Source organism: Dermacentor albipictus, chromosome 2 (genome assembly GCF_038994185.2).
Source record: "Dermacentor albipictus isolate Rhodes 1998 colony chromosome 2, USDA_Dalb.pri_finalv2, whole genome shotgun sequence".
Lineage (NCBI taxonomy): Eukaryota > Metazoa > Arthropoda > Arachnida > Ixodida > Ixodidae > Dermacentor > Dermacentor albipictus.
The window spans coordinates 38293076-38437254 of record NC_091822.1 but is presented as its reverse complement, the minus strand read 5'-3'; the positions used below and the strand labels follow the sequence as shown (position 1 = coordinate 38437254).

Sequence of the window (144179 nt, the reverse complement as noted above, 5' to 3'; positions counted from 1 at the left end):
AAACAATGTGGAGTAGTTTCACGTTAAAGCGACCCTGCTCCCTCATGGTACAAGCACACGGCTCTTCGTAGTTTGAAAGATTTGCACTTTTGATTCCTTTCCTTGCTGTAAATATATTTTCATAAATGGCACCTCGATTGCGCATTTGCGGTGTTCTATTGCTTCATATGTGAGTGCACGTCTTCGTTATGCTTTCGCGACTCTGTTCACTCAGCTAACTTACAAGTTACGGTTAGCGTCTTTGATTTTTTTCAACTGTTGATCAACATTTCTATTTCTGTGGGTTGACGTGAGGCGGCGCCCTTTTGTTTTGGATTTCTCGCTTGCTCAAACCGGTGTTGCGTGGCACAGCACGTCCTCCGGGATCGCAGGTGCGGCTCACGAATCTTGCTTTGTACTTACGCGAGAGCCGCGCATTTGCACAAAATTTCATTTTCGAGCTCAGAGGACGGTCCGTCTTAAGTTTGGGTTTATTGATTGTTAATCTCATCTACCACCCAGATAAAAAAAAACTTATTTTTTTTAGTACTGAGAGGTACAGCGCTGCAGTTGTAGTCAGTAATCGCCCACCAAGTGGACTGCCCAATTCAGTGTGCACTGACTGCATATAGCTCGAAACCGGTAGGGCAGGCACCAATCATGACTACTTTCTCTCAAGCTCCATGTATTCCGAGGGCGCTGAAATAGTCAGTCCACTTAATGGGCACTTAGAAATTACTCCCTTCCTCTTGGACAGCCGATATTGACTTTTCTAGACCATTTAACACAATTTTTTTGATGTGGCAGTTCCTGCATGGTATCCTCTCCTAAATAAATGAACAGAACTTTCATCCAACTACCACAGGTGAAGGAAAACTACCGAAGTCAAAACAAACGATAGCTACGAAGAGCAGAGGTAAGCATAACCCTCGAGTACACTTTGTACTCACTTGAGAGGGGTGAGTGTGATTGAGTGACGAATGGTGAGAGTGGAACCCATCAAGTATGTGAGTAAGGGCCGTTGGCTCCGAGTGGACGTGAATATTTACGTGAGTGAATATTGACAGGACGGAGTGGGCTTCAGAGCCTTGTCAAGTTCGTTAAACAGTGGAAACAACAGTTCTTTTTGGAAACAATTAATTCACAAAAAACTACTTTCGAGACACTGTTAAATAGTGGAAAGGTGTCACTACACCTTGCGTGACGTTAATCTTGCAAGCACACTTTGCATGCCTTCGCATGAAGTTGACGTGATGGTACTTACACGACACCTGGCTGTATTCGACAGCTAAATGGAGAAAGAGAACGAATGATTTGTAGCAAACATGGTGTTCACGCAACGTGCAATGCATTTTTCACAACCATCGAAAACTTCGCCAACCAAATGTTATTCTCCCATTTATATTATGCACTGTTAATTACTCCACAGATATGTAGCAACCAAACCATCAGTGAATACCTGACATGGGTTTGACCCAAATTCGTCGGTTGGGCATTGCAACATCAGCACTCATGGACATAAATTTATATACTACATAAATAGAGAAATATCTACTTTCCGTTTTACCTACAACACATTTTTCCCAGGGAAATATTTATTGATGTATAAATATCCTCAGTTTAAATGCCCCCTTCATTATCCCGCCACGCTCAAGCCAGCAACAACAAATAAAGAAAACGTCAGCGACAGTGGAGTGCAAGAAGAAGCCCTCTCCAACCAATCTCCTGTTAGCTTTGTTAACTGTTAGTCCTGTTTTGCGTTTGCCGACAATGTCCTATGCTCTGATATTTGATAAGCTCATAAGTTGGACAATACTGCGGTGACATCTAGCCAACGTCGTTTGCGCCGTCTTCTATACACCACAATTCCCGAAGTGGCCGCGTGATTTGATCATGGTGATCATGAGTTAAACATGTAAAGCACGTGTTGCACAATACCATCTCCTCCCTCAACTCTCAATAAACGCAATTCAGTGAGCCCCCCAAAATACCTGAGAATAACTAGACCAGAAAGGAAAAACTATACATTGAAAGACGCGCACAAATACCGTCGGAACGAGAGTGAGTATCAAGAGACGATGTGCGCGATTTCGTGAACAAGATTACGCTAGTGCGCCGGGAAGAATTTGCTAGAAGGAATTTGTTGCTGACATCGTTTAAGGCATTGCTGGAATAAGTACTTGCCTTAGTAGGTGCTTTCGTAGGTGATTTCGGTATGACCTAGAGCACGTATGGTGGCTCAAAGTACATATGTGATCCCAAGGGCTGTACATGAGCGGACCGTGGCGAAGGTTGTAACTGGGCTAACGATGTGGAACACGCGCGGCGATGTCTTCTGACGCATACTGCAATTTTTTCATGCTGCATCCGACCATTCTGTTACTGCATAGGACCACGCGTAAGTCGCTACACCTATAGGACCTCTTCTCCGCGCATAATATGAACTGCCAAACTGTAAGTGCAGTTTGAACTATACAGGCGTCTATCAACTGCATGCGGTTACGAATGTACACTGTTGTGCTCCTAGGTCTAAATTGTTGTGCGGGTTATTTTCCTACAGAAAACTCGGTTCATAGTGCTGATGTTACTTGAAGATTTTTCCGTTACGCTCCAAATTTCAGGCTCACGCCCATTAAGAGAAAATAACGCACTAGTGCATCGTTTGCCACCCAAGATTATCCACAGATTGCTGTTCACGATAGTCGACCTCCTGGCATAAATGCCACATGCCGTGTTTGCATAGTCGGGAGGTTGCTTGCACCGAGCCACATCAAAGCACGACAACAACCAAGCTTTACCTCAGGTGTTAACAGCTCCTCCGTTTTATGGTAGTTTGCCTCTACGAAACAAGCATATGTATCAATGACTATGGCAGAGTTAGACCTATAATGACGTTTCTCGCCATATTAAATACTATAATCAGGTAGTCATGTCAAATGACATTACTTGAGCATTCGCCGAAGTATTTAGACGAGTTTAGACGAGTATTTAGACGCCGAAGTATTTAGACGAGTTGGTATGCGCTCATGGCTGGAACAGAGCGACTAGGTAGAGGACAAGAATAGGCCGACAATTAAGTGTCTTGGTAATGCGATCTTTGAGGGCAGCTGCTGCCTTATTTCGACAAAGGCCACTGCATACAAAACACGCAGTGCCGAAGGGAGGCGGCTGTGCGTTTTGCATTGGGCAGCGCACATCGCGATACGCCGCTATTGAGCTGGCGCCCAGGCGACGCGCCATCGCGCCATCTTATACTGGGTCACCGCTGTGGAGAGGGCGGGGCAGATTAGCATTATTCTTTAATGTTTCTTCTGCGTTTGGATGAGGAAACGCGTGAAGAACAGGGATATTGAGTAGAGGTCAAATATTCATTCACTCACAGACAGACCTCAATGTGGCCGTACAAAGTTGGGGTGGGAAGTAGAAGTGAGGGGACGAACACTATAACTGTCTTTAGAGCCACCGCAACCGGGTAAGGTGAAGTATAGGGCAAGAGAGGAAGCGGGAGAAGGACAGCCAGGCGCAAGCACTGCCACAGGCGACAAATGCCACTGAGGAACGCACCCCGCAAGCGGGGAAGCAAGAGAGACGGCTGACAGCCGTGAAGCCACGCGACGCGGAGACGGAAGAGCGGAGAGCCGAGGAGCACGCGCGATGCGCGAGGCGGGAGGAGTGCCCTCCGCCGGCACCGCGGCACTGCCGCATCATCGGGAGAAGGGACGGAGAGGCCGGAGTGGACGGCAGCGGCAAGAGTCACGCCAATGGCGCTGCGCGGAAGAAGATGGAGAAAGGATAGGCAAGCACACGTGATCCGGCTTTGGAGACTAAGAGAAGAGCAAGGCTCGTCCCGTTCGTGAGAGATGGCGCTGCGTCCTTCGGCTCGACAACAAAATGTGCGCCTGAGCAAGCGCCGCACGCCTGAGCCGACGCCGAAGACACCGGCTTTTCTGCGACACGAGCTCCTTAACGCTGTCGCGTTAAAATAAAGGCTAGTATGCTTCGCATCCTGGGCTAGTATGCTTCGCAACCTTAGCTAAGCCACAGCCATTTTTATGATACCACAACGAAAGCGTAACGGCTTGCGTAGGAAGCAGTGGCTGCATGACATTGGCCGAAGCAACTTTGTTTTGACAAAGAACAGCGTTGTTTGCGAGCTGAGGAGTCTTTCTTATAGCTCGTAGCAAAGCATCCCGTAATGCTGCATTTTTTCTTTCATTCTTCCGGCCTGCTCACCAGCGTTTTCCCAGTGCTCACCAGCGGTTGTCCTCAGTATGCCTAATATTCTGGGGCGGCTCCATCACTTCGCACGTCGCTAACTGTTGTTATTCAGTCGGAAGCGCTGTATTATTGATTCTGCTTTGCGCCCTGAAAAAATTAGTGGCAAGTATCCCTGTAGTATTGTAGGTGATGAGCGTAAACTAGTCAAAATTGAGCTTTTTTTAAGTTTTAAGGCGAAAGCCTTTAGATCTTTATGTTTCAAGGTCGTGTTCTAAACTGGAAGTATCACGTGACCCATGGAAGGCCAGAGGGGACCCAAAGCATGTCCACCCCTGTATGAGAGAATGATTACCCAAGTTAAATTAGGAATCATTAGTGATTGACATAAGGTGGGTTAGGGAGGATTAAGGTTGATTAGAGTGTATTAAAGAAGATTAAGGTGGATTAGAGTGCATTACGAAGAATTAAGATGCATGAATAAAGATTAAGGTGCGTGGAGGAGGATTAAGGCGGATTATGGTGGGTTAAGGTGATGTGTTGATGAAAGGGTATTAAGACCGATTGGGGTAGATTAGGGTGCATGAACAACAATCCAATCACTATTCAATCATTACTTTGGTAATCAATAATCATCCCTTATACGCGGCTGCACATGCTTCGGTTCGCTTCCCGCCTTCCTTCGGTCACGTGATATTTTCTGTAGCTCACAACGGGAACTTGAAACAGAGGTTTAAGCCTTTCGCTTAATAAGCCACACACAAAGGGATGTGTCACAAGCAATACTAGACCAGACGCATGAAGTAAAGCTGATCATGTGGCAGAAAAATTGTCTGGAGTATAGAACTCGCCTCAAAGCTCCCTTTAAATCAGTATACCCCGTTCATACGGCTTTAAGAAAAAACCAACCTCCTCATAAACATTGCCTCCAGCATTATCGATACTGTTATTAGCATTTCTCAAAATGTTCAACCCCACTGGGGCGCGCAACTGGCCCAATATAACACACCTAGATCCTTAATTTATTATAACACACCTAGATTTATCCTTAATCCTGCGGCCAGTCCGCGGGAGCCCAGGAGGAATAGCGCGCCGTGCGCAGCCGGCAGGCGAGGAGAATCGAGGAGGAAAGCGCCGTGAGGAGGACAGTGTCGCTACTTTCAAATTATCAAGGGGCTTTACCGCAGATTAAGTCCATTTAAACGAAGTTTAGGGGGCTTTAGCGCAGCTAGAGCAGCGCGCTCGCCTTGGCTATGTGTAGGTTGCGGCGAGGCACAACGGCGAGCCCGATGGCGATGCGAAACGTGGGAACGGGCGCCAAAGAGCAGCATCCTAAAACATTTGGAGAACGCTTAAGAGGAAGCTTTAGCTCGGGTGCTCCTGTCTAAATACATGTAAAAGGGAAACTCGTTTTTCTCGGCAACCACTGCACCAAATTTGACGAGGTTTGTTGCATTTAAAAGAAAAGCTTGGAATCTAGTGACTGTTGGTTTCGGATTTCTGAGTTAAGTCGTCAACGTTATATTAAAACTTGGCTAAAAACGAAAATTTTCAAAAAACAAAACACTCAAGTTTACAACTCTGTAACTCAACCACGAAAAATGATAATAAATTTCTGTGAAACGCATCTAATAGTACATCTAAAGCGGACAAAATTGATATGTTACACATGATTATAAAAATAATTTATTAATAGGAAAATACAACTTTTGCAGAACCCTTGTAACCAACGTAACAAATTCACGAAAGATGTAAAATGACATACCGAATTTGTCCGCTCTGAATGATCTAATGGATACCGTTAAAAGAACCATGATATCAGTTCTTGATGCTCAGCTATGAATTTGTAAACTTCATGCTTCTATATTTTTTAAACGGTCAAATATTTTAAAATCATTTTGTGAGAACTTAGGCCCTAAATAGAAATTCCGCTTCCAACTGTCAGTAGAATTTAACTTTCTCTTTCAAATGCAGCAAATTTCATTAAATTTGGTCCAGCGGTTACCTCATAAAAACGTTTTTGCGTTTTACATTTATTCGAATAGGCCGCGTTGTAGTTGGGCCCGAGCTAAAGCTTCCTCTTGAGAGGAAGCTTTAAGCTCGGGTGCTCCTATCTAAATGTATGTAAAAGGAGAATTTGTTTTTCTCCGCAACAGCTGCACCGAAATTGGTGAGGTTTGTTGAATTTCAAAGAAAACTTAAAATCTAGTGACTGATGGTTTCGAATTTTCGATGTAGGTTCTCAATTTTTTATAATAAGTTGTTATATATCGAATATTTTCAAAAAATGATACTAAAATTTACAACTCTAACTCAGCAAAGAAAAACTATAATACAATTACGTGAGTTGTACCTGGTAGTACATCTAAAGCGGACAAAATTTGTGTGTTACACATCAATCTTGAAAAATTGGAAGTAATATGGAAATTCAGCTTTTCTATAACACCTGTATACAACGTAAGAAATTCATCTAAGATATAAAGTGAGATATCAAATTTGTCCGCTTTGAACGATCTCATGGATGCCGTTTACAGAACCGCGATATCTGCTCTTGATGCAGAGCTATGAATTTGTAAACTTCGTGCTTCTATTTTTTTTTCAAACTTTCGCATTTTTGAAAATCGTTTTAACAAAATTCAAGACCTAAATCAAAATTCCGCTGCCAACAGTCACTGGAATTTAACTTTCTCTCTCAAACTAGGAATTAACTTTCTCAAATGCGCGAATTTCATTAATGTCGTGCCAGGGGTTATCTCAGAAAAAGTTTTTTGCGTTTGGCATGTATTTAAATAGGCCGGTCGGAGTTGGGGCCGTGCTAAAGCTTCCTCTTCAGAGGAAGCTTAACACGGGCCCAACTCCGACGCGGCCTATTGGAATACATGTAAAACGCTGAAACATTTTGCTGAAATAAGCCCTGGACCGACTTTAATGAAATTTGCGCATTTCACAAAGTTAAGATCTAGTGACCGTTGGAAGCGAAATTTTGATGTAGGACCTGAATTTTGTTAAAAATATTGTGAAATATACGAAAGTTTAAAAAACATAGAAGCACGATGTTTGCAAATACCTCTGCATCAAGAAGAGATATTGCGGTTCTGTAAACGGCATTCATTAGATCATTCAAAGTGGATAAATTCTACATGTTGATTTATATATTACATGAATCTGTTACCTTGTGCACAAGTGTTCTGGCAAAAAGTGTATTTCCACAATACTAGATTTTTTCTGATTCATATCTAACGGATAAATTTTTTCCGCTTTAGATATACTATGAGACGCAATTCGCAGAATCGTGATCTCACTTTCCATTGCTGAAATACGGAGTTGTAAACTTGATAGTTTCGTTTTATGAAAATTTGCGACTTTAGCCAATATATTTTAAGAAGCTGACAACCTAAATCAATAATTCGAAACCAACAGTCAGTAGACTATCGTTTTTCTTTTAAATACACCAAACCTCGTCAGGTTTGGTGCAGTGGTTGCCGAGAAAAAGGCGTTATTCTTTTACATGAATTCAGGTAGGAGCACCCGAGCTGAAGTTTCCGCTTAAGCTTCGCCTTTACGAGTGGAACTCGATAGCGTTCAAAGACCCCTTACTATTTTTCCTGCTTCCCGGCAACCGCAGCTTATGTAACCGCAATGTTTACCGGGAAACGCTGGCGTCGTACGCTGTGTGCAAAAGCAGGCTTTCTTGTACAAACGCGGCCTCTTACGTTAGTCAGTCTTCTGTTAAGTGTCGCGCTAACATAAAGAACATAGGTTGCCGGTGTTTTTTCATTACGTTTGTTTGAGGGCTGCCGTTCTCAATATTCCGAGGAATCTCTTTGTAAAGAATAAAAGACAAGGTATGAAAAACTTTGGTGGTAGAGGAGTGGTTTGGTATGGGTGGTTCCGAATTCGATTCAAAATTCTTTTTGCCGAGGCGATGCCCGGCGCCGGACGCCGACGCCGGATTATTAGCGACACGGGGTCCTAACGCTATCACGTTAAAAGGTATCATCACATGGCGCTGAGGATCAGTACCGACCATCTGTGCTATGTTTGGCGCCTGCATGGCAATGTACATTCAGTACATGTAATTTTTCATAGTCTTTAATCTGTGGTAAGGAGACTGAATCACCTGAGAAAAGGCGGTACCCATATTTAGACACGTATGGGCCTCTTTATTTCGTTCTATAAAAAGCTTAAACTTGGAATAAAATCCAATATGGTAACTTTTTCATGTGCGTCTTGCTTATGTTAGAACTCAAGCTGCTTTTGCGTCAGAATGATCTACCTGGTAGTGTAGATAACACACCGAGGAGTAAACGGAAATAGATAATGAAATTAAGTTATTGGGTTGTATTGGCCTGAACTACAAGCTCATTACGAGTCACATGGTTGTAATGGTCTGTGGATCAGTTATAACTACTGGGGGTTCGTTAACTTACACGTAATTCGTTTCATGCGATGAAAACGTATTATGCATTCTGACCGAAAGAAAATGCGCCACCAGTGATCGGGATTCAGGCCGCGACCTCGAACTGATCAGCGACACGCCACAGGCACTCAGCTACCGCTTCTAATTAAGAGGTGTAATGCGTGGAAAAGGCAATGGCCAAATTCAGTGCACAATCGTTTATTCGCTTGCTGTTTTTACAGGAGTGACAACATGGGCAAGGCAAACAGCCGAATGTGCCTGTTGATTGGATGGATTGGCGGGAATATGATATTTGCCTACACAGAAATGATTCGACTGAGTCAGCCGTGCTCTTGGATATAACTTGGTGAAGCCTTTGTCCCAGGTACGTACCCAGAATTTTTTTCCTAGGGGGGGGGGGGGGGGGGTTCAACCCAAGGTAACTTTTCTGTGAAAATGAGAGGGGTGGGTACCTTTACTAGTACTAATGTTAATAACGCCCGCCATTCGACATAAAAACGAGTAAATCCACAAAAGAGAAATGAAATAAAGTGTATGTTACAGGTACGCCTGTGCGATACACCTCTCCTTTACTTGGGAAACACAGAACCACGCCAAATGGACTCGCGCAGGAAGAACACTGCCAAGAACAAGTAATAAAGCGAAAGTGTAAAATAAAGATTACTTTAGTAGAATAGAACTTTAAAGAAACAGTAGTTAGCAACAAAGGCACACGGACCGCACAGAGTTGTGTTACTCCACCAGCCAATGACAGAAGCAAACAAAGTCGTCGTCATGCGGCCTCTTCAAAATGGCGTCGTACTTGATACCTGCTGCTGATATCTGCTGTTCTTCAAAAGTCCTTTAATCGGTGGAAACAATGAGGTGTGCAACAGACACGGACAAAATGTTTCGAGTCTAAGCATTTCACTCTTCAAAAGACTGCTGTGCAGTTCATTTCACTGCTAAACCCGTTTTACTCATGAAACATCAACTGAAGTCAACCTTCACACGAATAGTTGTAGCGAAGCAAGCATGTTATTTCAGTTCAATAATGAATTACGCATTCAGCATTCCATTATAGTAGGCAAGGGCGAAGGGTATAAAATTACGCGCTAATAATTTTATTTTTGTAGTTACCGCCTTATTTGTGTAACAGAAGAGGTTTGAAGTACGAATTATTTGCAGCCTCGCGGATGAACAGTGGCTGGCGGTTATGAGGGTGTGGGCGGGGCTTCATTGAAGACTTAAGAGGAAGCTTTAGCTCGGGTGTTCCTATCTAAATACATGTAAAAGGAGAATTCGTTTTTCTCAGCAACAACCGCACCAAATTTGACGAGGTGTGTTGCATTTAAAAGAAAAACTTAAGCTCTAGTGACATTTGGGTCCGAATTCTTGCTTTATAGGTCGTAAATTTTTATTAAAAATTATCAAAAATTGAACATTTTCAGCAAAGGAGAGTATCAAGTTTAGAAGTCTGTCTTTCGGCAACGAAAAATGATATCACAAGCTGTGAATTGCATTTAATAGTACATTTAAAGCGAACAAAAGTGATATGTTACATATGACTCTCAATAAATTTAGTAACATAGAAATACGCCTTTTGCAGAACCCTTCTAAACAACGTAACAAATTCACATAAGATGTAAAATTATATATCGAATTTGTCCACTTTGAATGGTCTAATGGATGCCGTTTACAGTACCGCGACATCTGTTCTCGATGCAGAGCTATAGATATTTAAACTTCGTGCTTCTATTTTTTTCAAACTGTCGCATATTTGAAAATTGTTTTAACAAAATTCAGGCACTAAATCGAAATCCCGCTTCTGACATTCGCTATAATTTAACTGTCTATCTCAAATACCACTAATTGTATTAAAATCGGGCCAGGGGTTATCTCAGAAAAACGTTTTTGCGTTTTACGTGTATTTGAACAGGCCGCCTCGGAGTTGGGCCCGAGTTAAAGCTGCCTAGCTCTTAAATTGTATCCGGCTATAGCGGCGTTTTTTGATTATCTCTGGAAGAAATACACAGAAATATATATTTGCAGAACAATCACATTTTTTTGGGATCCCTCATTTACTGCTCTAACAAGTTAAGTACCACAACCGACTCGCATTCTAATTTGGGAAGTTACGTAACGATGCGTGGCCGCCAGTCGCGTACAACCACGTATGGCGCAGGAAACTGCTACTCTACACGTACTGCGCCAACCGCGGAAGGTTCGAAAAACATCTACATAAGCACAGTAGAGAAGTGGCAACGTTAAGCGGCTCTAATGAAAACTGTAGAAGCGTCGTTCAGAACACACGGAATTGTCCTCCACTTCCGGCGGCGTTTTCTCTACTTCCTTTTTAAATAAAAAGATGTTCATCGACGAATATTTTAACAGACAACGGTTACATTTGTTAATTTTCGCTGTTATTTCCTGTTTGGCTGTTGCCTTGGATCTCTCCCCTAGTATATAGCTGAATTTCTCAAACCCTTGCGAATCTTGTTTCCAGTTGGCAATCTTGCACGAAAATTTAAGAGCTGTACAATTACGGAAAAACCAGCCGAGTCAAGAGGTTCCAGTCATATTGCCTATGATTTTCAAGGTTATTGCAGGGATTGATGGTGGATGCTATCTCGCATCATTTTATTTTCCACCTGATCTAACCCATGTCACGGGAGTATGGTTCCGAGGATCTGTCGGCGTTGCGGTGAGCCGTCACTTGAGGAAATAATGAAACAAAAAGAAAGGTAAAAGGCAATTGGTATTTTCTCTGGCCGCAACTCGTTCCACGCGCATACAGACCAGCTGACCACAAACTGACTCCCTTTCCTTGTTCCTGGATCAGTCTAAACGAAGAAGGTTGAAGTTACGAAGCAATAACGATGGGCGTGTCCGTCGAATAGACGGTAGCAATTGAATGCATCTCGAGCTAATCGTGCAGGCACCGAATTGATGAGGAAACTGGCCATCACATCGCAGGAGACGCCAATAACTACCGCCATCCAAAAAGAGTGAAAAAGGCAGCAAAATGTTGACCGCCGAATAGCTGCCAAGTCTCAGCATTGATTTGGCGGCGCTTTAGGAATGTGTGTGAGAAATGGTGGCGTGGGCGAGGAGCGGGGGAGGGGGAGGGTTATGAGTCATAATTTCGGGGAGGGGACCGGGCCCCCCCTTGGGTGCGAGTCTGCTTTGTCCTGTAATAAACTTATCGTGCGAATGACGACGATCACTAAAACCACTTTGTCGCGTGGCCTCGTGACCTTCAGTTTAGTATTCGGCATAAGTCGACTTTCACCTGATATTTCAAGCTCCGAAAACGCCGCGCTTCGCAAGAACTCTTTGTCGGAGTCGGAGTCTTCTGAAAAAAAAAACAATTGTCAGTAAATACAAGTATATTAAATGGAGTTTCTGGTATCGAAATTCTTCAAACTTCCCTGTGCTATAGCTTGCGTACACCGTTTCTCACAATGTTTTACTTTCCCATCGCAAAATGTTGTATTAACCTTAAAGTCGTCGCTGCATGCACGCCGGTACTACGAGGCTTGTGAACTTGCGCTTGCATTCAGACAGGCAGAATAAACAATTACATAAGTTCGAATTAAACTACAAACGCACGCACGTGCTTCTCTCTGCATATCATTTATGCGTCTATACTTATATTTAAGTAGGCGTGGTAAACATGTGTGCGTGGTTCACTATTTAAACGAGCAGCGCACGCTAGAAATCATAAAACATTTTCCTAATGTCCATTAAAACAGGTACGTTGAATCTGCCAGTATTTTTAAAGGTTTATGTTTCTTACTTGTCATGGTTTACCGTGCAAGCAAGGCGCAAGCAAACGTGCGACAAGTTCTAGCCATGAAAAGCAAAAGTAGATGGTGCACTCAACCTGGGCGTTTTCAGATAAATAGAAAAGAAAACAATAGGTAATTCCTACCCGGTCTGACTTTGTAGGCAAAACTGATTTCAAGCATAAATAAGACGAAACATGGTGAGCGCGATACTGGCGAAAAGAAAAAGGAAATGAATAAAAGCATGACGACATGCAATCCGTCAAACCATATTGGTCGATAATTATAAACAGATGACATAAATATGAACCTAAGTATATACTACAGAGGAAGCACTCAAGTAGCTACACACGGGAAAGACAAAAAGGTGTATTGCGCTCATATGAAGGTGTCCGGTCTCTCATTCCCTCAGATCCCGCTTAGTTCGACAACGCTGTGTGATCTCAGAGAATGTGAAAGTTTAAGGTCTTGATAATGAATGTAAAATTAAACAACAATAATATTAATAATAATATTGCTTAACAAGATTTTATAATGTTTTCTACGCAAACTATCCGTACAACGTTAATGCACTTACCCATCGACCGGCTTGTCTGTCGGCTGGTTCTTTGGAAAACCGGTGCCTAAGTCTCGAAGAAGCTTGGCCACTGCGTCGTTGCCCTCCAATGGCGTCGGTGAGCAACCTCGAGTGCTGCTAGACGCGGGAACCTGCAAGAAACATATGGGACGTCGCGCTATTGAGGGAGTGTACTGTAGAAGGGATATTTAGGCGAAAGTATTCGCCTCTCCAGAATCCGTTACCTGTGCTAGCAGCACTCTCCAAATAAACAAAGGTGGCTAATGCATCCAGGTTCACGGCGGCTTTTTCGCTTGGTGCTGTGCTCACGCGTTTCTCATTCGTAGTTTCAAATCTAGGTGTTTCGTCGAAGCGGAAAGGGTCCTTGCTGCCGATTATACATTATTTTGATCGGTTTCAAGGATTTTCACCGAAGAAATCGCGGAAATTGTTGCGCTCTGCATGCTAACGTCCGACGAGCCCATCGAGCTGCATTAAGATATCTTTTAAAAAGAAGTAGTCCCTTTGAAGCAAGTGGCAAGTTATAAAATGGAAGCGCGCCTCCGGAACGTGCACGTACTTGCCCGCGCCATTGATCCAGTGGTACAGGTAAGATACTGGTCTGCGTTCAACCTTCATAAGGAACTCGACACTGCGTGTAGTATCTCACACGTAGCATCTCGCAATATATAGACAGCAATGTCTGTCTTGCTTTCAGAAACTACATATGGATACTCTGCACTGAGGATAAAAGTGTAACGTGACGTGGTCAGTGTACCTTGGGATAAAACCAAATGAGAGTTACGTTTGTGTGTCAGGGCCGCAAGTTTGTTCTTATAGTTACCTGACACGCGTGATAAGGTCGTCTGCGTCCGACGTTCGGCGACTGGCGTTTGTTCATGCTTGCTTGTTCGACAAAGCAGAAACGCGCTGCTCGTAGAAATTCTCAAACATTATGGTGAAACCACAGAAGTCAATCACAACCAGTCGGACCAAGTTGAGCATCTTGTAGCAGGTTTCGAAAATTTAGCGAATGTTTTCTGTTTAACAAACTCAATTGTATTAGAGTAAACGTAGGACTTGGGAATGCACTGAACCCGTTGTAATACAATTTAGGTATGTGCACAGTGTCGGAACGGAAACTAGCGCCTCTGTAAATCGGTACAACGCTCCAAAGCGTGAACGATGGCTGTTTGCTGTTGCTTAAAAATTTCTTGCGAGCAAATAAACTGACGACCAGGAACTACACGCGCGACAGCTTGGCAGGCCCCATGATGTCAGCAACGCGGCACCGTGGCCACGTGCCTAGCAAGCGGGTTGTGCAGGACCACCTTCCACGTGGCTCCTCGAAACATTGCTCTCTCAATTTCGATCATCTGCTACCACCGAGCGCGGGCGCTCGTTGTCCGCCGGAGCAGCACAGCTCAACACGTTGAATGACGAAACGGCATCTTCAGCTTGCACCGCTAAACTAAAGGTTGCTATGAAAACGATATCTTGCGTCGCAGCATAACACATGTCATGATCAAATTCAGACCTTCCAAGGCAGTTGTCGTTCCTGCTACCATGCCTGCAGACAAAAGTACATTCGCGAAAATATTCCTGCTGCCTAAAACATTAGTAAGAGCATTGCTGCGGCAGGAAGGTATGCGTGAACAAAACCAAACGAGGCTTAAACGTACAGCACTATAATTTATTAAAGCGCCTGCCAAAACAAAGCGCACTGCTCAATTTCGAAAGACAGGAAGATATTGAAAGCAATTTTCTGCTCGCTGGGAAGAAAGAAGTCCCGAGTGACGTGTTTTCCACAAACCGGTTGTGGCGGTTCGTGAACCCAGGGACTCGGATGCAGGTAGCAAAGTCGTAGACAGGACAATCGTTTATCAACAATAGAGGGCAACAATTAGATTTACGATGAGCTAACAAGGTACTTAACCATTTCTATGACGGTCAATGCAGTCCACGGTCACTGTGAGTTGTCACAGAACGCATCCTCACTGACGATACGATGAGCTTTTATAAAAATCGTTGTAAGATGATCATTCGGAGTACTTGACAACAATGGCCCAGGCGTCGGTGCTTACGGACTTGCAGCGCAGTTTGTACAACAAAATCGTACGGAAGGGGCTCGCCACAGCCCGGCAGGCCTCACGCTGTCAGCAACAGGGCACCATGGCCACGACACCAGCAGGTGGGTTGTGACGGGCCCTTCCATGTGGCTCACCCGAACAACGCACTCTCGACCGGGGCCAACTGCTATCGCCGGGCTCGAACGCTCGTTCACCGCAGGAACAGCCCGTACTGTCTGGTCTGCACATTAGCACTTGCCTGGAACTCTGGTTCACCGCAGGACACTAGCCTCCGTCGCGGCTGGCCTGGTAGAACAGCCACAGTGCGTGTTGTGCTTCAGGTTGAACTCGTACACAGTCTGGCTAGCCTGGCAGCGCTAGCTCCCCCTTTTTGCATTCCAAAAGCTCCGGGCTTCCACGCACGTTCGTCTCCAGCATGCACATTCCCTTCGCGGCTTCGGTTGGCTTTATTCAGTTTACCATACTAGTTTCCTACTACACTCCCCCACGTTCACTACGTTCTACATACATATTTAGCAGTTCCTGAACGTGGAACCCAAGTTGCAACACAAAGTAACAAAAGATTGGAACGGATGAATCAGGGGACCACGATCGCATGACAGGAACAAGACGGTGTGTGTACAACGACAATGCGTCACAACTGCTCAGAGAAATCTGCGTGGCTCAAGCAGTCAGCACCGACGTTATGAGCACCGCAAATGTATTCGTCATAATACTAAACAATAAGCACCACACTGCAACGTAGGACCCCCTTATTAGCGTGTCTTACTGATAAATGTATGGCAGTGATTGCTGACCACACTGCAATGTCAACGGCTGGCCATACAAAAAAAACACGATATATGTGAATTGCCCAAAGTACAGCAAGACCTCCTCTTTCGGCTGTAGAGTAGGCTGGTCCACGTGGTACTAGTTCCCGGCTCGCATAAGATACTGGGTGCAGACGACCATCTTGGAACAATACTGCTTCTAAGCTTCGGGAAAACGCATCTGTGCGTAAAACAAATGACTTGTGCAAGTTTGGGGCTTTCAAAACAGGCTGCTTGGTTAATAGTCTCTTTACGGCTTGAAACGCTTTTTCGTGTTCACTCCGAACAAATTAACTTTTGAAGCACTTATTTGTAAATTCTGTCAATCCGTACGTCAGCTCAGCATAATTGGATACAAAGTCGCGATAGTAACGAGCGAGGCCCAGGAAGGCTTTTAGTTCCTTGTTAATTAGCGGCTCTGCAGCAACTCGGATCTTTTCAGTAGTGCATTGCATCGCTGCGCACACCTTGCTCGACGATGTGACCCCAAAAAACTGGTAGTTGGCTGCCGACTTCGCATTTTTGTGGCTTAATCCTTAGGTGAGCTGTTCTGGTGTGTTCAAAAATATCTTCAGTTCTTCCAGATAGCTTCCACAAAAACGCCATAAAAGTAGTACAAAACATTCGGAATGCCTTCGGTGATGGCTCGAATTAACTTATTAAACAACGCCGGTGCATTCCTGATTCCAAATAGCATTAACTGGAAATAACCGAGTCCAGATTCACATGAAAATGCCGTGAGCTCTCTGTTCTGGCTGGTCATCTGTACTTGCCAGTATTCTCAAGTATAATCGAAATGTGAGAAAAAGTACATCCCGTGAGCTTAGCAAGCATCATATTTGTCCGTGGAATCAGCTTACAGTCCGGGGCAACATAACCTCATTGACTTGTCAAACGCTGGTCTACAACATCATTGTGCCATCTTCCTTTTTAACGACCACTATAGGTGAGTGGCAGGCCGACGTTGATCTTTAAGTGCGCAGCTGCAGCATATTTTCGCTTTTTTTTTCAGCAGCTACTTTGACAGGAAAATGCGACGGTATTGTCGCACGTATCACAGCCACTGAAAGAAGCTTTAATTCATATTGGACAATATGCGTCTTTCCCGATAAACCAGAGATGTCTCTCAGGTAGCTCAAAACCTCCCTGACTTGGTGTACATCGTCTTTAGTGAGGTCCGGGGCTAGGCTGACGTCTGTCCAGTCCTGCGTCTGTCCTACTGTTACCTGTGGTACATCACTAACGAAATACTGGTTTGTTGCAATATTAGTCGGTTGACCGGAGATAAAGCCTGCAACTATTTGTTGCTTCAGCGGGTTGTGCTCTTCATACTTCTTTATCGTATGTACAGGATAAAGCGCGACCTTATTGCCAAGGTTGACTAGGTAATCGAGCTCCCTCCGTTTTTCGATAACTGGAAAAAGGCCTTCCCAGGTGAGTGCCAGTTTTTTATTGGCCGATAATAGTACTAAAATCTTGTCCCCTGGAAAAAGTTCTCACTTTCTCGCCTTCCTGTCATAATATCATTTCTGCAGTTTTCTCGCCTTGTCTAATTCTTCATGTGCAAGTGCAGATGTGCGCTTCAGATATCGCTGATGCTCCACTACATACGTATATGTCGACTTTGTCTCATCGTCACGGCGACTGTTTGTCCCCAGCTCCTTGAGAACATTCATGTGCCCTCGAACATGTCACCCATATAGAAACTCAAACGGAGGGATCTCAGTGCTACTCTGCGGAAGGTGTCTATAGCTGAACAGTTGTGGCCCAAAGTAGCGGTCCCTGCTTCTTGCACGCTCTTGACACATGCGCCCAATCACGCATTTTATTGTGCCATTAAAGCAGAGTGAAGTTGGACCAGACCGCGATCAATCGCGTGGCAGGCCAAAATAGGCAGTTGTTTCAAGGACAGTGGTAAACTAAGCTCCTTTCCTACTGTCAAGACTGAAGAACCACGATCAATGATGATCTTCCTTCGTGTGCAAACGCGGGAAAACATTTCCAGGAGGACACCTGCAACCTGCCTCGATTTAGCTGGGGGTAGTGCAACTGCATCGGACTATCGCGTTGCAACATATACCATAGTCATTATATAGCGAGGCCCCTTTTCAGAGGTTGGGGACAGTGGAGCGGCGATGTCGATACTAGCTCTCCCATGAACAGTATCTTGACGAGAGACATGGTGCCCAAGGGAGCGCGTCCCACCCGGTGGCGAGGGACCGTCCGTTGATATACGTCACAAGACTTCACAAACCGCTTTGTGTCGGACTGCAGACTGGGCCAGTAGAATTATCCGGTAACTCTACTTTCTCTTTATGATACCCGAATACACGGCTAAGATGTCTTCATGTGCTAGCTTCAGCACTGTCTCTCGCAGATGCCGTCGCCCCACGAGTTTTCCCAATTCCTTCTTAGAAGGCAACCTGCGTTTGCGGAATAGAGTCCCGTCAAGAAGGAAGAACACCGTTTCCCGGTGGTTTGACACAGTTACTTGCCAACAGCCTCCAAACAATTTCATAGCGTTTCATTATCCGCCTGCTTTTTCTTTAAGCTCGTCGCTTCCTACACGCAAAGCAGGGATTAACATCACAGTTAAGCTTGTTTTCTTCAGCCGCGTTTTTAATCGCTGGTCGTTAGTATATTGTCCCTGGTTAGGAGATCATTTCGAAGTTGTCGTCCCAACTCATTCAATTTTACTTGGGACGCCGTAAGATCACCGGTACTCTCTGCGCAGTTATCATGAGTTTCGTTGCCGCAGTTTCTCTGTTTTCGCTTGGTTTCACGCGAGCATTGAACTATGTCTAATTGAGAGGTAACGTATACGTTAATCCCGCCCCTATGATGTGATGAAAATCAGGTCATAAAGCGGGAGGGCAATGCATTTAACGAGTACTTCACCTACAAAAAAAAAAACTGGCTCCATATAAAGACTTTGGCCTCTCGAAAACATCTACACTACAATCTAGTAAATGCTCTGGACTTACAGTTCCAGTAAATTTCTCCTTGAGAAATAAGGCTTGTCACAAAACAACCAAGTTTCACCCGGTTTTCCGCAGCACTACAACTAGTCCTTTTTCCAGAATCACTTTCGCAATGCGCAAGTCCCGTTTTCACTAACTGTAACACCTTGGTTCACTGTGATTTTCACGACGGGGATTTTCTCTCTATTGTGCATGACGATTTAACGACGTAACCCTCGTTCACTGCCGACCTTGCATCTGTTTAGTCTACATAGAACATACACGATGCCTGTCCCTTGCCCACCCTTCTGGGGGAAAACTTCTCACTGCTGTAACGCAACAGGAAAGCCATTTCGGCCATGAACTGGAAAACTTCTTCTGGTCTGCGACTAACGATCATCTGTTTTGACCTTGTCGCACAGGAAAGTGGTTTGCGGTCTTTTCTGTTTTCCTCGCAGGCTCCGACATCAACGCCGACGGTCCTGCTTCCTTGGGAAGACATTACTTACTTATGTTCGAGAGCGCATGCGCTTCCACAAAGCTGTCAGTGGTTTTACAAAGAAACCCTCAGAGTGGGAAGAAACCCCACCAAGGAAGAACTAATAGTAAAACTAGAGGCACAAAATATACCTGAAAGGAGCATGATACGCATCCTAGCATGTGGATTCAAGGAAGCAAGAAATTCAGCCACATTCAGGTTACTCAAAATTCAGGTTACTCAAAAACTCGACAGAACAAGTAAGCCGAATGATAACGAAGGTATCTCAAAGAAGAAGCAGAATGAGAGAAGGAGACACAATCAAGCTGGTGAGAAGCGTGGTGGTCAGCAGAGTCACGTACTCGGTCTCGTACCACATGACCAAGCACGAAAGCCATGTCTGCCAAGAAACAGCCCCAACGATAACTGTTACATATGGGCCTAAGCAACACCTTCGATGAACTCGCGGAAGCGCAGCTCAATGCATAGATCGCCAGGCTCTAGCAGACTGCTACCGGCCGCAAGCTCCTAAAAAGAATAGGGCATAACACAGACGGAACAGAGGATCGGGCAACTAACATCCTAGACAGCGTTCGCCACACACTGGAGATTAGCATCCTACCGAGAAACATGAACCCGAATCTCCACGCCACCAGAAGGCAGGCACGAGCAGATTACGTGGAACAAAACCTAGCCACTCTAGAAAACACAGTATACACATACGTGGCCGTATACCCATGGGACCGCAACACTAGAATATTTAGAGTCGCGGCAGCAGTGGTAGACCACACGGGAGAACCAATTAGCTGCGCGACCCTGAGAAAGTGCACGGTAACGGAGGGGGAAGAAGTCGCCGTAGCTCTAGCAGTGGCAGAAGGTTACCGCAGGAACAAATCTCTGATAATTCTAACCGACTCCAAATCAACATGCAAGAACGACATACAAGGCAGAGTTAGCAAGGAAGTACTGAGAATCTTCCTCGAAATAGAGCATCCTAACAAAACTATAAAACATAGAATCTTCTGGATAGCGGCACACACCGGAATAGAGAGCAACTCAAGGGTGGACAGCCTAGTTCGGGAACTCACGCACCGAGAAGGGTAGTCGGAAACCCCAGAGGCCCTCTTAACGGTGGAGCCGACGTATGCAAAAATGCTTAACCGCTACAGAGGAAGAAGATTTAAATGCCCTCACCCCACACATCGCTCACACAACACGAGGCAGTCAGCTGGCGAAGACTGCAAGCATGTACGTTCTTCAACCTGCACACACTGCACAAAATGTTCCCTACCCAGTACAGGGATACATGTCCGTGGTGCGGGGCAATCCCCACGTTATACCACATCACGTGGGAATGCAAGCGTAATTTCGCATACCATAAAGTAAATAACCCAAGTGCGGAGCAATGGGAGGGTCTGCTCACCAGTAGCGAGCTCGTAGTCCAACGGGCAATTGTGCAGCACGCCTGCGAGGCAGCAAAACTCAGCGGTGCCCTGGAATAGGGGCGCCGACCTTGTGAAGCGGCCAGGACTCAAGACATGAATACACCGGGCCACCGGCAATCTCTCCGAGATATAGATCAATATAGGTTTTCCATTCTATACTCAGCACACTCAGTGTCTTGCAGTGTCTTTCCTTGAGAGAGATTCTATGTGCTGGGGAACAGCCTCTCACAAGCTGCTCGCTTATGATTAGTTCTCTCGTGCTTCTTTTAGGTTGTCATAGTAGCTTCTCACAACATCGGTATAGTATCAGCCGTGATCTTTTACCAAAGCGAAGTTTCTTATCCAAGTCGCTCTCCGATGCGCATCGTCTGCTTCTTTCGCTTAAAGATGTAATCATACATTGCTGTGTATCCACTGCGATGACACGCATGGTGGTACGCAAGAGGTCTTTCGACTTCTGTACATTTTTAAATCTCGGGCTTGTGTGCGTGACGGCATCACGACGATTTCGGAACTACGAAGCATCCAGATCATGCTGTTATAGCAGCTCCTCGTTCGCTTCAACCTTGAATGTGGATGGGCTGTTCCTCGGAATGGCTGCTCGGGAGGCGATTATGTAGAGGATGGCGTCAATAGGCTCACTTGCGTTTTAATGTCACACAATTTAATTTGATTATCTATTTCAACTTGTACTGCCTCGAACGGAGGTATATTAATTTGCAGTGCTCGTACTATCTTGCAATAAAGCTGATCAATAATCTCTACAACTGTACATGCGAAAACTATAGCCCGAATGTGAGATCCATCGTGATGACGGCCTCTTGATTAAGTCTCACCACCTGGATTTGTTTAATCTCAAGCTAATACACGATGGACTGTTGTTTTTCCATTCTGGCCCCATGAGAATACGGCACGCTGGAGCTCAGCAGCGCAATGTCACGCACACTGGCGTAACACAGCGGCTACTATGTTGCAATGGAACCGCACAATTGGTTCTAGGATGACATGCAGTCTGTGCCTGTTTCATCCAGAATACGCCAGACACAAGTAGTTCGCGGTGATGCTAGAATGAATTCATTTCTTTAATAAAGAAATGTTGGTCCCGGCAAGAGCAGCAGGATAAGTTCAGTATGCTTTCTTTATTAATTTATTCGTAATACGGCATCAAAGTTAGATAGAAGTACAGATGCTAGCAAAGACACCGTAATATTTTTTTTCTCATGTGCAGCAATTGATGCGTGGTACTCAGGGGCAAGAATTCAACCCTTGACCTCGCGCTAAACAACAAAATACCAAACTCACATGGCTACCACGGCAGGTACCTATCTTATCTTTCTGAAAAACCAACTTTCCACCCTTTCCGACAGCTTTATTCCCTGCCATTTATGTCCTTCTTTCGCTATGTAAGAGCAACGCTGTGCTGTTTTAATTATTCCGGAAGGGAAAAAATGATTCCACTGAGCGTTGCATGATAATTCGCTAGCCTTATATCAGCTGCAGTTTAAGACACACCTGAGAAAGTGACGGCCTCAGTGCTGGGGTGACCTGAAGAAGGCTTGCAGGACTCCAAGAAGGTGGTGCCGCTGGTGACCGGGCGAGCTTGAAGGAGAGCGGGCGGAGCTCTGCAGCGGCGTCCTGACCGCGGCCGAAAGCGAGTTCTTCTCCTTCTTCCAACATATGCTGATGATAGCCCTAAATGCAATGGCTCCTACCCACTCAGGTAGATTAGCCAAGAGCCGGACGAAAATTCGAAAACCTATTAGAAGTATATGAATTTGGGAACATGTCTTCATTTATTTCTTTATTTAGACATTTATTTTCAAGTACTACTACTCCTAAATAGAATTTCGGCAGAGTAAATTACGTAATCCAATAGATCGACATGGTTAAATGAAATACAGATAAGCCCAAAACAAGAAAATAATAATAAAAGTGACTAAAAACATCATCAGTTAGCGCATTCGATTCTTATATGGTCCTCGGGAAAAATTTATATTGAAAAGCATCTATTTTAGTTTGAAAAAAGCGATGGACAAATTATGTCGCCAAATGTGTTGCATATCCACTAGAATAATTTATGGGGTAACAAATGTCTGCGTATTACTATCAGTTCATTAGATGAAACAATCAGTTGTAGCAGATAAACCGATTTCACTCTTGAACTGGTTTTAAGTCCGCTTTGGATAGAAGTTACAGAGATGCACTCAAAGTAATTGAAAACGGAACGAGCTGCCACAATTGTATTTTTCTGTCTTGTGTATGATAGACTTGGCAAAGGGGTCTTAATGCTGCGTAATCAAAGGTTCGTATGATAATTGTCGAAAATGCGAGTAGACGAAAAGTTGGTGTGGAAAGTTTTAGCGCTGATCGGAGGAAGAACAGTTCGCAATTAGCTTTGATGATGAAAGAATAAATGTATTTGCTGTATTTTCAGTAATTACAAAGCCATAACCCTTGTACTATGTAACCATAACCATTGTAGCCATTACCTTTGTAGAGCGTAACTTGAGAAAGCTATTGAAAATGAAGCAGGTTGAGAATGAAAGAAATGCTCATGAATGCTCTTTTTGAAGGTTACTGACATCTGTCGTTCCTCGCACCATTTTATGATGTTTTGAAACAAATTATTCAATATTTTCTCAACCGTAAGTGAACTTATTTGTGAATAGATGATACAGACGTTATATTATAGAATATATTTGATAGGATCATCTTGCTCAGTATCAAAAATAAACAAAATAAATACTGTGGCACCAAAATACCGCCCCGTGGAATACCAGCGATAACGGCAAGCTTGCTTGATCTGTGTTCATATACTCGTACCACTGCGTATCTTTAGATACGCTAAAATGTATCTTCAATGATAGGAGGTCATAAATGCAGCAATTATTCTTAAATACTTTCCTGCGCGACATTGTATCGAACAACTTCCACATACCATGAAATTGGCATTAGTCAGAATAACTTCATTAATGCAATAGCGAAATTATGAGGTGTACGCCCCGGCTGTGTAAAGGCACCAAACACTTTCCTGAAACAACGTTCCCAGCAACTGAGTATAATGTATCTCATGAAGAGTATAGAAATAGGGGTTTCTGCAAAATTCCTTTTAGAATTGTGAATGCTGTTGAGGTTAGATAATTCGGGTGATAGTGTGCAACGCCTTGTATGTTATCACACCTGTAAAGCGGTATTATTATGGCAGTTCTCCACTCACTCGGTGTCTGGCAACCACATACAACTTTATGAAATATGACGCAATCGCATTTTTGAAACACATGGCCTTGTCAGAAAATAGAGATTGCCTTACGTAGCTATTAGGAGCAGGTTAAATAAGCGTTCACGTCGATCGATTACAGGTCATGGAACGGATGAAATGAGGCATGAAAACTTAGTAATAAAACATTATCCTATTTAGCAACGAATTTCAAATGTTCAGAAAACGTAGTACAAATTTCTTGGGCTGGATGAGTTTCAGCGTGATTCATTTTAAAGACATGAAGTACAGTTGTAGAAAGAAAAATTGATCTTCAAGAGCTCTCGCAAGATGCTGAAATGATATTTGACAGCACAGCACCAAAAATCCTACACGAATCAACGCAGTGCTCACGTATACATGTGCATATATATATATATATATATATATATATATATATATATATATATATATATATATATATATATATATATATATATATATATATATATATATATATATATAGTTGCAAAACGCCATTGCAAGTAAAATACGCGGGAAGCGGGAGTGCCGTTGTTCCTACAAGTTCCATGATTATTTTTGTACCTTGGTGATTATTAAACAGCCCCTTAGCCCTCTCCGGAGACCGTAACAGACTGGTTGACGGTGCGGCGTCAGACTGAGACGAACCCAACGACGGACGTTCTACTCCCTGGACTTCGCCGCAGTCTTCGCCTTGCCAGACTTCCGCTTCGGCCATCGAGATGATGTCCCAAGTCCAGACCCCTGATGTGGTGGGGGCAACTCCTACGAGTTCCTTGCCGTTCTATCGAGTGCCACCGAAATTTGGCGGGACCTCAGTATAAGACGTCGACGAGTGGCTCAAGAGCTACAAGCGGGTGAGCAGAAAGAATGGCTGGGAATCAGTAGCGCAGTTCAGTCATGCTCTGTTTTCGCTAACACCACTTTCATGTGGTATGAGAGCCAGGTGGACATGTTCACAACGTGGGAACCTTTTGTTGAGAAAGTGGAGAAGTGCATCTGCCATTCTAACGCAAAGAAAAAAGCGAGTGGAGCAGACATTGACTCAGAGGGCACGCCTTCCAGGGGAGACATCTACCACATATGCAGAAGAAATTGTCAAGTTGTGCAAGATACTGAATCCCAGTATGCCTGACGAGGACAAGATTGGACACGTTTTTAAGGCGATAGTAGAAGACGTGTAGAATTTCCTTATTTGCAAAGAGAACCTGAACTCCATGTCCGAAGTAAGGCAGCATTGTCAGACATTCTACCGCTGCAGATGCGGCGGATAGCTCCGAAATTTGGCCGTCTGTCGAACGTCCCAACAGTGGCCAGTGCCGATACAATGTCGCCTACTGACCTCTCGTCGAAAATACGGCAGATTGTAAGAGAAGAATTGCTTCGATGCCAGTGAATCTCTCATTGCCCCGGTGGCTTTCAGGACGTGTATGCAACAAAAACAGAAAGCACGCGAACGGCGGCCGCTCCGGCCCCATGGCAGCCATCAGTTAATGCAGCAGATGTCGTCGATGAATAACAGGGAACAGTGCGATCTGGGCACTCATATCGACCACCCTTCAATTACGAAGACGTTTTCGCCCATCATGTTTGTTTCAACGAACGTCGGCTGGCTACCCTCCCAATGAAGAGCGGTACTACCATTCGCTTCTCTCTGAGAGGCCTGGTTACTCCGAGCTGCCGTAGGTCTCGACCCCTTCTGGTGTGCTACATCTGTGGCGTCCCGGGTTCACGTATAGATGTAACCTCGCGCTTTTGCAACTACCGCCCTTCATACCAGTGAGAGCTCTTGCATATGCCTTTCCAGCCTTTCGACCGCCCGTTCTCTACGCCAATGCCACCACGCACACCTCCCGGGTTACGCTACCCCTTGCTAGCCCCTGTCGAAGCTTAATGCCGCAGCGAGCTCGCCGTGCTCTATGATCCCCATCGCCGCGGCGAGGCACGCAGTCACTGTTTCCGGAAAACTACTCGGTGCGGCCAATGGGGATGAGGCCGCAAGATACCACGCACTATTGACACATATACCCCCGTCGGTGTTTGTGCTTAAGAACAAAGTTCATGTACTTGTTGATGACGTACGTACCATGGCACTTGTGGATGCAGGCGCGACAATATCGGCGATGAGCGTCAATTTTAAGAGGCGTCTTGGACTGAAAGTGACGTTTTCTTGAAACCGTGGTGCGACATTCCGTGGTGTGAGCGGTGACGCATTGCGTCCTGTGGGAATCTGTACTGCGGACGTGTATTTGTGGGGCAGTGTTTCCCATAGAATTCGCGGTTCTTGCACGATCCACACATGACGTTATTTTACGAATCGTTTTTTTTTATTTCTTTTTTTTTTTTGCGGGGGCGCGAGGCGATCTGTTGACTTAGACGCAGGAACCGTTACGTCCGCGGTAGTTTCCCAGCTGCGCTCTCGGAGAATTCATCACGTGATGAATGCATCTTTGTTGTCTCCGAAGACATGGTGGTTCCTGCATTTTCTGCTGTGTGCTTTCCAGTAATCTCTTCTAGTTATGTCCTTGCGATGTTTGATGCCACGATGGAACCGATTCAATTGACTTGTGTGAAAAAAAATATTTAGTTCCCCATAGCGTAGTGTCTGAGTCGAAGGACGCGCAAGTGTGTGGACCATCAACAGTTCAATGGCGCCTGCAGCGTCGCCTCGTGGCATGAAACTGGCTGTATGGAAACCCAAATCCTCTGCGATGCTGGTTGCGTTTGTCGCTGCTAAAGACGGGAATGAACATCTAGATTCTCAAAGTTCAGAAGATTCACACCTTCTACAAATGATCAGCAAGTCACTTAGTCAAAGCGAATGTCATACACTCCTGGGCGTTCTCTCGAAGCACTAGAAAGTGTTCGACTTTACGAGAACCAACAAAATTCCGGCGTCTCGCATGCTTTATCGAATCAACACTGCTTCGGCGCATCCCACACAGCAGAAACCTTACAGAGTGGCACCATCAGAGCGCAGCATCATTAACGAGCAAGCGCAAGCGATGGTAGGAAAGGGAGTAATTCAAGAATCGGCAATTCTTGTGAAAAATAAATATGGTACGTGGAGATTCTGCGTCGATTACCGCCGACTGAATTCCGTTACCAAGAGAGACGTCAACCGCTACCCTTTATTGATGACGTCATCGACTGTCTGCATTCCGCTTCCTACTTCCATGAATGTGAGAGCAGGTTACTGGCAAATTCCGATGCATCAAGCTGACAAGAAAAAGATGGTATTCATTACGCCTGACGGGTTGTACGAATTCAACCTGATGCAGTTCCGATGGTGCAAGACGTCGGAGACATTCTAAATATTCATGGATACTATTCTGCACGGTTTGAAATGGCAGATTTGTATGTGATAACTTGACGATCTCGTAGTTTTTGGACGCACACTTTATGAGCGCAACACTCGTCTCTATTGTGTGCTCGACTGCATCGAAAAGGCTGGTCTCGAGCTGAACTTATAAAAAAAAATACCGTTTTTATGAGCGCCAAACTGTGGTGTTAGAACATCGCGTCGATGAAGATAGCATTAGACCCGACCAACAGAAGACGGCAGCCGTTAAATTGTTTGAGCAACCTAAATCAGTCAAAGGGTCGTAGCTTCGTAGGGCTCTCTGCTCATATTTCCGGCGGTTCATACCCGATTGCCCGGATGTCGTTCACCTATTGACAAATCTTCTGCGTAAGAACAATCCGTTTCAGTGGACCCCTGAGTGTGAAGCCACTTTTCGCAAGCTGAAGTTTTTGTTAACTTCACAGCCAATAGTACGACACTTCCATCCTTCGTCACCAACAGAGATTCACACAGATGAAAGTGGCATCGGCATCGGTGCCGTCCTCGTTCAGCGCTCTATGAACAACGAACATGCTGTCGCGTACGCAAGCCGTTCTTTAAGCAAACCTGAACGGAACTACACTGTGACGGAACACGAATGCCTAGCAGTAGTATCTGCCATGCAGCGGTTTCGATCGTACGTCTATGGTCGCCCGTTCACCATCGTCAGAGATCATCATTCTCTGTGTTGGCTGGTCAATCTTCCTGACCCGTCCGGTCGCTTCGCGTGATGGGCCCTTCGTCTACCGGAATATGTGTTCACTATTTCGTACAAAAGTGGCCTTCGACACACTGACGCGGATTGCCTTTCTAGTATGCCACTACGTACGACGGATTGTGACGCCAACAACTTTGATCACCTTATCGTTTCCCATTCGCCTGAGTTTCCCAATTCCTTGACTCTCGCCGCAGAGCAGCGCTAAGAGCCAAGCTTGAATGCTCTTTTTTCTGTCACACAAGGGCCTATAACCGCAAGTCGACTTTGCGTCCGTGATTCTACAAAATTTGTAACCTGCACTCATAACGTTGTCTACGCCATTCCACTTTCGTGCGTAAGAAGGTATGTTGGTCAAACCGGCAGATGCATCAATGAGAGATTAAAAGATCATCGATATAAGGTCACTAGGGTAATCTCGGGTCATTTGAGTGTTCGTTGCAGAGATTCTTCCTGCCAACCCATGTTTGAAACTACTTTGATTCTGTATAGGGCTCATTGCATGAGGAGAAGGATGGTTGTAGAGGCCTCCGAAATTGCAAAATTAGAGGAAAGGTGTGTGAGCAAGCCATCAGTGTCGCTATCTGAAAAGGAGATACAATTACTCGGTTTATTTTTGTAACTATTGCAGTATATCTTTTCACCAGGCCTTGCACACGAGTACGGTTAATCGAAATACACCACTGAATGTTATACTTTTGTTGTCACGTTTGTTTCGGCTAGTACGGCATATATTTATCGATGTGTGCGAAAATAAAAACCTATAGTTGATAGTTAAGTGCTGTCTCTGTGTATCTGCTTCTTTCTACGTCCTCGTTCTGTTGCGGTTATACACTCTATCATGGATTCTAACTAACTAGCCCACCAACGTGTTTTAACCAGGCGTAGGCGCTCATTTATTAAATTGTTTTGCGAGACCTTCGCGTCACGATTTCTTCATAAACTTTTGTTTTCCTTGGGTACGTTGAAGTACATTGCTCCCGCGCTCTTGCCAACTGCGTTGGTGGTTCTACTTCCACACATGCACACGAAGCTCAAGGGCTTGTTCATTGTCGGCCGCTAGTCCCCGCGTGCGTGAGACTAGGGTAGACGAAGGTTTACAGAATGTTGGTGGTGGACCACGGGCATAGAGAAAGGAATATAACAAGAGCGGACATTCGCCTAAAAGTGGTAGCAGGAAATAAGTCATGCTATAGTATTAACACCGACTGTTTGGTGCCGTGAGTATCGAAAAAAAAAGAATGTGAACTGAGATTCACAGAAATTGTTTTAGATTGTGTTATTTTTTCCCAGGAAAAGTATCTGCGCAAAAATTAAACTTTGGTGCTTACTTTCGTTGCCTAGCGACAGGCCAATCGGCGAAGGCCGAGCTAGATGCATCCGTCATTCGTCAGACACACCGCCGAAGCGAGAGACACCGGCCGCGCATTTGAGCGTTGGCCTGTTGGATCACTTGCTGCCCGTTTTTATATTTTTGGATTTAGCCTGGTTTGGTGGGCTCCAGGCGAATTCTTGCGTTTCTTCTGAACTTCGAAATGGCACCGCTGCACTATTGGACTATGGGAAGGTGAGAAATCTTGTTCGACAGTCTGCGACGCATTTCAAGCAATTAGGCTTACGGCACGGCACCTAGGCTCGACTAGTGACGCAGTTAACGAAAAGCAGCGCGGCCATCGTGGCGCAGTTAATTTGAATTAATTAATAGTATTGGGAGATGTCTGCGACGCTTTCTATGAGCCCCAATACTACTTTAACTTATTTCGGAAGGCATTGGCATGCTTGTCGCACAGGGTGCTGTGACGCAATTTCGCGCATACTGAATCTTGCTGCGACAAGTTTTGGCGCTTTCTCTGGCTCCCAACATTACTGTAACTAATTTCCTTAGTTTTTGCGGTACTTCACAAGCATAGTGAGCGCTGCTGGCGCTGTGACGCGGTTAGCGAAAAGCACCTCGGCTGTGATGCGCAGTTTCGCGCTTTAATGCACTGATTACACAAGTTCCTGGCGCTTTCTTTAATGTCCAACATAGCTGAAAATTATTTTAGGTACTTTTATTTTGTTGCTTATGAGGCACCCTTGCCGCACCTGTCGTGACACAGTGAAAAGTAGCCAGGTCGTGGTGACAGTTTGGCGCGTACTGAATCTTACTGCGACAAGTTTGTGACAATTATGGCCCCGCAACAATTTAAGCCTTCTTTCGGACTCACGCTTGTCGAAAACGCGACAAGCAACTGTCATGAGTGATATCACGGGAGTGTGTTGCTTGCGCCAGCAGAACGTGCAAAAGATAATGCCAAGGAGCTCAAATGCCAAGAACTAATAACTCCGGAATTCCGTCTTCTGAACGGCACCTACGTATTTATCTTGAGTGCGAGTCGAAGGAATTCTACGAGCGTCCAGCACGGTCTGGCTGAGAGCCGGTATTGTGGCCGCCTGTTTATTCGCAGCGTACTATATCGCGTCGGTTCTAGCCAAGTTCTGGAAATGCGCAGTAGCCCGTGTATTCGTGCCAATAAAGTGCAGGAACTAAGGCACGGGAAGAGGGGAATGCTTGGAAATAGAATGTTTTCGTGGTATATACGGTATTGTTTGGGATGTGTAGGGTATATTCTACACCGTGTGTGTAAATAGAAACTGCTTTTGTTTGTAATGCCGCCCATTCACCACTGTCGCACGCTGCGCCTCTACACGCATTATTCTTACATGTTAATGCCAAAATAATACTTGCAATTTAATTTTTTCAGCGGACGTCGTCTGGTGGAGCTTCCTACGGAAACTACTGCTGCTTACCTGGTGGCACAACGTTCGATGAATGCACAAAAAGCCCGCAAGGAGCATTTATGAAGAATAAAATAAACATTTCCTCATTACAGAAGGCGTCTTGCGTCTGTGTGAAATTGCACGTTGCACATATTCGACGGCGGTTTGTGAAGATCGTTCGGAATCAATTTTACTTAATAATACGATTACGCGCGCAGAGCGCTTGCGGTTGAGCTGCAGAAGAGAAAAAAAACAAACAGCGGAGCCGTCGTGACGCGTACCAGCCAGTACTCAAAACGCGCGCGCACAAAACCGAAACCGCAAGTCTGGTTGAGGAATTAACGCCGACGGCTTGGTGCGCTGCAGTCAATTGGGCCGCTGGGCTCTATGGGAATGTCCGCTCTTGCTGTATTCCTTTCTCTATGCTACGGGCCAGTATCTGCTTTCAATTGCGATAGCTATTATACGGATAATCCAGGAACATTTATGCCGTCGCCGTGATGCCCTGTATAAAGTCAAACGGCGATAAGAATGCCGCCGCACGCCGTATGTTCTATGTGCGATTGAAAGCGGGTGAGTGTGACCCAACGATCGCGCTTCGATTTCGCGCACGCAAGGTAGAAAAGCGGGGACGAAGGGCGCTCTCTTCGGTCGCGCGCAAGGAACCGGGCGAAGGGAGGAAAGGTAGAGGGGAAGGGGGGGGACGTTGTACTTCGGTAGACCCTGCATGGCGCGGCCGCAAGTTATCGCGTGAGCTTTATCTTAAGGGTGATCTGTTTTGGGGGAAAATCTGTGTGGGCCGACGGCTCGTAGCTGTCTGTGTGCTGTGTTCTCGCCGCGCTGTTTTCGTTGAAGCGATAAAACTCAAAAAGTAACTTCACTCGATGCTGCTGCTGCATTTTCTCAGGCCAGCCTTTCCACAGTCAGTGTCGGCGGTCCTCAAGTATGATGTGTTCTCTGCGCACTGAAACCGTGCCTGTTAATTTGTTAGTAAGCGAGTGCTTACCAGTTTATAGGACGGATAAAACTACTATCCTTATCTGTTATGGCTGTCTACTAATTTTCTATAGGAATCGAATCTTCACCTCTAGGGCGACACTGCCACCTTTTTTCTGGACCTCTCATCCGACATGTTCTGTTTGACAGGTGTAATTGTGTCTTGAGCTGCCCTGCGCACAGTTCCACTGCCGGAATACAAACACTTTACATCATTCAGACACCGCGTGGTTGTGTTGGCATGCGGGCATACCCCACCAGATAACGACGCCCGCCCAAAACTGCACTATTAGGCTATTGAAAAAAAAAATGCTAAAGAGTGGAGCGCGCTCTATGAATTTGTTATAATAAAAACAGCAACAGCGCAATACAGGACGACCGAGTAAAAAGCACAGGACACAGCGCCAACTAGCAACCAAATGCTTTATTTGCAGAAGCAGCATGTGAAGACATCATTGAATGTGACATAAAGAACAGAAAGAGAAGGATAAGCGTCAGTTCGAGTTCTTTTGTTCAGAGTGTGAGGGACGCAGAACTGACGCACGCGTCGCAACTTTTGAATACGCAAAATGCCTCAAACATTTCCCGCGCATGCTTTCACTCTATCTGCCACTTCTCTCGCACTTTTAAAAATCGGGGGGCAACCGCACGTGTTACAGTAGGCCGCCCGATGACTGTACAGGTTTTGTTTTAGTGAAGCGGCATGCTCGCGCAGGCGATCATTAATGCACCTCCCCGTTTGTCGATATAGCAACGTTTCCAAACGAGATGGATTTTATAGACGCCCTGCGTTGTAAAGTACATGAGGACGCGAACATGATTCGTATAGCAAATTTCTGCGCGAGACAGTATCCACCCTGTTGACTATTTTGCGCAGCCCCGTCAGTTTATTAGGGGTATTGCACACCACCCTCACTCCTGCATTGGCCGCAATTTTCATAATGTTAGACAAACACGGTGTACATGAGAAATGACGGCAAGCCTAGATCTCGAAGGCGGTGACTGCGTAGTTTGTTTTCCGGCGTTCTTTAAATATTTTACAAGGCCACCAGCAACATTGCACAACCCGCTGGTCGGGTAGCCTGTTGACGTTAGTCTGTGGACTTTTGCTGAAAAGCTCTGCTTAACAGAGTGCTCGCACGAGCGCTTGAGAGAAGCTCGCCAACATGTTTTAGCGAGGCCTCGTTTTACGAGTTCCGAGTGTGCAGACAAAAACGGAGAAGCCCTTTCTTTGATCGAGACGAGTAGCTGCAGCACACGCGATGAGGTTTAAAAACGATAGCACTGTTTCGATACCTTAAAGGGTCATTGGTGGGTTCTTCCGTTGTTAATGCAACATCCTTCATTATTTTCCTGAAGCCGTCAGTAATTGTCTTGGAGGTTACCTCCGTGTCACAGGGGTCAACTGGATAAAATACTATAATGTCGTCAACAAAGCGGAATATTCTTAAGGTTGTAAGCGAGTAAGCCCCTGTCACAGCGTGCCAACAAAATGTGACTAAGTATGGGTGCCAAACATGAACCCATAAACACTCCCTGCTTTTGAATTAAAAGCTTATTGTCATGACAAATGAATGTGGATTTTAGGTAGTAAGTGCGTATTTCCATGAAGCTGCCGACACTCGTTCCACAGACGTTTTGAAACTTAACCACCCCTTGCTTATCGATGCAATCACCAACTTCCTCTAAAATCAGGTTATTTGGTAACGAATAGTACAAGTCTTTGACATCAATGGATGGCATCATCTAATTATTAAGAAGAGCGAAATAATTGGCAGATATAGCGAAAAGCGTGCGCGGGAAATCTTTGAGGCAATTTGCATATTCAAAAGTGGCGAATCTTGCGTCAGTCTTCGTCCCTCACGCTCTAAACAAAAGAACTGGATTATCTCCGTGGCTGACGCTTATCCTTCTTCTCCTTGTTTGTCTGTTCTTTATATCACATTCAATGATATCTTTATATGCTGCTTCTGCAAATAATGCATCTGGGTGCTAGTCAACGCTCCGTCCTGTGCTCTTTACTCGCTCGTCCTGTATTGCAATGTTCCTGTTTTTATTCTAAAGATCAATCAACCAGCCCCATTGAACCCACTGCTAACTCTAAGGATTGCTTTCAAGGTATACCAGCATATTTGTAGAAGACAAGAGAAAGCTTTTATATGCTTACTTGTACACTATGTTAGGGCGCAAACGTACACAACCGCCAATAATATATATGGAAAGGTTGCAGAAACGAGGGTTTTAAATAACTTTCTTATATAATATCTGCATATATTACCAGCTCAAATACCATTGCATAGCGCACAATGTTTTGGCGCATCAATTCCACAAGACATAGGCGAGAACAAGAACCACTGCTAATCGCCAGCAGTGGTCTAAATCAGGTAATTATAATCATCAAAGATTGACATTGCGCATGATAGGCAAAACAGATGTAACCTATCGAAAGTAAGCAGAGTTCAGTCCACAGTCGCGAAGTCCGCCCTTGGTGGCAAGGAACAAGAGAAAATACACGTGAGCACTAGCTGTCACTGCTGCTAGTCTACACAAAAGAGGTATTTTCCTTCGCACAAAGAGTGACTTGTTGAGCGCCACGCATAGTAGTAGTGCCTACAGTACGTGTCTGCGAACGCTCCGGCACTGCGAATGTGGCTGGTTGGCTGGGCGTCATTTCATCCACGGCAATTACACTAGCACTGGGCAATCTTGTCCGCTGTACATTTCGCTGCCACGGAGGCAACCGAAGGCAGCCCCGAACTGCCTGAACGTCTTCACCGGAACGTTGCACTTGTACTGTGCGTCAGGAGTACTGCATTGGTACAGGCACCAGAAGATGAACAGCATCTGCCTCTCCGTGATGTCTAGGTGGCCTACGAGCCTCATTTCCGTCCCTTGCCGGTCGATCGGTGCATGGAACGCGCTGTAAACAATTCTTAGTGATACCGCTCGCTTCAAGAGCGCCCGCGCGTTTGTAGCATCGGTTAAGTTCGGCGGCAGTGATTCCACAAAGCACAAGGTCTTCGCCTCGAAATCAGCTCGCGTCTCGTTGTCTGCTCCCAGGAGGGCCGCGAACAGAAAATCGACGAAGGCGGCGGCGATCTCGCTTCCTAGCACACCGTAGTTGGTGGCGTCTAAGGCTTGGGTGCTGTACACGGGCGCTTCGAATGCCATCGGTAGAAACTCGAAACCAGCCTTGTCATTGAAATAGTAGATGACTCGGGGTACCTCATCACTCCCCAGGTTTCCTTTCATCATAATCTCCATGTCAGACCGCCGTGTGGCGCTCGTAGCGGCTGCGATGTTCTCCCATACGTTCTCGCTCATGTCTGGAAACTGGCTGTACGCGGCGTTGAGCGTTCTGTCTTCTAGTTCCTTCAATATTCGCAGGGCGTCGTCCGGGTGGCTGTCCGCGCTCAGCATTGGAACGGCCGGGAGCAGCGGTCTCCCAAGCGTATCGTTTATGTTCGCGCGGATTGAGGCCCGGATGTTATGCATCATGGCGGAGACGCCTTTGATCACTCCGTCGGTGTGTTGCTGCTTCATGTGTCTGGCGTAGAACGCGAGACCGTAGTAGTTGTGTGCGAGCGTGGAGCAAAGCTTAGCGTGGCCTGGAGCGACTTCCTTGACACTCTGGTATGAGAAGCGGACCAGGTCCCGGTTTGCCAGCTGCGATGCCACCTGAACCACGCACCAGCCGACGTAGTAGGCTGTTCGCTCTTCTCCTTCTTTTTTGGTGAATTCAAAGAAGGCGGCGAAGAACGCAGCGTTATGGATTCTGAACGTGTATTCCGCGTTATACACAGACATCGCCGTAGTGTTGCCCAGCATGCGCAGTTCTTGCTGCCAGACATGGTTGGGAAAGACGTTCCCCGCCAGGGCCACGATGTCGTCCAAGCTTGCATTGTCCAATGATTTCGAATTGACAGGCGCGTAGAATGGAAAGAGCTGTGAGATGGCGCTGGACTCGAGTGTGAGCATCTCCGCGTATGGAAGCTCCTGCAGGTGGACAGAGGTGCGAGAACAAGGAGAGGATAGTAATTGATTTATGCAGCCGTGGTTGCTTACGAATTGTAGCCGGTGAGTTTGTAAGACGCTTCCATTTTATATGAATTACCAGGATTACTGCAGTCTCAAGATATTTCCCCAAGTGCGGGAACAAATACATGGGCGTTCAAGTTTCTTTTCTGCTTGGGTGCATTAAACAGCGTTTTATCAAAAAAGTAAGTGGAAGAACAGCGCATTTTTATGGCTACTTTGATGGTGCATATCACCAAAGTCGTGTCATTCTGGAAACTCATTACAAATGGATACGCATTAAAACACAGCCGCTACAATCCGCATATTGCCATATGTGGCGTAAGATATTAAATTAGGATGTTCATTAGGGACGTTTAGTTCTTTATTTGAATAAATGTGTCGATACGTCGTGCATGTAATGTCCGCCTCTGTGAATAACCTAGCTCAAGAACAGGAATTTTGTTATCTGCAACAAGCAATTCTTAAAAATTCCATAAAACCCGAATATGATCACCCTGATGTATAGCTTTCCTTACTTGTGTGTGTTTTCGTTACTTTCTGTGTTCGCGAGTAGCAATTACTTGCACGCTTTGGCCTGCGTCGCAGCGCATTTAGCAGGCATGCTACACATCATGCGAGTCTTCTGACATGGCTAAGAACTCCAGCTACAATTTTTCAATTCTTTTTACCGCACACTACGCTGCTCAATTTCGTGATTGGTGACAGCAGTGTCCTAAAGTTAGTAAGGGCAGACCGCAGGCTCTCAGAAACATTCGCAAAGATTAGTTTTATATGGTGCTTCACATAAAACAAACGCAATTATAGTAAAGCTGAGGTCACGCATGTGGTACCAGACCAACTCACGGAAAAAAGCATTTCACATTGCTTTTTACTTAGATTAGCTTAGTGCCAGCAAGCACCATCACTAGACAATATGCTCATGTTGCTCCACTTAGACGACGCACTGTGATGTCCTTTATCTCCGTTAGTTGTTGAACTGCAATGAGTAATTTTGGCAACACACGACTTTTTTTTTACTTTTGGAAATAGGCACTTTGTGCATTTTACTAGTGGTAGTCACTATCGAAAAACGCGCGGACATGATGTACCACTGCAAGCACCGATAGCTGCGATGGCGCACTTTCCGGCCGCTTAATACTTTGATAGCTCAATGGATTCTCAACTAGTTTCCCTTCTCGACTTCACCGCCGTGCGATGCGCACAACTGCCGGAAAGAAATGAATGGAGAATGAATGCCGGAAATGGATGGAGAAGAAATGCCGGAAGGAATGAATGGAGGAGAGAGAAGTTGGCCGCGCCTAAAGCAATGCAAGACAGGAGTCGGTGCCCCTGTTTATATTATGCTATGCGTCCAGTTCTCGCAAGCAAAAAAAAAAAAAAAGACACGGACATTCAACTGCGAGTCAGTTGAACATTCGGCTTAACATTCGGCTTAACACTCGGCTTAGTTCACTCAGCGAACACAATACCGAAGGTGCTGTGATCTTGATGGAATGTTCGACGTAACGCACTCGATCACGAATGCTGAATGTATAGTGTTTAGTTCCTTACAGCTGATGATTAACATGTGCATCTGATTTGACAATTGATTTATTTTGATATTCGAGTAACTCGAGCGATATTTAATTACACCGTTATTTGAATGACTAACAAGAGTATGCGCTAAACATCAAGTTATCACCACACCTATCTTTCGAGTGAGTCTGGGGTGTCTTCTTTGAAAGATTTATTGTCAGTCCATCACCTTTCTTTTTTTGTTTTTTCATGTTCCTGTAGAGCCCATTTCTTCCGACATTGTCGCAAAGATTAAAGTCCTCTTTTATGTAATGCCCCCGACCCTATCAGGCGAATATAATGGAAATAAAATGAAATAATTTGTGAGTGAACGGACTATAGAAGTGTCGTGACAACCTTCGAATTTAGTTTTCGCATTCCCCTAACAAGAAAATAAAGTTGACTTCGAAGTACAATTTTCTGCAGTTCTTTATATTACGTTCAGAATGAGACTCAAGCAAGCTATGTATTTAATGGGAAACCCATCGGAGTGCAAGTAATAAGAGTGTGCGCTTAGGATCGGGCGCATTTCGCTGCGCGTGACTGACCTGCCCTCCTGACCGAGCAAACGCCTGCACCATTCTGTCGTAGTAGTCGGCGTAGTAGGATCTCTGCGCTACGGCTTTCAACATGTCGTTCCTCTTTGCCAGCACGTCGCGGTACAACGCGTCGGGCTTCACTTCAAGTCTGCCCTCACGGTGCACGAGGAATTGGAGGGGACTGGCCCAGTTCCAAGCGGCCGTCATGAGGAACAGCGTACGCAGGAGGTTGGGGGAGTTGCTGAGCTCCGGCCACGTGACGCCAGCGTCGAGCAGGAGTTCCTTGACGGTCTCCAGATGGTCTATCTCCGCGTTAGAAACGCGAAAGCACGACCTGTAGAACATGACGGCTTTCTGCGCGGCGGTCTGGCCAGTTCGGGGCACGGTGGTAGTGAGTGCCTCCGCGTACACCTTCTCGAAGAAGCTGCAAAACATAGAGAACGCAAAGGATAAAATCCTCTTTGCGAAAAGAAAGCGCCAGTAGGCACTGTCAGAAGTTGCGACACAAAGGTAGATTTGGGCGGCCACAAATTCAAACTCGTCGGTGCGCTTCTAGAGTATTTGCACTTTCTGTGCGTTCTTTTGATTACGACTGACTGATGGCGCGTCCTCCAACATCGTGTACCCTATTTCTGTCCGTAATATTTCTGCACGTTTTATGTCAGTATTGTGTTTAGCCGTGCCTCATTGATTTTCTAGGAAAACACCGCTCAACTTTCCAGAGCACGCGAGGGCAGAGCCTGCGCTTGCGTATGCGCTTCCTGTAGTTGCGTTCCCGGTGCGACCAATATGTTGTCCCGGAAATAACCCGATCAGCCTGATATGTTTTCTGATAAGTGGAAAGGAATCATGGGGTTATACTTGTCAAAGCCACGATCTGATAATGAGGCACGCCATAGTGGGGGACACCGGAAATTTGGACTACCCGGGGTCCTGTAACATTTACCTAAATCTCAGTACACATGCGCTTTCGCATTTCGCTCTCATCGAAATGCGGCCACCGTGGCCAGGATTCGACCCGGTAACCACGTGCTTAGCAGCGCTCCTATAGCGCGATAGCTTTAGGACCCTGCTCTCACAGAATAACTTCAAGTACGGCTACGCTGAGTTGATCATATTTGAGGTTCGTCGTTGTTTTTAATGCGAAGCATACTTTGGCTTATCTCAGGTACTTTCCTGTATATGTATAGGCTTCTGTCTCGCATCCATTCTGGCCTCTTTAACAAAACAAGTTTAAGTGTCAGATGGTTAGATTTCCCCTACGCGCGATACAAGCGTGTGCTGTAAAACCGTTCGACACGTAATTCAAGACACAAATATAAACCATTTGGACTCGAATCAATAATTTTTTTTCGCTTCGACGTGATTTTAGTTCAGGTTTGAAGGGTTGTAGCCGACGGACAGACAGACCGACGGACATATTTACTGGGTGAATCGCGTAAAATGCTTACATATCCAAATTACGGCAGAACTCATATTATGGTACCTACCGACGCTAATGCAAATAGCGAGGAACGTCGCGACACTTCGTAGTTCTACAGTGACATTTACATAGTACCTGTAGTGGTAATTCTGGTGCACCCGTTGCTTCAGCTCTCTTCCCGTTTTGCTATGGCTCTCGCTTATTAAGGGCGCTCAAGACTAGAAAATGTACTATAGGCAAATGCCAATTCATTGCCGTGTGCAAGGGTCCCTCACTTTTGAAGTATGAAGAATAATTGTGAGTTAAAAGTTGGAGTAGCACTGAGTTTATAGAGTCTGTAAGTGCCTATTTCCGTGGATTGCGCCTGTAAATGCCTATTTTTGCTTTTAGCACCTGAAAATGGATTTTCGGGGCACTCTTGTTGCGAGAATAATTTTAAGAACACTCCCAGCCAGTTCTCGCCATACAACGCACTTATTGCCGTGAGGTTCCGCCTGAATAACAGTTGCGATGAAACCGCACCCTGCAAGATTTGATCTGTGAGAAAGCGTGCGAGGGTCAGGCAAGAAGGATGGTGGCTTCGCACACGATGTCTTGTCGTTCGCACAAGAATAGTAGTAGAGAGGGGAGGTAGCCCAGAAGAGTGCGCGTATCCTCCTCTTTCTCGGTTGCAGTTTGACATGGTGCGCCGATGCGCACCATGTTATGACAGCTCATCTGAATTCCGCAATCGACCATCAACCAACCCGGCTCCTCTTTAAAAAATGTTGCCTACCGTAGAGCTCTCCCCCACAGTTCAGCGGCTTTCTTACCGCATTTTGTGTTTTGTGTGCTTGCTCCACTAGATGCATCAGTGCAAGCAAAGACGTTTCGCTAGGGAATATACACTGTGCATGCTCATAATGTTATGACACGGCTGCGCTACCTTGATTGACTAAAACTTGGCCTCTCGACTGCACAGTAAATTCTTGTGAAGCGATGGCTTCCACAATACAGCTGGTGCTTTCAAGTGTCACAGGGTAACCCTGCATTAATTTTTGCCTTGAAATTGGGCTATATGTATTCCACGTATAAAGCATATCATTGCTTGCGAGCAGTTTATAGCGCTTGTGATGGCTCCTGTAGTGACATTAGGCTCGTAAAACCCCACATGTAAAGTGCCTGAACTTGCTGCCTCTAGTCATAATGACGGCGCCAGGACGACGACTTTATGCTGCCAACGCAGTGAGGACCATGGTTTAAGAAAGAAGAAATTGCGTCGACGGAACGACAAAGGCGGTGTGACAACAACGGCCTGACGAGAATAGGATGACGGTTCTTAAATGATGACGATAGCGTAACGACCACAGACAGCGTGACGATGATGACAAAATGAGGAGACGATGCCTACGATGAGCTAATGACGACGATAGCGTGATTACCACGGTATGATGACAATCAGATAACGAAGCTTAAATGATGATGACACGACTGTGACAACACGATACGACGACAGTACGACAAGGACGGCAAAATTAGGATTGATTGATGCAAGCATTCTTGCGGATAATGATGAGTAAGGAAAGACGTTGATGCAATAAAAAACGTTGTATGAGGACAATGGGATGGTACTATGGGACTGATTACCAGTGTGTGACGACGACGGCGTGAACACGAGGCCATGACGAGAGCGGGAAGACGTAGCTAGAATGACGATGATAGAACCGCGGCGGCAACACCACTGCATGACAAAGAATGCATGTGACGGCTGTATAATGACGAGACAATGACGACGAGTGCATGACAAAACTAGGAGGATAAGGGGATGAAGACGAGTTTACAATGAAGATGGCGTGATGACGACTGAATCACGAAGAGTGCATGATGACGATGCATGACAAGGACATAATGACGAGAGTCGGGTGAGGAAGCTGGAGTGACAACGATAGATTGACCACGACTGCATCACGACCCCCGCGTGGCAACGAAATGGGACAATGGATGACGACGATGAAGTGATGACGACAGTATGACGGCAACATGATATCAAAGCTGAAATGACGAGGATGGCACGATCACGGACCATGCAAGATAGCCACTGTCTAACGACGACCCAGTGACTACGATGGCATGACCACGGTGGCATAATCACTATTAAACGACGACAGCGTAATTACAATAGAGTGAAAAAGGATTGACGTTGGTGGAACTACGAAAGCAGTGTCGCGTCGGTTACATGACGTCGATAGGATAACGTAACCAAAGTGACGACGGCATTGCGAAAATGGTATGACGACGACTATGTGACTACGATAGAGTGGTGGTGATGGCATGCCAATAGCCGGGTAACGAAGATGGAACGACCACGATGACGTCACGACTAAAATATGACATTGATTGCATGGTGATGGCACAATGAGGACGGTGGCAATACAAAGAAATGAGGACATTAGAGTGACGAGGAGTGTATGCCGACAATGGTGTGACGAAGGCTTTGCGCGAAGCCTGTACGACGAAGATGACGTAAAAAAGCGGGATGACGATAGTAGGATGAGGAAGTTGGAGTGCCGACGATGGAACGGCCACGACGGCACCACGACGGTGCTATGACAACGAATGCATTACAACTCTATAACAATGACAATGATGGCGTTATTACGCTGACATGACTACAGCCGGTATAGTGACAAAGCTGGAATGACGACGATGCAAGTACAACGAACTGTAGTACGGTAGATAGTTGGGCGAGTCGGTACATCTGCATTATTATTACTTACAGCGCGCACTAAAGTACAACATACACATCACGAAAACGAGCACACATCTAGTGAGCCAATATATTAAAAACTTCGACCACTTGGTCACCGTAGAAGGAGTGACAACGATGTCATGACGAGTGCCATATCATGAAGCTGGAATGACGACGACCGACAGCCTAGACGGCATCACAATCACGAGCCCATAACTTGTTACCCAAGCTAGTCGACAACTTTGAGCAATGGGTCAGAGTAGGAGTGCAGACAGACGGACGGACATTAAAAACGACTCAAGAATGCAAGGAGTGCTCATCGCATAGAAACCATCTCACTATGAATGTCAACGCTAAGGCGATGATCACTGAAGGAATTTAGCGACAATCCGTAGTATCAGCGCTGAAACGTGCTATCGATGAGGTCATTGCGCAGCTGCGTGCCTCCCGCGCGCTTCCCGATATACACACTGCGTGGTCTGCATGATCTCCGCGTGTCGCGTTTGTTAATTTATTCAGATAATAATTTCCGAGTGTGTATAACGTGCCTCTTTTCAGTACACCATGCGATAATTTTAAAACGATGTATTATTGGCGATAACTTTCTGGAAAATTCGATGAGTTTCCTGTTGTACGTATGTTCACGCCAACTTAGGTCAATCAGTAGCAGTGGCGTAGCAACGGGGGCGGGGGGCATGCCGGGGGGCCGTGGGCCCCGGGTGCAAGGGGCCAGTGGGTAGGGGGGGTGTCATATACGTCTGAAGACACTCCTCTTTCCGCCGGCTTGACTGGGCGCAAATGGCAAAGTATGCTTCGGCATTGAGTAGCCCGAGCTCATGTACCCGATGCGTTGTGCATTAGAATTGTCGGCTGTAGCTCTATCAACACCCCATGAAATAATTGCACGAATGTGCGGGCTAAAAAATTTAATTCGCAAAATGATCGCTGAACTACTCGCCTTAGCGAAACGTTTAATCTGGGGTGCCCTCGTGCCGTGCGTTCATGCTGGGAGCAGGCGTCGCTAAACCTACAGTCGGGCGTTGTAAGGCGTTGAGGCTCTTGGGTCCCTCTTCCGTTCAGAATGCGCAGCGAAGACGAACAAAGACACCAGCAAGAGGGCGTTCGACGAGCGCGCCCGGCGCCCGCGGCGAAGTGTTCGTTAAGAGCGACATTGCATTCAGTGCGGCCGTCAAAAGTCGCGAATGGGATTCTCTGGATGGTCATCAGACTCTGCGCGGCCGAAGAGCGCTGCCGATCTCGCGATTCTTCGGTCTCCGTGAAGAATGGAATCTCCATCGCTTTGCGCTTCTATGAGCGCACGTTAATGTTTTCGGCTCGTCGTCAAGAACCCAATGACTTGTGTTTTGCACAGCGCAAATGAACGGCGTCGGTCAACGAAGAACATCACCGGGTTCGTGTCGACAGAACCTTGATGACGATGGACTTCCTCCGGTGCCCGGTGAATATACGCTTGACCTATGTGAACTGGCTAGTTGGTTACAGATAACTTTAGAGTCATAAGCTTTGCTAGCAGAGTCCAATTTTGTATATACTTGATCATTGTGTTTAGTTTTGTTGTAACCTAATTCAATCGCTTTTGTGCTTTATGTGTTTACCAAGGTAGCCGGACGTACACGTGCAGATTTATGTCTACTGTTCCTTCGTATTTACGGCACGCTATATTGTGTTGTTGCCTAGCCGTGATACTGCTTTCATCTACAGAAGTGAAGTCGCCTTGTCAGTATTGCGAACTACCAGCTCTTGTGGGCCTAATACTGCGCTTTGAGCATGTCCGACCTGCCTCTTTATTTAAGCGGGTTTTTCTGGGACATTGCCGCACGGCTGTCACAGATAAATGGTATAAATGAATGTTCTTCCTTTGTTCCGTAGGATAAAAATGGAAAAGCGCCGACCCAGCGGGACTGGGTCGGCGCTTTTCAATCCATGGCTGGGTCAATTAAAAAATATGTGAAGACTTCATTGCGTCTGCCCACGAATGACGCCGAAGAGGTTGGTGCGAGAATATGCCCATGCGAGGAAGGGGAGCGGCAAAACGAAGACTGCTTGCAACCCACTACATCTATGCCTCTTGACGCCCACGAGCTGTTTGTGGACAGACCAGTTGATTAGTTGGAATCAGACGCATGCAGAGGTGCAGGAACGCAGCAGCTAGACGACGCATCTCAGAATTTCGAAGCCAGTATATTTATGCACACTGGGGCAGACCCGATACATCAGCCCGATGCTTCTCAAACCCGCATTCTTGGTGACGGCCAAGTGGAGATGGTCAGACAAGAGCCACAATACATGCAGCCCAGCTCAGCACAAGAAGGCGAGGACCATGTGACGTCATCTAGGGGCACTAAAGCTCAAGCATTATCGAACTACAGAAAGACGACCGACGTACTTAAAGATGACATGTACTCTGACATAGGTACGTGGGCTATACCCATCCCAGATGACATCAGAGTAAGTTTAGTACGTAAAGGAAGTGAGCCGATACAAAACAAAGACGGTCCATTCCCTGGTGTAACGACATAATTAGGGTGCAGTAAAACGTTTAGCAGGCATTTAGCGAAGTCGTGGTTCTGCAAAATATCCGCAGATGGCAGCCAAGTTCTGAAAACCTGGATGGTGTACTCAAAGTCAACAAATTTGATTTACTGCTTCTGCTGCAAACTCCTCGAAGAAGGACAAGCTGCAGGTGCCTGCTTCATCTCCGGGTTCAATTGCTGGTGGAAGTTGAACCCTAGGGTAGCGGAAGGATTATGGCCGTGCGAATGACACGTCTATCCTAGACGTTTTGGAAGAAACGTTTAATGAATTTGAAATAGCATCAAACCGCGAAAGTGTAGAAGAACTATGGGACCGACCTAAAGGCATAATCAAATACTGCATAGATCATTTTGTCCCCACACGTATAAAGAAATCAAAGCAAAGAAATCCATGGATTTCTAGGAACATCATACATCTTAAGCGTAAGATAAAAAGATGAAGGAAGGAAAAAAAGCAGGGCAACAGAACATTCAACAACCAAACAAATGCTGAAATCTGCATTGGTGGAGTCTTCAATGCAGATTTCAAAGATTTCTTCAAACATTCTTCAATAAAACGCTTACAAAGTTCCTCAAATGCTCGCCACTACAGTTTTGGTGGTATTTCACAGATAGAAAGGATGAACTAGAACAGATAGCGGGTGGCGATGTAGTCGTGACAGAAAAAAAAGATATTGCAAACGTACTTAATCAGTTCTTCCAATCAGTTTTCACCAAGGATAGATGTGATAGTGACGATGATCCTTTAGTCTGCGCAATACAATACCCAATGGAAGACCTACGCATTACAAGGGAGGGCGTGTTTCAACATTTGCTTACGTTGGACGCAAAAAAATCGTGTGGCCGAGATGAAATACCGACGGCATTTCTTCAACGGTACGCTGAATGGATGTCGTATTATTTGCAGCTTTTATTCGACAAATCTTTGCGGGATCATTCAGTACCTCAGGACTGGCGTGATGCCACCGTCATTCCGATATTTAAAAGTGGCAATTGACTATGTGCAAACAACTATAGACCAGTCTCGCTCACTTCTGTGTGCTGTAAAGTCCTAGAGCCTGCAATAGCTAGACATATTCTGTATTTCTTAGAACAAAACAATGTATTATGCCCAGTTCAGCACGGGTTCCGATCTGGCCTTTCGACAGTGACACAGTTAATCGAAACTGTACATGACCTTAGTAAAGCTATAGATGAATGCCAACAGATAGATGTTGTATGTATAGACTTTACGAAGGCATTTGATAAAGTTGCACATCATAAGCTGCTTTCCAAATTGAGAAGCCTAGGAATTTGTGAAAATATAGTATTGTGGATTCAGGCATATTTAACAGACCGTTATCAAAGGGTCAGAATCGGAAAAAATGAATCAGGAAGTGTGAAGTTGTGTCTGGAGTGCCACAGGGGTCTGTTTTAGGTCCGCTTTTGTTTTTATTGTATATTAATGATATTCCATCTAATGTTGATCCGCCTATAAAAATTAAACTATTTGCCGATGATTGCTTAATTTACACGCGTGTAACCTGCGCGGAAGATCTGATTAAACTAAACAGCTGCGTGCAATCATTAAACTCGTGGTGCCAAAGTTGGGGCATGGTAATTAATTTTAAAAAATCTACATACACTCACGTAAGTAAGAAACAGAACTTTATCAGATTTGAATATAATATAGGAGAAAATTCCTTGGTCGAGGTACAGAGTTTCCGACATTTAGGGGTGACAGTGACGCATAGTCTAGACTGGCGTATTCACATTAAGAATATCTGTTCGAAGGCTAACCAAAAGCTCTGCTTCCTTAGGAGAAAGCTTCCAGATACGACTAAAGAAATTAAATTGGTCGCCTACAAAACGTTTATACGACCAGTTCTGGAATATGCGAGTGCTGTGTGGAGCCCTAACCAAAAATGCTCAAAAAAGAAGGTGGAAAGGATTCAGTGGGTTGCAGCACGCTTTATATGCTCCAAGTATCGCCGCACTGACTCGGTTACAGCGATGATACAGCAGTGTGAATTATAAACGCTGGAAATGAGAAGAATAAAACATAGACTCAAACTTTTTTTCCAGATAATGCAAGGGGCATTAAAAATAAACAAAGAACATTATGTGAAAGCGCCTATAAAACGTGGTTCAAGAAAAAACCACAGCAGGGTACTACAACCTATTAACACACGTACGGATGTATATCGGTATTCCTTTTTTCCTGATGCAATTGAACTATGGAACTAACTGCCAAGTGATGTTGTGGAGAGTGTGAACGTGCAACAATTTGAGCTGGGTGTCGATATGTTTTTGAGAAATGGTGTACAAATTTTGAATTCTGATTCATGATTGCTCATTGAAGTGCTTATGAAATGTATATGTTCTCCTTCCCTCCCTGTAACGACCGTCACTGGAGGGTTAACAGTATGACCAAATAAATAAATAAATAAACACGAGTCGTCGGTGTCGCACATGTCCTGCTACGAGCGATGGAGGACAATGGACGTCAGTCTCAAGCATGACCGAACACTGGATGCGGCCTTTCAACGAGAGGAGGCGGAGAGAACACGCTGGAGAGACATGCTGCACCGCCTTCTGGACATAGTCTTATTTCTGGCGAAAATGAACCTTCCTCTCCGCGGGCACAGAGAAAACATGGAGTCGGACAACAGAGGCAATTTTCTTGAACTGGTGAAATTTCTTTCGAATTACGACACAATTTTGAAGGAACATTTCACGAAAGTTTAGGCTGCCATCCCTTCCGGCGGAAGGGGGACCTCACACCTGTCGCCTCAAACGAAGAATGAGTTTATCCAACTCTTCGGCAGACACGTGAAGATCGAAATTGTAAAAAATTCAAGGAGGCTAAATATTTTGGCATTTTGTTCGATAACACACCAGACGTTTCGCATGTGGGCCAAATGTGTCAGGTAATAAGGTACGTGTGCATTAATGACGGCGAAGTCACAGTAAAAGAATCATTCTTAGGCTTTTTTCCAATAGAAGGAAACACTGCTGCTGAGATTACAAAAAGTATTCTGAAACAGCTCGAAGACGACGGATTGGACATAAGCTTTTGTCGCAGTCAAGGGTATGACAACGCAGCAGTAATGGCCGGAGTTCACACTGGCGTGCAGGCCAGAATCGAAGAAGTCAATCCAAAGGCCCTGTTTGTGCCATGCGCGAATCATTCCCTGAACCTTTGTGGCCTGCATTCATTTGAAAGCGTTAACGCATGCGTGACATTTTTTGGAACTTTGGAAGCTATGTACAAGTTTTTTTCGAGCTAGCCTCAACGATGGAAATTACTGAAGGATGCTGGCGTGGCACTGACAGTCAAAAATCTCAGCGAGACGAAGTGGAGCGCTCACTACGAGGCAGTGCGTGCAGCAGGAAGGAGCCACGGGCAGATAATCTCGACGCTGGAAGCACTGCAGGATGCCAAGTTCAGCGTAGAAACGAGGAGGGGCGCATTGAGTTTGATTGCTGCTGTGTGCAACTTTTCCTTTCTAAGTTTTTTGTATTTTTGGTCGGACGTTCTACAAGAAGTTAACGAAACACAGAAGTACCTCCAGACTGCAGGAATCAGCCTCCAGCACTGCAGCCTTAAGCTCAAATCGTTACTGATGTTCCTGGTAGAGCAGCACGTTGAAGTTGTGGAAAAGGCCATCGCCCAAGCCACGGCAAAATGTGAGGAAATGGGGATTGAGGTACAACAACGGGTTAGATATCGCAAGAAGATGTCAGGAGAAAGAGCAGGGGACGCTGGCCTCATCTTAATAGAACAGACCAGAAGGGCAATATTTCAATGCCTTGATCGTTTTCAGAGAGCTGGACACCCGACCCAAGGCTATGGAGAAAGCAACATTAGTTTTCAGCATCATTGAGCCTGTTTCCAAGATCTTTGAAAGTGTAGAAACGCTTCAAACGCTGACGTCGTCTTACTGAAATATATGACAAATTTTAAGGGGAAGAAATGGTCCTAGAGATTTTCCGGCTGCGAAGGCACATCAAGGCCGCTGGAAATCGCCTTCAAGTCACGACGATATGGACCGCACAACAGTTCCTCGAATTTATTGCCAAATGGAACTTCTTTCAGTCCCTCCCTTATCTTACCGTTATCTTTCGCTTGTTCCTCACGATCTGCGTGTCAGTTGCATCATGCGAGAAGAACTTTTCCAAGTTAAAGCTGATCAAAACATCCCTGCGCTCCACTATGAGTGATGAAAGGCTGTCAAACTTGGCGATACTGACCATAGATAAAGAACACGTTAAAAACATATACTTTACTACCGTAATTAATGAGTTTGCAGAAGCGAAGTGTCGGAAAAAGAACTTCTGAAGGAAATGTGTCCTCACCGGTCATTACTTTAGTGCAAAAGGCTCGATGTCCCACCATGTTTGTGTAACGGCAGTATGTAACCAATGTTCTATTTATCAATGTAGAATCGTTGTATTAGTTTATTATCAGTTGCGCCGCGTTGAATAAAAGATCTTCCTCCTAGTCCTAGCTAACCGTTTTTTAATCATTTTCTTGTTGTGCGACTTCATGTCACAAGTACATTGTCTGTGTCAGTTGCACGAAATTTTATAAAAAAAGGTGAATTTTGTAAGGATATTTCCCGCTATTCTATGAAGTTAGTTATGTGTCCTTGTGATTACTAGGAACTCGGTATCCTGAAAGATATGGCAGATAAGCAATAATCATATCCTGAATAATCCCTTAATAAGTAGTTATAGAGGAGGCACTTCAATTCGAGAATAGAGGACTCAAGTCAAAGTCATATTATTAACTCAACAAAAACTTCTTAAACAAAATCGTTTTGGGTGCTACAGCTTATAGTACATTGGCACTGCGTGTGGCGCCCAGTACGGCAACAGCGAAAGAAATATGAAATAGTGGACCATTGACGCTGATCCTCAATCCTCTCCATTGCAAGTGCAGACCAATAGTAGCGCAAGCTTTCGCTGGCACGGACCTCATCGCGGCCTTTCATTTATTTGTTTATTTTTATGGGGACGCCAAGAATCGGCGCGAAGCGTGCTCTATTCTGTTCCCAATCTTGTGGGGGCACCGCAGCTCAGATAATCACGTTTGTCCCCATAGCAGCAAATAAAAACAAGGCTTTATTGATCAGAATGAAGAGAACTCGTAATTTTCATAGCATTGGCGCCCGCGCAGCAGGGAGGCAGGTGGCGTTTTCTAATAGGGTGGGGAGATCAGCGTCACTGACGCAGTTAAATCTTCGTTTTCGTTCAGGGCTGCCCACGGCCAAAATACTGCACGCCATTGTACCTGCGACGCTTTTTGTGAAGTTGTTGCTGGGCAAGATATGAGTGTCGGGCTTCAATTTTGCAAATGCAATATTGCCGCTAAACATGGTAATTAAAACTTCATAGAGATATTTTTTGTTGTGACTTGAGCCATATTTTCCACGATTCCGCATTTGTACTGGCTGCCAAGCCTTATAGTCTGACAGAAGATGTGCACACATGCGCTTATCAGAAGTTATGAGTGCAGCACCCCGTGTTATTTGGCGCAGAAAAAACAGCGTCTATACCTGCTGTACTCGCGACCTCTTGGAAAAAAAGCGAACTAGAGGAGGAACCGGGGCACGTGCGCGGTGTCCATGGCGGCTGTACTGGTGCTGAAACCCGGAAATTTTCGATATGTTCGCCTTCCTCGACTGCACCCGGCGAGAAGGGGGTTGGGGGGTTGACAGAAGATCTATGGGCCCCGGGTGCCAGACCAGCTAGCTACGCCACTGCTCAGTAGTCTATGGTAAAAGAGGTGGAACATCGGGCTGCACCTATGACAGAGAACTGGAAGAATGCAAATATTATACTAATCCACAAAAATGGAAACGCTAAAGAATTGAAAAATTATAGACCTAGTAGCTTACTCGCAGTATTGCATAAAATATTCACCAGGACAATTTCCAATAGAATAAGGGCCACACCGAACTTTCGTCAACCAAGCGAACAGGCTGGCTTCAAGAAGGGATACTCTACAATGGATTACATCCATGTCATCGAGAAATCCGCAGAGTACAATCATCCTCTATATGTGGCTTTCAGAGTACAAAAAGGCAGTAGATTCAGTAGAGAAAGCACCAGTCATCGAGGTATTACCCAATCAAGGAGTACAAGCCGCTTACAGAAATATTTTTAAAAATATCTAGAGGTTCCACAGCTTCCTTAATTCTGCACACAAGAAAGTAGGGAGATACCTAAGAAGAAAGGGCTCTGACAAGGAGACATGATCTCTCTAATGCTTTTCACTGATTGCTTGGAAGAAGCGTTCAAGCAGCTTAACTGGGAAAGCTTACGAGTAAGGTAACGGCGAATATCTTAGCAACCTTCGGTTTGCAGATGACATTGTCCTATTCAGCAACAATGGAGACGAGTTATAACAATTGATTGAGGACCTTAACCGAGAGAGCATAAGAGTGGGGTTGAATATTATTATGCAGCAGACAAAGATATTGATCAATAGCTGAGCAAAGGAACGAGAGTTCAGGACGGCCAGTAGGCCTCTAGAGTCTGTGAAGAAGTACGTTTACCTAGGTCAATTACTCACAGGGGACCCTTATCATGAGAAGGAAGTTTACAGAAGAAAAACGGGTTGAAGCGCATACGGCAGACATTGGCAGCTCCTGACTGGAAGCTTACAATTATCAATAAAACAAAAGGTGTACAATCAGTGTATTCTGCCGGTGTTAACATATGGAGCAGAAACTTGGAGCCTAAAAAAGAAGCTCGAAATGAAGTTAAGGACCACGCAGAGAGCGATCGAACGATGAATGTTAGGCGACAGAGACAGGAAGACAGAGGTGTGGATCAGAGAGCAAACGGTAATAGCCGAAATTCTAATTAACTCTAAGAAAAAAATGGAGCTTGACAGGTCATGTAATCGGTAGTTTAAATAACTGGTGGACAATTACGGTCACAAAATGCGTGCCAAGAGAAGGTAAGCGCAGCCTAGGACGTCGGAAGACTTGGGGGCTGATGAATTAAAGCAATTCGCAGGTGCTAGTTGGAATCGGTTGGTGCAGGACAGGGACAATTGCAGATTGCAGGGAGAGGCCTTCGTCTGGCAGTGGTCATAAAATAGGCTGATGATGATGTTATTTCGCAGGGTTCTTGTGACGAACGATAGAAAAGTCAGACAGGACAGATGTTCATAAAAACGTCGAGATTAGAAATGGTCTGCCAAGGAATGTGGGCTGCAGCCAACGTTCCGACGAAGGACGTTCCTTCGTCAGGGCGGCAAGTGCTCTTACGAACAGAAATGACCTTGCCAAAATGATGGCTTAAGCGACATACCTATTCATAGCGATAGAAAATTGTCTATAAACATGAAATTTCTGTACAATGGAACAGAAGAGAAGCGAAATAACAGACAAACAGGAAGACATCATTGTCTCCGACTCAACATCGATAATTGTTTTTGCACATACATTTTTTTGTAAAATAAAAGAATAACAATAAAGATAACAGCAAACTTTAAAACAGGGAAGAGCACTTTTTATGTAATAAAAAACAGGTAGGTGAATTTTAACACAAAATGTCTGCTCAAGAAAAACAGGAAAAATAACTCAATAAGAGAAAGCAATGCTTTACAGAAATTTTCTGGCAAGGTAGCTGCCAGAAGTTTTCAGTTTTCTTAACGAAATATTTTTTTTTACAATGTGCAGTATTTCAGAGGTAACCGCGTCAAATTGGACATCCATCGTCAAATGCTGTTCTACGGTATGTTTTTTTAGTGTGCTTAGTTAGTTTCCTGTTTTTCGTTTTGCTGACATATAATTAGAATGATCGTTGTCGTCTTGACCAAGGCAAGCCGACAACGTGCCGTACGCCTTATTTGTAAGCCTGTGATTTTGGCTGTACGATGCAACAGTGCTGGTAGAGCATTAGCAGTCTGGCGACTCAAGCGAGAGCGCGCTAGTTACCGCTTGTGGACGTAGTGCTGGAGCGAACGCTCGTGCGCTGCCTCCCAGCGGGAGCACACGAACTGGTGAAAGTCGTGGCAGGCGTCCTCGGCGGAGCCCAGGGACTCGCGCAGCAGCTGGTTGTAGTGTTCGCAAACGTCGTTATGGCACACCATGGTTGTCGGGGCGTCGTGGATGTACAGCAAGAATACGATCAGGATAAGCCCGCTCAGTGTGACGAGAAGCATTCCCACTTCCACCAACGGCCTTGTCTTTGCATGTCTGGACCACCGAAGCAGTGTGCTGGCGCTCCTGGTTTGGTTAGACGTGTCGACAGCAGTGGGAATCTGCGCCAAACCGAGAGTTGGGTGGGGAGCGAGAAACAGAAACTGTCGGAGGCTTATACTTGAACGCGATTGTTGCATGAGTACAGCGTCCAAACTGGCCACGCTCGCTGCCTGCTGGAAACCTGTGATCACGAAGTGTGAGCTGGGGTAAACGGTGTTGCAATGGTTAGCCCCGCTCGTATTTCGTGATGGCACGTCACGGCGGTTAATCACAATGAGCGTCTAACACTGATATAAAATTGTGATGGCAGCAATTATTCAATAAGATCAATCGCACGACATTAAGCACAACATAGTCGTGGCAATATTGGTCGAGTCGGCCACCTATATTACATCAATTTCAAAACGAGCGATATTTTCCATGCGAATGAAATAGTTTATGGTTAAAGCTTTTTGATTCGGACATTTCAAAATAATGTGTCCGTTCTACGTTTTAAAACACGTTAGAACACAACTTGAAATATCATAGTTGCAGCACGTGTTTATGTCCATCAATTTTTTTCCGGTATACAAAATATCTCGATATTTTAAAAGGTAGCACTTGCAGCAACCACCACCTACATAATGACGTCTGTGGCATAAGAGGAAGCGTTAGCCCGGGTGCTCCTATATAAATACGCGTAGAAGGAGAATTCGTTTTTCTCGGTAACCACTGCACAAATTTGGCGTGGTGTGCCGCATTTCAAATAAAAACTTAAATCTAGTGACTCTTTGTTTCCAATGTTTTATTTAGGTCGCAAATGTTTTATTAAAAATGGGCAAAATTGAAACATTTTCAGAAAACTAAACCATCAACTTACAACTCTCTCACTCCGCAATGAAAAATGATGTCACAAATCTGTGACTATAGCTTCTAATAGTACATCTAAAGCGGACAAAATTGATATGTTACACGTGAAACTCAAGAAATTTAGTAATGTGAAAATACAGCTTTTGCAGAACGTAACACACCGTTTGCAGAGCGTACCCAACGTAACAAATTCACGCAAGATATAAAATGACAAATGAGATTTGGCCACTTTCAATGATCCAATGGGTGCCGTTTACAAAACCGCGATATGTGTTATGATGTAGAGCTAGGAATTTGTAAACTTCGGGCTTCTATTTTTTTCAGACTATCAAATTTTTGGAAACAATTTTGACTAAATTCTAGCCGTAAATCTAAATTTCACGTCCGGCAGTCACTAGAATTCAACTTTCTCTCTCAAATGCAACGAATTTCATTAACATCGGTCCAGGGTTTACCTCAGAAAAACGTTTTCCCATTTTACATGTATTTGAGTAGGCCGAGTCGGAGTCGGGTCCGAGCTAAATCTCCCTCTTAATTGTTCTTCCATATGCTCCGCCGTGTACTTGTACATTTATGTAGAAATAAGGGAGGTAATGTTTATTTTGCCATCATTGTAGTGTTGGTTTCTTACTGTTATTACCAAAAATTAAAGCTTCGATAACGCTTACTGCTCTTGCTAATCAAGTATGCAGTGCTCGCATGTGCTATGGGCTATAGGGCGATACTGTGTCCTCTTTTCTCAAAGCTCGCGCATTTCTAGAGCAGACCTCTACCAATGGCATGCGACAATGTAAGTTTGACACAAATTGATTTAACGCAAATATATTTAGTTGGAAGACTTAGTTATCGCAACTAAGCCTGTGGTCAACAAGTGCACTTGTGCATCTGGCGATATTTGTGACAGTGAGGCACCTTATGTCACTGACTACTTTCCTTTTTTTGGAGAGTATAGCTCTGTCTAGCGGCCCTGGGATGTCATGCTATGATGTTGTGAGCCTTTTGTTTTCCGTTCAGCTGGCGACCGATATATGAAAATCCCAAGGATGGCTTGGTGGGCGTAAAGCAGGGTTAACAGCGCACACACACGGGTAGAGGGTGACGAACAATAGGGCACTGCGCTAATATATGCATATGTCGATAAATGTTCGTCTGAGTCGTGGAAGAGCCAATGAAATCGGCCACCGTGAATTTTTTAGGCATGTTCTTCGGGGATTTATCTATTCCGGAATATCAGTGCGGTTTAGAAAACCATCGAAATCGGGTCGTCATCAAAAATGTAATTTGCAGCACCCTTCCGTCATCTTTTATAATGGCGGTAAGTGCACCTAAGTAACCCACGGCATGAAATGACTACCACCCGCCCTTGAACACTCACTGAAACCGCTGCTCTTACCGACGGCCCTTCTTCACATGCGATGGTGGAATTAGTGGCGCTTTCGGCCTTGACAGCACTCGCTTTAAGCTGGATTTGCGCGTTGGCATCCTCCTGCACAGAAAACACAGTGTTCTTGGCGATATGCTCGCATATTATATGGCCATGCTTAAGTTGGGAGAAAAGAATTAGAGAAACAATTGAATATAATTGTCGATCTAATGCATCGAATTGCTCGTCTACCTTGGCCGCCTCCCAGTGCCTTCAAACTTCTCTTATTTTCGCTGAGGCAGGGCTACGTTCTCGGTGGCTCTTTACAGTTGGACAAACCGCTTCCTTTGGAGTCATTCTTTGTAGCATCACAAAACGCGCCAATCTAGGGCGCCGTTGTAACGCAGGCCACGGAAGCGCGTCCCGGTTACTGTCACGTGCATCTGCTGCGGCGTGGATGAAGTCGCCACACACTTGAACAATGAATTCGCTACTCCAGAGTCCGTTACTTGCGCTGGCAACACTCCCTAAGTGCACAAAGATGGTTACATTAACAGGGGCACGGTGGTTCTTTCGCTTGGTGTTGTGTGTTTGATTCTGGTTTGTGGGGTCTAACCGATGTATGTCATCGAAGCGGAAAAAGTCTTTGCTACCGACCACTTTATTTGATCGGTCTCCAAAGAAGCAGCCGGTATTTACGCAGCAGTATTTTTTTAAGACAAAGAGCATTTCAAAGGAGCGGGATGTTAAAGAAGGCAATTTTTGTGCGTAGGGGGCCTCTACGAATGTACGGGCACTTGTTACAGGTGCTGTGACAAGTGCTAGCGGTGGCTCCACTGCTGCAGGAGCTATACTTGTCTGTTTTCGACCTTAATAGGCAACTCGTGTCGTAGTATGTGAAACAGCATCCCACAATGTACAGGGTGTCCCAACTAGCATGCACTAAAATAAAAAAAAATATTGGCACGCGGTAGTTACGCTAGAAGCCGAGGGTGAAGAAGTGAGCGTGGTAGCTGCTGCAGAAACGAGCAGTAAACGGCCGTTCGCTTGGAACTGACTACTTGCCTTTTCCACTCGCGGTAAACTGGTGGAAGCTCCAGGTACGCATCCACCGTATGCCTACTGCTCCTAAACCAGAAGCTACCGCTGCCATTACGTCGGGGACGGCAGAAATCCATCGAAGCAGCCGTCGCCTCCAAGGTCTTCCTCCACAATACAGTCCCCTGGCAAGCTCCGTGAGGAAGATCTCAACAACCCAAGTCAGACCAAGAGGATCCCAAATGCTGCTGTACCATGAATTTTAAACGCGCCTCGCACGCCTAACCCATTCAAAGACGATGCCTTTGAGGACGTTGAAGACTGGTTGGACCATTTCGACCGGGTCGCCGCTTTTAACGACTGGGACGATCGCCGTTAGTTGAACGTCTACTTTTCCCTTTTAGTCGCGGCAAGAGTATGGTAAGAGAACCACGAAGCCTCATTTACCAGCGGGCAGGAGTTGTACTGGATTGGAAAAACTTTAATAAAAGTCCTGCAGGACGCACGTCAGCGCGCAGTGGGCGTCTCCCACGCAGGGACCGACAGGGAGTACCTGGCGGCCGCCGCGCGAGCCTGCTGGACGGCCATTGCTGGTCTTGTAGGAGCGGGGTTTGTATGGTCTTCTCCCATTTGGAGGTAGAGTCGGGCGGAGCCTTTCTGTGCTGCGTCGAGGAGGGTGTTGTCCGTACCTGAGTAATCGGGATGTAGGGTTGGTGGGCCTGTGGGTATCAGCAGGTACTTATGCACAAGGGCATTGATGACGTTATCCGGCGAAGCAGTGCCTTTGGCCTGGTGAAGGACTTTGGTGAGCGAGTGACGCTGGTTCGCGCGGGTGTTGGTGTCGTCGAGAACGTGTTTGAGGAGGTTCCACGTCTTCCCGTTGCGGACTTGTCCGTCGACCGAGTTACACACCTCGTCCCATTGCTTTTTCGATAGGGTGGTGCACTGTTCCGTTATGGTCTTGTTCCGTTCAGCAATGCGTTTGCAGAGCCTGCGGCTGAGACGCTGGCTCTCCCATCATGTCAGTAGAGACTGTTTGGCCTCGAGCAAGTAGGCGAAGCGGCTGTCCAGCTTCTCGGTTGGCATATCCGTGCTGAATGTTTTTGTGGCCTTACCGACATCGGCCTTGAGCTGAGCCATCAACGTCTAGAGGTTCGGGGCACTGTCGGGAGGGAGTCATGAAGCACGGGTCTTTCGAAAGAGGTCCCAATGCACCCGCATGTACTACTTGGGGCTTTTGACGATGCTGCGTAAGTGCACGGACAGTATAAGATGGTGGCTGCCAAGATCCTCCGTAAGATTGGACCAGCGGGCAACGGCTGTGTTCTTCACGAAGCAGATATCCGGGGTGGTGTCTCTGTGCGTGAACGTGCCGATGCGGGTAAGGAACGTCTTGTCTGTCACTAGGGTGAGATCGAGCTGGTTCGCATGCTGCCACAGCACGGTGCCCTTGGCGTTGTCATAAACGTAACCCCAGCTGCGTTGCGCAGCGTTAAAATCGCCAGCTATCACGAGCGGTTTGAGCCTGCAAGACGGATGACTCTATGGAATAGGCATCGGAATTGTAGACTCTTTTGTCTGGGGCTGCTGTACACGTAGAGGATGTACACACTTTGTCGAGAGGCGTCGCTTGGGAGAGTCTCCGTCATGACGTTGTCCACTCTGGACTTGCGGAGGTCATGCGTGAGGCAGGTGAGCTTTTGAGAGACCAGCGTGGTGGTACCACGTCCTCCCGCGAGGCCTGGTAACCACTGGTAACCGGTTAACGTGGCGGTGTGTTTTAGAGTTTCTTGCAATAGGATTACGTGGGGCTTGGCGCCATGGCTGCGTATGTATTGCTGCAGGGAGGCTTTCCTCGTAGTGAAACTCCTGCAGTTACACTGCCAGATGCGGAATGCTTCATGTCGCCTGGCCATCTTGATGCTTGTGGGGGTCGGCCCGGGTGCGTATTTGGAATATCCAGAAAGTACAAAGCATGGCAACCGCAGCACCACGCTATTGGCGCACGAGCCTGCGGGACGCCGTGATGTCACTCCTAGCAACGGCGCCAAGCGATAACTCTCGTTCCCGGTGCTCTCCGTATAAAAATCGCTCACGTGACCTGTTCATAGGTGCCTAAGGACAGGATCGTTTAGGGATTTTTGAGAAGGCAAGATGGTGGCGCCGAGTGACGCCGTGGCGTGTTCGTTCTCGGCGTGATCGTCCTCCGGCTCGCGCGGACCGTGCGTTGTTCAACGTTGCTTATGTGATCGTGCTTGCGTTGCTTGTGTGTTGGTGTTAGGTTCTGTGTTACTTGGCTGAAAGCCGCGAGTAATGGTGGTGCGGCAGTGCGACTTTCGCCTCGATGAGCTCTGGCAGTACAGAATCTGCGTTGTGTGACCCGTGCTTCCTTGACAATTGAAATGCCGAACTCGTCTAGCGCCTCGGCAGCGAAAGTCTGCGAACCGCGATGTGGCGTCGCCGTGTCAGACTTTGCTTAACGGACATGGAGGGATGTGCTGCTCGCTACAAGTCATGTAAATGCGACTGCGTCGACCGCCCATGCACTGTTCAGCGCTGAATGTGTGTTAGGTGTGCTGTGCTTGAAACGAGTGGTGCAGCTATGCAGCGGGGGTGGTGGAAGAGCAGAGTGGCTTAGGGGTCTCCATTTGCGAGTTCACAGATATGTGCTCCCGTTTTGGTCTGATTAGCGGCTGTCGCGGGATTATGGTGTGCTCTTTACCTAGTATGAAGTTTACGATACTAGGTAACACACAGACATGTTCACGCTTTTCCGTGCTATATGTTATTTGCATGACGACCGAGTTGAAAACAAGGCATATGTCTGTGTTGTTTGCATTTGTGTGTTGTAAATTACATCCTATTGTGGAAATTCTGGCAGTCTTATTACGCAAGGAGCACTAACGTAAAGATAAAAACATATTTCTGTGTGTCTGAAATTTTGAATTACCCATAATAGCCTTCACGACTGATAAGCGGGCTACACAGCCTGTGTGAATCAGCTACCTTTTGTTGCGACCCTCTTCGATGTGGCAGACTGATGCATGGTGCGGGTTTATTTCTGTACTGTTGTAAAAACCATTTGTTTATTCACCCAATGCAAATGTACTGCTTCTTCGCCGCAGTACATTTTAGTTACGCGCTGAAGGTTACTAAAAGTGGGAGGGCACAGCTATCACCCAGCATTGTATGTCCACTCAGGCGACCTGAAAGGCGGCGGTTGCGCGAGTGTATAATTAAAGAACTCTTTTTATGTCCAGTGACAGTGGCCCCTTATCACTTTTAGTTTGCTTCACCGCAGTACTAGGTTGTATTGCGAAAAAGGTAATCTTAAAAAGCTCAATTATGCAACGTTTCTTTCGTAGCTTGCTACACCGCAATACAGGGGTGTAGCATCGTGCAGTAAAGCATACTAAGAGTGGAAAGGGCACATAGGTTTACTCATTATTTTCAATTGTGATATAATTTGCAAGTGAATCTGTGCTCTTGGTAAGCTTTATTGACAATTCTTTGTACATTACAAATTCATATTATCAGGAAGCATACTAAGGCACATTCGCCATTTTGTAATGCATTATTCACCTTCAATGTAGGAGCACAATGCGGATTCATGCCTATGCTTCTGGCTGGACTGCGCGTGCTCTTTGAGAAGTGATTTATTGTTCATAAATGCACTGGTACTTACTCTGAACTGGAGGGCTGAAGTTGATACGGAAGCACAATTTTTATTAAGGGGACAAGATGTTGCCAAGGTGGTTGTAGCACAGTTTTTTTTTCTTCCAGGTACCTTTTCTACTAGAAGCTTCCATTGCAGTGTTTCGAGCCTCTTTGAGCCAGCACATAGTGTATATAAAAATGGGACACCGATTGGGAACATCACCTATGCTCTCTGCAGTAAGCTGCGCACAGGATAAGTTCATGCCTATCTATAGAAAAAAATGTAGCATGACCAGACAAACTAAAAGGGGGTTGGCTGCAGCAATACTAAGTGTTAAATGGTGCCTTATCCTTTCTGTTAAGTTCTCTGTTTTGTGCTTTTTATTATGGATCCTCCACAGTAACCATTAGAGTGCCGAACGTGAGCTTGTTGGTCTCAGATCTCATGGTTGTTACTAACAAAACAGTGTGATAAACAAACAAGGGCTTGGAGGCATCCAGTCACCTTGCTTATCTCATGGTGTTGCTTCATGAGCACCGTGAGCCTCCAGAGCAACTAGGAAGCAAAATTTGTTGCAATCGCTTCAGAACTGTATTGCAACCAAACGAACAGTGCTCTCAATAACAACTTTTGGACAGTAGAATGCTTGCGCCCAGCAAAGTCTAAGAAGGAAGCATTCCGGATGTGCAAGTAGGCCTTTTGAAGCTGGCATCATTGATGAAGGGGCTTTGCCTGCTGCCCTCTTTATGGATACACAAAGATGATTTCCTCTTTGAGAGGGATTGTTTCAGATGTCGTTACATGGCAACAATGCCGGGTGTGTAGTAGCAGAGAAGCTTGTCTTTGCCCACTGTCAATAATATGTTCCTTTTCCAGTGCCCCTGTGGAAGTGCCTACTTTTTGGACACAAAGTGCTCTCCATGCATGCATGCATTTTTAGCTTGTAAAGATGTCTATTACCCTTTGCCTCAAGCTGGTCCTTGTTGATGTCAACCAAGAAGGCATTGCGGAGTATGTCGATGCGGACTTACATATCAGTGTTGATGCCAGTGAAACCAGGTTAATGGAGAGAGAGAGAGCGTAAACTTTAATTTCAAATCAGCAAGATTTGAGTCCGGCGTCTTTTAGTGGGTCTGGGCACCCGCCGCAGACGCGGTTCCGAGACCTTGTCTCGAAGCGGCTTCCTCGGCTCGCTGGACGGCCCAGAGTTGTGCTGTCAGGTCAGAGCTGAGCAGTGCGGTCATCCAGCGTGACTGGAGGCTGGCGGTGGAAGAGACGGAGGGGTCGGCACTGCCCGACTTGTTTGTTAGGTCCCGACACTCCCATAGCATGTGATTTAGTGTGGCAACCTCGCCACAAGATGTGCATCTGTTTGTAGTGTACATGTCTGGATACATGGCGTGCATGAGTCTGAGGTTTCTGTAAGAGTCTGTTTGTGATTGTCTGAAGTGTACTGCTTGCGTACTGTCTAACATAGCGTGAGGGAATGGGTATATGCGTCTTTGTAATTGGTAGTGTGCCGTGATGTCGTGAAAAGTGCTCATACGATCCTCCCATGCCCAGACGTTTGCAGTACCCCGCGGGGGCTCTTCCTCCGATGCTGCTCGGTGAGTCAGGCCTCGAGCAACGCCGTGAGCCGCTTCGTTGGGGGTGCTCATTCCAGTGTGTGCCGGGATCCACAGCAAATGCCTTCGGGTATCAACGTCGGCCTCTCCCTGGTGTATGGGATGTCGCTGGAGTATCTGATACGCCTCTTGCGAGATGCGCCCATTTGCAAAATTGCGAATTGCCGTTTGCGAGTCACAGATCACGTATGTAGCTTTGGTTTGTGTGAGGGCCGGTGCTATGGCCGCTTCCTCTGCCGCTTCGGCATGTGCCGTGTTCACGGTGACGCTCGTGAGGTGGTTGCCTCGGTGGCTAGTAACTGCTGCCACGAAACTCTTCCTGTCTCGATAGCGGGCTGCGTCGGTGAAGACCGCATCCTTGTCGTTAGAGTAACTTTTGTTCATTTGTTGTGCCCTGGCTTTACGCCTCCCCGTGTGGTGTTGGGGGTTCATGTTGCGAGGCAATGGGGGTACGTATAGTTGCTCGCGTATGGGTCTTGGAATGTCTACTTTGACGCCATGTTGCGAGTGGTATGTGATGCCGAGATTTTCAAGCACGTGTCTGCCCGGGCGGGTCTTGGATAGGCGTTCAAGTTGGGACACTTGTTGCGCCTCCACGAGTTCTTCGAGCGTATTGTGTAGGCCTAGTTCTAAGAGCCTGGTGGTGCTGACTCCAGGCGCAAGTCCCAACGCACATTTGTAGGCCTTGCGTATGAGCGCGTTGACCTTGTTTTTTTCCGCAACCGTCGAGTTGTGAAACGCTGCCGTGTACCTTATCTGGGAAATGACGAAGGCTTGGATGAGTCGGATGACGCTGCCTTCGCGCATGCCCGCGTGTTCGTTGGTGATGCGTCGAATGAGCTGCATCGTGCTGGTGGCCTTTGCCGTTATCTTGCAAAGTGCTTCGCCATTGCCACCCTTATGCTCTATCATCATTCCTAGTACCCGGATTTTCTCTACTATAGGGATGGGTAGGCCATTTGATGCCGTTAATTGGATCTAATTGCCGTTAATTGGAGGTTAATGGAGCTGCCGTTTATTTCTGTCCACTCCATCTTCATCCTGTTACAATGAGCAGTTCTTTGTCCAAACAGAAGGCATATGTAGTTGGTCATGCATAGCCTGCGCACTAATACTTGTTGGCATGTTATGACCTTAGCAGTGTCTATATGCAAAAACATTCTGATGTGTTGATGACTTCCTTCTCTTTATCACACTTTGCCTGGTGAAGCCAGCAACTTGGCCAATTAGATGTTCAACAGGCTTCCCATTAGTTTTCCCAGCGTCTCTTTTACCAGGGTGCTGCTCATAGATATCTGTTTTCTTGACCTTGCACTGCACTTAAACCATGGCCACACCTGCTCAGTTTGCGATCAGAAAAGTGCTATAAATCATGTTGTTCCAAACTCATGACATGTGCTGCAAGGCCTTGAGGAACACACTCATTAATTTCCACCCTCATCATACTGTATGAAGCTTCGCATGACAAGTGCGACAATTAACATCTGCTGGTTTTTCAGTGCTATTCCTGTCCAGCTTGCTGAAAGCTATCCCGAGTGTTTCAAAAGCAGGACTGCTGCTGAACAAGAAGTGCATAAAGCAAAGGTAGCTATAACCATATATGTCACACAAAATGAAGGCCACTGAGTGGACAGGCGGTTTATATCTTATCCAACAAGCTTGGTTCTCCCTTTGCAAGTGAGTAAACCCAACCTGCCTCAAAAACATGACCTGTGACAAACTATGTGCCAGATGCTGTGTCCCCTGCAAAGCCAAAGATGTGTACAACATCGTGACACCCGCAGTGGCTTCTACACTGGGCAAACAGGCTACTATAAGAACGACCACCTCTACTAATATGCTAATAACATGAAAACGTGCAGAAATTTGGCTATTCATTGGGCCCAACTGCAGGTGCAAGCCACTTTTCCACCAGATGTGTGTTGTTAACAGGAATTGGAGCTACACAAATGCAGACAAAAACAATTTTGTTTGAAAGCAGTTCAGTTGAACTATATTCTGCACAAACAGGGCTACTTGCAGCGCTGGTACCTTGTAGCTACAATTAATGGCTGTCCCACCATGCAAGGGCACTATTCTTGAATTATTAACTTCTATTTATATTTATGGTGGCTATATATTGCAAGTACATATCCACATTGTGTGCAATATGGGTAAATGGTGTCAACTATGATAGCCATTCCTAATCTGAGATGCAACAAAAGAACTAATATAGGCAACAAATTGTAATTCAAAAAGACAACCCGTGCACAGGATAAGTGACAGACTTCCTTTTATTGAACAAAAGTCGCATGTGTCACACGTCACCAACAGTGGGTAGCAAACTTGCGAGCTTGGGTGACAGAGGCAAAACTTAGTAAAATGGTACAGTCATACTCAAAAGTAAAACGGCCTATGACACAATAAAGGACATTATATTGTACTAAATGAAACGGGAAGACTCCATCCAAGAACACATTATGGCACCACATAATTGACATGGTGTAAAAGATGTTAACAAGCCCTCCCCATAAAAAAGAAACACTGAAAACATGCCTTAAAAGGCAATGTGCAGCGTCTGAAAGCAAGAAAAAACAACCGAAAAAAGGTTTCGCTAAGTCTTTCAATTATTAAAATTGTCAAACTGTCTTGTCACTTCTTAAAGGATCTGCATTGTGTACTAGGGTGTTCTGATGAGGCAGTTTCAGCAAGTGTATTGGAAAGCAGTGTTCCCAGTCTGTGTCCAATATTTCGAATTTAAAGAGGGTAAGGCTGCCTTTCAAAGATGTACATTTTAGTTTATAAAACAGAAAGTGCCCAGCAAAATTGCTGTGCTTTAGAAATTCACCTATAGCAGTGCTCTTAAATTAAAGTATTAGCTTGCACAATGCCATTATAACAGCTTTCCACGTCTAATATTTTTTATCCCAGTTGTAAAAAGATGGGATTTTCTTTTTGAACAGAACATTTTTAACTATATTTAACAGGAGAACCAAATAAATAATAAAAATGGCATTTCGCATCTGCAACAACTTCAATGTACTTGAAATTCAGCATATTGGGACATGGAGGAAGCCATAAATATGCAATAACGGCCCGAGAGAGTTCACTGCAATTAGGTGAAGAAATTGGCACATACCTGCACCATTTATTGATATCTAGAGTGAACTTTAACATTCAACACAATATAGGCTCTTTCGGGACTGTTTATAACGTTTTGTGCCAGCGCACATACGTTAAAACACTATTCAGTGCTTTCACGCCGTGTCGATGTATGCCGAATTGCATTAACAGGACGTGAGCAGCACAGTAATCGCAAGGGCGTTTTGTTTCCACTTGAGGGCATCGCGCTGCGTATCATTAGTAGTAGTGGTGGAATACGACTCCATCTCACAGGTTCCAATCTTGTCGGCATGGGTTTTACCCAGCTTTTCTCGCAGCGTAAACTGTCGCACCGGCGTAGGTCCCAATTCGTATCAATCGGCAGGGAGGAGAGGGCGCTTCGATGGATGGGACGGAAAGTCGCGTCACTTCCGGCTCGCGACCGCGCCAGCACACAGTTACGCCACATTCACGTAGGCGCGTACACGTGCCAGCCACGACAAAACGTTGGCCACGGCGTTGGCCATGACCCGCAAGCTACGCGAAACCGCTGGTGATGAGAGTACGTTGTTAGGCATGACACCATGGCGCGTCCCCGCAGGCGGTAGCCAATAGCGTGGCGCTGCGGTTGCCATGCGTTGTCCCTTCTGGATGTTCCAAATACGCGGCCCGGGCACCTAACCGGTTGGAAGGGTGCCGCGTGTGCGGGTGGATCGGGCCTGGGGTGTTCGGGCGAGACCGGCTTACAAGCGGCAATGGCGGGGGCTACGACGCTTTCGAGGTTCTGTTCGACTGTCCCCAACCGATTACCGTGGACCGTGAGAGTGGACTGCGTGCGGGCCATATTCTCTCCGTGAAAGCAGAGGCTCTCTTTAATTGCCGACATCGTACTTTTAATCTCTTCTAACACGGGTTTCAGTTCTGGTAGGGCGCGAGCGACGGCGTGTTTCTTGGGCGTGCTCTCGCCGTCGGCGCTACCAGCGCTAACAGGTTGCGGCGGTGGTCATGGGGCTATTGCATTGGCGGCGTCCTCGGCGGCGGGCATAATGGCTGCGCGCGCGCTCCTGTCGTTTGTAGTTCGGCAATCGCGGCCGTAAGTTTGAGAATTGTCTCTTTCATAGCGGCGTTTTCGCGTTTGAGTAACGCGATCTCGGATGTATTACTGTATGTAACGTGCTCTGGGAGTGAGCCCGACCCTACCTGTCATGTGGTGTCGTTTCTTCTCCCCCGGACGACGTCCGTTCAGGTGAGGGTGCCTCATTTCTTGTCGCTCGTTCGCTGTGCCGGCTAGCTTGACAATCGTTGACAGGAGGGCCCGGAGCGGGATCGATAAAGGGAGGCGGAACCGGACCCAGGCCCGGACTTGGAGCGAGAAGCGGAGTGGTCTCGAGATGCGCCGCGCGGCGCACCATGGGAGCGAGCCCGGGGTCAGCTCCGGGCTGTTGATGGCCGCCTGGAGCGGCTTCGGGATCGGCCCCTGGATCTGGACTGGGATCGGTTGTTGTCAGCGGCCCGGACACGTCCAGGGAGGTGCGGGTAGTCGTCTTCAGTGGCAGCGATGGCGGACTTGGGCATTGTAGTGCAGTTGTCGCCGTCCCTCGTCGAGCGTGCTCTCTCCCATCGCCGTCGTCGCACCAAGTATGGAATGTGGTAGCGTTCCTTGCAGGCTTTGTCGGCAGTGAGATTGTGGCCACCACATAGCTTACATTTGGGTGCACAGTGGTGCTCCTGAGTGGGGTTTGGGGCACCACAGCCTCGGCCGATAACGTCGCTGGGGTTTGGGCACAGGTACGCACGGTGGCCCAGCCGACCACAGGTGTACCATATATCAACCTGCCTAGGGTATAGCGTACAGTGCGCGAGAACAGATCCGTGGCACACAAAATTGGACACTCGATGACCGTCGAATGCCACGATTACTGCGGTGGTAGTGCCTATCCGCTTGGCGGCCAATGCCAGCGGATTTCTGTCATTGACTATTTTCGAGTCGATGTCTGCCGGCCCGTCATGCACGGGGAGCCCGCGGATGAGTCCTTTGCAATCGCACTGTAGTGCCTCTTCGTAGGCGCTGATCTCGTACGTAATGCCTTGGATTCAAATTTGCTTTACTCGCACGTAGCGGTCAGCATTTTCTCTGAGCGGAGTGCTTGCCACTAAGATATTCTGTTCGTTGTTGTGGCATAACGTGTCCGAGTGTTCTTGCACCAGGCCGAGCCCGGCCGAGGCGGCAATGGCGTCGGCAACCACCGCAGGGCCAACCTTTGCTATGTTAAGTCCCCCGCGAGGATTATAATAATACGGATGTCATCTTTTAGCAATGGCGGTAGTCTGCTCGCGCGGATGATGGTGTTTTTAACGTTTTCACGGCCGCGGGTCTCAGTTCCTCCACGTTTCAACACGCCATATGGCCGAGTAGGGTTAACGCTCTCACTTTTGGCTGCGGCGCGGCGAGTCGTGGCTGTCTGCCAGCCTTCATCCGGGGTGATTTCCTGCACGACAATGTCTTCCCCGGTCACTTGGAACTCCATATCTGAGCACAAAAATTGCAGCCCAAGTGGCGGAAGCGACGATGTGGAAGAGAGAGAACGCGCCAGAAGCGGCGCCGCGCTAGCTTGCGCTCGCCACATCGGATTAGAAGCTCCACTCGTTAGTGCTAGCGACGCGGCGGCCGAGTGACGATGGTAAAATCGCTATAGAAGGTAGAGATAAACACTCACAGTGTCCAGGAAAGTGTCCAAAGATGAGTTCGTGCAACTTCACCGAGCCGTCGTGCTCAAATATTCACGTGAAACAGTGAAAAATCACCACGAAACCATTGGTAGAAACAAGAGTTGAATTGAATTCGTCCACACACTCCGGTGTCTTGTTCTTCCCATGCAGGAGTTCTACCGATTGCTTCGCGACGCTTTCAGCACCTCCGAAAGGAAAGAAATAGTGGAACAGGCATTGTCTTCGGTGTTCCAAATGCCGACCAAAACCGTCGCCATGTTCGTCGAAGATATGACGCGATTGTTCCGTCGGGCCGACCTACTAACGCCAAAATACAAGAAGGTGCGTCTGTTGTTGCGAGGCGTAAAAGAACAGCTTTTCACGGGCCTCGTGCGAAATCATCCTACAACGGTGTCTCAGTTCGTTCGTGAGGCAACAGCCATGGAACGTATGATGCGGCAGTGGCTCTCGCAGTATGAACGCCAGACCACCAAGGGACTGCTGCATGCTCTCTCGTACCTGCAAATGTCTACAGGGAGTTCATTACCGAACCAATACGGCAAATTGTTCGAAACGAACTGCAGAAGTCTTATGCGTCGGCTCCGGCCCCTCCGGCACTGCGGCGGCTCTTACGAACGTCATTCGGGAGGCAATCGGCAGAGTGGTTCATCGCTCGCCACCAACACGTACCGCACCCCCCACTTTTCGTACGCGGATGATCTTCGAGTTTGCGCGCCGTGGACGGACCGTTTCTCGCAGCCGCCTGCTGGGATTCCTCGACGCTTCCCAAGTCCGAATATGCAAGCAGTCTTTCATCCTGGTCCATGCAGTCTACTGTATGGCGCGCTCCCGACAACAGTCCTTTGTGCTACTCCTGTGGGGAGGCTGGTCAAATGTATCGCGACTGCCAGTACCGACGGATTGCTTTGTGGCGATACCATCCGAACGCCAGTTGCCCATGCTATGGCGAATGGCCGCACGAAATCGAGGAACACATAGAAAGTAACCGGCTTCCTCCTGCCCTGCAGCGAAGATAGTCACGGTCGCCCTTACCTCGTCTGTAGGCGTCACCATACCGCGCTCGACCCGCTTTTGATCCCGCTGGAGTCAATGGTGGAAGCCCGCGCCGGGGCAGCTGAATACGGTGACCTCCGGGGGTGAGGCCACTGTCATGCGAACCGTTAAATATCCTCCGCCGACGCCAACCCTCGCGACGTACCTCTGATGCCTTCATTGGAAACTGCCAAAGGAACTTACGCTGCTATTACTGCTTCTATCGACGGTTATCCCTTAACTGCACGTATCGATACGAGAGCTGATTACTCTGTTATGAGTGCCTCACTGGCCACTCGGCTGCGCAAGGTGTTGACAGTGTGGGACTATGTAATTGTCTTGGGAAATATAATTGTCTTATATTTTGCGATCACTAATACTGGCGACACTGCAGCCTCCCTTTTGTTTGTTTGCTGTTGCTCAGAGATTAAGCGCTGCTCCGCATGCTTGCTGTTGATTTTGACTTGAATTCGGGTTTGCCTAATTTTGGCGACTGAATGAATTACCCATATTTATCAACGCTGCATGCAAGTGACGGTGTTTAGGTCCTTAATAAATGTTGTAAATTGCTAAAAGTGTTCTTTTCTTGTGAATAGTTAGCATTGCCTACTGGGAAGAGAAGCAATACTGAGACACATATCATTCGCGTACATTTTACACGGATTGGTTAAAGGCTCTGCCGAAGGGGTCAATGAAATTTGCAGGTTATTTTTTCAGTCAAAAATTCTGCAAGAGAGCTTCATTCAGTCAATCTAAAAGACATTCTAAAAGATTACACCCTTTGCGGTGGATATCTAACACACAACAATAATTGTCATCTTTCTTGCTTGCGTTCCTGTTCTTGAAAACGCCGCGCCGCTACTTTCCTGTCGGCAGTGCTATGTCATGCTGATAATGCGCATGCCGTTCGTTACTGGGAAGTACCGGGTTCGGCGCGTTATAGAAAGGAAATGCGGACAAGACAGTTGACGTTTATTGTTGCGTGAAAAGATACGACTCGAGTGTGGGTATATGCTGTCCATACCATTACAAAGAATCGTTAGCTACCTCTTCCTCTTTAATAGATGTAATGAATATTGTTGTGTGTACATATTTAAGTGTATTCTGTCTGCGCATGCTGTACACCGTGGAAAGTACATATATACTTTTTACGGTGAACAGCATGCGCAGGCGTGTGTGTGTGTGTGTGTGTGTGTGTGTGTGTGTGTGTGTGTGTGTGTGTGTGTGTGTGTGTGTGTGTGTGTGTGTGTGTGTGTGTGTGTGTGTGTGTGTGTGTGTGTGTGTGTGTGTGTGTTGAAGTGAGAAATACGGATGAGGTAGCCGCCGCTGGTGCTTCTAATGCGCTTGTCCTCCAATTGTCAGGATCCGCAGAAATCAAGCGAAAATACAAATTATAGGCCGCACACACCCGCACCAACAATTATACAGTAAGCTTGTTGTATAATGAGATTTTAAGTAAAAAAGCTGCAGGTGACCCAAAAGAAACTTCAAATGATGTGAGCAACAGAGCTGTGTTATTGATAATTTAGGTGAGGGGGGGGGAGAGTAGCCTTCGGCATTGAGGGGGGGGGGGAAGGCGTCGGAAACATTTGTAAGGAACTCGAGCCCATACCCTCACCCGCTGTTTCCGTATTAGTCGTCTACTGTTGGTAGAGTGACACAACAAAGGTGTTTGTGTTATAATTATAGGCAGCGTTTCCATGAATGCCACAGCCGGTCATCGCTTCATAGACGCGCTTTCTTACCAGCTCAATGTAGCCTCCTTAGTCAGTTTTAGCAGAAGCCAACGCCCTGAAAATGCTCCTACGCACCACAACCACCTCCTAGGTGTTTTCTCGCCAACGTCATCACGTACCGCATTAGAGTGGAGCAGAAAATTAGTGACACACTGCACATTTAGGCTTTCGTAGCGCTCCGCATCGTCAATGTATCACCAGCCCAAATGTTGTGGCGCCATCTACTAACCGGAATTCAAAGCAGTTTTACTGCGCTACGCTGCTTCTGGAGCCCTAGCAGCGTGGAAACCTACAACTGACCTCAATAACGACAAAACATACTTTATGTTTTCTTATCAGAGTGAGATGGGACTGAGCGATGATGATTTTTGCAATTTATTTGCTGCTGTCAGGGCGCAGAGTCAGTACCAACCTCGAATTGGGATCGAAGCGGGCGGTCTATTTTGCATACAGCGCGGCCAGGTTGCTGCGCAATCATGGTTAGGGTAGATGTTAATGTTACTTGTAGTAGCCACCACAATAATTGGCGGTATACATTGTGCATGCACAAGGGACCCAATATCTCACGTATCGCTGTAACGTATCACGTGTCAATTAAAAAGGAAACTCTCTTACCCGGCAATTATGAGACTTTTAAGGCCGGAACTATATTTTTCTGCGCAAAGATATTGCCTGTGTACAGCTCGTACGATGGGCCGTACTGCGAGCGACTTGTGAGATAGAGTTTTTTTTTTTTTTTGTAGACGTAGTTTATCTGAGAGATTGGGGTTGAGCAAGCCGACAATGAAGCGCTCGCGGGCGAGCCTTTCCTCGAGTTCTGGCGTTGCGTAGTGACAGCTCGTTAGCCATGTAGAAGGCATCAGCTGTTTCCCCTGGCTGTTGGGCACGGCGGTAAAAGCAGGCCGTTGATGCAGCTCGTTAGGCTGATGAAAGAAATTGTGTTAACAGGGTTTTTGGATGGCTGCAGCATCTTTCAGTTTAGCGCATCCCAGTGGCATTGTGGCGAGTACGACGCGTACTTGCGGACCCCAGCAGTAAAGCATGAGACGCGCTTGAACTTCCGCCGCAGCCATGTAGAAGCCCGAAGTGAAAGTGTAATCTTTGTAGTGGAGGAGCTACGAGGCCCAAGAACCTGTATATAGAACCTGATGATATCGTATAGTATTACGATATCATCGAGCGATGCTCAAGGGAGGAGCCGTCGCGAGAACGACGACGAAGTGGGTCTGTGCCCTTGGCGCGAGTGAATGTCGGCCTGGCGCTCTGGCTCCAGTCCAGTGTACATAGCCTGTAAATAGCGTCTTTCGTCTGTCTTTCTACACGTAACGATATTGTCGAAGTCGAAAGGTGGCGCGGGGCGTAGCTGAGCCAGCTGCGAAGCATCGGTACGTGGCAGAGTTAGCCATGGTGGGAGGTGTTGGATTCAGTCCAACTGGATTCTGTCACATTGAACTATGTACGAGCGTTAAGCCTTTTGACTTGTCGCACTTCTGACACCACGTCCTGGGCGGTTGAGTGGGTAGGCTGAGTAATCGGCCTGCCGACATCACTGCCAGAGGAAGCGAACAGAGACCAAACGCATCAAACGGGAGACTGCCTTATCCCGCCCGGGAACGCCGTTTGGTACAACCACGATAGGCATCCTGGTGGCATCTATGTTAAGTGAGGCATACTGCACACCCCACTATATGTAGAATGTAATAAAGCGCCTGCCAAAATAAATGGCACCAAGATATTTAAAATATTTAAAAGCAACGCAAAGTTCTACTGGAAGGGAGGAAGTCATCCCGAGCAAAGTGTTAAAGGGCCCCTGAAACGGTTCGGACAAATTTTGTAGACGCGTAGGGTACAGCTTAAGTAGAACATTCGCACCACAATTTAAGCGAAGCGTTACGTATTAATGGAGTTACAAGCGATTAGAAGTTACCCTCCTCCCTAGCCATGCCTTTCCTCCTCAACTCGCTCGCCGAGCGAGCGGCGCTAGGCTCCGCCTTCACTGGTCCTGCGTCACGATGCGACGTCACATCGTCCACTTCCGGTTGTTGGAGCACGCCTCCTCCAGCGCGAGACCTCTCCGCTGGCCGCTTGGCCGTCGACCGAGAGCCATCGAAGCAGCGTGCGTTGCGAGCATTCTGTCGTAGCGCCGAAGGTGGCCGGTATTCCAGTAACCACAGGCAAGCTGGTCATTTCTGCAAATGACTGGAGGCATAAACTCAAGCTGATGAAGGAACTTCAGAGTAGACGTACGTGAGCAGCCTGATCGGTCTGCACTGTCCAGACACTTGTTGGCGCAGCGCTTAACCAGTCAAACGAAGAGCTAATATTGCTCTAACCAAGTGTAAAACATTTTAAACATTTATAAGAACAACGTGTTGATGATTACACTTCTGCGACAAATACACACCAGCAGCAAAGAAGAATGCACTTCGTTGCTGCTACTGTGTATGGTTGAGCTCTGTGCCACCAGTTGGCTGCACCATGCAGACCATTCACATTTACCTTTCTGCACATCTCATGGCTCATCCCGGCGCAATCAAGCGGCCAGACCCTGTCCCCTTGCGCTTGTGTTTGCCCTAATACCGGACTTGCGAAACGCTATTGCGCTAGTAATCTTCCGCTGTAAAGTGACGGCCACAAACGCGCAAATCCTGGCGCCTATCGGATAGCCGCAGTCCGATGCGCAGCAGCCAGTTCGCTCGTATGCTGCCTTGCAGAGAGACACGATTTCGCAACTTCACATCTTTCCAGTCGCTACGTCTGCAGCCCACAACGCAACAAGGGTGGTTCATCGTGCTCACGAAAAGACTGATCGACACTGACGGCGGAGCTCTTGTCAAAGACTGCGCACGTTGTAACACAAGCAGACGACACTTGCTGTGTGCCGGAAGTGCTCAAGTGTACTAAAAAACTATTCTTGTGTATTCTCTTCAAGTTATTTTCGTTTTACAAAAACAAAGTAACTAACATTCCAACTATTACAAGCATCATTTGTTCACCATAAAGTTGGAAAAATTATCGACCACGCGCCCTGGTCAGCCAATCAGATAGCTCGCCCATGTGACGTCATATGGGTTATTTGCATCATATGGGTAGGGGCGGCTTAAAATTCCGCCGAGCAGTGCGCTGCGATCGACAGCGATGTGCATTTTTAAAACCTTATAATAAATTACACGCTTTACGCAGAGCACTTAGATGTGCCAATTAATGATCAGAAGGACCTACTCTAACGACTCAGTACGTTTGTAGAAAATCGCCAAAATCGTTTCAGGGTCCCTTTAATAAAAAATCTGGATAAATTAAATCACCTTTTGCCGATGCTCAAGTTTCTTATTCATATCGCTCTCCCATGTGCTTCTTTGTTTTTTTTTGTTTATTTATGTGTGTGGGGGGGGGGGGTCCTCACCACGGCCTCTCCGCAGTTATCAAACTTTCCACTACGCCCCCTCCTTTTCCTCCTTTTGACTAGTACAACCATCGCAGAAGTTAAACCTGTCCTGCTCTGCAAGAAAAGAGAAACGTTTCGCTTTAGAATCAGGACCCTGTTTGGATTATTTTTCCTAAAAGGAAATTGTAGCCCTTGCTGATACTGGGCATACTATTAGTGAAGGCAATCTGCCAATGACAGAGAGAAGCTACGTAAGAGAAGACTTGTATGGGGGGAGAGATTCGGCCCCAGGTTTCCGCACAAATTTCGGAATAGTGACAACTGGCGCAATACTTTAGGCAGTTTTCTGTTCCATATCTATTACACTAAACAGGAGTGCGCGAAATATCTGACAGCAGTGCTGGGCACCAATTTAGACTTCTTTAAGCAGTCGAAAAATGCGGGCTCGGCCAGATCCATGAACAGAAAAAGAAATAACAGCAGCCTCGTGCACGGGCTGCTTTATAGCTTTCTTGTTAGCCGGGGCACTTGCAGTGCTCTGCAGTGGCTGCACGTAAACGCGTCGCAACTATGACGTGGGGAATATGATTGTAATGCTTCGTATATGTGCGATTTTGACACATCATAACAACGATTTAAAGATTTTATAGGTAATAGTAGTATGATTCGATCCTGCGTTTACGTCGTCGGGCATCCAGCCAGGCAGCTTGAATCGTTGCATAATAGCATTGATTACGTCGCCGAAGGCCTGTTTCGAACCCTGGTACCCAAGCACACTCATTAAACCTCACATGCAAGCTGTTGTAGGAGGGCAATCCGAATTACTGTCCCCCAGATATTGTATCTTTCCGTTGAGTGCGGGAGTTGGCCGACGTGGAGGAGGACTTTGAGATGAAAACTGGAGGTTTATATTCATTATTTACAGTAAAAACATGAAGTCATTAACAGTCATAAAGTCACTAATGGCCGGCAGCAAATCGGACGTTGCAGCCCGTGGCAAGAAGGCCCAAAGAGATGAATGAAGGAATGCTTGCTCTCTGCTCCAGGTCTCTGGCTTTTAACACCTTCGGTGTCTCGAGGTCACGTCCTGTTCGGCCAATCGTCGAGCCCGCTCAGGTGTCGTCATTTTCGGCCCATGGTAGGCGCCCGTGCGAGTGTAGTCACATTCGGCAAAGAGGGTCGCTTCATGGGCTTTACGGTCCGAGGGATCACTTGCCTCCGGTAGTACCCTTCTGGTCTGCTACTGCCGTCATAATAGGCGGATGGGTTGCTCCCAGGACTTCACGGTGAATTACAGCCGTCGTTCCCTCCGGGTTTGCATGCGCTATCACAATAAGCGGATGTGGGTTCCAAGGACATCACGGTGACTTACAGCCGTCGTTTCCTCCGGGTTTGCAACGGAGCGGGGCGAGGCGGGTTGCTCTCGAGCGTCCTTTCAGAGCCGCAAAGCAGCTTTGCTTGGAACCCAGGTTACCTGGAATCGTGTCAGGCTTCCGTTTCACTTTCAGGAAGAGTCAAGCAGTGACACAATAACTCCACGTGTGGCGCCTCGCGAACGTGGCAGATGAGCTTTTGCGCTTTTTACTTAGGTGTGACGGCGATTCGAAGTGGTTCGGTGAACTCGAAGGAGGCTCAGGAAAAGGTCCCGTATCTAACAAAGCATACCTTGAAAAATCGCAACCTCTCCAGTTTTCTTGAGAAGCTTGGCGTGCGCCTGGCATCGCCACGCAACCATTTATTTATAATATGGTGACTCCGCGCGAAATGTTTTAACGCGATAGCGTTAAGGAGCTCGTGTCGCAGAAAAACCGGTGCCGTCAGCGTCGGTGTCGGCGCGTGTCAGCGGCGTTGACCGTGAACGATAAATCATGGCAGGCACTCCATAAATAAAAAGCAACTTCCAAGATGGGATGGGTGGGAATCGAACCAGGGTCTCCGGAGGGTGAGACGGAGACGCTACCACACAGCCACGAGTTTTTTTTTTCTTTATTACCGACATGGCAAGAAGGCTACAAAACAAGACGTTGTAACAATAGACAACGGTCACGACAACATCTCTGCCATTGGTTGGCAGTCACAGGGCTAAAAACGCTTGAAATTCGCTAGCTCAGTCATCACACTGAGCCATGTTGGTTTTTCTTTTTGCAAATTATACATTTCCTTAATATGACAAATGCTTTCAATGAAGTATTCTCTAACAGGCCGGGCATTTACTTCGGCATGTCTCACGGCCATTCTAGTTTTCCATAAACTATGTAAGGACACCAGCATGAACATGTCATAGGGTACATTGTCTTCATTTAGAGTAGGCAAGAAACGAATCCCATATGGTGTAATCGGCAAGTCCTTCTTTAGTGTTCTCTGTAAGATGTCCCAATGGAACACAGCATCCCAGCAGTCAAGAAAAATGTGTTCTATTGTTTCGGGTTTCCGGCATAGTAAACAGTTGACGCTCCAAGGCACGGAAAGACCTTTTTCATCTAGCCACGGTTTGACAGGTAAAGTATTGGTGTGGAGTTGGAAAAAGAAGGACTTTACCGACGGGCGAACTGGCATTCGTTTTACTCTTTTTAGTACGTCCTTTTCAGGTCCAATGCAGAACATCGAGCGATACAATGGCACCGGCAACATTGTGTCTACCAGGTCCTTATATAAGCGCTTTCGTGGTACCCTACTTAGGTATTCCATGGAGAACCGAACCTTTAACAGCTGAAAAGCCAAGACTACCTCTTTTAGGAAACCACGCGCTCTGCCTTGACTGCACCGATGTGACGATACAATAAACTCAGGTATAGCTTCGCTCAGCCTTGTTTGAAACATAGTTCATAAAAATGGGTCATTTTGGTCCCGTAAGAAAACAAACCTCGACACAATCTGCCTAATGAACAAATGTGCCAGACCTAATCCTCCATTTTTAACCGAGCGAAAGAGATTAGTGCGACTGGTGCGCTCCCAGCTTGAACCCCATACAAACACTGCGATTACTCTGTGTAAACTTTGTATGTTAGCCCTTGACATGCACAACGCTTGGAGCACGTAAAAAATTTTGGCAACGGCAAACAGGCTGCACACTGTCGCACGAGCAAACATAGAGAAATTGTGGCCTCCCCATTTAAGTGTACGTTCACGAACCCTTTCAGTTTCGGCATTCCAGTAATCAACGGCGTCACGGTAGTGCTCAAGCGGCACCCCCAGGTACTTTGCCGGCGTGACTGTCCAACGGATATTTGCAAACGTACTCGGGTGGTCTTCCCAGTTGCCGATCCATACCCCTAGGGATTTATCAAAGTTGATAGCACTCAGCCACGAGTTCGATGCTTCCAAAAGGTACAAACGCGCCTCTAGTGAATGCGGTGTTGCCTTCGAAACGAGCCGTGGAAAGTTATACTGCGATGTATATCGGTAATTATGAACTTGTAACTTACAGAAGTCGCAATTACACGAGTAGCGAAGTGCGTTTCGCTGCATTTCTTCTGCGCTTTCCGCACACGCAGAGCCATCTTGCGGCAAACACAGAAGACCCCCTCCTCTCCATGTACGGCGCTTCCCCGACAGATGGCGCGCCACGCGCGCGTTGGAGCTGTCGCGGCTCGGACTCTCTCCCCTGACAACGCTTCGCCTTGCTCCCTCTGCAGAATCAAGCGTCCTTCCTTTCTTTAGATCACTATCTGTCTATCTCTCTGCCCGTGCCGATCACGACGTTTGGCTGGCGTGCATCATTTCCCCCTCCGGGATACCGAGTTCTTTGGTTCCTCCGCTTGCTCAGGCGCACGTTTCGTTGCTGCGCCGAACGCTGCGTTGCTCGACCATATGGCTCGGCGCTCACCGCGTCCGATGCGGGGCGCCTCGTAAGTGATGGCTGCCCTGTAGCCCATTGTCTTACAAACCTTAACGGGTCGACGGGAACGCTGTCGCGTTCCACTCTTGAAGGCGAAGCTTAAGCGTCCTCCAATTTTTAGACGTGCCACTCGACCACCTCAGATGTTTTGAAGAAATAACGCCTATTTACTGCTAGGACAGAGTGATTTCCTCAGATTTGCTTACAGAAGAAAAAAAAGACATTCCATATACGTGACGTGCTTTCTAAATTTTCGCAAGTACGCTCAACATGGTGTTTCAACAAATTAACAAAAACGCTATTTAGCGCTTACGCTTCACAACATCGCATGTTGAATATACAAAGATTCGTCTTTTGTATGTAATGGTACTAATTGGCTACATCAATAACAAGTCCCTTTGGAGTCCCGAACTCTTACAAATATCTGCCATACTTCACAATTTTTTCATGACAAGCCAATGAAGGTTTGCTTACTTTAATTATTTTACTTTATTATCCTAGAACAACACAGTTGCATAATATCATTTAAGCACCAATACACTGTAACAATATGCTGAAATAACATGCCACAAAAAATATTATGTATCTTTGGCACGTTACTTTAGCAAATTCTTACGTTGGATGAGCGCATAAATACCTACAAAATTCTTTTAAACTTTTTTAAACAGGGTTGAAGTACCTCAGACAGGCTGGCCAACGTTTCGATAGGTGGACCTATCTTCGTCAAAGGCGGCCTCGTCATCCTCGGCGTGTTAGTTTTAAAGAGTTAGTGCAGTGACTTCACGTGCGGGTGTTGTCGCTGGCGGCTGGTTTTAAAGAGAGAGATTACAAGAGGGAACAGGCGTTGTCGTCCGACGTCTGTGAGCCTCATTCTCAAGACGAAGGGACAAGAGCGTGAGAGTGGGCACGCGGGGAGGAAAGAAAAGAAATAGAAGCAGAAAAAAAGAGGGAAAAAAAGGGAAGAAAAAAGCAGGGGGGAGCCAGGGTCGTACCAAGACACAACAAAGGGGGGGGGGGTGAAAGAAAAAGAAAGAGAAAAATGAAATCTTTAAGAAATACGGGGGCTTGGGAGCGTGTTGGGGATGCGAAAGGTTAGGAGGTATTCAGGGGAGTCGTTGGCGGCATGTTTTTGAGGCATTAGAACGGCCGGTCAAGCAATAGGTCGAGTAATTTTGAAATAGTTAAGGTGGCGACGAGGAGTCTGCGGTGCAATGTGTGGGGTGACTGAAAGGCAGCGGCATGGTCTTTCAAGGGACACTGCCCCACGCGCTTAACGTAGGTGTCGTTACGGCGGCATCCAGAAGGCGATACTCCGGGTTGAGGCGCCGAAAAAGGCATATTGACTTCGGAATGTGTTGTCGAGGGGGTTTCAAAAAAAAAGACTAAAAAAGGGGGCAGGGGGAAGGGGGGGCGAAATCGGTATAGCAAACAGGAGGGTGCAGCGCGATAGGAAATCTGTTTCTAGAATCCCCATAAATATGTTCGCGTAGGTTGGTGCAAAAGGCGTACCCATGCTTGTACCATGTATCTGTAGGTAGTAACTCTCTTCAAATTCGAAGTAGTTCTCCTTGAATTAGTTCTCACACATAACTACTTCGAATTTGAAGAGAGTTACTACCTACAGATACATGGTACAAGCATGGGTACGCCTTTTGCACCACCCTACGCGAACATATTTATGGGGATTCTAGAAACAGATTTCCTATCGCGCTGCACTACCAAGCCCCACACATACCTACGATACATAGACGACATACTCATAATCTGGGGACATGGCCAAGACAGTCTAGATAAATATGTATCCTTTCTGAATTCTGTTCACCCAACAATAAAATTCACATCAGAATCCTCAACTGAGCGCATAAACTTTCTGGACACAACAATATACATTGACAATGGTGAACTAAAGACAACGCTGTATAGGAAACCTTTCGACAAACAACAGTACCTAGAATATACCAGCCACCATCCCAAACATTGCAAACAAGGCATCTTTAAAGGCCAAGCCACACGACTACGTCGCATTTGCGTTGAAAACCAAGACTACATAGATAGACTCGATCACCTTAAAGAAACGCTATCAAACAGGAACCACCCAAACAGTGACCTTCAAACAGCCTACATCGCTGCAACCAAACTTGATCGAGCCGAGGTCCTCAAGCCCCGCCCGATGATCACAAGAACAACAACGCCTCTTCTTACTACTAAATTCTCAAACGCACTCCCAAACGTGAATAACATCCTAAGTAAATACTACCCGATTCTCACCAGCAACCTGAAACTTAAGAAGATTTTTCCCGACCCTCCCAGAGTAGCCTACAGACGCAACACTAATTTTAAAGATGTTCTTGTGCACGCCAAACTACAGAAAAAGAAGAAGTTGGGAACCAATCCCTGTGGTCACCCCAGGTGCTCTACATGCAAACACATTCAATCCACTACTACAGTAAAAAGTACAGCGTCGAATTACACACACAAGGTAACTTCGGCTTTCACCTGCACATCAAGCAATGTAGTCTACTGTCTAGAATGTGCCGCTTGTAGCAAACAATACATAGGTGAGACCGGACAACAAATCAATACAAGACTCAATGGTCACCACGCGGACACAAAACACAATTTACCCAAAGCAGTAGCCAGCCACTTCAATGAACATGGACATATGTTTGACAAAGCAAGGCTCTATATACTACAAACAAATTTCCGTTCCCCTCGCGAAAGGAAGTACACGGAATCATACCTCATACACAAGTTTAATTGCCTACACCCGACAGGAATTAATTTGGCACGCGGCAACTTAGAATCTTTAAAAGCTGTAACTTAAATCTGAAACTCTCATATCATCAACCAATACACAAAACACATTAGGCCACCAGCCAACTTTAATTCTTAACCTCACCTACTCTTTCATTTCGGAGGAAAAAAAGGGAGAGGGGGAGAAAGGGGAAAAAAAATTCCTGCCTACTACTCAATTTAATGTACTCTTTCAGGATTTTACATCTACACCAAGTGTACGATCCCCTTCTTCCATGTACAGTTGAATCCCGCCACAACGAATACCGCCACAACGAAATTTCCGCGACAACGAATAATTTTTTATTCCCCGCGAGTATCCTATAAGAATTAATGGCCTAAATTTCTCTGCACAACGAACCATTTTTGCAGAGCGTTTCCGCTTCAACGAAATTTTCGCGTTCAAAATCGAAACCGAAACTAGTTTTATTGGCGAGAAGTCCAAGTCAAATCCAAAGCCACATTAAGCATGAAATCACGTGATTGCAGTTCCGCCATTTTGGCTTTGTGTCGTGGTCGCGTTGTTCACTCGCTGCCTTTCTCTTCGACAACGACGAGTTTTCATCCGCAGGACACGATGGCAACGCAAGTGAAAAAACGCAAAACTCTTTCCCTTGAGCAAAAAGCTCAAATAATCGCCCAAGCAGAAAGCGGAAGGAAGAAAGCGGCAATTGCTGAAGACTTCGGAATTCCTGCAAGTTCGCTGTCAACGATTCTAGGCAATAAGGACAGCGTGAGAATGGCACTTGCTTCAGGCACATCCTCGAAGCACAAAAAGGTGACGCGGCCCCTCCATGAAGAGTTGGACAAAGCAGTGCATGCGTGGTTTGTGGAAGCACGAGCCAGCAACGTCCCCCTGTCCGGAAGCATCGTCCAGCAGAAAGCCTTGAACTATGCATGCCTACTTGGCATTGATGATTTTAAAGCCAGCATTGGCTGGCTAAACCGTTTCAAGGCCCGCCATAACATCGTTGGAAAAGTGTTGTGCGGCGAGTCAATGTCAGCAGACGTGGACGGAGCAGCTGCTTGGAAGGCGAGTAACATGGCCGGAATTTTAAGCAACTTCGCGCCTGCAGACATTTACAACGCCGACGAGACCGGGCTATTCTACGAGATGTTGCCGGCTAGGACGCTCGACTTCAAGGGGCAGCGCTGTCACGGCGGCAAACACAGCAAAAAACGCATCACAGTGCTGCTTTGCACAAACATGGATGGCTCGGACAAGCGTCCGCCGTTAGTCATAGGCAAAAGTGCCAAGCCGCGCTGTTTTAAGGGAACTCGTAGCCTACCTGTGCAGTACAAGGCGAACAACAAGTCATGGATGACCCGCGCTATTTTCACCGAGTGGATGATGGCATTCGACCGCGACATGAAGCGGCAGGGCCGTAAAGTTTGCTTGCTTTTGGACAATTGTTCAGCGCATCGCTCCGACGAAGTCAAGCTCACTAACACGGAGCTGAGGTTTTTCCCTCCCAATTGCACGTCTGTCTTACAGCCTCTCGATCAGGGCGTGATTCTTAGCCTGAAGCGCGCTTACCGCGGGAGGTTAATTCAGCGGCTGCTTTTTAACACTGAAACCGGCCGAGACACGAAGGTGGACTTGTACGTGGCACTGCAGATTGTCTGCTGCCTGGAGCACACTGGGGCGCTCAGTATTTGTTAACTGTTTCAGGCACGCCGGATTTGCCGAAGGTCGACCCGTACACTCTGCTGGCCTAACACCAGGCGTTACAGACGACGACGAAGAGGCGTCACCGGCTCCGGGGATCGCGGCCGCCTGGAAAACGCTGGGAGAAATAGGAACCGTGCCGCCTAATCTCGAGCTCGACGAATACATCGGCGCTGACGCTTGTGTTGTTGTTCACGAAGATGTGAGTGATGAGCAGATCATAAAAGCTGCCCGGAATGATAAGGACTCTTCCGATGAAGAAGACGACGACGTACAGGAAGCGCCGGCTGCGGCAACCGCCGTACAGGTGATGGACGCTTTTGATGTCATCAGGAATTTCGTTGCTGTCCGAGACGACGATGTTGCAATGGGTTTGCTGACCGAGTGCGAAAATCGCGTGACGGCGTTGCTCGCCGTGAAGCGTAAGCAAACCAAGCTTACAGATTTTTGGCATTAAACGCCTTTGCTGCTGCTTGGGCAATTCTTTCTGCGTTTCACGTCAAATTTTTGCGATAACGAAGTTCCGCGAGAACGAATTTTTTTTCGTGCACCGTGAATTTCGTTATAGCGGGATTCAACTGTACACTTGCACGCGCCCGCTTCTGCACGCGTCACCCTCCTGTTTGCTATACCGATTTCGCCCCCCCCCTTCCCCCTGCCCCTTTTTTTAGTCTTTTTTTTGAAACCGCCTCGACAACACATTCCGAAGTCAATATGCCTTTTTCGGCGCCTCAACCCGGAGTATCGCCTTCTGGATGCCGCCGTAACGACACCTACGTTAAGCGCGTGGGGCAGTGCCCCTTGAAAGACCATGCCGCTGCCTTTCAGTCACCCCACACATTGCACCGCAGACTCCTCGTCGCCACCTTAACTATTTCAAAATTACTCGACCTATTGCTTGACCGGCCGTTCTAATGCCTCAAAAACATGCCGCCAACGACTCCCCTGAATACCTCCTAACCTTTCGCATCCCCAACACGCTCCCAAGCCCCCGTATTTCTTAAAGATTTCATTTTTCTCTTTCTTTTTCTTTCACCCCCCCCCCCCTTTGTTGTGTCTTGGTACGACCCTGGCTCCCCCCTGCTTTTTTTTCCCTTTTTTTCCCTCTTTTTTCTGCTTCTATTTCTTTTCTTTCCTCCCCGCGTGCCCACTCTCACGCTCTTGTCCCTTCGTCTTGAGAATGAGGCTCACAGACGTCGGACGACAACGCCTGTTCCCTCTTGTAATCTCTCTCTTTAAAACCAGCCGCCAGCGACAACACCCGCACGTGACGTCACTGCACTAACTCTTTAAAACTAACACGCCGAGGATGACGAGGCCGCCTTTGACGAAGATAGGTCCACCTATCGAAACGTTGGCCAGCCTGTCTGAGGTACTTCAACCCTGTTTAAAAAAGTTTATACCACAGTGTGCCATTCCATCTGCCAGCCCCTTTCTTGTTTTTGGTCAAAATTGTTTTGTATGTTTAGGATGCTGTATTGGGCGATAATTCTGTCCGCGATTATCGCAATACTTTATCCTTGTAAAAAGATGCCAAAATGTGCATAACATAGAAGTGCTTAACGGTGTGTGATTTTCATCATTACCTAATTTTAGCGTTTCTTTAATGCCATATACATATTTTTGAGTTTGAACCCTGCGCTACGGTCGGCATAGTTCCGTGCGGAACATGCATTTTGAATTCTATGCAAAGTGGATGTCTTAATCGGACAGTCAGCGCTCGCAGTTCGCTAGTGTAACGCCACCTTCTTCAGCACTTGATGTGTTGCCTGTGTTGCCCTGGTCCAATAAGTATTTGACAATTTCGGTCTGTCTTGTCTTTTTGTCGTACTTCCCAGAGTGCTCGAAAGTCGGCAGTCAACTCGGCACACGCGAAAGACGATGGAGGCAAACTGCCTGCGTGCTCACGCCACACTAATTAGAAAACTTCACGTTCTCATTTGAATACGTCCTTACTTCGTAATGTTTTGTCCCACCAAAGGTCGTGGGTTCGATTATATAAACTAACTCTATCTCAAATACCTGTACCTTAATTACCTTCACCAGATTGTGGGTTCGAGTCCAATCTGAGGTGCACGATTTGAATCCCACCAAAGATCGTGTGTTCGAGTGCCGTAATTAAAATTATGAAGTAGCGGTCACTTAACAGCAAAGATCGTGGGTTCGACGTCTATCAGTGGTGGTGGGTTCGACTATCAATGGCGACAACATCAATTTTGGTGCCACTGAAATTTGGTGCCATAAAGCCGGGAGGCCAATTTTTCGATAAGGCTTGAGCCACATTCAATAGTATTTTCTTTTTCACAGAATTGATTTTTCATTTTTTTACGTTTTATGTATGGCCAAACATTCCGCAACATGATGCAAGAAAATTTTCTTCCAGTCATCAATAGTTTGCGAGTTACAGTGAGTGTTCGAACCCGTACCCTCGCATTACGAAACAAAATCAGTACTATTTCTTTTACATAAATATTATTCAAAATACGAGGTGCATTAGCGCAAGCTCTTGGGCCACTTAGTGCATGATGAACTTGAAAAAGGTGGTACCAGCGAAACACAAAGGACGCGCACACATGCCAAAGGCGTTAGGCACGGATCTTTGGTTTGTGTGGGCGTCCATTGTTTTTCGCTGGTACACCCTTTTTGAAGTTATTCAACACAGTTTTTCATTTCGTGTTGCCCCTAGCGGCTACACAAAGAAAACGAGACTCTAGTGCATCTCGTGGAGGCTCCGTCTTTGACGTCGGTGCATTTTAGGCCGCTTTGCAATTTCTGACATCTTTCATGCGATTTGAATATTTGTTTGCGTTTTTTTCTCAAAACTAGACTCTGCTCCACAGCATGTTACCCCTACTTTAACACCTTTTTTTAAATAAATATTTTTATGTCAAATTTCGCCTACTAATTCTCCACAGGAAGATGTGCATAATGATTTCGAACAAAACAAATTAGTGCAATATTTTTTAATAGACATCTCATTTTGCAAACTTGACATATTTTTTTTTAATTTGTTTAGTTTTTCGAACACTATTTCATTAATAATTATCCTAATCCATTTGTCCTAATATATTGCAGAGGCCTACCATGCACAAATACCTCCCACAATGACCGACGGTCGAGCATGGCCGGTAAACTGGCAGTCCTAATCCCAAGTTAGATGAAGACTTCAGTGAGGAGGAAATCAGAACGGCACTCCAAGGTCTCAGCGGCAGGTCAGCCCCGGAACCGGACAAGGTAAACAACAAAACGCTCAAAAACCTGGAAGACAAATCTGTCACCAAACTCACGGGCTATATGAACAAGTGCTGGAGAGGAGAGAAGGCCGCTTCCCGGAGCCATGGGATAGGTCCAAGGCAACCTCATACCCAAGCACGGAAAGCCGTTGAGTTTGGAGAACCTACGCCCAATCTCTCTCACGTTGTGCGTGGGTAAGGTCTTGGAACACACCTTCCTGAACCGTATCAACAGCCATCTAGAAGAGACGGAAGCCTACCCCCTCACCATGATAGGCTTCCGATGCCGCCTGTCTACGCAGGACGTCATGTTACAGCTAAAGAACCAGATCCTTGACGACAAGTCAAGAAACACCAGAGCCATTCTAAGACTAGACCTGGAGAAAGCATTCCACAACGTCACTCACGAATCGATCCTTAAACACGTGTCTAATCTGAACCTGGGGGAAAGGGCCTACAACTACGTGACAAACTTTCTGAACAATCGCAAAGCCACCCTGACGGTTGGCGACCTCGAGTCCGAAGAACGAACCCAGGGAAGTGCAGGTACCCTGCAGGGCCGAGTATATCTCCGCTCCTTTTCAACTTAGTCATGCTGGGTCTCCCCCGCAAACTACGGGAATACGAAGGAATCCACCACGCTATATGTATTTGTTTATTTATGGTACCCTCAAGGCCCGAAGGCATTACAGAGGGGGTGGGAAAACGGGGAGCATAGCAATGAAATACAAAAAATAAACAATGTAGCGTGTTAGTAATTCCTAATTATACAGTACTATGTATTATCTCGATTGCCTAATGTTTGTAAGTACGACAGACAATGTAAACAAAATTGCATCTTGATAATTCCTGTTAGTACAATGTTAACCAGTGTCGTCCTTAGTCGCTTGTAAGTACGGCAAGTAAATGAAATAACCTGTTAATAATTCCTATTTATACAATGTTAGCTAATGCCTTACGAAAGAGTTTGTTGCCGACAATAGATACAATTTCACAAGGAAGAAGGTTCCACTGCCGTGATGATCTGGGAAAAAAAGAGTGACTGAAGCTGTAAGTGTTGCCTGTTTGAAGTCCGACCTTATGGCGATGATCGATGCGGATCGATAGGTAATGAGGTTGAGAAATGACGTTACTGTGAATGGAGGAATGGTAATAAAATTTGTGAAACAGTGTCAAACGTGTTATTGTTCTACGAGATGCAAGTGATGGAAGAGATAGATAGTCTTTCATTGATTTTATGCTAGCGGTACGGTTATAAGTGGAAAATATGAATCGGACTCAATTATTTTGGACCAGCTCCAGTGAGGAAATAAGGTTTTCATAGTGCGGGTCCCGCACAGCTGCAGCGTATTCCAACCTAGGACGCACTAAGGACTGGTAAAGTAATAATTTTAAGGATGGCGGTGCTTTTGAAATCTTGTGGCGTAAGTAACCGAGCATGTTATCAGCTTTACTTATGTGCTCAGTGTGAAGGTTCCAGGTTAGTTTTTCTGATATATGAACTCCTAAGTGTTTATACGAGTTAATGGGTTCTAGAGGAATTTTATTTAGATAGTAAGTAGCAAGAGTACTGGTACTCCTCTGCACGCGCATAACTTTACATTTATTAACATTAAGTTCCATTGGCCAAGTGTTACACCAATCAATCACATAGTTCAAGTCAGACTGAAGAGCATTAGTGTCGTTCTTAGTAATTATTTCACGATATGTCACGCAATCGTCCGCAAACAAGTGGATGTGAGATGTCAATGAAGAAGGTAGGTCATTAATATAAGTCAGGAAAATTAGGGGCCCTAGTACTGATCCCTGAGGCACACCAGAATGAACCTCGGTCAATGATGAATCATAATTATTTGCAGTAACAAATTAATAACGATATAACGATTTGGGCGGACCGCGGCAGTGACGGCCAAATTGAACATGCACTACAAACGGCCATTCACAAAGTGGAAGAGTACCTCCAAAGAACGGGCCTCAAATGCTCCCCGAGAAAGTCCGAACTACTCCTTTACCGGCCCACGCGCACAGACATGCCACCAAAGAGCTACACGGGACCCCGGGAGTACGAGGAAATCGACCTGCACATCCAAGACGGAAACGCAATCCCCAAAGTAAACAAGATAAAAATTGTCGGAATGATCATTCAGGCCAACGGAGCTAACGGCGAAACCATGGGGAAGATGGAAGGCAAAGTCAGCAGCGCCACGAGACTCATAAAGAGAATAACCAATTGACACGCGGGCACGAAGGAAGAAAACGTCATTCCACTGATCCACTCAGTCGTTGTCAGCCACATCACGTACGTAGCCGCCTACCACAACTGGTACGTCGCGGAAAAGAACAAGACCAACACGATCATAAGGAAAACGTACAAGATAGCCCTGGGCCTTTTGGAATCAACGAGCACCGAGCTCCTGGCTCAGCTGGGCATATACAACACCCTACAAGAAATGCAATGGGAGTGCAATGTAGTTATAGGAGGGATGGCGGTTACTCCGGAGACCCTGTCGTCGAGGTGGGCTGCCGCTCTGCGCAGCTCAGACCTCGGAATCCAGGCGAGGGCAGTCCAGCAAGCCCGTGAGGCGGCGTTGAAGCAGGGTCTTGACGTTCCCCCATGGGAGACCTTAGCCAGGGTCGCATTAAACCTTGCCGGACATACAAAATGTTGTATCCATCCATCCATCCATGCAATGCACTTAGCTACATAAATGCGAAAGGTTTACTGATTTCATGAATTCATTAGTTACTTAGCATTTCTGGCGCGAATAGCACTTTTACCACGTTTTATGGCACGTACTACCTGCCAGAAATAAAATGAACCATTTTCTTCACTTTACATTTTGGATAAGCTAAATAACACATGCTTATTCTGGCAAAAAATGTTGTTTAAATCCTGGCTTCCGACTTAAACAAAATACAAATTTATGTGGCCTACAACATTAAAGGTTTCGCCTTAAAAAACCGAGGGGTCCGGCGACAGCCGCCGAAGTTGGACCAGAACCGACGATGCCCACGCAGGCAACGCTGTGCGGATGCCAGAGTAGGTCAAGAAAAGTTTTGCAGGGGCCTAGTTGGCTAAGTGTATATTCTCGTTTTTGCGAAAAAATAATATTTTACAGCTAGCGCTCGGTGTCCTATGCGCGTGTATGCAATACATTCTTTGCATTCATAATTCTTGCCTAAAAACTACTGTTGGACAAAGCAAATTTTGTCCAACACGTCTATCCGGCGGCAGCAGCTCAGCTCTGCATCTTCGTTTACCGTCGTGTATATTATCGCAAATCGACGCATCTCTGCGTATTTTAATGGGAGGTTGCATCTACAATGCATTCGAAACTGCACAGGTGTCTAGGATTGCAAACTGACAACCACATTGTTCGAAGCGAGACGGCTGTTAAGACGGCCCTAAGCCATCGTTCTCGCCGCGTTTTCTGAACTCTCCGATTAGGTAAGTGTTCGTTGAGAAAATACAATAGTGGGTTACTAAATTGTCCTACACTGTGCTAATTAACAAGCATTTTTAATGTTTAAAGGATTTTTACGTAACTGGTCGACCTGGTTCTCGCACTCGTCAATATTTGACCAGGATACTCATTGCTTACTCGTAGTTACTCGACGTGGGGCGGAAAGCACAGAGAGTTGCTCACGTTTGGTAAACTTGCGGCCATTACAGATAATAGCTGGGGAACTTGGCGCTATGAAATTCACACGCGAAACTGAACCGGATACTCGCGTCAGGCAGGCTTTTCCTTCAGATATGTTTTAAGCGATACCGGGAACCATCTCATACCATGGTTTTGGTTTTCTCATGCGCCGAAACGGTTCATAACATCAACCCACCCTATACTCTCACAAGTGTCCGCACAGTGGCGCACATGCCTCACTGTATCACGCCATTTGGGGTTTCCCCAACGCTGCCAACCATTCCCCAAATCGCAAACCCAACCGCCGAACAGTGGGGATGGGGCTGTTCTGTCCAGCTGAAATCCGCGTGACCAACAGCAACTAGTGTAGTGAGCCGAGCGGGCAGCGGCAGCCGTATGACTCCTGCACTCATTTGCGCGTCACGGAAAGAAAGAGAAGCAGAAGCTCGAGTTAATACTTTCACTTCATTTCGACGTCAACGGGGATCAACATGACTCGTGTGGACGCTTAGTGAGAATCATAAGGACAATGTTCGCATTGTTTAAAATCACACTACCTAAAGCACTACCTTCAAACTCCCGTTGGCACAAAATAAAACCCACCCCCGTTCCACACTCTGAAAGTGGATACATGGCGAAGCTGCTGTGGTTGTTAGAGAAGTACCACCGCCCCTACGAACGTTAAAGGACATTAAACAAGCACCACCACCACAAGCAGAGAACAAAGCGCGCGCACGCCAGTGCGCGGATGTGCAGCGTATACGTACTCACTGCCCTGGACCCTCTGCCAAGCGCAAGTGCCTTAATGAATTAAATTTTTCAATGCAAATTGCATCAGAGAATTCATAATGTACCCCTTACAAGCATGCTGCAGACATGGTAGCTTAGTATGTTTATTCGAATATACAATAAAACATAAATTTGTTACGCGGAAAATGAAAAACAAAGCGCTTTCCCAGCTGCTCTTTGAGGTCTGTCTCAGTGACGGCGGACTCTAGGTGGCAGTACCATTAGCACACTATACATCCTCATTCTTGTAGGTCCTCCACTTACTGGGAGTTCCTTATTGAACTAATGAAATTTCTCAAATTTAGTACGTCAGCAAATTCGTAAAGTGCGATTAACACAGAACATGGAGATGGGATTGCATCGGATTGTAATTGGAATACTGGAGAAAGCAATCCTGTTACGCGGCAACTCGAATACAAACCCCTTTCTCCAGCTGTCGTTTTGATGGTTAGCAGGCCACGAAATGTCCCGAGCAACTACCGACTAACACTTTCGCTGTAAAAAGAAGAAACGCAAACGTACGTCCTTCGTCTAACATATCCCTGTGCAACGTGCTAAATAATTGAAGAGCGCAGTTGAGGGCTCTCATATCTCACCACATTGTTCAAGGTTTTACAGTAGCTCACCGAACACAACTTGCTCAGATCGATGCCGGCACTGGGTGGAGGCTTTGGTTTCCCGGACTGGGCATAGGTCGGTTGCGCAGGCCTTGTTTCACCACCAGCGGCCTCCTGCGGACATTAATTAGGCGATCGTCACGTACCATAGGATAATCCGCCAAAAAATGTATTTTTCCGCTAGACTAAATGCAAACCCTAAAAGCCCGCAAGGAATAACAAATGGGGACACAACAATGAATAAAACAGGGTTGTGCTACTTATTAGCATATAGAAGGTAGCATAAAAGCAAACTGAATCAATAGAGCAAAGACTTAATTGCCATAAAACTGCAATGTGAGATATAATCAGTGAATCTACAACTATTATTTATAAAAGCAATTCGAAGTACTTGAGACATTAGTTATGGATGCGTCAGAACCATAAACAGGTACGATGTTATAATTAAAGACAAATAAAAAAAATCGCAGTTCCGCCCGAAATCTGAAGCACCGATCGCGATAGCCAAATGGTAGATAGCTGCACTAAAGTAAGGATAGTAGCTTCATCGGCCGTATAAACTTGTAAACATTAGCTTACTAAATTAAAAATGATAGAATGCGTAAGTGTGAACAACGTAGACGTGGAAACAAACAAGCACACATAGACAGCGCTGTCTTTGTGTGTGTTTCTTTCTACGTCCTTGTTCAGTCGCGCCAACACATTCTATCCTGGAATGAAACCAACTCGCCCGGCAACGTGTTTTAACTAAATTAACCCGCACGGTGTCACGTGCGCACAGGTAAACTTGAACACATCCCGCTCGATGAGCATGGAAACTCGCTGTCGAGATTCTGGAATACGGACTCGCGGCGGCAGCAAGCTAATTTACCTTCATGCATCTCTCGCTTCAAGGCGTACAAAACGTCGAAGGCACGGCGCCTACAGAACTACAGGCACTACCGGCACTATGCAAACTTTGAAGATGAGGCCCGCGCGGGAGTGTACTTGGGTCATGTCGCAGATCGCTTTCAATACACACGAAAGCCGGCAACGCGTCCCTACGACGTCCGCCAAAGACGTCTGTTACTGCGTCCATGTTTTCGCGTGGCCAACGCCATAGTAGACTACGCGGTTGTCTCCACTCTCTAAAAGCGGCGGCGAGAACATCGAGGCACCCTAGCAGCCGCCCGGAGAAGAGCACCCCTGCTACTTTGCCTGACCTCACTGCCTCACGGGTGACAAGAGATGGCCGCATCCGGGCCGCGTTCCTCGTTCGCGCACGCGAGATTGAACCGCGTTCCGGCTCACCCTCACACGCTTTCACTCCTATCATGGCGACGCCGGTGGCAGAAATGAGGCCGGAGTGCGCATATAATTGCTCTCGCAGTAAAACAAGTACTTCAAAAGTACAGCTAGATGGACCTGTTGCAATAGATCTGCAACTTATCGGAAGATCAAAAAATTGCTAGCGCTATTAGCCAACTCGAGTTTATAGTAAGAAAAACGATTTCATGCCATTTACAAATGCGTTGTGATCAGAAAATGGCTGTGGCTTCTTCATCATCATCATCATCATTATCATCATCAGCCTGGTTACGCCCACTGCAGGGCAAATGCCTCTCCCATATTTCTCCAACAACCCCGGTCATGTACTAACTGTGGCGATGCCATCCCTGCAAACTTCTTAATCTCATCCGCCCACCTAACTTCCTGCCGTCCCCTGCTACGCTTCCCTTCCCTTGGAATCCAGTCCGTAACCCTCAATGACCATCGGTTATCTTCCCTCCTCATTACATGTCCTGCCCATGCCCATTTCTTTTTCTTGATTTCAACTAAGATGTCATTAACTCGCGTTTGTTCCCTCACCCAATCTGCTCTTTTCTTATCCCTTAACGTTACACCTATCATTCTTCTTTCCATAGCTCGTTGCGTCGTCCTCAATTTAAGTAGAACCCTTTTCGTAAGCCTCCAGGTTTCTGCCCCGTACGTGAGTACTGGTAAGACACAGCTGTTATAAACTTTTCTTTCGAGGGATAATGGCAATCTGCTGTTCATGATCTCAGAATGTCTGCCAAACGCACCCCAGCCCATTCTTATTCTTCTGATTATTTCAGTCTCATGATCCGGATCCGCATCATCTGTGGCTGTGGCTTAGCTAAAATTAAGCCCAGGATGCGAAGCATACTAGACTTTATTTTAGTTGTTGAACCACTGTTTAGCTTGGTGAACTGCTGTTGCTTGGCTATATTTGGTTCGGCTAGATGAAGAAACAACTCATGCAGGCGAGCGCACGAGCTGAGACCCGGCTATGTAGCTACGCGGCCGCAAGCAAGCGCACGAATTGAGCCTCCGCTTTTGCAGCTGTTATGACGTCATATGGTAGCTACACGGCCGCGCTCGGCGCAGCAAGGAAGAGCGTGATTGTGTGGCTAGTATGCTTCGCATAAAAAGATCCGAGAGCACCTTCGTACTTCTTTTGAATTGTGAATGCGAACAGGGTGTTCAAGTGAACGCCACTGTGCAGTCCTTCGAGTTACTAACCATTCACGGGCAACTGCGTGCGTTAAGATCCTTGGCAAATGCCTTCAAGATAGCACAAGGCCAGCGCGTTTTGGGCCGCGATGTCATACTATATTCCGCGACTAACACAGGACCTAATAAAAACGTCCGCGAGTAAGTCGTGGTGATTTTAACGCCAACCCTGTCGTCACGCAGGGCTTCCTAATGGAAATTTAGGTCCAATTAGCACAATGTGATAAAACAGAATGCAAAGGAACGCGAGTTTTAGCTGCCATCGTCGCCTCACCGTCGCACACTTTCACTCGCGCACACAGCGTAAGGCGTGTGAGAACAATGTTATCACGAGTGAAACCGGTGCGTCCGTATCACAAACGAAACCTGTAGCAACTGCCAGAGGAGGCCAACCCAGCATGCCTCCCCATACTCCTCTCCTCCGTGACGCTTCGCCTCGCTTCTCCTTCCCGACTTCGCTAATGTCACCCAGATTCGACTTTCCTGTAGGTTGCAGTGCTTCGTACTTTCGCTAGCTCGGAGCCTTCACCGGTGACCAGCGAGGCGGCCGATGCCCGTTTAACTCCCTAGAGAACTTTTTCCAGCAGCACGAAGGCATATGATGATTTTTAATGTCATTATGCGAGATGACATCGATTCTGGCGTCTCACTGATATGCATACAAGTGCCAAACAACATCCATCATGGACTGCATCAAACCAAGCAAGAGTGCCACTTGAAAGAAGTTTTCTGTTAAGTTCAGCTAAATAAATGATTTTTATGGCATTGTCCCGCCGTATCACGTTTACTTCACTTACCGTTTTGAAGTAAGATATTTGGATGGACATGGTCAAGTTAGCAATAAAACAAATTTGCATGGCCGCTTCGAGTTGGTGCTAAAGAGTCTCATGTAAGTATATATATATATATATATATATATATATATATATATATATATATATATATATATATATATATAATATATATATATATATATATATATATATATATATATATATATATATATATATATATATATATAAATATATATATACGCCGTGTTCGAAATGCAGCTGTATGGTTTTCTTTAACTTAGGCAATGGGAGGCCCGCGAAGACCACCTGTGCAAATAGGTTATATGGCCAGAGGGACACCTGCAGAGCTGATAAATGCCGCTGTCAACAGCAAAATGAAATACAATTGTATAAGCAACTTTTTTGTTGACTCCAGTAAGTGGGTATGTTTCTATTGAAAAGTTAGGAACAGTCGTGTTTCTACACAGTATAAGTTGGACGAATTCTTCTGGTGTGTCTCGGAGTCCAAATTTTATGCGTTGTTCGCATGATTATGCACGCAAGAGAGTTAAAATCGGCGCAAAGCTCCTCCATGATGTGACGCCGCTGGTGCTTGCAGCGTTTAGTCTGACAAAATGGCGGAGGCATGGGAAAAGATGGTAACTGTTTTCCCTTCACCCCTCGCCATGCAAAATCAACATATGACAGTGCGGTGTGCCGTGCAGTTGGTCTTGATTTCAATAAAACTTACAATACTTGGAAATCAGCTGTCACTTTTTTTGCGTAGCCTAGGCTAGGATCAGGCCCGCTTGTCTAGTGGCCATTACGCACGCGCACTGCCCTCCAGCTTCTCCACTTGCGCTATTATATCGGTACAGCAGCTGCCACCATCATTACAGGCTGCGTTTCCACGTGTTACTACAGTGGATCGGGGTTCTTGGAGTTTTTATTTCGCCAGCGAAGGGAGGAGGGGGTACAGATATTTCCGCAGTCCTCCACTACGGCGCGCCTCATAATGAGACAGTGATTTTGGCGCGTAAAACCACATAATTTAATCTAAAAAATGTTGTCGCGGTTGAGCCATGAAGACGACAATGATGTGTGCGTGACTTAACGCTCGAGCTAGGCGGAATCGTATGTTTTTGTGCTGTGTAGTTTCAAAACGCCAACTAGCTACTGCCGATTAATTACTCCTGATAACATCATTTGGTGGAAGGCACGGGGGTACAACTCATTAAAATCCGGTCCTTTATATTCGTAGCAGATGCTGTGGTTGTCCCGTCACGATGACTGAAGACAGTGTGCAGTCCACGCCGTCCACAACTGCTCAGTCATACTTCATACCCCCCGACCCCGATACATTCTGCGGCACATAAACCGATGACGTGGAAAATTAGTTCACATTATACGAGCGCGCAAACGACTACGGCAGGCGGGACGAGACGATGATGTGAGACGAAAAGGCATAGTTGACAATGCCTTCATCTTGCTCCTCTGTAAGAATTGTTCTACGGTTGAGTCTATAATCACAATATGTCGACGGTTCTAACAGGCTAAAAGCAGGCGATCGCGAATAACGCAGCGCTTTGACCAGCTCCCTAATATTGCTGCAACTTCCTCATGCGACGATCCGGCAACTCGGCATCCGTTCTCCATTTCTGAAAACCTGAGGAGGGTTGTATGCCGAGAACTAGAGACCAAATATGTGGCTCACAAGACCCTTGCGCACGACAATCTGCCAACCATATCTCTTATTCAAGCCCTCTCCGTCAAGAGGTTACCAACATGGGTGTTATGCCTGCACGTACAGCCAGTCACACCGCTCACCTCGTGTGTCTTATCAGTCATAACAATCAACGCTTACGGTAGGTCAATCTCCGCTGCTGCTTCGCTTTCCCGTTTCCAACCGCACTACAAAAATTCTTCTGAATGGCGCACGCCAAACGATAGAGTGATCTGCTTCTCCCGCTCTCTCCTTGGTGTTGTGCCATTACCACAAGCCCGGATTCCGAATCTGCAAGATGCAGAATCTATCCTGCGAGCGCCCTAATTCTCCCTTCACAAGGCAAGATGCTGAGCCGTCAGGCAGCGGTGTCCTGCGGGAGAAGCCTCGGCGAGCAGCGTGTTCGGACGTGTCGGCGTGTGCCAGACAGCCCGGCGCCGCACCTCCTTTTGCATGGAGGTCTCCGCGCGCGCGAACTTTGAACCGGGTGGCCAGCGCGGTCGCTGGTTGGACCCCTCGGACGACCGTCGTGTGCTGACTTTGTATTGGGCCGTTTGAGTGACAATGGTTCCTCGGGGATTATAAAAGCAGCGACGCGCTGCCTGAAAAACAGGATCCGCCGACCCACCGGGAGACAGTGTCGCTCCCGACTGGGGTGAGATGTGTCACGCGTTTTCGCCGGACGTCGCCGTGCGAGAACAGTCGCGTTTCTTGTGAGCACTCGGCCCCAGTGCCGACCCGTTCATGTCCTGTATGATAACCTGTATATAATGTACAAAGTCCCTTTTGTTATTCTCATCGACGCCAGGCTCGGAGTCTTCGCTACCAACGCTCTGTCACGAAACGGGTGACGAGCGCTACGGGACCACAAAGCCGTAATCGGGGTGCAGCGGTGCAAGTTCGTAACATTGGCCACACTTCCCGTGACTGCGGCAGCCGATGGTACTCCAAACTCAGCTTTCATGACTATTGCCGTCAGTACTCAGGACCTCGCCATTCACCTCCGCGCTAGGACACATTTTTCCCTGCAGTCACTGCTCAGGGACATTCGTCAAGCCGTTCGTCGTCACCTGAGGGTCTCCAGTGGAGCTCACCGCAAGAACGACGCTCACCGTCGCCGGCCTAATCCGGACACCCCTTGAGAAACTATACAGTGGGGCTCCTTGAGGTGAACGTCCATTCTACGCTGACCAAAAAACCTCTGCCGACCGTTCATTCCAGATGCAACGTGCTTGGCGTTCTTGTTGATTTCAAGACCGTTGCCGTTCTTAATCACACTGGGGTTCATATTTCTTTAATGAGTGCTGCACTCTGCTGCAGATTAAAAAAGTCCTTACACCAGCCGTGCCCCCTACAGTTCGTGTAGCTGGCGGAAGCGAAGCAGTCATTCTTGGTGTCTGCACTGCCCATGTTACTGTTGCCGACCACCGTACTTGTGTTTTCTTTGCTCTTCCGGACGATTGCCCACACGATGACATTCTTGGCATCGGCTTCTTGACCGTTCACTCAGCCTTCATCGATTGCTCTATCAGTATTCTGCAGCTCCAACTGCCTCTGTGTGGTGGTGTCGCCTCTGCCAATCTCCCTCCCCTACGTCCCATTTAGTTTGTTCGGCTTCCCCCTCGAGCTGTCACCTACGTACCTATGCCACCGTTCCTGTCAGTCCCTGATGGCGAATATGTAGTAGCTCCGCTTACTGATATAATCATCAACCACCACCTTGCTCTTCCGCACATGACTGCACCTGTTGTCAACAAAAATCTGGTCTTACCTATATGATCGGCTTTTCGCAGTTGTTACGAATTTGCATACGTTGTGGTGGCAGTCAACCCTTAAAGATCCCCCGGGAAGGCTCGGTAGCTGGGCATTACGACTACAGGAGCACACGTGTTCTGTAGACTACAAATCTGGAAAGTTGCTTAAGGATGCCGGCTGGTTATTGTCGCTGCCGCCGCCTCACTTCACACAGCCCCACGACCATTGATACTCAAATGATAAAGCTACTGTGACCGAATATGTACATTTCAATCGAAGAAAGAAAATCCGTGGTTGAGTGAGACTCGTCCTTGGCATAGAAAGGGTTGAAAGCCATTCGCGAAATAGGATAAAAAGAATGGCGAAATGATGTCGCAGTTGTTAGGGACAGTGTACCAGAATGAACTCAGTTTTGGTTTTTACAGACGACGTAATTAACTTAGCCTGAAGAGGAGTGGACATGAGTGTTTGCATCTACTTTTAACACTTTCGACAGTGGCCGCTTTCCACTTTCACGACAAAGCGTACGACGTGCCTTGTGTGGCTTACGCAGTAACGAATCATGGTCAAATTACTAGAGGGGGCATGATTCACATAAAACGGGAGGGATGGGTGGTACAAGAACTAGTATAGGTTCCCAGCTTGTGTTTTTAGGCATCTTTGTGTCATTAGTTACTTCGATTCATTCTATAGTTTCAAGCAGAGTTCTAAATGTAGGTATGTAGTAAATTACCGCGCACATAAACGATTATTTGCAGTCTTTGCATTTATAATGCAGCACCTTGAATAGTATCATAAGTTAGCAAAGCTCCATGGTCATATGAAGCCAAAGAAACTAATTTTAGACGAATGAGTCGTGCACGCACAATTGCCAACTTTGCTTGATTAGGCAAGTTAAGGATGCCATAAGCTCGGCCACCTGCTTTATTTCTAGCAATCTGTGCAAATCTGTGGCTAACGCTATAAAAGCCGGGCTTATCACTTCTTTCTTTTACTTTTTGCCTTAGTTCGTTAAAAACAGGCCTAACAGCGCTTCAGCGCTCGAGTACGCGGAAGGACACGATACGTAAAATAAAGCTTCATCGAAGCAACTGTATGGAGCCATGATGAACATGCGCTATGACAGTTTCAATCTCCACTAAATGCAGTTTTGTCAATAAATGTTTATACAAATCTAAGCTAACCGCTACATAAATATATTCTGAGTATTCCCGGACAACTGCGAGAATAGGTTGGTGATAGCACGAGGTGGCATAAAACAATATGACTCGCTCTTGTTACGTCAAACACTTCGTACTGGCATGTGAAGTGAATTGTAATCACACTTGACATTTGACAGTGATTAAACTGCTATGGAACTAATGGCCACTGTTGGCGATTTCTCGTGGTGCGTGCCGGTTTTCTCCGTAATGATTTGTTATCGCAGCTGTTACTAACGCATTTTACGAATTGAAAAGGGCACAATTTTATTCAGCCTGAGCTGTAGAAATCCCTCTCGCGCTATTTACCGAGTTACTTGATCAGGTTACCATTTTGGCACCATGTGCTAGGAAACACGCGATATTCACACAATGGTAAGAGCGGAGTTGATCCTGGTTTGTGTCCTTCGCGTATCTAGTTCGGACTGTACTCTCTTGGCAAACCAGCTAGCGTGTTCCAAGATGTAGGAGCTCTATTCTGTGGATACTCACTGCATGAGCTCACCTAATTACAATGTGCTCGACTAAAGCTGAACGAGAGCTAATTAGAGCATGTACAGGGCGCTAAATTATTAAACACCAGATTCGTCACTTTTTACCGAGCCCACCTGGACGTGGTCGGATCCGCCATTTTCCGGAGACTTGGCGTCCTGGGCCCGGGCATATGTGGCGCGCTGCTGGGCTATGTCATTATGAATAGTGTCCTGCGAATAGCGCACGGCGATTTCAGGTCATCATTTGTCACCCTCGAAAACACGTTTTGCGTTCCTATTGTGCTTCCTGTCACGACAGACAAGAACCATCACGGTTTATTCAATGCCCTACACGCCAGAAAGCCGCCCTCCGCGCTTATTGGAATGCACCAGCGCGAAAAAGGGAAGGAAAGCCGCGCCGGAAATCATCCCTAAGTAGGTTGAAAAAGATAGTTATCTAGCAGGGCGGCTTCCTTATGTCCAGTGGGAGAGCAATTACAGTACAGTATGTTTAGTGCAAAATCGCGCGGGAATCTTCTTGTAGCTTATAATGCCTTTAGTCCTTGACTATATCCTATACTTCATTCAAGAAATGGTAGCGAATGGCAGTAACATAGCAAGGCCTCTTGTTCACTTGATCGCGTGATATTTATCCTCCTTGCTCGATTTTTCATTTCCCCGAGAGTCACAGTACGTGTACAACGCACGGCTGTTGGCTCGTACCCTTCCATGCGTGTCCTTTCCTTTAGATGGAGGCATCGGTGGCTGAACTCTTCTCATACATCCTAGTTAACGCATCGTTCCGAGTTTCTATCCTTTATTTGACCAATAATACAATAATACTTTTATTCTGACCAACTATAAAGGAGTCGCCTAACACCAAGGGCCCTATAACGTAAAACTATTCCAATATGTTTCTATTCCAATTTCCTGACGTCAAATTTGCGTAACCACCGACGCAAGCACCGGGTGGTCACTCATAGGGTTGTCTGAACAGACCAATCAAACGCTCTCCTCGTTCATAGGAGGTACCTCTTGTTTGCTTGAAAAACGAATAACATTGCCTACACTGAGCGGCTTGTTGTATCTAATTGGCTGACAAGAGGCGAGGAGAACGCTCAAGTGGAGAGGGATTCACTAGGGCAGAGCCAGTGCACTGAAAACCGATAACCGGATGAAGAGGGTGGTGCCGGCGTTTGCGATTGGTCGGCTTTCCCTTACTTAGCTTGTGGCGGCTGGTCGAAAATCGCGGCGGCATGCAACGGAAGCTTAACAATGAAGCTAAAATTGACCCTCAGCAAAGAAGAGTTGGCAGAATGAGGTAGTAACCCTATTGAAAATTTGCCCGATGCTGGGCATAGTGGAATCCATCATCCATCATCATGGTGGATTATGGTGATGGGTGGCATGCCGGGTGACGGGTGGCACGGTGGGTGCTGGGTGACATGGTGGGTGACGGGTGGCATGGTGGGTGCTGGGCATGGTGGTTACTGGGCACGGCGGTTGCTGGGCACAGCGGGTGCTGGGCGGCACGGTGGGTGATGGGTGGCACGGTGGGTGATGGGTGGCACGGTGGGCACTTAATTAGATATCATCGTGGGCGCAGCACGTCAAAGGCAAGTTGTGTGATGAATTGAAGGAGCAGCCATTGCTACTCGGAAGCTCATGATGGGCTATCTTTATGTTATGTTGAGTCTTGTGAAGTGTACAGTCTGTATATACATGTTGCCAAGATGCGGCTATTTTCATGCCATAACGAATCAATCTGTAAAGCACCATACTACGTAGCATATCATCACACTTTATTGAAAATGCATCACTGGACGTGTACTGTATTTACTTTTCCACTCGCTTGGCCTGGCATCCTGCTTGTGTAAAAGAAAGCTCCAAAGGTGCTTTCGCCGGGAAGCAAGGTGGTTCTCCGGATGTGGTGCAGGTGGCATCATTGGATGGTCACTTATGTATTTCTCCAGGCAGTCTAAAAGGAGAGTGCAATAAATATATAAGTAAATTGTTTTTCCAATAATTTCTAGCAATAAGTGAATGAAGAAAATCTGCTCTAATCACTTCAAAAAAAGTTTCAGATAACAAAATGCAGCAAATGTCACACACAAACATGCTACCCAGGGCGCAAGCCAGCACAGGTTTATTTGCAGTGAGTGCTATTTGCAGATTTACGTGGAATTTTTGTATGTTTTTTGCCAAAGCCACACCTCTTCTCATCTGGAGGTTGGCTTAACTGCAAAATTTAGACACATGGGAGCTGTACTCAAAGCCTTATGGGGTGGATATTTGGCTTCTGATTTTGCATAATTTGTCTGCTCTTCGACCACCCAAATTCCTGTCAAATTCGGAGAGCCACAATTTGGCTACACTGTCTCTAACGCATGCAGGAGAGCTGCAAGGTGCAAGTTGTCTGGTTTGTCCATTCTATAATTTGTTAGCTTTACTTGTTGCTCATGCAGTTGGTGAGGAAGTCGTAACTTTAGCATTTGCCATATAGGCATAAAAGATTTCATGTAAAAGCTGTATAATGGCTGGCTTGCAAACTTTATTTAGCTGCGAATGATGGCAACTAATGTTTTAAAGTGAAGCTCTTTTTGCCTCTTCTCCCAACATTACGGGCGCTGCAGCCGCTATGGTCTTGTCATGCATGCCGTTGGATTTCTTGCAACATTACCAGATGGCGCTCACCTCCGCACATCCTGACCGGCGCTGCTGCCACAGCATTTCACCGTAAGGGTGTATTGCACGTGCTGTGCTGGTTTTAATTTCTATGCGAGAAAAATGCAGATGCTGGGCTGTGATAGTGTAAACATTAGAATTGTCCTTAGTCTGAAGAGAGCGCTTTGAGCTGGAATCTCAACAGTGTGTTGGCCATGTATGTAGAAGCAGCCCATTAACACGCGCCAGCAAGGCGTGCACTCGACGTCGAGGACACCCAGACTTGAAAGAAGTGTCACACACAACAGGAGCGTCTTCGCTATGCAGTGAAATGTAGTGCAGACCGCGAACTTATGTATACATACAATTACAATACCTAATTGAAGTATGCACAGCTGCATAATTCAAATAAAGTTTAATATTTCTGCCATGATGCGGTGCGCCATGTGAGGCAATGACAACGCTCAATGCCCTCTCAGAGATTATGAACAATGACTCGCAACAACGCCTCAAGCAAACACATCTCTCTGTGTGTTCTGTGGACTATGCAGACAAACAGAAGTGGTGCATGCAAGGTAAAGCTTAACATCAACTCGCCACTTTCGTATTGGACTAAATGCTGAAAAAATTACAAACTTGCTACTAACATTACCGTTATTTATTGTCAATCAATGCAAACAATGTGTGCTTCGTGTACATCGATTCTCACAGGGCATGGGATCTGCCATTTTTTTTCTACTTTTCAATCTCCATATTGCTACTTTGCTAAGCTAACCTACATCTTCAATGTAAAAAAAGCCTAAAGAAGCATCTCAACGTAATACAGAGCAATCTTTCATGCTCGTCTGTTTAAAAAAAGCATATTTCTGTAGGAAATGAAATCTTCGGCAGAGTGTTGATGCGACTACAAGAGTACCTGGTACTTTGATCCATAAAACAATTGAATCTTGGCAGAAGAATGCCAGTTACAGCCACACTATAGAGTCCTTTCTAATCCAGGCTGGCGGAAAGCGCTGCAATTCCGCATGATGCCCAGCACCTTGCTTTTCTTGGCACCGACGAGAGGCATGAAAATTTTAGGATAATTTGCGTAGAACAAGATCAGCTATGCAGATCAGAGCGTACATGCGAATAATGTACGAGGCGCTTTCTTTGTGTAGCAGTTCTTTCCTCATTCTTATGCTTAAATAAAATAAGATCACTGAAAGTATGCCGAAAGTGCTAATAGGCCATGTCTTACAAACTTCAATAATCAGAACATCTAAAATCAAGAATGCGGCTGACAGATGGAATAGTACACTGTGGTATGAAGGTTATAAACACGGATGAGGTGCCTCAGAAAGGCTGGCCACCGTTTCGATAGGAGCTATCTTCGTCAAAAGTGGCCTGGTCAGCCTTGGCATGTTAGTTTTAAAGGACTAGTAGGGTGACGTCACGTGCAGTTGTTGTCAGTGGCAGCTGGTTGTAAAGGGAGAGACTTTAAAGAGAATGAGCGCTGTCGTCTGACGTCTGTAAGCATGGTTCCTAAGACGAGGGCACAAGACCGTGAGAATAGGAAGGCGGCGAGAAAAGAAACGAAAGAAAAGGAGAAAAAAAAAAGATGCCAAGAGGCAAAAAAAGAAAGACAAGAAAAAGAAGGGCATGGGAGCGTGTTAAGGAAGTGAGGGGTTAGGGAGCATTCCGGAGTGTCATTGGCGGCATGTTTCTGCCGTTTTAGAACTGGTCAGGCGGTCAGTGTGCGAGTAACAAAAAAGACCCCAAAAGACATCAGTTGAAAGAATGACTTGAGTAGCATAGCAGCAACGCGTCGGGTAATGTTGAAGAAATTAAGATGGCGACAAGGAGTCTGGGATGCAATGCATGTGGTAGCTGGCAGGCAGAAGCATGGTGTTTTAGGGATGTCAGCCTCAGTAGCTCAACGCAGGTGTCGTCACAGTGGTATATAGAGCTGGTGATACCCTGTGTGACTGATGCGCAGAAAAAGGTATCCTGGCATCTGGGATTTTGGATTGTGGTGGTGAGGGTGTTAAAAAAATATGATAGAAAACAGACAAAAGGGGGGAACTGAAAGTGGAATAACAAATAGGAGGGTTACATGAGCAAAAGCGGGCGGAGGCAGGAGTAAATGGGAAAAGGGGTCATACAGTTGATATAAACATTAAAACATGAAAGAATATATTAAATTGAGTAGTAAGCAGGTAAAAATTAGAAAAGGTGGAATAGGTGAGGTTAAGAATTAAGTTTAGCTGGTGGAACAATGTGTTTTGTGCCTTGGTTGATGAAATGAGGCTTTCCGATTTAAGTTACAGCTTTAAAGTTTTTAAAGGTTCTAAGTTGCTATGTGTTAAATTAATTTCCATTGGATGTAGGCATTTAAACTTGTGTATGAGGTATGATTTCATATATTTCCTCTAGCGAGGTGAGCGGAAATTTGTAGTCTATAGAGCCTTGCTTTGTCACATATGACATGTTCATTGAAGTGGCTGGCTACTGCTTTAGGTAAATTGTTTTGTATCTGCGCGATGACCGTTCAGTCTTTTATGAATTTTTTGTCCTGTCTCACCTATGTATTATTTGCTACAAGTGGCACATTCTAGACAGTAGACTACATTGCTTGATGTGCAGATGGAACTCGAAATTACCTTGTTTGAGTAATTTGATGCTGTACTTATTACTGTAGTAGTAGATTAAATATGTTTGCATGTAGAGCACCCGGGTGGCCACAGGGACTGGTTCCTAACTTCGTTGTTGTTTTTAGTTTGGCACGTACAAGAATATCCTTAATATTACAGTGTTGCATCTCAAGACTACTCTGGGCAGGGCGGGAAATGTCTTGTTTCTGGTTGCTGGTGAGAATTGGGTAGTATTTATTGAGGATGTTGTTCATGTTTGAGAGTGTGTTTGAGAATTTAGTAGTAAGAAGAGGTGCTGTTCTTGTGACCCTAGGGTGGGGCTTGAGCACCTCGGCCCAGTCAAGTTTGGTTGCATCGGTGCAGGCTTTCTGAAGGGCACTCTTTGGGTGGTTCCCGTTTGATAGGGTTTCTTTAAGGTGATCAAGTCTATCTATGTAGTCTTGGTTTTCAACACACATGTGACGTAGCCATGTGCTTGGCCTTTAAAGATGCCTTCTTTGCAATGTGGCTTGATGGTGGCTTGTATATTCTAGGTACTGTTGTTTGTCAAAAGGTTTCCATACAGCATTGTCATTAGTGTCCCAGTGTCAATGTATATTGTTGTGTCCAGAAAGTTTATGCGCTCCATTGAAGATTTTGATGTGAATTTTATTGTTGGGTGAAAAGAATTTAGAAATCCTACATATTTATCTAGGCTGTCTTGACCATGTCACCATATTATGAATATGTCGTCTATGTATCGTAGGTATGTGTGGGGCCTGTCAGTGCAGCACAATAGGAAGTCTGTAGAATCCCCATAAATATGTTTGCATAAATATGTTTTCCCATGTACATCTGCTTCCGCCCGCTTTTGCTCATGCCACCCTCTTATTTGTTATTCCAGTTTCAGTTCACCCCCATATTTGTCTGTTCTTTATTATATTTTTTCGAAACACCCTCACCAACACACTCCAAAGTCCCAGGCGCCAGGATACCTTCTTCGGTGCCTCAGCCACACAGGGTATCGCCACTTCTGTGTACCGCTGTGACGACACGTACGCTGAGCTACTGGGACTAACGTCCCTAGAAAGACCATGCTGCTGCCTTCCAGCTACCCTGTGCACTGCATTCCGGACTCCTTGCTGCCGTCTTAACTCCTTCTAAATTATCCGACACATTGCTGCTATGCTACTCAAGTCATTCTTTCAACTAATGTCTTTTCGGGTTGTTTTTGCTACTCGAGCACTGACCGCCTCACCGGCTCCTTTAAAGCCACAAGAACATGCTGCCAAAGACACCCCTGAATGCTCCCTAACCTCTTGCTTCCCCAACACCTTCCTTTGCCCTTCTTTTTCTTTTCTTGTTCTTTCTTTCCCTCTTGGTGTCTCTTTTTTTCTCCTTTTCTCCCCGCCTTCCCACTTCCACTATTGTTCCTACGTCTTAAGAATCATGCTTACAGACATCAGGCGACTGCGCTCATTCTGCTTCAAGTCTCTCCCTTTACAACCAGCCACTCCCGACAACTGCATGTGACGTCACTCCACTAACACTTTAAAACTAACATGCCGAGGATGACGAGGCAGCCTTTGAGAAGATAGGTCTTCCTAAAGAAACGTTGGCTACCCTTTCTGAGGCACTTTATCCCTGTTTATAACTTTTACATCCCAATAATGAGAATAGTGTTTTGAAATTGCATGGCTGTGAACGCTGCAGATTGTAAAACAGCACATCAGGTGACCACAGTCAACACTTAGGAAGGCAGTGGTTCAAAAAGCTTCTTTTAGACCATATAATTTGCCAAGCTGTGTCGGAACCCAATTTTCTTGAGAAGCATTATTTCAAAAAAGTGAAATGAAAGCTGAAGCGTGAGAAGCTGCAATAACGCATGCCAAGTCTACATTAGAAATTTCAAAGACAATGAGGTGCTTATATGTTCACTTCTGTTAAGACAATGAGCAGCAGGTGAATGCAAGCTATCAAGGTCCTGTCAGAATTAACCGCTCGTGTAGCCACCCGACTGTCTTGGTTGTTTTTAATTCAAACTGATTATGGGGGAAACTTTGTGGGCGGTTTTCGCCGGAAACCCATATCCCGAAATTATCTTGTGCTGCTTTTCATACCCACAGAGACATTTAAATTGTGTGTCGAGACACAGTGCATATACAGCAGAAGAAAAAGATATTATATATAGGCACTTGCCTCATTCTTGCTTTGGCATTTCTTGTCGCTCTGTATACATCATGTAATGCTAACTCATTCAGATAACTTGTAGATATGCAGTTATGTTTCTTAAATGAGGTGACTGTTGACTTACTCTTCAAAGCAGCCACTTTCTCCGGTGTTGCCGGAAGCTTGCCAGATGCGCGGCACATTGTTCAGCAGGCCTGTCCAGTCAGGCTGCTTTCACCTGCTTGCACTGGTGTCCACAGGTGCCATGCCACCTCTAATGGGCACTTTTCATCAGAAGCAGACTTGAATATGTAATGCCACTTGTTGAGTGGCATCACAAATCCCACACGAATCTCTACCTGCAATAGATATGAAGTGTTTTTTTCCTGAGCAGTATTCTTAACACTAAAACGCACTTGTATAAAACAATATGATATAGGTTAATTGGGTCCGTCAATTTCTGATGCAACTCTATAATTTCCAATTTCTGCCCCTCGAACAAGTTTTAAAAACACTGGGATTAAACCCAACCTCACCAAGAAATTCGTTTTTGTGTAAAGGATTAAACTAATAAAATTTTTCCATTTTAAGGGCAGCAAACACTCATATTTCGTACAGTCTAACCTTGCAATAATGAAATTAACAGAGAAAGCGAAACAATTGATTCAAATAGGCGCACCGCCATGCAGAGAACAGTGCAAGAATGAGTGACGTCAAGGCCTCCAAGATTGCAGTGTCACACGGAGAACAGTGCAGCATATGTTACCTAGAGACCTACGCGCGCCATTCTCCAAAATCCACCACCATCACACACTACATGGCCTTGTTGTAAAGAACACTGGAGACATGCCTTGAAAGTATGATTACCCTTGCATGGTTGAAAACAAGTGAATTCCCTTGTGGGCTCTGAAAACCACTCGCACCACTCACTCATCTCAGCAGTTATATTTTCGTCATGACTAAACTGCAGCGACGAATGCGCCAAGTCCCGTCACAACTTCAAACTTCAGAACTCGGTGTGCACGCCCCTTTTACTGCAACCAGGTTTTAAATGTTTGTTGTAACAGTACAGCGCTAGTACAGCGGCAGCGAAAATACTGTTTATTGTGATTTTTCGCCTTTGCATTACAACTCACATTTTCCTTCTGAAGGAACTTGTGCACAATATAAGCACACATTCAGTGTTATTTTTATTCCTTCTATCAAAATATTCAGTCATCACTGGTCATGTTGTATGGTCTCCCTTCCTTCACTGTGTAAATTTTGTCCTCAAGAGTTATATGAACTCACTGGCAAACTCAAAACGACACTACAAATTTTACCTAGAGGATACGGCTGGTTCTCAGAAAATGCACAAATACGGCGACAGGTGTCTGTTGGCATACTGTAGCAATAATGGGTGGAAGCTACCTTTGACATTGCTGCAATACATCAGTTGTCACATGGCTACAACCCTTAAGAAACAACAGAAATGTAAGTGCACAGCAAAAACAAGCAGGTTCATCAACCACAAGTTTGACTTCAGCAGCCAGAACATAGGCAGTTTCATATAGCTAAAGCATTAGCTAATATGTGGAAAATACATGCACGAGCACCCTTAGCTTGAAATACCTGCATACACCAACATAAAACCATGAGTTGCAGTGCATATGATGCTTGTTCATGACACTAGTATTTTGTGAAAAATACTTTTTGGATTACGTACAATGCTTTCAATTCATTTGCCCAGTAATCAAAGACTTTTGACAGCATTACACTTTGTACTTGCTAGTTGAAAATATTCTCACCTGAACAGCACCAAGCAGAATAAATAGAAAACTACCCACTGTGCTAACCAAATATGTGGAGAGACCCAAAGTAATAGAATTATTTCTGGACAGCTGTAGACTTAGAACTTGTTGGCTGATAATCACTAATAAAATTACACCACTGCCAAGCAGATGCTCTGTGTGGTGCTGTTGAAATCAAGTTCACTTGATGAGCAACATAGCAATAACCAGCAAATGCTTTAGCAATAGCGAGCAGGCAATCTTGCATGTGCAAAACTGCATGCTTATTTAACGATAGTGCATCAATAGACTGAACTATGTACCAACTATGTGGTCTATGCAGTATAGACAAAGTCGAAAACGATGCAACTGGACACAGACTCTGCCACAATGCCTACTTGCATGAATGGGTATAGCTTAAGAAAAATATAAAAAAAATGTAGAGAAAAAAAGCAAGCTTACTAGAAAACTCCTCACTGCTGTAGTACATACAGCACAGTGAATACTGGCCTTCATATACCATTTAAAAAAATTCAAGCTTGTGTCCATTGTTCTGGGAAGTTGAGAAATAATTGTGAAATTAATGGAGAAGGTTGGGCTAGTTGGCGTTGACACAGCTCCTGTGACATAGTTACTAGCACAAACAAGGTGTATGGAATAAAGGTCGGACTAGCCAAAGCGGTAGACTTCAACTGACAAGCTTTATTCAGAAGAAACATGCAAACAGGCCACCGCATGCTCAGTTAATGTGGAGACAGATGCATAAACGAATGTGCCACATAGGGGATAACGAAATGCACATAGAAGCTGATAAGCATCCACAAGAAGCCATTACAAAGCATTCACCAGATTTTTCTGAAGACACAACACTTATTAATCAGCTGGTATACCAGTGATGGAGTGCTTATGCATTCATCAGCAGCTTTCGAAATGCAAAACACCCCAAACATTTCCCTATATAACTGCCTGGCAAACTGACTGAGCACTGGTGTGTTATGAAAACATGGGGAGCATTTATGGGTACTTTAACAGTGATCAGCCAAGTAGCCAGCGCTTGTGAGAGCATTTACAGCGTTCCGGCACTCCCCAAGCCACTCATTCAGGCACCTGTTTGTAGTATAAATGTAGTATACCACCACTACATTTCAGTTAACAAAGCAGGTGACATGCTCCTTAGTGCATGTACCTTGACGCCCGGCAATGTTTGCCAACTTGCATATCCTTGTGAGCGTTAGCGGTGCTGAAAAAATGCCTACACCAAACTTGTTCGCCACCTTTCTTCTAGGCGGTGGGACACCCTGTGTACGTATGGCAGCGCTGCGCGGCTACCACTGGGACATGCGTTACTGCACGTCCAGTGGGCAGTGTGGTAGTGCCAATAACTTTCTTGTTGTGCTGGCTTTGCTCTTAAAAACATTGTGGGTGTTTTCGAACAGTGTTCAGTAGGACTCAAGTTCACACATGAGTTGCCAGAAGATGATCGCCTGCAATCATTCGATATTCGTATAATTTTAAATCATACTTTCCTTTATTATATATACTCTCTTAGGAAAAAGAAGCCCTTGCTCGACTACCGTTTGGCATACTCCATGTTAAAGGATGCATAGCTCCTAGCTGCCCGAGAGCTGTTCTGGTTAAATCTTGTGCACCAGGCTTCCTGCAGCGCTCAGCAACAAGCGAGCCATTTATGTAGGGCCGGGTATCTCGATAACACCTTGGTGTCAATTAGTGGGAGCCTCATTAAAGAGGTAAAAACAGATCTGGCAGCTGCTCAGTGCAATAACGCACGTCCCAGTGGGCGGCCTGTGGCTGTGCCATCTGTACATGGGGTGTCCCACCACCTAAACAACGTGGAAAACCAGTGCAGTGTAGGTGTTTTCTTCAGCGCCACTAGAACTCGCAAGAATGTGCAGGTTGGTAAGCAACGCCGGGAATCAGGGTACATGCACTAAGGAGCATGTCACCCAATTTTTTAACTGCAATGTGGAGGTGGTATACAAGATTTCACTTCCCTGTAGAAAGTGCTGTATTGGACAAAAGGGCAGGTTCTTGAATGAGAGGCTTAGGGAGCACCGGAACGCTGTAAACGCTCTAGCAGGCACTGCCCGTTTGGCTGACCACTGCCGAAGATGTGCTCGTAAATGCTACCTGTGTTTTCAAAACAAGCAAGTGCTCAGACGGTTTGGCAGGCAGTTAGATAAGGAAATATTTGGTGTTTGGCATTTCAAAGGCTGTTGATGAATGTGTAAGCACTCCTTCACTGGAACTCACTGATAAAGGAGTGTTTGTTATACCTTGAGAAGAACCTGCTGAATGCTTTGTAATGGCTTGTTGTGGTGGGCAGTATTGGCTTTGTTGTGCATTTGGTTTCCTCCCATGTGGCACATTTATTTATGCATCTATCTGCAGATATTTTTGAGCATAAGGTGGGGCCTCATTGCGTGTTTTCTGAATAAAGCTTGTAAGTTGAAGTCTAGTGCACTGTCTTGTCCAACTTTTTTCAATTAGTCTTGTTCGTGCAAGTAACCCTCACAATAATTGTAATACCAATGTTAAACAATGGCAAGCATGCTGCATGCTTAGACCTGTGACATATTTGGCCCATTACACTTTTAATCCTTACGTGTGCAGAAACTGCACAAGCGTGTAGCCTAAACGAAAAAAAAAGTGGATATAAAAGGTATAACACAGGAAAGTTTCAAATCAATAAAACAAAATAACAAGAGGTAGATATAATGTGTACTAAGCAAAATACCATGTAACACGCAGCGAAGTGATTGATGCAAGAAAAAATATACCTCAAGACATGTTACGTCTAGTTTTAAAGTGAACAAGGTAATGTGTACATAATGTCTACAAACACAAATAAGCAGCAAGTTGAATAAAGTTGAGCAGATATTTAGCCTATTTAGTAAGCACTGCTGAGTAATATGTCCATCAACTTATTGACGAATGATACCGAGAGCCTACTTTTGCAAACGCATACACTTCAGGCCTACCTGACCAGACCATCCGATTACACACAGTGCTGCTGCAGCCATAGCTCCTCCCCGACGTGGACACTGTTGTTGGTCACGGCCTTGCCACTGCAAGATAGGTTCTGTGTTAACTTATAGCAGTGGCACTTTGAAGAAGTCATTGTGAACACATGCAAGGAGCACAGAAAAAAGTCACAAAAACAATGTTTGCACCACTGCAGGGTGGGAACAGAGCACAAGGACAAAGTTACTGATGAATATTGTGATAATAGGGACCTCTTCATGACAATAACATTTTTAAGACCTACAGCTACAGTACATTACAAACAAATGTTTGTTTACGTAACAATTCATTTTTTTCTATCAGTTAAGCAACTTTGCCTTGTCATCTCTAGTTATGTCAAAACACCTTGTCTCAAAACGTAAGCTGTAGTAGTAGCAAGCCGTAATTGCTTAAATTTTTTTGCCCGAACCCTATGAGGCAGATTTTGTGCGCGACGGCGACGCGCGACGGCTTTTAGCAAGAAAACGGGCCGTCGCGCGAACATATCGCTCGTTCTTTGTCTGTCGCCTGGTTCTGGAAATCTACAATTCGTCGCTCGTCGCCCAGAAGTGCTATGAGCGAACAGACAATAGCGCGAAGCCGGAACTGGATGTACATCAGTCGAGTACTACCGCTTGTTGCACGGAACAAGCAAACGACTATTTTGATACGTGCAAGGTTAAGAACCTACTGCAAGACTTTAAGGAAATGTTTTACGCTGCTCCTTAGAGTAAAACACAGCAAACTAAATTTATAAAGCACACTTTTGGCGCGTATTTGCTGCCCTCATACCGGCAACACCGGGGAGATGGCTCTCAATGTCGTCGCTCGCATAGGGTACGACTTGTACGGAACGAGCTAGCGCGACAGCCATCTACATCGCGTCTCTGTCGCGCGCAAGACCGCTCGCATGGGGTACGACTTGTAGGGAACGAGCGAGCGCGACAGCCATCTACATCGCGTCTCTGTCGCGCGCAAGACCGCTCGCATGGGGTACGACTTGTAGGGAACGAGCGAGCGCTACAGCCATCTACATCGCGTCGCTGTCGCGCGCAAGACCGCTCGCATGGGGTACGACTTGTAGGGAACGAGCGAGCGCGACAGCCATCTACATCGCGTCTCTGTCGCGCGCAAGACCGCTCGCATGGGGTACGACTTGTAGGGAACGAGCGAGCGCGACAGCCATCTACATCGCGTCGCTGTCGCGCGCAAGACCGCTCGCATGGGGTACGACTTGTAGGGAACGAGCGAGCGCGACAGCCATCTACATCGCGTCTCTGTCGCGCGCAAGACCGCTCGCATGGGGTACGACTTGTAGGGAACGAGCGAGCGCGACAGCCATCTACATCGCGTCTCTGTCGCGCGCAAGACCGCTCGCATGGGGTACGACTTGTAGGGAACGAGCGAGCGAGCGCGACAGCCATCTACATCGCGTCTCTGTCGCGCGCAAGACCGCTCGCATGGGGTACGACTTGTAGGGAACGAGCGAGCGCGACAGCCATCTACATCGCGTCGCTGTCGCGCGCAAGACCGTTCGCATGGGGTACGACTTGTAGGGAACGAGCGAGCGCGACAGCCATCTACATCGCGTCTCTGTCGCGCGCAAGACCGCTCGCATGGGGTACGACTTGTAGGGAACGAGCGAGCGCGACAGCCATCTACATCGCGTCTCTGTCGCGCGCAAGACCGCTCGCATGGGGTACGACTTGTAGGGAACGAGCGAGCGCGACAGCCATCTACATCGCGTCGCTGTCGCGCGAAATATCACTTGCATGGTGTTTATACTTTTTCCAAATAACTGCTCACAAACCAACAACCGCGTAAACAGACATTATTTACAACCTCGAAGCATAAGTAAGAGAGGAAACGTCATTGCAGTAAGAAAAGGTAAAGAGGCAGATGAGTCTTTATTATCCAACTTCAGCAGAAAAGTGGCAGCTCGCGCAAATGAGGACTGTTGCCGAACCTAATCCCTCTCACCGGAAGGAAGCGCTCACCAAGACTTTAAATTTAGCATTAAGCCAATAAACTTGCGCAAGCAAATTATTTCAACCAACGCTCAGCAAGCATCGGCCCAGTCAATGTCGTCGTGGGAGTTAGATTTCTTGCGCCCGCAAGGCACTCTAGGCACACACGAGAAGCAAGCACAGCATGCGTGTACTCACCTTTTAAATGGTACGATGCGGTCGAAAAGCGCCCTCCAAGTTGCCGGAGCTGCAAAGTTATTCCCGCATACGTGCAGTTGCGTAGTGGACGACCTGCGGAACGCTAATAATGCGCAGCATTTCTTTGCGGCGTCCACCGAACTCTCCACAACCACCACGGACAAAGGCAATGCACTCCATGGCATGAAAATCGTTGGTCCACGTTTGCCTGGCGCACCACGCATACCGCGAGTTTGCAGCGAGACACAAGCTATCTTCTGGCACTTTTGTGCACGCGAACTAAGTCACAATTCATTACACCAAACGCAAAAACACGATCAAACAAGCACATCGTAGCAACTCGTACGACCGACAGCACATGTAAACAAGGGAACGAGACTGGTGGATGAATACTATGAGCAACCACTTTGAAATGGGGTGGTGGGTGGCGCTACCTGTGAACTTGGGAGTTTGGTTGGCCTCCGCGATGACTAAAATAATAACCAGCACACACTCGCTTTGTACCTTGTTGCACCCAACTGCATATAAATGTTGCAATACATAAACAACCATCGCACAGTTTATATTATCCGCTATACTTTAGCGCAGAAAGAAATTCTATCACGTATTTTCGATTTCCAGGAGCTTCCGCCGCATGCGGGCAGTAAAAAGATGGCCTTCGAGATTCGCGTATGCCATCCTAGGAAGCCTTCTCTGGGTTGTAATTTGAAGAAATATGTATAAAAAGGTTTAGTAAAAAAGAAAAAAAACGGTGTGGAAAGCGAGGGGGTGGAGCCCCTAGCCCAGAACTCCACTGGCTTGTGCGGTCCGCCGTGCTTGGTCGAGGCTGGCGAGCCAAGTCTTTGCTCCCTTCCGGAAAGTTTGCCGCCTACTTTCAGCTGTTTTGAAGCCCATCCATGCCCACCCACGACGCCTTACGCTACTGCCCGTGCATTGACCCGTGCTACCTGCGCCGTCACTTCGTTTTAAACGACTTGTTGCCTTCGTCACCCTCTACTGTAGCATTAGAAATTGTTGACATGATCTCGGAGGTACACGTCCAGTGTGCGATGTTTCCGTGCGCGTTGTAACTTATTCAGTCAGAAAGCATCAAATCTACGAGGATTAAGCGCTCGTGTGGCGCGGGTTACACCCGTGTCATCCGCATTGCTTTCGTGTTGGTGTGGTGAATATGTGCGTATTGCGCTCCTGTCGTCCATGCCTTCTGTATTTATCGTGCAGCCCACGAATATTCCTGGAAAAAACCGCATGTCTCTGCCGCGTGAATGTGTCCTATGTGGTGGGTGCCAGAAATGTGCGGCGGTGTACAATATGTTCGCAGCCAAGTGCCACCGTGCATTCCAGCGAATAGACGCGGCTGCTTATGCACGGTTTTATTCAGTGTTTCTTCATTAGCTTTGTGATTTAATTGCGTCTGCGATAGAATCCACAAGGTACCACATGCAGTTGAAAAAGACAACAGGAATTCATGTCGCAACTAGAGAAATTTCTGTTGTACCACAGAAGTTCCTCACGTTTCCGTAGTTGACAGACATTCCTGACGTTACGACAGAAAGTCTGATGTCGCAACAGAAGCATCCTGTCGCGAAGACCAAGATCTCTGAAGTCGCAACAGAAACGCTCTGTCGCGACAACAAGAGTTCTGAAGTCGGAACAACAGCTTTCTATCATGACAGCGACTCTGACATTACGACAGCAATTCTGACGTCGCAACAGAAACATCCGGTCGCGACGGCCAAGAGTTCTGAAGTCGCAACAGAAGCGCTTTCCGTCGCTGCCCTTTAAAATTGCTTGTCAGTTTCGCATCGGTGGTGTGCACTGTACTTTTCTCTTGCGCGGTATTTAACCGTGCTTCTCTCAAGCCGGCAATGCTGATAGCACCGACACCGGTATTAAAGTCGACGTGGCCAATTGTTATAATTGTGCCGTGACGACGCGGCACCTACCCGCCTCCTCAAAATCGGCCGCTGATCAAAATCATACCATCTGCGGGAATGGCTGCGTATCCGTTTTGTTTTATTTGGTAAGATGTGGCACACAAGCCTGTGGACTTACATGTGCGGTTACACTGTCACATTAGTTAATTTCCCAGAATTATTGCACAAGCTTATGCGAAGCGGAAAAGAAGTTTTCGGTTGTTCCACAAAGTTGCGTGAAAACCTGTCTCGCTCGAGTCTCATTAATCTGGTACAGCGCTGCCGTGAGAAGCCAGTATGCTGTCAGAATGAAGACTCATCCACGAGTGTTTATGTAGCTATTTTGCGTTGAGCACAAGAATTATGTGCGCGCTTAAAAGTGTAAAGAGCGAGAGACAACTGTCGAAATTAGCAGTAACAACCCTAACAATGTCCCCGGACACCGTTGTCTATTTCCGAATTTCTTATTCAATATGCATATCGTACAGCAAAAGCGATGTTCTGTCACTCCACGATGTACTACCTGTCGATGGTAACAACACTTGTGCTCTTCTAGAGATGCGGCAGCTGACGCGGTGGAGGGAACCCGCATGTTGGCTTTTAAAATACAAATGTAAACAGCAACACAGACAGCGGTTTTTACTGTTGACATGGCCAAAATGTACGCTAAACGGCAACGGTGCCGTGGTGCAGTGGTAAGATGTTAGGCTCGTGATCCTAAGGTCCCAAGTTCGAATCCAGGTTGAGGAGGTATTTTTTTTACTTTTTTTTGTATTAAGAAATTTACATTTTCCTTAAAGAGGTCTCTCAATTTTTAATTAAATGTTCATCAGGTTGTGTTTTCAAAGTGGGACATAACGTCACATTGTGACTAATTTTGTCTTCATTCCCTTCTTCAATAAGTGCCCTGTTCCTGCTTGACAGTAAAATGCCTCTAGTGTGGTTGAAATATCATAGCAATCAAGCTGTAGAAATCGTACTATGAAGCAAAATTTTTCTTCACTATGTGTTTCACGAACCACCGAGTACACCCACCATTCACCCAGCATGCACACCATTTCCCCACCATTTACATTTCACCCAGTACGTACATGCAGTATCCACCCAGCACATCCATCATTCACCCACCATTCCCACAGTTCACCCAGTATGTACCCACCATCCTCCCAGCACGCCCAGCATTCACCCACCATTTACACAGGTCACCCAGTAGTCATCCCACCATCCACCCACTACACCCACCATTCACCCAGCCCGCCCACCATTGAGACAGGTCACCCAGTATATATCCCACCAATACATCCCACCATCTACCACTGTACCCACCATCCACCCATTATACCCACGATGAATTCCACCATCACCACCATGTTTTCCATCATGCCCAGCACATTTTACATCATGCCCAGCATAAAATTCATGATGGGCAATGCTGGGATTTTCAATAGGGAAACGTGTCGAAAGTGCTTAAAAACGTTACACGGTCACGCAAGAAGTTTTATTATACGCAAATACACCCATGCTCTCCGGCAGGTGCGAATAGCCAGCGTCTCAGCGATCGGCGGCAGCTATCTTTTATTCCTTTCGGAACGGGGCAGCCTGCGGCTATTCCGAAAAAAATTCAGTTTTGTTCGGCATATTAATAAATCTTTATCGCGTACACGTCACTTTGACGCGGTGAGTTCGAGCGGTTTTGTGACGTCGCGTGACAGGTAGGTGAAGTGGGTGCAGCCCGAAAACTTTTTACCAATAGCCGAGGGCTAATGGCGAAAAGGGGTCGAATCAGAAATAACTGTTTCTCATTTTTCTGTCAAATCATGCATAATCAGTGTGCACACATCATATCAGATGGGGAGGTATTGCGGTTTTTGTAACGTCACGTGACAGACAGGTGAAATGGGGGGTGGTCGAAAAAAGTTTTTGACCAATCGCGGAGGGCTGATAGCAGAATTGGAATAGAAAAGTTTGGAATAGTTTTACGTTATAGCGCCCCAACTTTAAGAATTTTTTCAGGACCACAAGCACTAAAGAAAAATTTTCTTCAATGTGGCCTGCTGGGAGAACCAAATTGCCAATTCACGCGCTCATCAAGATGCTCCCCCGTAATCTGGTATATATCACCCGATTATGAATGGCCGTTACGTACTTGTGCACCCTTAGCAAGTTCTTTTGTGTGGGAACGCCTCCCCTTGTGGGTTCGCTGATCCTGTCGCGTAGTCCTGTCGTCTGAAGACGGCTGCGTAAAAAAAGGCAATCAATAAATATTCGATGGAAATCGCCGGCAGTATGATTCGTTTAGCTTGTGCTCCGATAATAACAACAAATCAAAATAATTTGGTTACTTTGTAAAATAGAACGCTGCAGGATGCATGAGGCTTTTGAAGAGGAACAGTATTTTAGACATCACGAATTAAAATTTCAAGGAGCGTTCATTTATCATCATTTTTTTTCAGCAAGGAGGACTTATGCCTGGACTCATTTCACGGGCTAATTTCTGTTTCCTTTACACATTGCAACTGCCCGTTGAATGAAAAATTTCGACTATAAAAATAAAATCGTTTGTTTAGCATAGTAACCGTACGTACTCCTCACTTTTACCTAAAGTTTATCTTTTTACCTCTGGTATCATTTTTCTTTGTTTTCGTATGCAGCAAGCAAACACATATATGAATTTTGGAATACGATGTTTAAGGTATCGCGCTTGCTAGAATCAGCCATAATCTGGTTCGCAAGCAAGCGCTTGGCTCATAATCAAATCATTGTTTTGGGACCTAAAACCCTAACTGTAACCGTAAAACCGTGAAAACATATGGCTGACGTAAGCGCCAGCCGTATGAATAAATCTTGAAGAAAACCATCATTATTAAATCAGTTCCATCGCACAGCCATCCGCTGTGTGCTGATGAAGCCACCGAACTTGTACTTCCTTAGATACGTTCAATTTCCCGAAAAGGCAGGGCTTGTACACAGTTCTTATGAGCAATATGAGCCAGTATAATGGCTTAATTTTTCTTCAGAGAACAAAGCTTCAGCTTTCCGAGCTACTCTGTGAACCTTACAAACTTGCTTGCCTTGACTGAACTGTCAGCGCTTCGATGGTTCAGCAGCATAAAAAGACGCAATTATGGGCAAATACCCACGAGATTCAGGCGCCACTATGTAAGCGCATAATCGTAAGCGAGCGTTCAGAGTCAGATAACCTGATAGCTCCGAATGTGCTATCTAAATACTTAAGAGAAGGGAAATTGCTTTGCTGGACATTTGTTTCACCTAATTCGGAGGCGTTAGTCCTAATGAAGAGAAACAAGTCAAAAATTTTCCGACTGCAGGAAGCAACTCATAAGCTTACGCTACAAATATTTCTTCTAGGTTGAAATTACGAATGAAAAATGTGTATGCCTAAATTGCAACTCCGTAACTCAGCTATTAAAAAAAACATAATACGATTCTCTCCGCTGCACCTTCCTAGAGGTGCAAAATTCATGCATGCAACAACTAGGTAATAGATTGCTTAATAAATAGTAGAACCAATGGATCGAAACAAACCACAACCGAAAACCGGAGTCGCACCGTGATTTTCACCTGAACCTGCTGAGCTAACTTAACCGAACCATTATTTTGTTTGCCAGATAGGAAGAGCTCCGAACCTGTTTGACAACAGGTTCAGAAAGCACTGCGCAGCCCTTGCTAGCGCACGTCAAAGGAGAAACGTTACACAAAAACTCAAAGACCCCAGTATAGTGTGCAAACGATTCGCACCCTACAGGTAAGATTGATATAACATCAGATAACCTCAAGCTCAGTTGTGACTGCCGTTGTGCTGTTACTTATGTGCGACAAAAGTCCCTATACGATGAAACCTATTGGTGTTTCACATGTATTCGACTATCTGATTCGCCAAAGGAACCAAAACAATGGCATTGAGCTTGATGTTCTCTGTTCGCTCAGTTACAGTTTTTATGCAACTTCTCAAGAGAAAAACAGCGTTTAAAAAGCTGATGCTGTTTGCGGTGCCGCTTTGCATCCCGTGTGATTCCGCAATGCTTCGTGTGACGATTACCATGAAAGAAAGAGGGGTGAAAAGCCCTCATTGAATCTAGCGACGGGATACTTGCGTGACTTAGTAATTACTTCATCGTTGTAGCAATTATACGAGCAATGCAGGCGCGTTTTCGCCATCGTCGTCGGTATCACCATCCTGTTCCGCATAAAGTTTCATGAGATCTTCGCCGCGCGCCGTGTGAGTTATGGGCCAGTCAAGGGCGAGAGTGTGAGTCAGTGATGGTGGCTCAATCTTGCGCGAGCCAGGCAGGAAAGCGGGGAGGTAGCGCGTCGCCTTCCATCGCGCGCAATGCACCGGCGGGCGGGGAAGGAGGGGGAGGGAGCGTTGGCTCCGGCGCCTGCGTTATGGCGCGGCCAGGCACGGCCTATCGTGAAAGCGCTCTGCGAAGGGAAGATCATTCGCCGAGTGCTGATAGGTTCGTGTGGGCTGTATTCTCGCCGCTTAATTCGCCTTGAAGCAAAAGGCAGGTCGAAGGTAAACCCGATCTTTTCTGCTGCTGCGCTTCCTCACTCCAGCGTTTTGACAGCGCATGTGCGCGGTCGTCGAGTGAGATGTGTTCATGTTTACTTGTGCGCGGGTGACGCCATGCTTGTTAATTTAGATAGCAAGCGAATGTTTGCAATTTATATGGGCGATAAAGCTGCTACCCTTACTTCGTATAGCTGTCTGCTAATTGGCTATCTCAATCGATGCTTCGCCTTGAGAAACTGCGACTTTTTTATTTAAAGCTCAAACGAATGTTCAGCGCGGCGCTAGTTCGCTTCGCATGGTACAAGTATTGGGAGTTTGACCGGGCTACACGTGTAGGTTGAATATAACTGCGAAATAAGACAAAGTAGATGAAACACAACCTAAGCAGGGTCTGGGTAAGTGCACCTTCGGCATAAAGTAATTGATGTACATCAAGTTTACAGCGAGCTACGGAATTACGCAAAAACCCGTGTTGTAAGGAGCGCGGGAATTGTAACAGTTACGCGAAAAATTCCACGACGATTACGACATTCCATAAGGCGAAATTTGAGCGCAGCTATATATGTGTTTTCATTACGCATGTCAATATTTTGTATGCTGCTTATACAGGTTTCTATTAAAAAGAGAACGCTGTGAGTACGCGCTTTGTTCCTCTACGGACGACGCGCGCTACTGGGACCACATCGTAGCACTCGTCGCCGCACAGCCCGTTTTGCACGGCACTACGCTTTCTTTCAGACGCTTTCGTTCCACCAACGACGAGAGCGGCCGTTCGTCAGGAGGAAATCGTACCACCAGTGTGAACAGCGACAGCACCCAAGGGAGCGTCACATCGTGCCTTACTCGTAGCCCCTCGTCATCGGCCCTTGCAGGAGCAGTGATACCCGTCACCCACGCTGGTACCGCCGACTGACCTCAGTAGCTGACGCCACGTACGAGCGTAGCCGCTCTGTCCCTTCTCGGAAGTGCAGGTGCCGAGAGACGGCTTAAAATTTTCACGAGACATTTCCAGCACTATAAAGCATTAAAAAATGTTGTATAGGGCTCATGTCACCGTCTGCCTGCGAACCTATTTCGCCGCACTGGAAGGTTCTTGCGCAGGCAAAGAACCTGGTGCTGTGCTTTAACTGTTCCTTACCGAATGTGCTTTCTCCAACTCGATGCCCTCATTGACCATGGACTTGGCGTTTGCTGCCTTGATATTGGTCACGTAGGACGGGGCTGCTTCAACGTCAGTAGTTTCCTGCGAAGGACACGCGGAGATGTAAATGAGATACTGTTCGTTAGCGCAATCACTGGGCAAGTTTGCTCGAGTAATCCTTGAGCAACGGGTACAAGCTACCCGTTCGGGGATTTATTGTATGGAAGAACAACAAAACATTTATTTGTGTCAATTCTTTAGCCACATTGTAAATGTATGGAAGCTGGACAGTGGTTTATAGGTGACACGGTAGTCGAGGGCTAGTAAGGCTGACGTATTCTGGCCGTGATCAAGTTTTCAGACTAGGCGCAATGATGTCGACATTGTGCGAACCGACTGTGATTTTTCGTATTTGTTTATTTACTTTTAAAAAGGCGCAAGATTACGCACGAAGCAAAAGGTTTATGAAATTGAAAATTTGTTTTCGAAGCAAAATATATACACGCTGGGTCTAAGCTTAAACTCTTGCAATTATGTCACTCGTCCATCACGAACTTCTATCGTGGCATCATCGGCTGCCGATGCAGGTCAGCTGTTCGTCCATAAACCGGAAAATTATGGGTTCCCTATGAGTATTTGAAACTTCCAATACGATTACAATAGTTTTTATTCAAATGGGTTGGGGTTCTTGACTAGAAAACTCGGCATCATCTTTATTTCAATGTCGTCGATATTCGCGGTGTTCGGGCATGCCAGTCATTGAGATGACCCACTTATTTCTACCTTTCGCCACTTCCCTTGGCCATTGCGAGCGAGAATGGTTCCTTCCATGTTACTACACAGGTGTCTGAAGCCGTGGTTTGGACAATCGAAGAGATGTATTTTTTTTATTTCAGAGGATTTGCCGCAAGTGAAAAAGAATACAAGAAGGTAAATAAAATCTTCTAAGGGGAGTTGCGTGACGAAGGCAAGTCCCCTTGTCAGAACACGGGATCCAGATACAGTCCTTGTTCGGCCACTGCAAACCCCTTGAATTCTCCATCTTAGAGCATAACAGGTCTTGTTTGGATTGTAATGCTGTTGGGCGTTAGTTGTCGCACTTCTCACAGCCTTACAATGTCCGTTACTACAGATAAGTGATTGGTGTTCATAACGTGCTTACTTTATTACGTTTTTGTGGAACATGCGTGACGGCACACTTGAGAACGTGTACTTCAAAACATTTATGGCGTGCCCATATAGCACCCACCACCAGCAGTTTCTTTCTCTGCAATCAAATGTGTTTGATTCGAATATTTGAAAAATTGTTCAGTGGTACAAATAAAAAAAATATGAATAAACCTATTATTGACATTTATCGAACTGCGAAGACATTTGGAGATACACGAGTAAATATCAGCATACAACGAATTCACGATAAAAGTGAGGTGAGCTCAAAGCAAGAACCGTCAAGATAATTCAAAACTAGGAGGACAAAGCTTATGCATGTGGAACTACTGCCAATTATTCTCGTGTTAGCCGAATGAGTGCATGCATGTCTACTGCCGGCATACTATGACGCAGTCACCAGACCATGGTCTGTTGAAAATTTGAATTCCCTGAAACAACCCTGAAAATTTGAATTCCAGGGTTGCACGCGGGAAAGCAACGATTAGATAATGAGGCACGTCGACCGAGGATTCTGCAACGTCGACCTAAATCCAAGTGCAATGCGTTTTTGCATTTCGCCCTTATTGAAATGGCACCGCCGCGCCCGAGATCAAACCTGCAACCCCGAGTTCTGGTGTGCCGGCGAATCTCTGGTGTGCAGCATTCCCAAATACGTGTAGAAAGCATAAATAGTAATGTGAGGCAACCCCTGGGCTGATACGAGTTAATTTTGTCGAACTTGGGAGAGAAAGTTAAGTTACATTTATTATTTAGGCAGTTTAGATGAAGACACAGAATATTTTACAGAAATCGCCGGAAATGGGTAAGGTTCTAAATATATGAGCAGGAAGTTCCAAAATTCGCTACTTTTAACGAAGTACAGCTGTCGAAATTTTGGAAATTGCGCCCGCTGAAGTACTGAAAGCGGGCAGAATTGATATGTCAATTTATAGTTTACGTGAATCAACTGCAGTGTTTCCAAAGATTTCGCAAAAGCCCTACTCACATATTAGTGGTATACATGAGACATATCTATATTGCGTCAATTTCGTCCTTTATCGATGTACTATCTGATGAAGTTTAAGGAATTGCCGTATCATTACAGCTGAGAGACAGAGCAATGAACTAAACAATGTTTTCGGAAAATTTAAAGAAAAACCACCTTAATAAAAAGGTCGCTCCCTGGAGTTGCTAGATTCAAAGTTTTTCTTTCACATACTATAAACCTAATCCGATTTGGTGCAGTGCTTGCCGAAGAAAGATACCATTTCTCTATTTTGACGAGTTAAGGTAGGAGCCTCCGGGCTAGAGCCTTCTCCTAATTGTTCAATGAGTATAATTGTTTCAACTCTTTGGCTGCCACCGCATGTAGGAGCTGCTGACAGACCACACCCAAAAACTTTTATGTAGCCAAACTGCCCCTTTAGGGTGTGGCAGGCAGCCCATAAAACTCTGTAAGACTTCATCGTGTAGTTGCGCATCGCCACCTCGCACCTCTACCTGACCTAAATAATGTTGGCATGTGGAGCCGCATGGCAAAATAGGTCGGAGCAGTTACTCCAAAAAATTTAATGACAAGCTATGTCGAAGAATACTTTCTTTAGCGCAAAACAACAAACACAAGAAAGACGACAGGGCTGTGTCTGTTGTTTTGCGCTAAACAAAGTATTCAAGGATTTGCACCAACTAGCCCGACAACGCATTGTGCTATGTCGAAGAAGTCAATCCAAAATATAATGACAAACTCTGTCGAAGAAGTCACTCCGAAATTTAACTATAAACTTTTTTTCAGTTACTTTGTTATATATATTGACACAAAGATGTTGGCTCCCGCCCCGCAGAACGGCGCGCACAAAGATGGGCGCCATGAGAGACGATGAAGTGCGTAAGCTGCACGCTTTTCTTCTGTCCCGCCAGTAAAGAGAAACGTCTCTTTTGTCCCAGTCTGTCTCCAACCTACGTCACATTTTTCTGGTGGAGGTGCCGGGGTACACGCTACCATTCCCAGATCGAACACCGTCTACAAGCCCAGTACGAAGTCCGCTCGAGCTGACTCCTGTGTACGTACGGACAAGCCGCCGACTTCAAGGACTGCCACCTGAGCAAGAGCCCCACTACTCAACCAATTGAGAAGGATGAGTACGTGAGTACGTCGGTACGTCGGTTCCATCATCTTCCTCGATAGCGCTGACCTAGCTCGTCCACAACCAGCCGCGAATCCCCACGTCATTCCATGGGGACACCTTCGAGGATGTAGAGGACTAGCTCGATCGCTTTGAGTGTGTCGCAGAATACAATGGCTAGACACCAGAGCGCAAGCTACGCAACGCCTACTTTGCCCTCGAGAACTATGCGCGGACATGGTTCCAGAACCGTGAGGTGGCCCTATCGACAGGGGACGAATTCCGACGGCAGCTAATCGGCACATACGCCAGCCTCGATCACAAGGACCGAGCTGAATCTGCAATTCAGTCGAGAGTACAGCGGCCGAACGAAAGCATCACAATGCTTGTCGAAGATATGTGCCGACTTTTCCGACGCGCGGATCCCTCCATGCCGGAAGAAAAGAAGCTCAGGAACTTGATGTGCGGTGTCAAGCAAGAGTTATTCGGTGGCCTAATACGCAATCCACCAAAGACCATTGCAGTTTCTTGCGGAAGCCATATCTATGGAGAAGGCACTGCAGCAGCGAACACGGCAGTACAACCGCGACGTGTCGACCCTATCGCATGACCCGCTCGCTATGCTCTTGCACAATACCGACGCCTTGCGGGAGCTCATTAGGCTTGTTGTTCGAGAAGAGCTCCAAAAGCTCAGGTGGCTCCAGCATCGGTACAGCGACTCGCTATGGCTGAGGTCGTCCGGGAAGACATCAGGCAGGCAGTTAAAATGCCGGTACGCAGCGAGAAAACACAGTACGAGGTACGGCAGCCACAGCCTCGTATGTCGTATGCGGAAGCTGCGCGAAGTTCGTTGTCTCAGACTTTTCACGATGCGTGCGAGGTTCCGGACTATCATGGTGTGCGCGCCGTTGAGCAAGCAACTGGCGACTTCAGGCCCCGCCGCACGCCTTTTATTGCCGAAACACGGCCACCCCGCAAGAGCGACGTATGGCGCATCGCAGACCGGAGGCTCTTGTGTTTTCATTGCGGTGAAGCCGATCACCTCTACAGGGCGTGTCCTTATCGCTGAGCTGGGCTCCGGGGATTTTCACTGAATGCGCCATGCCCGCGCAATGCTGAACGCCCCCTGGAGATTGCAGAATACCTCGCGGACGCCAGGACCTCGTCTGGCCCATGATTCTGTTAACCTCGGTCACCGTCACCCAACCGAAACAGGTCTTCCAGCCCCCTCTTCAAGTTGAGAGCAAGGAGGCGTCGCTAACCCAGCCCTGCCTCCCGGGAAAACTGAGTCCAGCGACCTGCGGAGGTGAGGTCGCTGACGTTGCGAACGCTGAAGATCCTCCACTACGACGACCGCGATATGATGTAATTGAGACGCAGAGAAAGCAGTGTAATTCCATGTCAGTATCCTGCGACGCACCAGTTACCATAGATGACCACGATGTCACGGCGTTAATCGACACGGGTGCGGACACGTTTGTTATGAGCCAGAATGTCGCGCGTATACTGAATAATGTTACAACGCAATGGACCGGAATTCAGATTCGTACCGCAGGAGGGCATCTCATAACTCCAATGGGCCGGAGCACGGCGCGAGTCAACATTCGGGGTTTCACGTACATCGGCGACTTCGTCATTCTTCCTGAATGTTGAAAGGACCTTATACTCGGCATGGATTTCCTTCAGGCGAACGGTGCCATCATCGACCTGCAAGAGTCTAGAGTGAGCTTCACTACTACGCAAGCTATTGCGAACAGTAATGTAATGACAACGACCAAGACGCTGCGCTTCGTGTAGCTGACGATCACGTCACGTTGCCACCCAAAAGCAGCGTGCTTACCCTTGTCCAATCCGACATGGAGGACGACGCCGAAGGAATTGCTGAGGCGAACGTGCCCCTGCGTCTTGAGTGTCAGATTTGTATAGCCAGAGGGCTTCTTCAGGTGCGAAACAAATGTTCAGTCGTTTTGCTAACGAAATTTAGCAACGAATATCGGCATGTACCGCGAGGAACGACAATGGCATTCCTTCGCCAAATCACTGATGTAACTGACATTGCTACATTTGAAACCGCATCGTGTCGTCATACTGGGTTACCCAGCCTAAAAGAACGGATGCACGTTAATGTCGCTCTGCCAGACCACCAGAAAGACTGTTTACTGAGTCTCGTGAATGAATTTGCAGACTGTTGTTCAACGTCATCCAAAGTGCGGCGCAAGTCCATCACAAAGCACCGCATCCTTACGGACGAGTCCGCACGTCCTGTTTGTCAGCATCCTTACAGATTGTCTCCAGTGGAAAGGGAAGCGATCAAGCATCAGGTGAAAGAGATGCTCCAAGACGACGTGATCTAGCCGTCCACCAGCCCGTGGGCTTCCCCTGTAGCGTTAGTCACAAAGAAAGACAACACACTACGCTTCTGTGTAGACTTCAGAAAGTTGAACCGTGTCATCAAGCGCGATGTTTATCCATTGCCACGCATCAACGACGCACGGTATCCTCTACAACATGGCAATTTTTGGTCATCGTTGGATCTTAAATCAGGGTATTGGCAAATCGAAGTTGATGAACTGGATCGTGAAAAAACAGCGCTTGTGACACCTGACGGGCTCTATGAGTTCAAAGTTCTCCCCTTCGTTCTCTGTTCCGCATCTTCCACATTTCAGCGGATGATGGATACTGTGCTTGCTGAACTCAAATGGCAAACCTGCCTCGTATATTTGGACGACTTCGTCGTGTTCTCGAGCACGTTTTACGAACATCCCGCACGACTCGAGAGTGTGCTCGCTGCGATCCATACTGCCGGCCTCAGCATCAAGCCTGAAAAATGATACTTCGGGTTCCAAGAGCTCAAATTTCTTCTCCATGTCATTGGTCCTGAAGGCGTCCGACCAGACCCCGACAAGTTAGCCACCGTAGCCGAGTTTTCACCACCCACAGACAAAAAGGCTGTCCAACGCTTCCTTGGTTTGTGCGCATATTATAGGCGCTTCGTCGAAGGATTCTCTAGAATTGCTGAACCTCTGACGCGGCTCACACGCGACGATGTGCGTTTCATTTGGGCGGACGAGCAGCAGCAGTTGTTCAATTATTTGCGCAAGCGTTTGCAAGAGGCCCCAATACTTGCTCATTTTGTCGAAGACGCTGACACTGAAATTTATACTGACGCCAGCAATGCGGGTCTCGGCGCAGTTCTTGTGCAGTGGCAAGCTTGTGCGGAACGCACAATTGCTTATGCAAGCCGCAATCTCACGAAGGCTGAGAAAAACTACTCAACCACTGAAAAAGAATGCTTAGCGGTTGTGTGGGCCATTAGAAAACTCCTACCCTACTTGTACGGCAGACCCTTTAAGGCAGTCAGTGGCCACCACGCACTGTGCTGGCTTGCCAACCTCAAGGATCTTTCAGGCAGACAAACACGTTGGAGCCTGCGCCTACAAGAGTACGACATTACAGTTGTCTACCGATCTGGAAGGAAGCACAGTGACGCTGACTGTCATGCGCACCACTCTCTACGACGTGGTCGGACCCTGACCATGACTTGCCATTTCTCGGCGTTATCGACGCCATAAAAATGACTGAGAACCAGCGCGCCAACCCTGAGCTGCTGGCGCTGATCGAGCACTTTCAAGCAGTTAAAGGTGTTTTACCCCGCTCGCTCGTGTGCGGCTTATTATCATACTACTTGCACAACAACGTCCTTTACAGGAAGAACCGCGGAAGCGGTCCCAATACCTACCTCCTTGTCGTGCCGTCGGCGCTGTGCGAAGACATTTTGCAAGCGTGCCATGATGAGCCATGCACGGGACACCTGGAATTCGCTAAGAAATTAGCAATGATACGACAGAAGTATTACTGGCCCCGGCTTTATTCTTCTGTACAACGGTACGGGAAAACGTGCCGTGATTGCCGGCGCCGCAAGAAACCACCAGTCAAAGTGGCCGGCTTTCTCCATCCTGTAGACCCTTCTCAAGCACCGTTCCAACAAATAGGTATTGATCTACTTGGGCCATCTACTTGGGACCTCTTCACGCAACAGATGGATAGACGTCGCTACCGACTACTTTACCCGGGACGCCGAAACCGAAGCTATCCCTCAAGCAAACTCGTATGAAGTGGCCAAGCTCTTTGTACGCCACATCGTCCTACGACATGGTGCACCGTATGTTGCCATCACCGTCCGCGGTACAGCATTAACAGCGGAACTTATGGAGGACGCTCTCCACCTGACGCATTGCTCTCAGCGCAAGAGCACTGCGTATCACCCTCAAACCAATGGATTACCTGAACGTCTGAACAGAACGCTGGCTGATATGCTCTCATGTATGTCGACGTAGAGCACAAGACGTGGGACGAAATTTTACCCTATGTGATTTTCGCGTATAACACTGCTGTACAAGAGACTACACAGTTTACGCCGTTCGAACTTGTATACGGGCGCCACGTCACGTCAACATTTGACGCCATGCTACCTCTGGCTGATAATAGCCCGACCAGCGAACACGCGGAAGAGTTTGTACACAGAACCGAAGAGGCAAGCCAGCTTGCTCGGCATCGTATCCGGAGCCAACAGCATACGGACACCCTTCGATAGAACCAGGGCCGACATGACGTCCATTACAATACCGGCGCCTGCGTGTGGGTCTGGACGCCCGTCCGTCGCCGTGGACTCTCGGAAAAGTTGATCCGCCGGTATTTTGGTCCCTATAAGGTTACGCGCCGCCTCAGTGACGTGACCTACGAAGTCGTCCGCTGCAGTTCTGACCCCGGTTCGCTCCGTCGTCGTCCTCGCACTCAAGTTGTTCATGTAGTGCGCATGACACCATACTGTGCGCGTACGTGAACACCGAGATGCACCTGAGGAGCTCCACTTCTTATGTCACTGAAAGAACATTGTGACGTGACCGCGACGGTCGCTTTTCGCATGGGGGCAATAGACACAAAGATTTGCGCGCACCGCTGAACGGCGCGCGCAAATGTCGGCACCATGAGAGACGATGAAGTGCGTAAGCTGCACGCTCTTCTTTTGGCCCGCCATTAAAGAGAAACGTCTCTTTTGTAACACTATGTCTCTAACCTACGTTACAATATTTGTGTACATAGTTGCCCCCTTCACTTCATCTTCTCTGGTATCGGCTCTCTCTGTCCTCTTGCTCCTCGTACTCGTCCCCAGGCGGCTGACCACCATTCGGTTGATAGGAAATTGGAATATACATTTACAGGGCAGTCAGCAGTAACTTCCCTTCATGTTTCGTATGTGTCAATAAACTCGCAAAAGCTATTTACTTTTTCAGACACACCCCCTAAGTCCCCCGTGCTCTACAATCATCTGCCGTGAGCTGACCAGCAAAGTGGAAGTGACGCTACCCAAGCGTTGGTTCCATGTCGCCCTAACACTTCCCGTCGCACGAAAGGGAAAGCGAAATGGCAGTTCTGGCGAACCCAGGGAATCGGCCATTAGCTGCCACCTCTTCCATTAAATGACGAATGCGGGAACACGAAACACTTACTGCGGACTTTCCCATCTACAGCAAGTTCAAAACGTCACCCTGCTACCAAAGTCGAAACCAGCATGTAAAATGAAAACGGACTACATACATGGCTGAAGGTAACCTCACATCACGCGCTAATGTCTTAGATCTGGGAGACCCCTCAGCTGTGAATAGATCAACGTGGCGATGTTTTCCCCCAATCTCTTCAGCCCGCCTTAGGGCAACAGTGGAAACATACGCTTTTACTATTACTTACTCTTATTAAATTCTACTTAGTACTACTCAAAGAGCGACTACCACTACTAACAATAAGAACACACTTTCAACTTTTCCAAACAGATTTTCAATGTTGACTAAGATACTTACATGGTCGAAGTATGAAGTTTTGAAATACTAGTTTAGCTTCATTGGAAATTTTTAAATTCTATATGCAACTGCCGAACTTTCCCGGAGAGAAGTTACGGAATCATGCAACGCAAAACATCGAAATGTCTTTCTGTCATAAGAAAAATACGTTCGTAAAATGCAGATTTTGGAATCAGATGCGGTAAATACACTTCTGCCTCGTGTCGTCGCGATGCTCTGTTTGACTGTCATTCTATCAACTAACGCCTAAGTAACAATTCTCATATGATGTGCATTTAGTTTCAATCGCGCTGAAATTAGAAGTCCATGGCTATTTCAGATAGTTTTCGCAAAAAATAATAATTATGATACAATAACCAAGAAGTGTTTCAATTATCGGCAATGCATAGAATGTTTCATTAGCCGTAGTAGAACCGTTCTTAAGAAAAGACTGCGCTTTCAATTCGTTAAGGAATTGCGCAATGCGAGGCTGCCTTCTATTGTCAACACATTTTTGCTAGCGCAAACCATGAAGCGGCTGGGGCAGGCAGTTAAGCATGCGGAGTAGATGCTATAATAGAAAAATTCCGAGTCAGGAATTCTGAGCCCGTTCCCAATGCTTACTTGCAAAGCCCTTATCGTGTCCTTGGAATGGGGCCGCCGCTTCTTGCTTCCTGTAAGATCGCGCCGCGAAGTCCTCTCCTCTGCGAGCTGCTGTCGAAAGAAACGCACTCAAAAATTAGATCACTTTGAGGAGCATATGAAACTTCTACGTCTGACTGATGATCTTCTGCTTGTCATACGCTATATATACTGTGATATAAAGCTTATAAACATGGATAAGGTGCCTCAGAAAAGCCGGCCAAAGTTTCGATAGGAATACCGATCTTCGTCAAAGATAGGTCCAAAGTTTCTAACCTTATCTTTGACGAAGGTAGGTCCTCCTATCGAAACGTTGGCCAGCCTTTCTGAGGCACCTTATCCCTGTTTATAGCCTCTATACCGCAGTGTACTATTCCAATATCCGCTGCTTTCTCAATTTGGGATTTCCATACACTATGCAGAAATTTGAATTACCTCCACGCGATTGCATAAGGTAAGAACCTTCACACAAAAGTAGGAAACTTGCTGCGCGTTTGTCAGTTATGGTCAACTGGTGACATGGAAAACACGAATGCAGAGAGGCAGTAGAATGTGGGCACACTGATCAGTCTTATGTAGAGCAAGGAGCATTGCCGCGGTATAATGAGACTATAGCATCGCAGTGGGTAACAAGTGCAGCTACGATGCACCTGGCGCTGCCACGTGGAGGAAGAGTGTCTACTTGAGTCGCACAGATTGACACTAAAAGGCCATGCCGTCTTCCGAAATCGCGGCTGCGTATGTCGGGACAATGATATCCTCGCACGCATCCGCCTCTATTTCCATCTGATTGGTGAAAGTGTTTCCGTTTCCGTAACAGTATAGTGCCAGGAAGCCGGTTTCTTTTCTTCGCAGTAACGGCCCTGCACTGTAGAGCAGATTCAAGGAATGCTGTCTGTCGACATCAAAGACGTGCGAAGGTGCTGTCAAGTCACGCTTTCTGGAAAAGAGTAAAGTGAAACTGACTAATGGATCATCCCCAATACGAGCTATTCACTACACATGGTGAGTGTGCGCTGAATTTACTGGAAGTGCACCATGGCTTCCATAAAGGAAAATTAGGTTCCAAATATGCCACCGCCTTTATCACATGACAATGAAACAACTGCAGGCCTAAAATCCTTCTTAAATGTCAACGTATACGCGATGAGGAGTCTGTGTAGTCGGGTGATTTGACGGCGTCTTGACGGGAATAACGGCACAATCAATTATAAGCAGAACTGCACGTCTATGAACACTGAAGAACATTGTGTCACGTACAGTTTGTATGAAAAGTTCTACGGCAAGCGCACGCATGATCGAAGCTGCTGCAGGGGCAGAGTGTTGCTGTTAGCTATTTAATCTAGAAGTTCAAAGCTTCTGGAACAACAAGTGCTTTTCAGAAGAAGTCGTTGCTGGGCAAGATGGTAAGGTGTTTTCAGCTGCTCAGAACATTACATTTTCTGACAATAAAGAAAAGCCAATATGTTGTTCAGTGTTTAACAATGATCAAGGACTACATGCAGGCATATGCTGTCGGGAGGGCGAAGTCAGCGAGGAAGGTATGGGAAGAAATGTGTTGGAAAAGCGCTTACAACATGTACCTATTCTTTTACTTATATGTTACAGCGTATAAAAGTCTGCTATCCGATTGGATGGGCCTAACAAATAACGCATAACATTGCTTTAGCGAGAACTTCATGAGGCAGCAAGCAAAATTGTGCTGAAAGCAGTGCACTGGCATTCTCAAACCATCCTCGACTCAAGTTTTTCCTCCTCTGCCTGGAGTTGATCGCAGCGCCAGCGCTCGACTGAAGGAAACGCTGCGATTATGAAGAATTGCCGTGCTTTGCCGCTGAAGCGCACTGACCTTTTCTCTCGAAGGGTGGCGCGGCCATCCACCTTGAGTCTAGGTGGTGTGCCGAGTGAAGGGGCATTATAGATTATGGCCGTATATTAACGCTAATCGTCTAGCGACACAAACCCCGGGAGAGGAACACATGAGAACTCTTCTGTGTCTCGCTCGACTCATACACGGACTATCGGCGATCGGCCATGATCACATGGGGCTACGGAAACGATGTATGATTCCTAAACCACAAGGTAGCGACTGCTTTATCCGTGTTTCAGGACAAACCAGCGTGGGTCACTCTTGAGAACACGCTTGATTCATGACGAAGATCTCGAGGCATGCGGTCTTCGAAACTAGCAAGAAACGCGGTGATCGGGCTAGTCAGGCAGACTCATGCCATCGCCAGCTACGTGCTATCTACGCGTAATTTTGCGATTACTCTTTATTGAACCAGTAGCGTTCACCAGCTTCACCGACGGCGGTCACCTACTTTAGCCGAGAAACAAATAACCTTACATGTTATTACGACAGTGCCCATTTATGTTAACACACCAGGCACGCTCACGCCGTGCGCGCCGTGGCACAGACGAGGAGCATTTATGTCTACTCATGTAATTCAAAGTGCGATTGCACGTAGACGTGTACCCGTTGCAAACTTGTTGTTGACGATAAGTATAAGCGTCTAAGTATTCGTCAAGTGACACAAAGTTTGCCCAACAGTGGCACACCTTTTTAACGCCAGTGTTCTTTCTTAGTTTTTTTTTTCGTGCTAACGGTGTGAAGTATTTAATTCCAATTTTTTCACTAAAGGGTGAAGATGCCATCGCCAGCTACGTGCTATCTACGCGTAATTTTGCGATTACTCTTTATTGAACCAGTAGCGTTCACCAGCTTCACCGACGGCGGTCACCTACTTTAGCCGAGAAACAAATAACCTTACATGTTATTAGGACAGTGCTCATTTATTTTAACACACCAGGCACGCTCACGCCGTGCGCGCCGTGGCACTGCCAAAGTATCGGCGACGCACGTGCGCTGTGCGCATGGAGTATTGGGAGGCTTTCATCGACACGACAGACGAGGAGCATTTATGTCTACTCATGTAATTCAAAGTGCGATTGCACGTAGACGTGTACCCGTTGCAAACTTGTTGTTGACGATAAGTATAAGCGTCTAAGTATTCGTCAAGTGACACAAAGTTTGCCCAACAGTGGCACACCTTTTTAACGCCAGTGTTCTTTCTTAGTTTTTTTTTTTCGTGCTAACGGTGTGAAGTATTTAATTCCAATTTTTTCACTAAAGGGTGAAGATGTTTGTGCTGACATTTTCGACAGGAGTCTGCTGAGTTCACACGCAGGGCATCGCAGCAAAAGTCCCTATTGCTTTCGCGCCGAACGAGGGAGATCTGAAGCCGGCTGATTGACAAGGCAGATATTCTAACGCAGCAGGTCACTTCACCTTTTGCTTGGAGAACGTCCTGGACATGTGACGGGGCGTGGTTCCTTGAGGGCTTTTCGCTTGCTTCTCATCCATTTCGGAACTTTTCTTCTTCTGCTGCTTCTGATGATGATGATGATGAGCCCCTGTCATGGCACGTACCTACTAAGGGAGACAGGCAAAGAATCTTTCAGATTGCTTCGTCCCACGTAAAACGGTGCAAACAACCACGGTAAATGAGCCAAGAGCTTCTGTTGGAGAGACGGAGGACAGACTCCGAAAGTCGGAAAATATGACATCAAATGGCACAAACGATTGATGCATCGTGTATATGCTTGTTGCGAACATCAAAAAGTGCACCTCAAAGAGATACAAAGGACAATATCTAAAATTAGGAGTTACATTGTCAGCTGCTCTATCTTCGTATGCATCTGTATCATCTGTAATCCCGTTGTATCCTCTCATTGTGTAATGATCCCCCTATGTATTGTCCTTATGATCCTTAGCTAGGGTACTTAAATAAATTAATAAATGAATTCGCTATAAGATGCTGATGCCCTGAATGACGATTGAAGCAGTAGAAATCAACAAATGAAATAGCAGGTGTATTAGTAAATCCTCGGTATCATTGACAAAGCCCGCCGCTATCTAGGACTTTGATTATTCTTAGAGTGGGAATGCCAGAAATGTCATCTTTGTGTTTTGTGTTTTACTCTGGGTCTTGTTCACAACCAACTGCCGTCAGACCTCAGTGCACGTTCGCTTCTCAAGGGACACTACAAATGGCGGCGTTTTGGGTAATGAAACAGTAGTTGCCGTCCAGCGCCTATGTCGATTTGATATCTACGTGTACGTGTCAGATTTATGTGGGCTGCTTCAGTATCATTAAACATATGAAACTGTAAACAGCGACAGCTACATCTTCCACATCATTGCCTCAGAATATTTTCTTTTCGCGCAATATCAAGTACCCTAAAAATTCGAAACAGTGTGCGAATGCTGAGTACCCCGATATAAATATTTTTTCTCTTGTTTTTGTCGTGTAAGAGCATGTAAAAGCAAGGGGGATCGGTTAGAGTTGCCCGTGAAACAACCCTGAATTGTTTCATTTTCCCCGCTAACTGACCTAAATATATATGTCTCACCAATATGCTTATCCTGATTTTTACTTCCTAGGTCTTTGACATCATTATTGAAGTATTTCTTGTCTGCCAGAGCGTTTAATGGGCGCCGTAAGCACTGCCTTGTGGGGGAATGCTGTTCGCGTTCCTGTAGCATTCGGGGATCTGCGAAAATACTCATGTTCTGCTCTGTCACGTGGAACTATTGTAATCGTTGTAAGTTTCAGAGCTTACAGTAAAAAGTGGTCTGCTGAAGACTGTAGTAATAAAAGTGATATTTGGCGTAGTATGAAGCACTTCATTTCATGCGTTCTTGCACACTTGGAACTTCTTATGAAGGAAGGCCGTCTTCAGCGAAGAAATAGGAAAGATTCACGGAAAGTTCACACGCTTTATTTATCGAAGTCTCAAATGCACCTCGCAATAACTGCCTACAAAATAGTAGAAAGCACCGTGACTGAAAACACAAATTAGGCCTCTTTTTGACTGAGTCACCGCAGAACGCACTTTTGTGCGTTCAGACCAAATCAATAGTCTCAGGCGCGAACTCGAGCAAAGTCGCGAGGAATCGAGACAATTAAAGAAACAGCTAAACCGATTAATAAGGGAAAAACAAGAAATGAGGGAAGGTTATACACCGACTAGCACACCTTCTCCGCCACCCCAAACTATGGAGCTGGCACAACAAAACAACGAAAAGGGGAACCCCATTGACGACATCAGAAGTCTCATAATGAATCTACGGAGCCAGATGCAAAGTCAAATGCAACAGATGCAAAGCAAAATACAGCAAACACAACAAAAGTTTTCCCTGCAAGAGCAGAGTTTCCGAAATAACGTAAAGAATCAGAATACGCAAAGAACCACCAACGACGCCAGAGACAGACTATACAACGAACGCAGGTTAGGCTCGGAAACCCCCAACGCAACCAACAATAATCAGACATGGCCGAACTGAAACAACAACACTTAGAAATCTGGCAATGGAACTGCAGGGGGTACAAGTGCAAGCAGGGCCTCCTACAGCAATTCATATACACCAGAGGAACCCCAGCAGATGTAGTCATGTTGCAAGAAACAAACAACACCCCAACGCTCAGGGGCTACACATGTCAAGAGAGCGGCCACACCGTGACCCTCATAAGCAAACAAATAGTAGCTATACCACACAAACACAACGAGATAGAGGATAGCCAAATAGAGCACGTAATCACGGAGATAATTCCCCAAAAGAAAAGAAAAGCCAAGAGCACCTACATCGTAAATCTATAGAGCCCACCCAGACAAACAAAGGGGAACTTTATTAGGCTCTTTGCGGAGGCGAAAAAGTTAGCGGGGCAGGATACTCTAATAATTGCGGGCGACTTTATCGCCAAGAGTCCGAGATAGGGCTATACTAATGAGTACAAAAGGGGGCGCGGCAAATGCACGGCGGCAGAGAACGTAGGGTGCGAGCTACTAACCGACGAGAACCAACCGACCAGGCAGGAGAATAGCGTCACTCCAGACACGAGTCCCAACCTAACGTTTATCAGGGGCGCCAAACAAACGGAGTGGGAAAACCTGCTCGAGAACCTTGGGAGCGACCATCACATAATAAGGATCAGCACGGTAGCGGACAACGTCCGGAGGAAGATTGGCACGGCTCGGCTGATGGACTGGGACGCCTTTAGAGCGCACTGCAAGGAGCTCGAAGGCAGCGTCGTTTCGGCGGAAGAGTGGAGCCAACAACTCAGGCGAATCCAAGACCTATAAACGAAGGAAGTGGACAGGACGGAACAGACGCCGGAGGTGGACAAGCCGCTCCTCAAGCTATGGGAGGTGAGACGCGGGCTCACCAAGAGGTGGAAGAGACAGAAACTCAACAGGAAGCTAAAAAAGAAAATTGCGCACATTACCAAGTAAACGGAGGAGTACGCGACGCAGCTGGCCAGACAGGGGTGGCAGCAATTTAGCTATTCGCTAAACGGCACCCTCCGTACGGCCAGAACGTGGCAGATCCTCAAGGCCCTCATGGACCGGAGCAAAAACAAATCCGAAGGCAGCAAGTCGATACAGAGGCTAGTCCACCAGTGAGAAGGCACGGACGAACAACTCCTTGAGGAAGTCCGGGTCAAATGCTACGGCAAAGACCAGGTCGAGAGCTACAAGGAAGAATACCGCGGCAAAGAAAACCCTACCACGCACCGACCCATCATGAGAGCAGAGGTCGTCGAGGCGATAAGATCGGCCACCAAGAACACGGCGGTGGGGGCGGACAAAATCCAGAACTCGCTAATCAGAAATGTCGGCGACGAGGCCATCGACCAACTGATGGCCTACCTCAACAAGCTCTAGCAAGAAGGAAGCGTTGCGGTGGAGTGGAAACACGCCGTCGTCTTAATTATTCTGAAGCCAGCGAAGAAACTCCAAATAGAAAATCTCAGCCCGATATCCCTAACGTCGTGCCTGGGCAAGCTGTACGAGAAAGTGATCACGAAGAGAATCCAGTCGCACTTGGAAAACGAGCGATGGTAACCGGACAGCATATGCGGGTTCAGAGCCAACCTCTCAACCCAAGACGTGCTGCTCCAATTCAAGGAGGAAGTGCTCGAGACGATGCCGAAAACGGGCGAAAACATCGTCATGGCCCTCGATATAAAGGGGGCCTTCGACAACGTTAGCCACGCGGCCATCATGGAGGGCATCAACACCAACTGCGGGAAGAGAGTGCGCGATTACGTCAGGGACTTCCTGAGCAACAGAACGGGGACGGTGGGGCTGGGCGAACAGAGAAGCAACGTCTTCCCCACGCCGTGCAAGGGCACACCCAAGGATCCGTCATATCGCCCGTCCTCTTAAAGGTGGCAATGATTGGCCTGGCAAGAAACCTTAAGGAGATCCGAGGCATCCAGCACGCTATATACGCCGACGACTGCACGATCTGGGTCACCCAAGGATCGCTCGGAGAGAAGCAAGAAAAACTGCAGGAAGCGACGACCTGCGTGGAAAACTACACCAAAGAAAGGGACTGCAATGCTCCACGCAGAAGTCGGAGCTCCTCAGGGTCGGGAAGCACCCAACGCAAGCGACACTAGAGGAGACCCTCGAGGGACACAACATCCCGGAGAAGACCATTATTAGGATCCTGGGCATGTGGCTACGAGGCAGCCGGAAGTGCAGCCACACCATTAGCCAGCTGAGCAAGGTGGCGGAACAGGTGGGCCGCATGATCAATAGGGTCTCCCAAAAGAGATAAGGAATGAAAGAAGAAGACACTCTCAAGCTAGTCAACAGCCTAATTGCCAGTCGAGTCACTTACTTCCTGCCGTACCACGTGATGACCAAGGCAAAAAGAGAGCAAGCAGACACCATCCTCAGGAAGGCGTACAAGACGGCTCTGCGTCTACCCAGAAACACGTCGAACGAGAAGTTGCTCCTGCTGGGCATCAGCAACACCTTCAGCGAGCTCGCCGAGGCTCTGCTGGCTACGCAAACCGCGAGACTCAGAAGCACCGCTACGGGACGAGCGCTCCTGAGGAGGTTGGGTCGGGATACGAACGGACTGACAGACAGATACGCGGACGTACCGGACCACCTCAGGAAAACCATTAATGTGGGACCACTGCCAAAAAATATGGATCCCAGCCCACACAAAAACAGGCGAAAAGCTAGGGCCGTATACGTTGAGAGAACGCTAACCCAGCTAGACAATACAGTATACACGGACGCCGCCGTATATTCATACGGAAGAGAACGCGTGGCCGCGACGGTAGTGGTTAACAAGGAAGGAAACCCGATCACGTATGCCACGGCAAAGGTCGCTGGCACAGCGGAGGCCGAGGAGATTGCCGTAGCGCTGGCGGCAGCGGAAGGTTATAGAACAGGCCGATCTCTCAACATACTGACTCAAAAGAGGCGTGCAGGAACTACACGACACGAGGGGCAGAATCAGCAAAACTGCCCTCAGAATACTCAGCGGAGCCACCTCCGCCGAGAAGGAAAAGTCCAGGCACAACCTAATCTGGATCCCGGGTTACGTAGGCATAGGTGGTAACGAAAGGGCAGACAGCCTAGCTCGAGGCGACACGTTCCGAGCAGGGTTGTCGAACGCCCCGGAGACCCACCGACAGGCTTGCGAGGGGGGATACGCAGAGACCCTGAACTTACATAGAGGAACTAGAATTAGATATCCGCCACCACACGAAACCCTCACAAAGGAGGAAGCGACCAGCTGGCGCAGACAACAAGCAAACTCCTTCCCCAACTTACACGTGCTCAATAAGGTGTTTCCGATACAATACAAGGCCACCTGCCTTTGGTGCGGTGCCACACCTACACTCAACCACATCACCCGGGAGTGCGAACGCAACAAAGCATTCCACAAACACGAATACCCGAGTGCGGAGCAATGGGAGAGTCGGCTCACCAGCAGCGAGCTCCCGTCCCAAAGGGCCCTAGTGCAGCACGCGAGCGATACAGCACGAGTCAGTGGAGCCTTGGAATAGGAGCCCACCCTTGCTGAAGAGAAGTCTCAAGTCGCCAGCGCCAAGAAGATTAAGACGACGGAGACCTCGTAGCCGCGAAACTCTTGAAAGACACAATAAAAATTTTCACTCACTCACTCACTCACTCACTCACTCACTCACTCACTCACTCACTCACTCACTCACTCACTCACTCACTCACTCACTCACTCACTCACTCACTCACTCACTCACTCACTCACTCACTCACTCACTCACTCACTCACTCACTCACTCACTCACTCACTCACTCACTCACTCACTCACTCACTCACTCACTCACTCACTCACTCACTCACTTACTCGATAATAGAGTTTTCACTGCCTTTCAAAACAGTGGGATTTCGCGAAAGAACAGCCTACACCAGAATCTGACAGACCACTGGCCTTTATAATAAAATATTCTGATCCACTCCCAGCTATAAACAACATCCTACGAAAATGTTGCCACGCGAAGGACGAGTCAATAAGACGAGCAACTATTTACAGGTTATATTTACAAGAGCGGTTGCAGCGCTGACCAGTTAGATTCACAGCGCGAGCCCAGTTTGTTCTTCTTCCTCTTTGCTTGAGTGATGGCACCCACGCGCCTCGTTCAAACAAGCAAATATCTCACGCGAGTAGCATAATCCCCCAGGCGGGAGAAGCGACGTCCCGGAGCCTCTAAATTTCATCACTGGGAGGGTGATACTGCTTCAGTCGAGTAGCGTGCGCGCTATCACTGGACTGCGAAACAGATGGGGTGTCAGGGGCGATCTCATAGGTGACGGGAGTCACGGCACGAAGCACTCGGTATGGGCCCGTGAAACAAGACAGCAGTTTTTCTGACAAGCCGACCTGACGCGTCGGAGATCATAGACGCACCAAAGGAACAGGCGGGAAGTGCACGTAGCGGTGTTGCTGGCCGTACAAACGCCTTTGACTGTCTTGGGATTTCAGAAGGCGGTCACGGACAATTTCCATTACGTGGGCACAGCGGGCGATAGTGTCAAGTGCGTATTCACTGGACGATGCCGCGTGAACACAGAGGGTTGTGTCGTGGGGCAGCGCTGGTTCCCGGCCGAACAGAAGGGAAATTGGGGAATAACCGGCTGTTGTGGCGAGAGGAATTATAGGCACATGTGACAAACTATAGAGCGAGGTCCCCTTCAGTGTGGTCTGAACAGACACGCTTCAGAGAATGTCTGTGAGAGTACAAATGAGACGCTACGTGAAGCCACTTGTTTGCGGATGGAATGGAATAACGTGGATGGCTTGCGCCTCGTGGCACAGGACTGCAGGATGCGCGCGATAACTTTTGATAGGAATGTCCGGCCATGGGCAGTGAGAAGTTGTCGCGGAGCTCCATGTAATAAAATCACGTCCCGGAGAAGAAAATCGGCGACAACTGTGGCGCAGCTTGTAGGAAGCGCTCGAGTGATGGTGTAGCGCGTGGCCACAACGATCCACCTGTTCCCACAGGTAGAAAGAGGAAAAGGGCCAAGTAAGTCCAAACCAACCCGAAATAATGGTTCCGATGGAATTTCGAGTGGTTGAAGGTATCCAGCAGGGAGCGTCGATGGTGTCTTGCGCCACTAGCATTTCTCACGCGCTGCTACGTATCTTCGAATGGAGGGAGCAAGCCATGGCGAAAAGAAGCATCGGCCGATCCGGTCGTAGGTACTTGACACACCCAGGTGACCGGCAGTGGGGAGGTCGTGAAGTTCGTGGACAACAGCTGAGCGAAGGTGTTTAGGCATCACAAGGAGTAATGCGGGGCCGTCGGGGTGAACGTTGAGGCGGTAGGGTATGCCATCTTGAAGTGTGAATAAGCGAAGGGAACTGTCGGCAAGCGACAATTCCAGGCGGTCAATGATGATACGCAAGGACGGGTCATGGTGCTACTCGTTGGCGACATGGAGCAGTGCAATAACAAAGAGAACACATGCGTCGGTGTCAGTATCAGACGTAGAGGTCGCGTCTTCGACTGGCTAGCGAGAGAGGCAATCTGTGTGCTGGTGTTGGTGTCCCCACTCGTAAGTCACTACGTAGGGATATTCTTGTAGTCGGAGGGCCCAATGACTGCGACGGCCAGTAAAATACTTGAGAGACGAAAGCCAACAGAGTGCATGATGGTCTGTCATTACTGAGAAGGGCTTGCCATATACATATGGGCGGAGCTTTGAAACAGCCCAGACTTTCGCACTCGGTAACGGAATATTTGCGCTCTGCCGTTCTCAGGAGCCGGCTAGCGTAGGCTATAACGCGGTCGTGTCCATGTTGGCGTTGCGATAGACGGCAATCCCATAACCACTGGCATCGGTTCAGACCTCTGTAAGTGCGGACTTGTCAAACTGGGCCAAGACCGATGGATTGGTGAAAACCGTGATAAAGCGTAAAAATGCGGCACCATGAGCGCAACTCCAGGTAAAAGACACGGCTGTCTGCTGAATTTCAGTGAGTGGTCGAGCCATTGCTGCGAAATCTTTCACGAACCTTCGGAATTAAGAACAGAGACCCACAAAACTCCGGACATCGTTGACAGACTGAGGTACAGGAAAAGCCGTTACTGCTCGAACTTTCTCCGGGTCTGGTTGTACTCCAGAAGCATCGGTGAGGTGGCCTAGCACTCTTTTCTGTCGGCGCCCGAAGTGGCACTTCCATTAGTTTAATTGGAGCCCAGCCTTGCGGAAGACGTCAAGAATAGCTGCGACGCGACCAAGATGCGTCTCAAATGTAGGAGAAAAAAAAAACGACGTCGTCCAGGTAACAAAGGCGAGTTGACCATTTGAAGCCTTCAAGCAGAGTCGATCATCCGTTCGAACGAGGCGGGGGTATTGCATAAACCGGACGCCTTAACCTTGAATAGGTAGAGGCCATATGGAGTGACGAAAGTGGTCTTTTCTTGGTCCTGCTCATCGACGGAAATCTGTCAATAACCAGATCGAAAGTCGACGGATATAATGTATTTGGAATAAACAGCGTCGTCGATTCGTGGTATAGGGTAAACGTCCTTCTTTAGTAATTCGGTTTAGGTGGCGGTAATCATCGCAGAAACATCATGTGCCATGCTTCTTTTTGACTAGCACGACCGGGGACGCCCAAGGGCTCGACGAGGGCTGAAGAATCACTCGGGGGAGCATCTTGTTTACTTCCTGCTGAATAACTTGCCGCTCTGCCATAGACACGCCATACGGTCGGCGGTGAATGGTAACAGCATCACCAGTGTTGATCCGATCCTTAACAAGGGACGTCTGACCAAGTGGTCGATTGTCAGTGTCAAACAAGTCCCGGTAGGAAAGCAAAAGACAATATAGGGCGGCTGCTTGGACATGACATATGCGACGTCCGCAGCGACCATGGGACGTAATGGGCCGTCGAGGTTCAAGGCATCCTGCGGGTAATCAGTATGATCTGGAGACGCGTCGGCTGCAAAAGCAGTGACGTGGTCGTCTATCACTGACCGGAGCGTGGCCACCGCTATGCCATCAGGTAACACTTACTTCGTCAAGCCAAAATTGATAACGGGGAGACAGATCCGATTAGCGGCAAGGGTTACGATGGAGTGTGGCACAGAGATGTCGCGTGCCAGGAGGACATCACGAATAGCTGCGACGAAATAGTCGCCATCAGGCATGGTTGCTGTTGAGTCCAATTCGACGAAGGTTAGGGCTTTCGGAGCTAAGTGAACAAATGTTGTAGTGCAGAGGGTGTTCGGTTGTTCGGGGCGAACGGATGAAAGGAGAGGAAGCTCTAGGCACAGCGTACCGGTGGCACAGTCGATGAGGACAGAATGCGTCGTCAGAAAGTTGAGCCCGAAGAGTAGTTCATGAGGGTGACTGGTCAGCACGGTGAGCAGGACTGGAACTCGGCCGCCAGCAATTCCTATGCGAGCAGTGCAAATACCCCTGACGGCAACAGTGGCGCCATTGGCGATGCGTACGGCTCGAGTGATGGCAGGCGTAAGAACATTTTTGGGGCGACGACATAGTTTAGTGCTCATTATGGACACTTGGGCGCCAGTATAAACTAATGCCTTCAACGGAAAACCATCTACATCTACTTCAATTAGGTTCGTGTTGGGGAGGAGCGTCAATGGAGGAGGATTTAAACAGGATGAACGTGATGCAGCATTACCCCCAAGAGCTGCATGGCGTAGTTTTCTGTCCGTCGGTTTGGCGAGAAAAAGCGGCAAGGTTGGGGTGACGGGGAGCGAAGGCGTTAAGGCGTGAGCGATCGCACGGAGGAGCGGATGTCAGGGGCATAAGAAGTAGGGTACGGAGGGCGAGGTGAATAACGGCGAGCGTCGGCCTATGGGCATGGAGCAGAGAATGAGCTCCAGTACCTGCGGTATCCAGGTGGTGCGGCAGGGGCGGGATACATGAACAACGCCGTGGCAGAGGAAGCAGATCGGTTTGTAGTCTGGGTTTGCCATTCAGCAGGATTGCGTGGTGTGGGAGCGAAATACTGGTCATTACAGGTTGTGGACATGGGACTGGGTGCCGAATCAGGTCCGGAGACAGAGCAGACGGTAGGGGTGCCAAGGTTTGAAATTTCCTAAATAGTGGGGGCTGCTTGCTCAACGGTGCCTTCAGGGGGTCGTGGATGAATGGGGGCCGGACTCACTGCTTCAATCTCACGGTGAACGATATGGTTGATGTGCTCTTGAAATGGTCGTGTGCTGGCAAGAGCGGAGCAGGAGGACGTGGCAGGGGTGTTTGGGAAAGTGTGGGACGACGCGGCCGCTTTTGGCAATCCCGAAGCAGCGGCACTCTTTGACGATGGCGCCGGCTGTAGAAACGTCGTTATGGACGAGCAAATTGAAGGCGTCGTCCGCCATGCCTTTTATTATATGGCCCACCTTGTCAACCTCGGTAAGGTGCTCCTCGACTTCCCGGCAAAGCGCCAGCGCTTCCTGTATCTAGGAGACATACGATTCGGTCGACGACTGGACAAGAGTGGCAAGCGCTTTTCGCGCGCCCTGTTGGCGACCGTACGAGATATCAAACAGGTCGCGAAGCCACTCTTTGAAAATGTCCCAGCTGAAGAGCTCATCCTCGTGGGTGCGAAACCAGAGACGCAGTGTCCCGTCCAGATAAAAGACCACATTGGCAAGCGTGATGGTACAGTCCCAGTGGTGGCTTTGGCTAACACGCTCATACATGCTGAGCCAGTCGTCGACGTCAACGTCATCTTGGCCGGAGAATGTCACAGGATCACGGAGACTAGGAACCGTAA

General features: G+C 46.8%; 1 protein-coding gene, 2 long non-coding RNA genes and 2 pseudogenes across 5 annotated transcripts; 1 reads left to right on the top strand and 4 right to left on the bottom strand.

Moving 5' to 3' along the window:
- Window positions 1–1243: 1243 nt before the first annotated feature.
- Window positions 1244–22378, bottom strand: LOC135918278 (uncharacterized). The gene is made up of 4 exons (XR_010569618.2): window positions 22232–22378; window positions 12959–13089; window positions 11886–11948; window positions 1244–1267 (listed from the first exon to the last, which is right to left on the bottom strand). It is a non-coding gene; the product is annotated as an uncharacterized lncRNA (long non-coding RNA).
- An 11637-nt stretch (window positions 22379–34015) lies between these two features.
- On the bottom strand, window positions 34016–133443 carry LOC135918254 (endothelin-converting enzyme 2-like). Of its 3 annotated transcripts, none has more exons than XM_070532830.1 (10): window positions 133358–133443; window positions 130051–130140; window positions 120315–120419; window positions 116789–116878; window positions 98462–98557; window positions 89899–90003; window positions 55034–55144; window positions 52543–52868; window positions 37912–38326; window positions 34016–35767 (listed from the first exon to the last, which is right to left on the bottom strand). In XM_070532830.1, exons 1-10 carry the CDS (start codon window positions 133430–133432, stop codon window positions 34457–34459), a joined length of 2724 nt encoding a protein of 907 aa, XP_070388931.1. In that variant the 5' UTR covers window positions 133433–133443; the 3' UTR covers window positions 34016–34456. The 3 variants fall into 3 exon arrangements, with proteins under 3 accessions (XP_070388931.1, XP_065307993.2, XP_070388932.1); XM_065451921.2 differs by having other exon boundaries at window positions 55052–55144; XM_070532831.1 differs by having other exon boundaries at window positions 130051–130137; window positions 133358–133439.
- LOC139055386 (uncharacterized) lies at window positions 75359–76396 on the bottom strand (annotated as a pseudogene).
- LOC139055912 (tigger transposable element-derived protein 6-like) lies at window positions 80174–82092 on the top strand (annotated as a pseudogene).
- LOC139055385 (uncharacterized) lies at window positions 100157–113087 on the bottom strand. The gene is made up of 4 exons (XR_011511712.1): window positions 112727–113087; window positions 110540–110626; window positions 105917–106130; window positions 100157–100304 (listed from the first exon to the last, which is right to left on the bottom strand). It is a non-coding gene; the product is annotated as an uncharacterized lncRNA (long non-coding RNA).
- Window positions 133444–144179: the final 10736 nt, after the last annotated feature.

Excerpts from the sequence above, each read along its gene's own strand:
- LOC135918254 (XM_070532830.1), bottom strand. The coding sequence starts at position 133,432 with ATGGATGAGAAGCAAGCGAAAAGCCCTCAAGGAACCACGCCCCGTCAC. Across the intron at positions 130,141-133,357 it reads GGACGTTCTCCAAGCAAAAG|CAGCTCGCAGAGGAGAGGAC; the intron begins GTGAAGTGACCT and ends TTCTTTCGACAG. Across the intron at positions 120,420-130,050 it reads ACACGATAAGGGCTTTGCAA|GAAACTACTGACGTTGAAGC; the intron begins GTAAGCATTGGG and ends TGTCCTTCGCAG.